General features: G+C 39.0%; 2 protein-coding genes and 1 long non-coding RNA gene across 14 annotated transcripts; 1 reads left to right on the forward strand and 2 right to left on the reverse strand.

Moving 5' to 3' along the window:
• Positions 1 to 25,355: 25,355 nt before the first annotated feature.
• On the reverse strand, positions 25,356 to 37,853 carry LOC113840320 (uncharacterized). The gene is made up of 3 exons (XR_005261947.2): positions 37,701 to 37,853; positions 29,499 to 29,665; positions 25,356 to 28,352 (listed from the first exon to the last, which is right to left on the reverse strand). It is a non-coding gene; the product is annotated as an uncharacterized lncRNA (long non-coding RNA).
• A 4,893-nt stretch (positions 37,854 to 42,746) lies between these two features.
• S1PR3 (sphingosine-1-phosphate receptor 3) lies at positions 42,747 to 52,636 on the forward strand. 8 transcript variants are annotated; one of them, XM_072031168.1, is made up of 4 exons: positions 43,107 to 43,240; positions 46,965 to 47,099; positions 48,758 to 50,073; positions 50,239 to 52,636. In XM_072031168.1, the coding sequence occupies exons 3-4, from the start codon at positions 48,939 to 48,941 to the stop codon at positions 50,307 to 50,309; spliced, it is 1,206 nt and encodes a 401-aa protein (XP_071887269.1). In that variant the 5' UTR covers positions 43,107 to 43,240; positions 46,965 to 47,099; positions 48,758 to 48,938; the 3' UTR covers positions 50,310 to 52,636. The 8 variants fall into 8 exon arrangements, with proteins under 8 accessions (XP_071887273.1, XP_071887268.1, XP_071887269.1 ...); XM_072031170.1 differs by lacking the exon at positions 43,107 to 43,240 and adding an exon at positions 43,504 to 43,522; XM_072031166.1 differs by lacking the exon at positions 43,107 to 43,240 and adding an exon at positions 43,601 to 43,931.
• Positions 52,637 to 54,592: 1,956 nt separating this feature from the next.
• SHC3 (SHC adaptor protein 3) lies at positions 54,593 to 121,204 on the reverse strand. 5 transcript variants are annotated; one of them, XM_038170592.2, is made up of 14 exons: positions 121,010 to 121,204; positions 119,750 to 119,834; positions 118,694 to 118,855; positions 95,291 to 95,361; positions 84,839 to 84,902; positions 82,108 to 82,227; positions 78,834 to 78,887; positions 74,693 to 74,744; positions 70,025 to 70,151; positions 68,759 to 68,912; positions 67,522 to 67,618; positions 66,406 to 66,600; positions 63,896 to 64,191; positions 54,593 to 60,839 (listed from the first exon to the last, which is right to left on the reverse strand). In XM_038170592.2, exons 3-14 carry the CDS (start codon positions 118,841 to 118,843, stop codon positions 60,711 to 60,713), a joined length of 1,509 nt encoding a protein of 502 aa, XP_038026520.1. In that variant the 5' UTR covers positions 118,844 to 118,855; positions 119,750 to 119,834; positions 121,010 to 121,204; the 3' UTR covers positions 54,593 to 60,710. The 5 variants fall into 5 exon arrangements, with proteins under 5 accessions (XP_038026520.1, XP_038026519.1, XP_038026518.1 ...); XM_038170591.2 differs by having other exon boundaries at positions 118,694 to 118,858; XM_038170590.2 differs by having other exon boundaries at positions 120,839 to 121,204.
• Between the last annotated feature and the right edge of the window lie 14,078 nt (positions 121,205 to 135,282).

Consider the following 135,282-nt stretch of genomic DNA (forward strand, 5'->3'; position numbering starts at 1 on the left):
AGACGATGGAGTATTGAGTTCTACAGAAAACACACTAATAGTAAGATCTATTAGACTGGGGAAGAAAATGATCTCAAAGGTAGGAGAGGAACATCAAAAAACTGTTTAAAAGTGGATAGGGAACATGGTGGAATATAGACTGCAACAATTCCAAGAGGACCTTGAGGGCCTGGACTAGAAATAATCTAAGGTCTTTTTGAACATTAATGTCTACAAATTTCAGACTACACTGACACAAGTGATATTTCTCCGTGTTCATAAAAACAATGAAACTCCTTGAAAACAATGGTATTAAGCTAAGTAAAACTCCTGGAAGTAGCCAATGACATCTATCTGCAGGAGGATGTTACAAACTCTTTGGTAATTTTTATGAAAAATTCTCTTTGTTTGACTTGCTGTGATATAGCTACATGTAGAAAACTCTGAAACCGTTGCAAATAAACTCCTCTGATCTACAAGATTTTTGTTTAAAACAACTTCTCTCTACGTATTAAAAGTATTTTTCCAGACTTGTTTTCAAGACACACCTTTATTTTATTCAGTTTTTTAGAACCCCTAATGGAAACTGGATTGTTATTCTTCTTCACTTTTCCAGGATGTGGCCAAGTACTTGAAGACTTGCAGTCTTAATCAGTGCAAGTCAAGGTGGGCTCTGACCTGAGTGCAGGGAACCCAGGTTAAAAAGTTACTTTCTCTCCTTCTCCCTCATTCACTGCTCATTCTCCAGAGACTACACCTTCCATAGATAACAGTAGGTGCAGCTGCTTCCCCCAAGTTTTGAATAATGATCTTTGTTAAGGTAAGTGGTCTAATAGCAAGAGAAAGGTTACAGGGTGACTGAGGATGACAGCTTTTTAATGCTGCTCAGTCAAAGTCATGAAAATAGTTAATTCAGCATAACCAAGTGCACATTTATAGATTGAGCATGGAGGAAATGGGACTGAGCAAAACCATGGAAAGTATGCCAGAGTCCTTCTTACAGCAGTGCACACTCTTCACTTGCATACTGCCAAGAGCTTCCTCCTGATGCCCAGGGAACTGTCTCCAGATGCAGGGAATTTTTGATTGAACAAAGGTGTTCCAGAGATGGCTGTTGTGGCCTTCTCTCAGACACAGTGCCCAACGCAGCTGGCCCAATGAGTGACAGTGTGCTTTTCTGGATATTTTCTGTTTGGATGTAGGTTGTACTTCTGACCACTCACAATCACACCATCTTCCATTCAGTAATGAACATTTAATTCCTCCATACTCCTAACCATTTCAGGTCCTGGGCAGCAATGGACTAGATCCCCAAACTCTTTCCAGCTTCAGGAGATACTGAGATACATTGAGATACATACTCCACAATTAAGAGTAACAAGATGTAGTATTGCTTTTAATTGCTTTTCCAGAAATGCTCCCCTGTTCTCCTCATGAAAGTTTCTGGACTGGTGACTCAAAAGAGCAGTCCTCCCTTGATTCTCAGAGATCTCAGTGGAGAATTCACTTGCCTCAGGATGAGTATAAGCTTAAGTGATTTGGTGGCTTAAAGCCAGTTTGCTCAGCAGCTTCACTGTCAAATATGGAGCCCTCAAAGTAGACTGAAAGGGTAGACGAAAAATCCATCAATCCTACATAGCACATTTCACCTACCCCAGATCCTGCTCAGAAGCATTAAGATATTCTAATTTCTCAGATGCAAAGTCATTCTGCTTTTAGCCACTTCAAAATCACAAAGTACTGTATGCTTTCAGGGAAACTCTTAGGGAGTATAAGATGCTATCGGTGCACGTAAAGGTATACAATCAGGCAGAGTTATGGAAATATTGAACACATTGGGCTTGAGTCAGAATTCACAGAGGGTTTCATAGAGGCAAAAAGCTTCAGTCCTGACTCACACAAATGAATGCCAGATGAGATCTTCGATGTTTGTATTAAGAATACAAACACTTCCCTAAAGTGGCAGCTAATGCAGTCATGACAACAACAAAAAAAAAAAAAAAAAAAAAAAAAGAGAAAACAGTAGCAGCACTTTGTACTAAGATGCACTTCTACTCATAACTAAAGCCCTGTGTTAAACTTTGCATTTGCTTTCCTTTGACTTGACCTTAGATTTTTAACCACTTTCCTGTGGCCCTTCTCAGATGTCTTGTCTAATGTTACATTCACATACACTTTTTCTGCAAAGCAGAACTCATCAGGATTTTCACAGCAATTCTGTAAAACTGGAACAAGCAGATGTCTTTTAAAAATCATTCCATCAGAGTTCTGTTTCCACAGTCTCGCTCTTATTTCTTTTGCCCTAAACAGTCATTTGAGTAACTTATTAAAATGTTAGAATTTCAAAATATAATGCTTTTCCAGCCCTTTTCATCTCATTGGAGATATTTCACAAATGTGCATGAAATAAGATTAATGCAAGTTAAAATTAGATAAATATTACTGCAATGCTTTTGCAACTGGAGAAATGGAAAAAGAAAAGCGTACTGCAACATAGAAACAGAACAATATTTGGAGTAAAGTTAATAATGCACTGATATTGCACAAAGGTGAATTTCTTTCACTACAAGCACAACTAAACTGAAAATATGAGAAATTTCATCCATTTATTTCCACACTAAATAATACTCTCCACTCCATTTTTGATTAAGGTAGTTTTATTTAAGTTAGAGAAGACTTGCACAGGAGGTGAAAGAGAGTCTTCAGAACAAGACTTTAGACAGGGGAGTGTCCTGGTTTCAGTTAGGACAAAGTTAATTTTCCTCCTGGTAGCTGGTAGGGTGCTATGTTTTGGGTTAGGATGAGAAGAGTGCTGATAACATGCTGATGTTTTAATTGTTGCAGAGCAGTGCTTACACCAAGCCAAGTACTTTTTAATTTAATCCCTGAAAATTTGTCAAACTGAAGGCACAGACCTGAAAAGGTATCAGCAGACATTTAAAACCTAGAAAACAACAATTAGCATCGTTGTCCAAATACATCTTGAACGCTGTCAGGGATGGGGCATCAATCACCTCCCTCGGAAGCCTGTTCCAGTGTTTGACCACCCTTATGGTATAGAATTTCTTTCTAATGTCCACTCTGAACCTTCCTTGGTGCAGCTTTGTGTCAATCTGTGTGTCCTGCCACGGGTTCCCAGGGATAGGAGGCCAATACCTCCTTCTACCCTTTCCCTCCTCAAGAAGTTGCAGAGAGCCACAAGGTTACCTCTTGGCCTCCTCTTCTCCAGACTGGACAAACCTAGTGTCCTTAACTTATCCTCACAGGGCATGCCTTCCAGCCCTTTTACCAGCTTTGTTGCCATTCTCTGGATGAATTCAAGTATTTTAATATCCTTTTCATAATGTGGAGTCCAGAACCGCACACAATATTCAAGGTGTAGCCTCACCAATGCTAAATACAACAGGACACTCACTCTTTTGGATGGCTGATTATGCTGTGTTTAATGCACCCCAAAATGTGGTTTACCCACTTGGCTGGCAGGGCAAACTGCTGGCTCATGCTAAGCCTGCAGTTTGCCAGCACCCCCAGATCCCTTCCTGCTGAGCTGCTGCAGCCACTCACATCCCAGTCTGTGCCTGTGTCTGGCATCACTCCATCCCAGGTGCAGCATAGTTCAATGTTTCGATCTATCTAGACCCATTTGCAAAACCTCTCATTCCTCCAGGGAGTCAACAACCCTTCCCAGTTTAGTGTCACTGGCAAACTTGCTGAGGATATATTCCAATCCTACATTCAGATCATTGATAACAATGTTGAATAGAACTGAACCTAATACTGAGTCCTGGTGGACTCATTATTAGACCACTACTAGTAAAAACTGAGGCAAAAAAGACATTAAACACCTCTGTCTTTTCTTCATCCCTACTTGATAGCTGACCAACTTTATCGACTATCAGTCCAATGTTTTCCTTAGACCTTCTCTTGTTGATGACATACTTAAAAAGATTTTTTATTGATCAATAAATGAGATAAAATGGAAGAGAAAATAATCAAGATACACTATTCCCTACAAACATAACAGAGAAACCTGAGAAAAAGGATGAATGGGAGGTAAAGTAACTTCACAAGTTATGTGGATAAGTTTATTGTTAATTTTTCAAGGCTAAAGTTGTGATGTTCCCTGTTCAATACAGATTTTGTTGCTGTTCATTCCTAACCAATAGGTCTAGCAGCATTAATACTCTGATGAAACTTTAAGTGAATAATACACAATGTATTATTCTTCACCCACCTTCCTCGTTCTTACATAACATCTGGAGCTGAAGAAAGTGCCAGTAATAATAAGTGACAGAGAAAGCAAAAAGTATAGAAAGATATAGGCCTGATGGAAGATCTATAATTTGGAGAGATGGAGAGGTAGAAATGTTTAGGCTCTTTACTTCTTTTTCATCATGGAGATATTAAACTTGTAAGCATTTTCTTTTCATTTATAAATGAAGTATTAAAACTTCAATCCATGCAAACTGGGTCTCAGACTTCCCCAGCATCTGTGCAAAACAAGCCAAATCACAAAGAAGAAGCCATAAGATGAGGACTGTATATCTGTAAGAGTTTACATCTGCCTTAGACTCAGTGCTCATTCTGATGTCAGTTATGCACTGGATTTTCTTCATGCTGTCTGAACAGTAACATCTAGATAATTCTACCAGGCATATCAAATTTGAAGGAAAGGATGGGCTTGGGTTAAATGTGTGCATAGAGAGGTTTGCCCTAGCTTTCCAAGGAAAAACTATTAAAACTCATCTTCCTTATTGCTTCTGGAGAAATACAAGTAGTAATGGGGACTGGTATAACTCAAAGATCATCGTTCACTACATGCAAATTTTACAGTCCCCTAAGTAGGGCCTTATTAAGAAATTAATGCATTTATACAACTCTTCTTCCTTTTCTGCCTTCCAGCAACAACATGATGCAAATGGAAAACATAAATTCAGAGAGCCTACAAGCAACAATGTGTCTGCATGCTGAAATGTTAACTTTCATAGGCTGTAAAAACAATCACTGTTCTTTTATGGAATTATAAGATTTGGGACCCTCTCAGTCTGAGAAAGATTAGCCTCATAAAGCTAAATAATCAAAATAGCTCAGAAAAAGAATAAGTCTTCTCATGATGGTCAGAGAAGTTTTATAAGGTATAGAAAGCCAAAAGTCCTGGCAACAGCAGCCACCACCAATCCCAACTAGGTAATCCACTGAGGATGGGATGACATTGGCCAGGTAATGCACACAGTGGGAAGGGGATACCCCTTACCTGTTTCCAGCTGTACCTGCATCTGATGGGCTACAAGCCTCAGCCCCATCATTAGCATTTAGAAAGCAGAGAGCCACAAAGGAGTACTTTAGCAACCACTTATTTTGCATCCCATGAAAGTTTTAAAGTACTTGCAGGTCTAGGATGTAGTATGGGACAGAAAATAGAGATGCTGTTAGTGCTGGGATGCGGACTGAAACATGCCAGGACATTTCAGAAGGTGTTGTGAGAGTCATCATCATTCATTATCCTCAAAGAGAGCTAGAAATACTAAACTGCACATTTTACATATCTCAGAATAATGTTCCCACTCCATGTTTTCCAGCCTGTGGATGTTTGCAGGTCAATTATTTGACAAAATACTGAAGAACACCTTTCCGCTTTTTAATCTTTTTGGGTTTGTCCATGTTTACTACTTGACCAATTCATTTTGCACAGAATTTATTTATGCATTTTATATAAAATTTCCAAGGAGTTGAGGAAAATTAAAATTGAAGTCACATTTTAGATTAAACACTTCTCAATGGTGTTTGATTCTTTAAAGGGGAAATAGAAGATTGATCATAGCAAGCTAATTATAATTTCCTTCTCAAATGTTTGATATTAAAAAAAAAAAAAAAAAAAAAACTTTTTTTTTTTTTTTTATCTAAACCTTTGAGCCTATTGTAAAAATGACTTGTCCATTTTTTTTCATTGTAAGTTCACTTAATATAGCCTTGTCAGTGCTAAAAATGTTGGCTTTTGTCATGCTTAAATTAATAAATATAAGTCAAAGTACAGCATCTCAATTGAACACCTTTTCTGGTTCAGATCCTTGTGTATAAGAAATGACGGAAAAGGATGAAGCTCAGAGAACCTCCTTGAGAAGACAGTTTCTGCCTCTTTTCCTGAAGAAATATGTTTATTTATTCTTCAGGAGATTTCACAATCTGGGGATACTTTTGGATACAAAAATGCTCTTAGATATTCATGTGGCAGCAAAGATCAGGATAAGTGTTTTTTAATCTGTATCAGACTGGGATACTGTGACCATTTCACATGACCCATGTCTCAGTTTGAGACTGGATTGCCCCTCTGCACTCTGGATTAACCTTACTATTAAATCAGCTAGGAAACTGTAGTTTGTATATGATGGAAAGCCTCGATTTTGTCATGTAATGAATGCATTGATCTGTTCTGGGTTGACTCTTTGTGCTCTTTCACCCTGTAAGAGCAACAAAACACTTACAGATTTGGGTTGTTGTTCATCTGAAGAGCAGCTAATCCATTATGGACACTTTGTGTATCCCTGAATGTGTGTCACAGTTTGGATCTGAATTTTGCTGTGCATTCAATGTGGTGGAGGCCTGTTAACTGTGATGTTAAAACACTGATTTACAGACTACAGTTGCTTCAGAAACCGTATTCCCCAGGGCTGCTTAAAGTGGCTGACCAAGCCATTAGCAACAAACAAGATCTGTATTATATGGAACAGTCTCACACAGTTTTCTCATTTTCCTGTACCTCCATCTGCCTTTAAAATGTGGGCTTGTGTTTAGTGCAACTTCTCTCTGTCTTTTCCACCAAGCAACCTGTCTGCAGGATGAAGCTACCTGCAAGGAGCCCATTCTCTCAGCTACTCTCAGTCCTTGGTTCTCAGAAAAATCTTGTTCCAAAGTCCTGGAAAAATTTCTTAGGCCACTGGCAGTTTGTCAGAGATAATGTATAGCTAGCTGTAGTTTTTGCTGAAAATCCCACCTCCTCATTAAAGAGCTGCAAAGAGGCGGAAACACAGAAAGACAAAACTTGCAATGTGTCAGTTACTGCTCCTAGTCCTGGAGTGCATCCAAAGTATTAACCTGAGTAATTCTGGGACAACCACACTGTTCTGTTTTTCACATAAGATTCATTAACAAAGCTTGAAAGAGGGGGAGAGAGAGAAAAAAAAATATTCTGTAATCTAGTGGCTAGTATATTTTCACTGCAAAACATGGTCCTGCCTGTTTTGTGAATGAGGACTATTGAACAAAAAAGAGTTGGATTTTAAATATACACTGCTCTTCTGCCTCTAAGGAACAACAGAAATGTTACATCCTAGGGCCAACAACATTCAGGCATAAGGCATTTCCCAGAAACACAGGCTCCTGGCTTATCCTTTGCTGCATGACAGGGAGGACAACACAGAGAGAAGTGTTAGTGTCAGGGAGAAACACCACCTTCCACCCAGACACACAGCTGTAGGTCACACAGCTGACAGGCTGTGTAACTAAGGTTGCTTTAATCTTGCAACTGCGTGGTATAGTTGGCAGCAACACTATTACAAGTAGATCTGTTAAGGGTATGTAAGGCACCAACAGCAATGCCTGTGGGGGTGTGTAGACATGCACAGACATTTGAAAGCAAACTGAGAAAAAGAAGTTTCATTCTTACATCCTTGCTCTCTCTTTGTGTGAACGGTAGACAACAGAATTTTCCACAGCTGAGTGATGGCATTCCACTCAGCCACACACAGGGCTGCTCTCAGGTAGCAGGGAAGCTGAGGAGCCAGGACTACGGCAGAAGCCAGGACTACAGCCCTAAAATTACATTGCTTCTGACATGCAGCCCATTCTCATCTGGTACAAAGTGGGATGTAACTGGCTGAGACACAGCTAGCATCCACCTTGTGGCACAATGGCACTCCAACTCCAAGACCTATGAAGGCAGGAGCTGAATTTATTTTTGTTATTTATTTATATTTTATTAATATTGACACATCACTTTCATTTGACACTGGCTTCTGAGCAGGAGAATGAGCCCCTCAAAAACAATAAAACAGAATATTAGAGCAGAACAAGCACACAAAACATGGGCATTCAAGGCAAGGCTCTATTTTATGGAGTATCAAAGTTGAAGTAAAACTCTTTGATCCCTCTCTTCTACAGCACGTGAGCTAGCATGGACTCAGCAGACAGCAGATGCACTTACTAATTACTGCTAATTGCTGCTGTCTAGACACCATGTGAAGACGAAACTACCGGCCTTGTTTACAAACCAGCAAATACCTACATACTCTTCTGGTATTATTCTGGATCACTGCTTGCTCAGTCACCGGTTCTGAGTTTGGGTATTGTAATGTTAGAGAGAATAACAATTTGTATAATTTGAGCAGTAATCTAGAAAACTGCATAAGGTAGTGAATTGGAGAGTCAAGCCCTCTTTAACTAACAACATTAAGTATCCTTCATCAAATCCTCACTGTGTACACTGATGTGTACCACTGGAGCAGGTAGTTTTCAGCATTAAACTCCCAGTCAAACGTCTACAAATGAGAAATGCTCATAAAGAAGGCTCCTAGCAAGTGAAAACCCCAGAAAGATTTTCTGGCAACAAATATTCTGTTTAACATTTTTGATGAATAGTTCATTTATTTTTGTTTGGTTTATTTTAAACTGATATCTGCTTTAGCAGAAAATACCACACTCATATAAAAAGTCATACCTTTCAGGAAGAAAAAATTATGAGATGGACTCTCACAAAGTTGAAAGTTTTTCCCATACCTTTCTGGAAATAATTTTGTTTTGAAATCACAAGATTTTAAGACATCCTGACTCTGCCAGTCTTTCCTATAGATTATAAGAATGCAGCAACATCAAACAGTTTGGACATGACGTGCATATACTACCTACTATCTTACCTCCACTGTGAGTTATCTTTTACATTTATCTTTTTTTTTTTTTTTCTTTTTTCTTTTTTCTGCCTCATGTTATTTTCTCCCTTTTCAGCTGTCATAAAAACTAGGTGCAATAATTCAAGTATCAGATGTACCAGGTTTAAAAATGTCACAGAAAAAAACCTACACAGAAATTTCCTACCTGTGTCACACGGTTCTTATACAAGAATAAATTCCAGGATGTATTACAGAGAAAGTTTAAACAGAGTAATGGAAGCAGTAAATTAAAACAGAATAATGTGAAGAAATTAAATAATTAGGAAAGAGATTTTGGAACAGCAAATAGCTTATCAGAAGGGTCCAATTAATGTACTGTTCTTTAGATAGTAGAGATTTTGACATAATTTTTCTTCCCTAAATTTGAGAAAAACTATCTTCAAAAACACTACCAGAAGTCAAGTGAACCTGAAGTTAAATTGCAATTACCAGAACCAAAGTCTTTAGTAAAGTGTTGGAGTTTAAGAAGTGTTTGGACTGTGCACTTAGCCATATGGTCTGAATTTTTGGGTTAGACCTGTGTGGAGCCAGGAGTTGGACTTGATCACAGAATCACAGAATTGTCTAGGTTGGAAGAGACCTCAAGATCATCGAGTCCAACCTCTGACCTAACACTAACAGTCCTCCACTAAACCATATCCCTAAGCTCTACAACTAAACATCTTTTAAAGACCTCCAGGGATGGTGACTCCACCACTTCCCTGGGCAGCCCATTCTAATGCCTTACAACCCTTTCAGTAAAGAAGTTCTTCCTAATATCCAACCTAAAACACCTGTGGTGCAACTTTAGCCCATTCCCTCTCATCCTGTCACCAGGCACATGGGAGAATAGACCAACCCCCACCTCGCTACAGCCTCCTTTAATGTATAGAGAGCAATAAGGTTGCCCCTTAGCCTCCTTTTCTCCAGGCTGAACAAATGCAGTTCCCTCAGTGGATCATCCTTGTGGGTCCCTTCCAACAAGGATTTTCTGTGATACTGTGTCAGACTGTTGATGTTTCTATTTTTGTAGACAGTGCTCCTGTCTGAGATAAGTGCATATAGAAGGAGATACAGTACCTAATTTTATAGTTTGAAGATAGCTGTGAATTGAATTAGCTGATCCAAAGCTGAAACAATTTGAGTCAACGTAGATTAAAGCTAACCTGCAACCAGCCAGGCAAACAATAAACCTTGCTTAGAATACAGTGCAAGCTGAACTGTGAGGCTTCAGGTATCATCTTTTCAAATTGCACAGGAGAATCAGAAGAAGTTGCAAACTGGTACCCTTAGCCAAAATATTCCTGTTGTATGGCATGCCTATATGAGTCAGTCTTGCCTTGCCACAGTTTAGGGATCCCTGGGCTTGAGCTGCGGCTGGCACACTGCACCTGCATGTGTATGTGAACAGGGCAGAGAGAGCAAAAAAAGGTGTACAAGACATCAGATCCCTACATGTGTTCCTTCTCTACCTTCATATACATTTAATGCTCTTTATCCTCCCTACATAGCTGTAGTACAATTACTGTGAAACATTAACATTACTTCTTTTGACTTTCCAGGCTAGCTGAGTGTTTCAGGGTTTGAAACTTATTTGGGTTAGAAAGAAAACCTGGTGAAAGGTCATGGGATTTTTGGACAGACAGACAGACACACACACACACACACACACACACACACACATACACACAAACCCTTCATTTACAAGAAGAAAAAAAAAACAAAAATCATGCTTTGCAAGTCTCACAGTAGACCCAACATCCAGCAACAGCTTTCCGGTTGATGGCTTCCTGCCTCCACAAGAGAAACCTGAGCCAAATGTCCTCCATCAAGTCTTTGTTTAGGGTCAAACTGGTGCTTTTCCAGAAGTCCTGAAAAGTTCTTCTCAGTGGTTGAAACTCTGTGCCTTTCTCAGTTCTATCATTTTAATTTCTTCAAAATGTCTAGTCAAATCTCTTCTTCCCAGACCACCTGAATTTGTAAGCAACCTTCTCGTCACCTTATTTTCATTTGGTATTATGTATTTTTTCTCTCTTATAGCTCCCTGAAATGCAGTATTTAAAATAAAACATAGCACTTCTAAATAAATCCTACCTGTTCTGTCTTTCCTGAGACCCTTTCACTTCAGACCAAAGTGTATTTTCTTTTCTATTTCCAAACTTTCGGACACATTCTCTTAAAAGCAAAAACAACAAAAAAGAGCATGGTTTGACGTTCAAGTTTGCACAGTCCCTCTGTCCACAGCTGGACACTTTCCATCTCTGACAAGTCTCAAGATACATCTTACTTTCTCTTGTTCTTAATATTTCTACTAATGCCAGGTGGCTGTTCTATCCTCCTATGTGCCTCCTTGGGAGAACTGAGCTTTCCAGTACACAGTTATGTCCCTCTGAAGCAAAAGCATTCCTCTGAGGGACTCATAGGGAACAATAAATCAGGAAATGAGCAGATCACAAGTTGTACTCGGAGGGAGGAGAATAACCCTTTATAAAGGACAGAAAAATGGCATTGGACCAACGGTGTTTGGTCATACTCTTATGAATAAAGATTTTCTTGTGTTTCAGTAAAACTCAGCATGTTGTAATGTACTTAAAATTAAAGGCCATGAATTGCTCTATAAATCTTGAGGTATCTCAATAGTCCTGGAAGCTGAAGAACCCATGAGTATTTGGTAACATAAACACAGGGGCAGGTGAGGTTGCGGGGTATGTGAGAGCACAAAATTTTACTTATTGGAAGACGGTGCAGGAACTTCCTAAAGTACACAAGGCTATTGGGCCAAAAGTTACATGGCTTTTCTGCCTCTGTGTCAGTACTAAGGAAAAGCATCCCTTGACTTCAGGTATTGTCCCTTATTTGCTGTATAAGGGAAGGTGTATCAAGCTAGCAGAAAGGCCTTATAAAGGAAAATTAATAACAAAATTAACTTTGCAGAAGACAGCACAAACGAGAAATTTGAAAACAGCTGATAGGAAATCATAAAGACTGGCTACTGAGCACCTTCCCTGAACTCTGAGTCATCCATGAGAAGATTTGCTGAAGCTGCATTTCCAGCCAAGCTTAAAGAGATGCTTTCTTGAGACCTTCTTGGCTGAATCCATTCATGGTCACAACTCTGTGCTGTCGGATCCACAAACCTGAGGTTGCAGTAACCACCATCACCCAAGGCTGCCACCAGCAGAGGTCAGAGGGTGTCTGTGGGACACCCCACTGTGCAAACACCAGTCCAATGCCCAAACCACAGCCATAACTCACAGGGATATTAGTCTGCACTTCAAGCAGCACTGGCAGCAACATTGAAGATAGTCAGCTCAGCTCAGCTCAGATTCTTTCACTGAGAAATTCCCCTACATCATTTCTCAAATCCCACTGAAGTAGATTCATTGCAAGGTTCATTGCACCAGCCCTTTGGTTTCCAGTTTTCTGCAGAAGAGAATGCCAATACTCTTGCAGGAGACAAGTAAAATGTACCTTGTTAGTGGCCATGTTGTACTGACTCAGCTAGTAGCCTGCTCAAAGTAGAAAATACATGTTGCTGAAGAAGTTGGGGCTCTGCCATAGCCAGGGCCTTCTGCAGGGAGATCCAGAGGACACACTTTCTACTTACATAAGTAGGTAGGGGACATCACCTTTTCATATCTCTTGTTGGTATAAACAGGCAGTAGAGGTCTGCAGATGTCTGTGTCTCTCTCCACCACCTGCCTTGTGAAATCGCACGTTTACTTTAGGAATTGTCATCACCCTTCATATTTACAGCATAGAACTGTCTGTTATGGCGTTTGATCCACGTGCATTGGGTCCCTATCACTGAACAGTATTTTTGGTCTAAACAAATAAGGGAGAGCTGAACTGAGTCTTCTGAGAATTATTGACACACCTACATGTATATTATAACTTGGTCCCTATTGGCAAAATACATTTCACAGTCCCGTGCTATTTTCTTCCACAGTCCTGAAAACCAATGGACGTTTTGCCATGCTGCAGCTTCTAAAAACGAATCTGGTATCACCCATAAGGCCAGCCACATGCCATGCTTCTTGAACCAATGTGTAGCCCCAGCACTGACACAGGCCATGCCTGCAGAGCACACTCACAGCCAGGGCAGGCAGCAGCGAAGCTGCATGAAGCACGGGACTCCGTAGCAGCTTTATTTTCAGCTCACTTCATCTTGGGCAGCCAAACCCCAGGCATTTCAGTACAAGGCCCCCCAGGCCCTAGGGCAGTGGACGCAGTGCATCATGCTCCTTGCACCAGGGCACTGTGGGACGCTCGTCCATCTCCTCTGGGGACTGCAGGCAGTGTTTGCTGCAAGGAAGGACCTGGCTCTTGGGACCAGCAGATGTTACTATTTATGGAGGACATTTTTTTTTTTGCAGAAACAGCTTCCAAGGGACAGTAGCTAATGTTTAAGCAGTGACTTTTTACCCAGGGAAAACAGACGTGCTTTACTGCTTAGAGCAGGAAGGGAGCAGGCTAGTGCCACAGGCATGCGTAGGCAGGGCACAATGGGTGCTTGACTTCTGTGCCCAGCCACCCTCCTGGTGCAGATTTCATGAGAGGAAGACCTGTATCCTGACAGAGACAATAGAGACACCCCAGATGTGGGCCAAGCCAAGCTGGGCACAAGAGCCAGTGTGGAGGGAAGGAGGGAGCCACCAAACAGAAGAGCACAGCTCTTGCCCCTTGGAAGCTGCTGACCCAGCTGGCCCTTCCCAGGCAGAAATGCTCTCAGGCAAAGTAAGGAGGCTGCCCCTGATGCCATGGAAGTTTTGAGAAAGTGGCTTCTGAGTTGCACACATACATCCAAGGGTACACTTTATCCAGATGCTCACTCCAAGAGGGTAAGTAAAATTGAAGATTGCCCTCCCTCTTATTTTTAATCCATGCCCCATGAAAAATGCATTTGCAGAGCCTCTCTAGTCCAGGGAGCACAGTGAGGATCACAACACATGCCAGCAGAATGGTACAGTTGTGTGTGCACTACCCCCACCATGATATTGGCCAGCTGGTCTGGATGTAGTCTAGCGCCGATACACGGATTCAGAGAAAGCAGTAAATCAGCTTGTGTTAGAGCCAACCCCTGACACACAGAAATAATGAGGCATGCCCATAATAAACCAGGGATTAGCCTTAAAGTTTTTTGTTGTTGTTGTTGTTTTTAAAGCATAATAAATGTTGTGCTGCTTTTATTTTTCTGCCATTTTTGAATAGTCCATGTACACTTTGCTTAGATACAAAGTAACCTCATGGGTTAAAACTGTGATTGTTCTTAAAATCCAGATCCAAAAAGACCCTGAAATAACCTGACTGATAGCACTGAGACTCTGCAAATGTTCTGAAATGCCCACTGCTAATGATGTTTTGTTTTGATTGTTTTGTTTTGTAAAAGTCTCAGCGCTCTCAGGTTGGTATAGTTAAATTGCCCCCAAGCTTATGCTTAATGGAGGCTATGACAGGAATGGACTGCCCTATGGTGTCAGGGTAAATATAAGTAGAGAAGTCACTGCACTGCAGTTATCTCTGTGCAGCACAGCAACTTCTAATACGTCAACAACTTGAAAAGAACCTCTCTTCTCTAGACAGCCTTTACCCCTTTATCTTAAAATAGGGTTGGGTGTTCCTGTGTTCCTGGCTTTTTAGGAAACTTCAGCCTGGACTTTTTAACCTTCCTGTCCCAAGTCTCCCGATAATTGAACTGACATAAATAAACCACATGCTTTTAACTGATGGCTCCAACTGCTTGTTTTTTGCCAGTGCTATAGCTAAGCCATGGCTGAGAAAGCCAAGACTTAAATAAATATCCATATATTTACTATGCTGCTGCTCCACTGACTACAAGGAAAACTCAGACAACCTTTGAACTATTGTGGCACCACTACAGTGAAGAGAGATACAGCATCTGATGTGCCTGGGGCTGCCATAAAATAACTGGCATCCCAGTCATTTGTGGTTCAGCATAATGGGGCTTTGGGTTTAGCCACTCCAGCCAAACCAGACCCTTTCTAAATTTCCCATGTTTTTATATTTAAACAAAGTCCAACTCTCCCAGGCTCTGTGAGGAGCAGCAAACCTGGTGGTCCCCATTTTCTGTTTTCTTTTAAAAGCTGGAACATACTGCTGAATTTCCCCCAAACACCACCTATGCTTTCCCTATACTTCACAGTCCCGGCAGCCTCTGCTGCTGATCCCACAGAAACTTCCTCTGTTAATACTCCAAGGAATAGAAGCCATTTGTAGCCAAGCTGGTAGTAATATTGTGGTTGCATGCATGTTTGTAAAGTTTGTTTTGTGTAGATTTAATCTGAGGCGAAATGACTGGACGGAATTTTGTGCTACTTCAGGCCATGCACAGATGTTTTGTCTGAGCTCTCCTTATCTCCTCTTGTGAATCTCAGATCACATAACTTTCTGCTCTGAACCACAATAATATTCACAAGCAAATGGGATGCTTTCAGAAGAAATGTTTAATTATTTGTGAGAAAAAAAAAAATAATAACAAATCTCTGCAGACTCTGTAAAGCCTCAGCAAAAAATGTCTGCATGGAGCTCACAGAGAAAAGAGCACCTTCCCTTCCTTCTTCCCTTCCCCACCAGCTTGCCCTGCTGGAAAGAGGACTTCTCCATCAACATCTGGCAGACAGTGAGATGACTGGAAGGAGCCAGTGGCCAGCCCCCAAGCTTGCTTATTTTACCAAAGCTAATGCATGGGGCCGGGAGGCACATCTAGTGAAGAAAAAAACAAGGAAGCACATCTTGGAGTGGAAGGAAAAATAAATGCAGCCGTGGTTGGAAAGGTGGGCCACCAGGTGCACAGGTATGCCTGATGGAAGCTGTTCTCTTTCCTGAGGAAAAGCCCCTTGCTTTGAGCCTTCAGACTAAAATCTGAAAGAAATTAAAAAACAAACAAACAAACAAACAAACAAAAAAAAAAAAACAAAAAAAAACCTCATGACTCAGTACCATGGGGAGTTTTGCTGAAGAGCAGAGGTAGTTAGACAAAGACCCTGCTAAAGGAACTGAGCTTGGCAGCTCAGGTGACTGGAGGAAGAGACTGGTGGCATGTGGGTTAGCTTGTGAGGCAGCTGGATTTGCAGGTCCTTGTGCCCTGGCAAGCAGCACCAAGCAGGGTTGCTTCTGTGTGCACAGAGAGGAGAACAGGACAAGATATGTCTATAGCTGTACCGCAGGAGAGGAATAATTAAGTGTTATTGTATTCACTTCATTTTTCCACTGCCTTGGCCTCATAATTGTTAGTAAAATACTCTTTGGCGGAGCAATTCATTCTTCTTTGTAAATAGGGAAAATTAATTACCTAGGCAGCAAGTAGTTTAGTTCAACTTTCCCAAGCGTCTGGGTGAGAGGTTGAGCTAGTCTTTTAATAGTGATCCCTCAGATTTGATCCTGGCTTTTCACAGAATCACAGAATCATTTAGGTTCGAAAAGACCTCTAAGATCATATAGTCCAACCTTTAACCTAGCATTGCCCAGTCCACCATTAAACCATGCCACTAAGCACTACTTCCAGTTTTTTTGACAACCTCCAGGGATGGTGCCTCAAACACTTCCCTGGGCAGCCTGTTTCAATACTTCACAACCCCTTCAGTGAAGAAACTTTTCCAAATGTCCAATCTCAACCTGTCCTGGTGCAACATAAGACCATTTTCTCTTGTCTTATCACTGGGTACTTTGGAGAAGAAACTGACCAGCTCCTTGCTATAGCCTCCTTTAAGGTAATTATAGAACACAATAAGGTCTCCCCTGAGTCTCCTTTTCTTCAAGCTTAGCAACCTGGCTGTCTAAATGGGATACAGGTTTATGATATCTGTGAAGATACAGCTGGTGTTCCTGAGCTGTGTGTAAACAGTTTCCAGCTGAGCACTGCTTGGTGAGCATGTTATTCTCCATTTCTGTACTTTTTGATACATTCTGATCCAGCACTCCAGTACTTTGTTCCTTTGCTGATTTAAGTAAAGTTTCCGGTTCCGTAAGTCTTCCACTGACAGCCTATAATCACTGTTTAAGGGAATTCAGCTGTTCTCTGATGTCTTCTAAGCAAAAGGAAGCTAGCAACTTCTTGTTTTAGTCAGGGTCTGCACAGAGAGCAATTTCCTCTCATATTTACTTTGATGCATTTCAATGGTGCTCTCCATTGCTGCAGTTGTGAGGACATTTTAATCTTTTACACAGAAGCACCATTTTTGTGCATGGGTCCACCCACATGTTCCCCTGAGAAGTGAGACAATTCAGATGGCACAGCAAGCCACACATTGAAAGACAGGAAGGCCATGATAAATTTCAGATGCACAACCTTTCTAACATTATTCCTCTTTCGTATAGCACCATAGAATCATCTAAGTTGGAACAGACCTTCAGGATCACCAAGTCCAACCATCAACTTGACCTACTGAGTCCCATCACTAAATCTTATTTCTTAGTGCAATGTCAACAGGTCTCCTAAATACCTCCAGGGATGGGGACTCCACCTCTTCCCTGGGCAGCCTGTTCCAGTGCTTGACCACCCTCTCCATGAGTAAATTCTTCCTAATATCCAATCTAAACCTCCCTTGCATAACTTGTATGTAGCACTGATCTATATTTCCAAGAATTTCTCCTCTGGTATAAGAACCACACACTGCACCAGTGTAATTTCTGTGACTTCTGCCTAACTGCAAAATGGAGTCCAATGTAGTGTGGCAGAGTTTCCACTGACCAAGGAAAATAAATAAATTAATAAGTCAGTATCATGCATTTAAATACATCTGTCAGCTTATTTCACCTCCTAGGAAAATGCTCATTTTATAGTCATTATAATATCTGGGCATTTGATTAGCTGCAGGTCTATAGGAAATTATATTTCTCCATGTATTTTTGGTCTTTCTGGACTGCCCTACAGCTGAGGGGCAACGCATAATGGAGGTCATTGTAACTTGCAAGCCTTTGCCTATGAATTCTCCTGACTGTCTGCATTTATCAGTAACACTGAAGCTGAGGTCAAAAAGACCTATTTTACCATAAGATGAAAAAGAGCAAATAAAAACTGGTTCATCAGCCTTTCAGGCCAAGGGCTGCCCCCCCCTTTTTTTTTCCTAGCACAGTAGCATCCTTAGTTTGTTTGGAGTCTTTGGGCATTACTGCAACATAAACATTAAGAAATGATAAGAATACAACAGGAGAATGAAAACCAACCACATATGATGAGTTCTTCCCTCCACAACAAGGGCAGTTAATAGTCTTAAAACACTGTGAGAAAGACATTTTCCCACTGAAAGATTCCACAGGAAATAAGAAAAGTCAGCAACATTTTGACATGACTTTCTAATTGTACTGTTACTCTTTGTATGGGAAATTAATAAGTATTAAAAGCATCTCAGTTTGTTAGCGTGCAATAGAAGAAACCTGACCTTGGTGACCATCCCCCAAAGCAAATATTTGTAAATGTTAAGATAGCAAATGAGGTGTTATTTAAATGAAGGCTCTTTTAAGTTTTCTTAAACCACTCAACTTTCCCAACCCATTGAATGTGGACTTATTTGAATTAATTACAAAATTCTTCATATTGCTTTTCTTTCTTGTGATGGATTTCTGGCTCACAGATTAAGGCGGCTCACATCCATTCCCACAAACTCAGGCACAATAGTGAACATTTACTCTCAGTCCATGAGACCAGATGTAGGGTCTTATTTGAACCTAGGGCGCCATGAGAGCCCTTGGGTTTGGCCACCCTTCCCAGTGTCCTGTTCTGGGAAGCACCCTGTCAGGGTGTTCCTGCCTCACACTAGTCACCCAAAGATATCTGTAGCACACAGGTCTCTGCGTTACCAGTTCCCATGCAGGTCGGTGGAGTAATGCTGCATTTCATTTTATGTTTAAAAATCATAGCACTGGGTAGCATTCAAGTAGTCCAGGGGTCCAGTTTTAAAAAATGAGGATGGTATTTATTAAAATAATATTTTATATTTTTTTATATTTTATATTTAATAGAATAATGTTAAAATAATTGTATTTATCCCTTGGAAAACAGCATTAACATAAACCCAGGATGCAGTGAAAAATAAGTGTACTTTCATAATCCAAATGCAGAAAACATTTACAAGAGCTTTAAATGCCAGTGAAAAGAAACAAAAACTTAGTTATTTCTGTCTACACTTAGATTAGCTCCAAGAGACTTCTTTATGTCATATTTCAGCCCTTTTTCTTTCAAGGCATTTCATGCTCTTATAATGCACACTCTCATTGTCCTTTCCTTTAAAGAGATGAATTAGAGACAAGGAACATTTGACTGTTATACAAATATACCTGACATTGTGTTCCTCATTAAGTCTGTCCTTCCTATCCCTGATCAATCCCTATGACCACAACTCAGTCAAGGTATTAATTTTAACCATTTTATTCTAGATAATATTCTGTGACCTTCCTATTCATGGGGAAACTGATCTAAAATAAAATTCAGTTCTCAGGCCACAGTTCAGGAAACTGATTGCATTCCTTTTTTTTTTTTTTTGCTTTTTTTTTTTATTCAAAAAAATTTTTTTTTTTTTGGCCACATTTTTACCTAAATGATTCCACAATAGGGCTAGCTCCCAAGCCAGTCAAATGTATGCTGCCATGACTGTTAGACTACCTAGGAGGGAGGAAGGGAGCAGTTTAGGACCACCAAGGAGAAGGAAGCAACTGGGATCTGCTCAAGCCAGCCCCACAGCCTGGAGAAAAGTCCATGGACACCTGGCCTTTGGCTGCAAATGCAGGAAATATAGTTATTCCCACTGGCCTCCATATGCCCCCTGAGCAGAGGAAAAGGATTGACATTTACAAAATCTCTGTTAGCTCTTGACTGAGAGCTCAGAGCAATGCTTTGACTGTCAGAGCTGGTTTCTGCAGGGTCCCTTCCCAGGGCTAAGAGGGCACTGGAACTTTGTGTTTTTCCCCGGTGGAGACCCCAGTGCTAAATGGATGCTGTGCACAAAGCTCCATCGTGCAATGCAACATGTGTGTGGCCTCTCCAAGAACATAATATGATATCCTTGCATTGACTCACTAGAAATTAACACTCAAGGCAAGACATTGCTGGAAATAACGTTGGTTAAAGGTAGGGGCTGTCTTTAGTCAAGTAATTTATCAGTTTGCAATCCTAGTTTTTCTGCAAAAGTTTTCATTAACAGAACAAACCTGCAGCCACTACTAAAGATACAAAACAGCTTGAATCTAAACACCAAAGCCAAAAAAATACCAACAGTGACATAGTTATAAGTTCCTTTGTATGTGTGTAACACATACCGATGGCTATCAGCAAAATACAGACGAATATATAGCAGAAAAAATGAAAAGCAAAGCAAAGAGACAGATGGACAGATGGAAAGATGGATGCAAGCCTGGATCTAGAAAAGTTAGGTGGGCTGTACGCTGACACTTCCATGTAGCAGGGTACTCAGAGTTAACACAAAAATGTTGTGGGAATTATTGCTTTGGTTTGGATACACATACATTTTCATGGCTGACTTACTTCACTGTCACCCAGTTACAATTTCAATAAAGCAAAGCAGCCAAGGAGCTGCATTTTGAGAATAAGCATAAGCAGTGTCGCAAACAAAAACCTCAGAAAACATATCCAGAAAGGATGTGGTAAACAACTGTCAGTCTGCATCCTTTTAAAAATACCCAGGGGAAGTACACTTCATTACTGACTATGCATATTTACCACAGACTTAACCTTTTCATTGAATAATTGAGTATCCTTCATATTCTGAACCAGATGAATGGTTTGGGAGAGTTGTTAGGGGGATTAGACTGCTTGTAAATAATCCTGGCATCCATCCATTTTCTTTTCCTCTCTAGAAAAAAAAAAAAAAAAAGTCCATCAATGAAGGCAGATCACTCCAGAGGGACCAGTTTCAGAGCCGTGATTTATACGGCTACAGTTGTTTGGGAGATGTTGAAAAAACTAGTTGCTAGTGACCAAGAGAGATCTTCTATATTTATTTCAGAAGATCTTGGAGCAACCTAGCAGTCTTTTCTGGGTTCCAATGTGACTCACAACACATGTGAAGAAATGGAAAAGCCATTAAAAACAGTAATTAAACATTATTTTTTGCATGAGCACTATAAAACATACCTACCCCAAAGGATTAAGGTTGTTTGGATTTCTATTAAACTTGATATTAGTTAAAACTTCCTGTCTATACAAAGACATTGTTTGACAACTAGAACACTCCTGTAATCCACTTGAGTAGCACACTAAATTATGTGTGTATGTACTCTCTAGATTGACATAATTTAAACATCATTTGTTTTTGAAAACTGAATGAGGACGTATTGCAAGAGAACAGAGATATAGACTGCTGGATATTTGTAAATCCCAGGATAGCAGCTATGTCTCTACCCTATTTGGTCAGCAACCACACTTTTTTTTTTTTTTTTTTTTTTAATTTTCTGCTCTGCTTCCAGGTGAAGTAGTCATTAGTGGGGACTGGAGAGGATGTTATTGTCTAGCACCTAATTTACACTCTGTGTTTTATACTGGTTGAGGTTTTCAATACTTTTGAGGTGGAAAACATTTTGGTTTTAATAGGCCAAGTGAAAAAAAAAAAAAAAAAAAAAAAAGTCACAATAAGACAGTTAATTTTTGGACCACTAACAGAGGTCCTAACACAGATGCATCACCTCCTCAGACTGTCCCACAATGGTCAGCAGAGAAAGAAGCACCTCCTACAGGAAGACTGCCTGAACATCTTTTTAGAGTATTGTATGTGCATGCAGGCATGCGTGTGCATATCTGTGTCCTTCCCTGTCCATTCTAACTGGCTACCTTCTCAAACCAACCACCCCACCAAGTGTCTGCAGTCATGGAAGACAAATTTGGCAGTGAGATATCAGCACCCTTCCTGCCACAAATAGGGCTAAAAAACACAAGTAGAGAAATATTGGCATTATATATTTACATGTATAAACTCTGTAACTGCTAAGAATATGCAGAAGAAGGCAAACATGATTTACAGCTTTATTTTTTTCTGCAAGGCTAAAAAAAAATACGGCTTCTCATAGCAAATGAAGCTTCACAGCACTGATATATCAGTTTGCAAACCACAAAACACTAGTGAGACTTCAGAGGAGAATTTTCCCAGATGAATGCTGGTGTTCTGTAAGTAATCAAAGCCCATACTTTAGTATTGCTTTTAACAGTCTGCAGCATGATGAAAGATGAGTCTTGTTCCTCCAGAGATGTATCCTAGCCCAACTTGTTGGGCATTTCTGTGTAATCATGGCCAAGAATACAGGATTTGATTCTTTCCAATATCAACAATCAAAATCTGATCATTAGGATGTCTGTCTCTCATATCCCCCAGAAGTAAAGAAACTAATATGAACATGCTAAATGAGAACTCGAAGTGGTTGCTTGTTGTGCCCAATCAATTAGACAAAATACTGCCCATGGAAGCATGAGCTAAACTGGATATGGTAGAAAGTTTCTAAAACTTTGCATTTGTGAAACACTCCAAGCATGGAACTGGATAACTATGCTCCGTCAAGGGATGCATTAATTCTGTGTCAAGTGATAATGGAGAGTTACTATGCAAAAATACAACTTTTTATTATCTATCCATTACAGTTTCATAGAATACATCCCTGGTGTACTTTTTATAAAGTGGGAGGATGATAGATATCCCATGCTACTCACTTTTTGTTTTCTGTTTTTCGTTTTCCTAAGAACAATGTCTTAAACCCTTTAAAACCTCAGTAAAAGAATCAGCACGTAGGAACTCATGTTCTATTTATATCGCATGATAGAAACACTGAAGCTTAGAAGGATATGAAACTGGAAGCAATGTAACCACATCAGCGTTGCTCAACAAAAGTGATTAGCTTAGCAAAAGAGAAACAGTATTTTGGAACAAGACAGTATCTATCCAGTATGGATGTTTCAACTTGGAATGGTGTTAGAGCCAGTACTTGCATCTTTCTCTTCTACATAAGTATGCCCAGATTTATCCCACCTAACTTAAGGCACCTAAAAGACACATTTGTTAGGAGCATATTTGCCCTTGTGTCACTGTAAGTTATAAATAAATTATAAATTATAAGTTATGTATACTTAATGAAGAGAAATAGACATTTTACCTCTCGTGTCTTTGGTGTACTTTAACATAAGGCACTGTTTTATTTAATTTCTTTGAAAGTAATATCTGTCTTTTCTTTCCAACTCCACAGTTTTGAACCTAGACTCAAAACTAAAATATGATAAGTTTTATTTTCTTTCTTCTGCCATATTGTTCTCCATTTATTTATGCATGTGAAACATATTCTGTACATACAAAATGGTAGTACAAAAGCTTTGGAGTGTCTGTGTATTCCACATTGTTTCGCAAAGAAATTCAAGAGCAACTCATCAAAAATAGAAAGTGTATTACGTATGTATTTATTTAATAGTGCTGCCCTGAATCCAGCTAACATTCAAGGCAATTTGATTAACCATTTTCACTTCAGGAGCAACAAAATGAGAACTGTGGACAGTTTTGCATTTCTGAATCTCAAAGCCCAGCAGGAAAAAAAAAAAATGCAGAAAAGCTCCCTACGGGTCCTGCTGTGTAGGGCTGGCTGCACAGGCTCAGGACCACACTACCAGATTTGTATGGCCTTTGACTGGTGCAGCAGGAATAAGTGACACAGGCAGCCTGACAGCAGGATCAAGATGAATTAGATGAAATGTGAATGATCTGTGAACCACACAGCCCAGCACAGTTGCAAACATGTCTGAAAGCTAGCAGCACCCAGTCATAAGTGGTGAGGATCCTGCTTCCCCACGGCATTCCCAGGGCAGGAAGGCAGCAGCCATGTGAGTAGCTGCTTTAGATCAAAGTAATTGTAAATTTTCCCACTGGAATTCCCAAATGAAAAGAAAAGAAGCCTCCTGGGGGCTTCGTTGATGTGTGAGCCAGGTCAGCTTACAAAAATATGAAAGGAAATTCTTCTTGCCAAGACCCCATGAAGGAGCTGTTAGGGCTTCCTGTTAAATATTTTCTTGCTAACAGTGGAGCACACTCTAGCCAGTATTTATGCTATGTCAGAAATTTGTACTCTTTTTTTTTTTATTCATTCCACAATCCTCTGATATTTGAAGCCATTTGGAGCTTTATTCCAACCTGCTTCTTTCCAGAGCTGGCCCAAAGGGTAAGTCTGTAACATCTGTGTTCATTCCAGAATCAAATTATTTAAATATTTATTTCAAGCGCATTCCCGGGAAGCATGAGGCTCAGCTGCAATTATGTTCTGCTTGAAATTAATTACCAGTTGGCACCTCATGTAGCCTTTGCAATGACTGAGTCCAGAGCTTATTGAGGAAGAGGCGGCCTTTCACATTGTACCCCAAGCAGTCACTGCAAGAGCAAAATTTATTAATAAAAGCAAAGACATTTCACAGCACCAAGACCTGTGTGTGTGAAAGAAACTGTAGGAAATCTGTTGTACCTGCCCCTGGAAGGCCAGTGGCTGCTGAGAGTTCCTTCTCTCTGCACTTTGAGCTGTACAAAGATGACAGTCACACAATGCCTACTTTTTATTTTATTATTTTTATTTTAGTTTATTATTTTTATTATTTTATTTTATTTTATTTTATTTTATTTTATTTTATTTTATTTTATTTTTAATTTTTTTTGGCCAGATGAGGCTGCTTCCTGTGGCCAGATTGCCACAATGAGCAAAGTGGTGTGGTGGAGTGCCCCTGCAGGCATCAGCTCTGCCTTCACACACTGCCTGTACACAGGATTAGAGAGCCACTAGCACAAAGGAGCGACTTTGAAAGCAAACCATAGCACAGATTTGTTTGGTTGGTCGAGTTTTAGTTATCACACCCTTTACGTATGGTTGTCCTGTCAGATTCGATGCCATTGGAGGCTGTCTGAAGGTGCCACAGGCTCTCAAGAGGGCCAGCCTGGTCATGCTCGGAGCTGCTAGCATAGCTGAGAGCCTGCTCCAGGGTGAACAGGGAGGGTGCCCTGAACTGCGGCTGCTGCCTCACCTAGCCCCATATACCCGGGGGCTTAAAGTTACCTCTGAGCTATCCTTACGGGTCCCCTCTGCAGCCCTGGTGGGATGCAGTGGGTCCAAGGAGTAAAAATCCTCTGGCTCAGTGTGCAGCTCTGCCTGTATGGCACAGTGCGGTGCACAGCCAGCTCAGGTTCTGCACCTCTTGCTGGCTATTTTTGCAGTAGTTCTTGCAATCATGAAAGAGTTTTCAGATGTTTACTTCTGGCTGTACCAGCTTGATATCGTTTGTTCAAATGCTGTGCAACTAAAGCTAAAGTAAAGCAATTTATTTTGTCCTGTTGTAATGATAACTTCTGTCATACAACCACATTGCATACAAATACATTGGTCATTTCTTTTAAATAAAAGTAAAAAGGCTCAGTGGACCTGTCATTGCTTTTATTTTAGATACAATAAAGATCTAGCAGTTGTGTTGGAAACCACAGAAAGAAAATAATATATTCCACAAATAGAAACACCTCAGAACCTTTCAAACAATTCAACACAATTTACAAATTCAACACAATTTACAAAATACTTTTGTAAAAGTGAGTAAAATATCAGTCTGTAAAATATCCTCAGCTAATTTTGCCTTCAGATTAACAAATAAACAGGAAACAGCTCTGACTCATTGTAATCATACAATTATTTAAACAAACTTTAGAGTTAGGGCTTATATACTACTCTTTGTTACCTGGTCAGTCTGAGGTGTTTTGCAGAAAGATGTGCTGATACACAACTTTTTTTTTACTCCAAGCCAGATGGTGTTTTAATGTATGCTCTCCAACCTTTTCAGAATTGGATTTATGCAGATGTATGTGGTAAAACCATGTAGATGTCTGCCACAGTGTTATTGGCTTCATCCTTCTCGGGTCTTGCTGGTTGATCCCACCTGCTTTCCTCCCACCACCCATCTCACCTTCCTCTCCAGTCACCTGCTGGCCAAGACCCTTGCACTCCAAAATGGCGTTGGGTTTGGGTGCACATGCGGTGTTCACTGTGGTCTGCTCACATGGGACTGTGCCATGCAGTGATACCACAGCAGATGCTCCACTTTAGCCACGCTTTGCCTTCCCAAGCTAGGCACGCAGCTCTGGCACAGGCAGGGCACCACCCTGCAAGTCTGTCATGTTGACTCACCTTCTCTTTTTCACGTTACCTCCCTCACCCCTTGAAATGGCAGTGTTGTCAGAAATTGTATGAAGTTGGTCTCTTCATTTCCAGATATACCCAATTGTAAGCAACAGTGAAGGTTGCTACCATGCCCATCTCACCTCTCTGATTAACCTGCCTGTTTTTTTAAAAAACAATAGCAAACAGCACTCATAGAAGGCAATATTTCTCAACAGGACAGAACCCCAGTACCTGTATATAACCATTAAGTATCTGTTCATCTTCTGAAAGCATATTTCCTTCTGCAGTTACTAAGAAGGGCAATACCAGTGTCTTTCTCCCACCCAAGTAACCAGCAAAGAGACTCATAAGCTGCAGAAATAAAATATAAGTCTGCTGGCTGAGAATTAATGGAACAATCTCAATGTCATAGGTGATTCTGAGCCCAAATCTTCCTCTTGTGACCACAAAAAGCAAATCAGATGTTTTAAAGTTCATGGTATCATAGACCTTTTAGGATGCTGTACATAATCATTAAGACATCTTCCACAGTAATCAAACAGAATTTAAAACTGGGAGGGGAAATAAACTTCCCTGTACATAAACAGAGGATTTACAGCAATTAATTCTTTACTCAGTAATTCCCTCAAAAACCTTAAGACTCTCTGGTGAAAGGCTAGACCTGTTATACAGGAAAACAACATTGCATACATCTAGCTCCACAACCCCACTGTATTGACTACTCACACCAAATCAGTTAATGACTAATTAATTATAACAACAGAGACTTAATTTCCAGATAGTGATGACTGCACTTTCATTCACATCAAAAAGGGCTCCTATGAAGCAGAGCAGCTCTGCATGCGACTAATAAAGTGGCCTTTGACATTCAGCAATCAGTCCATTCCTGCTCACTGTGCCAGGTCTATGGCTTCATCCTGCCACAAATGCCATTTATTTTCAGCCATGAACAGATACATTTCTTCAGAAAGTTCAACCACTCCAGGAATGACCTGGGAGAATGACCTGGCTTTTGACACCATTTCCCACAGCATTCTCCTCAAGAAACTGGCTGCTCTTGGCTTGGACTGGCATATACTTCGTTGGGTGAGAAACTGGCTGGGTAGCCAGGCCCAGAGAGTCTTGGTGAATGGAGTCAAATCCAGCTGGAGGCCGGTCACTAGTGGAGTCCCTCAAGTCCCTCAGTACTAGGGCCAGTTCTCTTTAATATCTTTACTGATGATCTGGATGAGGGGATCAAGTGCACCCTCAGTAAGTTTGCAGATGACACCAAGTTAGGCGTGTGTGTCAATCTGCTTGAGGGTAGAAAGGCTCTGCAGGAAGATCTGGATAGGCTGCACCGATGGGCTGAGGTCAACTGTATGAAGTTCAACAAGGCCAAGTGCCGGGTCCTGCACCTGGGGCGCAATAACCCCAAGCAGAGCTACAGGCTGGGAGATGTGTGGTTAGAAAGCTGCCTGGTGGAGAAGGACCTGGGAGTATTGTTTGATAGTCAGCTGCATATGAACCAGCAGTGTGCTCAGGTGGCCAAGAAGGCCAACAGCACAGCCTGGCTTATATCAGAAACAGTGTGGCCAGCAGGGCTAGGGAAGTGATTGTCCCCCTGTACTCGGCTCTGGTGAGGCCGCACCTCAAGTGCTGTGTTCAGTTTTGGGCCCGCACTACAAGAAGGGCATGGAGGTGCTCGAGAGAAGGGCAACGAATCTGGTGAGGATTCTGGAGAACAAGTCTTATGAAGAGCAGCTGAGGGAGCTGGTGTTGTTCATCCTGGAAAAGAGGAGGCTCAGGGGCAACCTTATCACACTATACAGGTATCTTAAAGGAGGCTGTAGTGAGGTGGGGATTGGTCTATTCTCCCACGTGCCTGGTGACAGGACAAGGGGGAATGGGCTAAAGTTGTGCCAGGGGAGGTTTATGTCGGACGTTAGGAAGAACTTCTTTACTGAAAGGGTTGTTAGGCATTGGAACGGGCTGCCCAGGGAAGTGGTTGAGTCACCTTAGTGATATGGTTTAGTGGAAGACTTGTTAGTGTTAGGTAAGAAGTTGGACTCGGTGATCTTGGAGGTCTCTTCTAATCTAGATAATTCTGTGATTCTGTGAAATTTCCCTTTGCTTTCCAGCTCCTCTTCCATGTCACTCATAGCACACTGGTCCTGATGGCTCCTGAAGGCAAAACTTTGTTTTGATTTCTTAAGGATGGATTCATGAATGGCTATTATGAAGATACTCCACAGACAGTGGAAAAGATGAGCAATGCAGTTTTTGTACAACTCAAGGAAGAGCAGAACACAAGAGTGTATCCTATAGAAAAGTGGGGGAAAAAACAAACCGAATCGAACCGAACCGAACCGAACCAAACCAAACCAATCCAAACCAAACCAAACCAAACCAAACCAAACCAAACCAAACCAAACCAAACCAAACCAAACCAAACCAAACCAAACCAAACCAAACCAAACCAAACCAAGCAAAAATAAACACACACAAACAATACAATACAATACAATACAATAAACTTTAAAAGAACTTCCCTTCCAATAAATCCTTCTGCCTTTGTCTTTAAGAGGCAACATGCTCATGGATACTCCTGTTGCTTTGCCATGCATGCACTCACAAATATGACTCCCTCCTGCAATTGTACCACTGTTCATCCATCAAAATGGCCACTTTTAGCAAAGCCATCCACACCCTGTATGTATATAGTACTTCTGTTATTATTTCACTCTTGTGTTAGCTATCTGTCAAGATATGCTTCACCTTGCATCCTGTGATTATTCATGAGAGATCTATAAATACACAGGTGAGTGGGCCAGCACACTTCTCCTTCTCTGAAATAGATCTCATATGCACAGATACTCTGGTCCTCATTTTCTGAATGGGAACCTCTTCAATGCTACAAGAAGATACTTTGGAGATTATATTATCTGATAAAATTAAATTAGTGAGGTGCATTTCTCTAGCTCATGAGAAACAGGGAGAGAAGGAACAGATACTTATATGAGAACTATAGTAAGATGTTTTATCCTTTGCAGCCTCACATGACCAATATCACTGCCTCCATTGGGGAAAGTTTCTTATCTCTGTTTTCTCTAACTAGCAGCCACACGGATATGCCTGGAACCATGCCATATTGAACAACAGCTTTTAAGACGCTGTGTCATTTCTTCTTCTGTGTTGTGGAGTCATAACTGATTTTCCACTGTTGTAACAGGTAGAATTCATATCAAACAAACTATTTTAAGCCACACTATTTTAAGCTGGTCATATATTAGAGAACCTTAACTGATAGAACAAGAACTGAGGTTCAACAGAAAGCTTACAAAACAAGCATGTAAAAAATGTCAACATGACTAAGCGTTTGTACATGACAACAAATGTGGATCACAGAATTCCCCCCAAAACCTGTTCCAGCTGTTCACAGCTGGTGGTGGTAGGTAGCTGGCTCACCTCATACGGGTCTGTTATCTGTTTTTATGGTCCACCTTATTCTCACATGCACACCTCTTGAGGATTACAGGAATTTGCTGAACCTCTTTTGAGAGCAAGAAGTAAAGGTCCAACAGACTGAACTCCAAAACAAGTGGTATACTTTTCCCTTTCTTCTGACTAAATGCCTGGAAAGAATCATGTAAAAAGTTCCAAGTCAGTAAATTTATGCAGATATTCAACTGAAATGTTGAAATCTGTCTAGAACATTAAAATAAAATAAAATAAAATAAAATAAATAAAATAAAATAAAATAAAATAAAATAAAATAAAATAAAATAAAATAAAATAAAATAAAATAATAACAAAATATTCACATGAAAAGCTTCTGCTTATGGAGATCTTAAGAAACTGCTCTTAAGTGACACGCAAACTACATTTTAGTGATAAGAGGCTTGGTGCTCTTGGACTCTTCTGAATGCAACCTGTTGACTAACCACAGGAAATAGAAGCTAAGAGAAGAATGCAGAAAGGATAAGATACAAAGAGAAATTCAACAGTGCAGGTATTTTCACTGAGATTACAAAATCAACACCTGTAAAATATGGCTGCAAAGCACGTTTTGAAATCACCAAACAGTAGTTGAAATTACATAGATTTTATTTCTAAAACTCAACTCGGAAATGTTGCATGCATATGTTACAGTGGAATTTTGGTGTTTTGTTTTGTTGTTGTTTGTTTATTTGTTTGTTTTTGATGAAATACTCTTTTATTTGTATCTATTCTTGCCCAGAGTCCCTGGAAATTTTCTATTATGTTGAAGGAAGATGTCTCAAAGAGCATCAGATCTTTGTTTCAGTCTTTCCTACATCTTTTCCTGCCCTTAAAAATATTGGAGAGTTTCACAGGATATACAGGGTGAGGACTCACTGACAAGACTTCATTTTTATATGCATAAGTAGACTTTAAAAATTAGGTATTGAAGCCAGGGATTGTGGACCCCAGCAGACAGGAAAATGTCTCTCAGTTTGACACACCCTGGGTGAAGTTCTGACCAGTTGTCAATCATTTCACAGAAGGAATGCAAGACCTATCATTTCTGGACTGTAATCAAATTAATGTTAGAGAAGAGCACTTCACTTTCTGTTTCTAGAAAGTGAATGAGGAAATTAAGTGAAAACTTAGATTTAAATGTGTAAAACTGAAAGAACTCATCTCTTAACCAAATTTCCAAAGTCTACAAATAAAAAGAAATATTGTAAAAAGGTTTTCCTACCACAGTCATTGCCATGTGCTATTTCTTTGTCTTCCAGGGCAAGGAAAACTGTGTCTGGAGGCAGAACAAGGCAATAACCTATTAGAAGAGGAATGGCTATAAACCATCATTTACTGAGAAAGAGCTACTGGTATAAACATACCAGTATCTGAAAGCAAGAGATAACCACATAGCCACTGTCCACTGCATCCAGTGTTAGAGCATATATGCACATACACTTTCCATCAGTATTGATAGTGGAGAGGTGCTTTACCAGAGAATGGAATATAGTGTAAAGTACTTTACTGATATTATTGCTTTTTCTCTTTATATCTTATGCAGGTAGTCTGCTCCTTTGCAGCCTAAAAGAGTATGTTGCTGTTGGACAAAATATCATGACTTATACCTTCTGATATGCTATTAACAGTACAACATTTTGGATACTTTGTGCGCTTTGGATACTTTGGATACTTGTACTTGGTGCAGTACAACCTCCATGCCATCTTCATGTAGCATTGTACACACATACGCACACTGATCTTTGACCACTACCTTACCCTGGTCCAGGTCCTACTGCTTTTGCACTCCATATTTTTGATAATGGCATCTTATTCATTAGCCATTAGTCAATGAAAATGACTGCTAAAATATGAAGATACATAGATAATTAATATACTAGTAAAAAAATAATTAGTGATAGAGAAGAGAAGAGAAGAGAAGAGAAAAGAGAAGAGAAGAGAAGAGAAGAGAAGAGAAGAGAAGAGAAGAGAAGAGAAGAGAAGAGAAGAGAAGAGAAGAGAAGAGAAGAGAAGAGAAGAGAAGAGAAGAGAAGAAAAGAAAAGAAAAGAAAAGAAAAGAAAAGAAAAGAAAAGAAAAGAAAAGAAAAGAAAAGAAAAGAAAAGAAAAGAAAAGAAAAGAAAAGAAAAGAAAAGAAAAGAAAAGAAAAGAAAAGAAAAGAAAAGAAAAGAAAAGAAAAGAAAAGAAAAGAAAAGAAAAGAAAAGAAAAGAAAAAAAAAAGAAAAGAAAAGAAAAAAAAAGGGAGTTTTCTCAATGACATAGAACAATGACAGATGTTTGTAGAAATACATCTGGACTTCTCAAAAAGTAAATACTGGAGGCATCAAACAGCACTCAGAATGAGTTGTAAACAGCTTGTTACATCTTTCTCACCTCAAGTAAAATGATCTCCCATATATAACTTAAGACCTTTTCTTTAGAATACTTCAGAGGAAACACCAGCACCAGCAAGGTTCACAAGCCTTTATAAAACTCCAGAGAAAATTGAATCTAATAAAACGTATAGAAATTTGATAGATTTAAAACTGAATTTTATGCTTAGCTATTGATTCTGCTTTATGAGTTTCCCTGACAGAAAACCCAGAATCTTGAGGCTTCCTGCTGTTTGAGCCTCAGTGTGAGAGATTGAACGTCAATGTGAGAGACTCCCACTGAAATGGGTCCTCTGCCTTGGAGTTAATCCTCTTTCCTGTGCCAACAGCTTGGGTGAAGGGAGTATCTAAACTCAGTGGAGATCTGAGCTTGTGTGGAGCAGGTATTTGTGGACTCTGAGACATATACTTGTGTTTTTTACACCAATGTATTATCGCAGCATACACTGTAACAGCAGTGATGTTCCTGATGACAGTGAGCTTATTTACTTTCCTTTTTCACAGCTCTCCGCAGTGCATGCACTGTTACATAGTAAAGACAGGAAGGATGTCACTTGTAAGGATTCTGTGTCCACGTACTCTGCATGGCCATTGGCAAAGATGCAAATGAAGGATTTGCTGTTCCAGAACCACAGAGCTCTGTATTTAAGTTAAATAAGGCCTTGATTATGCCTTTTATTCCCAGGCTCACCAACGGGTGGGGCATAAATAACACTATTCCAAAAGTATCCCAGAAAATAACGTGCTTTGGAGACATACATTCCTACTTTCCTCTGGAGGTGGGGGAAATTATTATGAGTAATAATTCTCCTCAGACAATATGCATACCCTGCTTCACGCATCAGGTGATCCAAGAGCTACACCTAGTTCTGCATTCACTTACTTCAGTGGTGCCAGAGACCCAGGAGATAAGCCATGAGAGTTACTACCAGGCTTAACCAATTTGTTCCCACTTCAGCAGACATCTGGGAACTTGTAAGCTGTGGTAGTAAAACTGACAAGATGTTAACTTGTCAAGATGTTTGGTAACACTAATGCATTAAATATTGCTGAACCGGTGATACTTAAAAGACTTTTAGTATAGAACTGAACAACTAAGAGAAATGAAAGGAGTAGGCAGAAGGTGAATGCATGGAGATTATGAATATCAACAAAGGAATAAGAGAGTGTAAGAGAGTTCACGCATAAAAGAAGAAAGTAGAGTTATAGGAATATATAGGAAAATAGGAATAGTTAATACAAGAAATTTAATAGAAAAATACATAAACTAACTAACTAAAAACACAGTTGCTTGAGAATTTGAGCTTCAGAGAAACATAAAAGAATATAAAGAGTAAGTGAAGAGCAAAGGAAAGCTGTAGAGGAAAAGAAGCCATAGAAAATAGGAGTCAAAAAAGGACCAGTAATATCAATGAGGATCTTTCTGTTGACTTTGAAAAAAGCCCGATATTTCTCCCTGTTTGCATTAAGTGGTGAGTGATATATGGGGGAAAGAAAAAAAAAAAAAAAAAAAGTTCTCTGTTAACAGAGCCTAGCCAACAAATTTCTTGAGGTCATCCTGGCAAAAAAGAAGTGGAAATTTTTATGTCATGTAGTGATTGCTATTGTAGGTTAACTGATGATGCTGGACTCAAATGCATAACAAGTTTGCAAATGATACTAAATTAGAATGAGATAGTGATTCCCTCAAGGATGGAGAAGCCTTGCAGAGAGATTTTGACAAATTAGAGAGCTGGGCAATCACCAGCTGCATAAAGTTTAACAGGGGCACATACTGGATTCTGCACCTGGAATAGGGTATGTAAAAACTGTGGTTCAAGGGGCTGGAAATCAGCCCCATGGAAAGGAATCTGGGAATTTTGATGAACAACAAGTTGAGTATGAGTCAATAGTGTGCTACGGCAGCTAAAATGGCCAACCATACCCTGGGGTGCATCAAGCATGGCATTGCTAGCTGCTCATGTGAAAGGATTGTCCCACTCTGCTCTGCTTTGGTGAGGCCTCACCTCAAGTACCATGTGCAGCTTTGGGTACCACAATATAAAAAGGACATAAAACTATTAGAGAGTGCCTGAAGGAGGGCTATAAAGATGGTGTGGAGTCTAGAGGGCAAGACATAAGAGGAGTGGCTGAGGTCCCTTGGTTTGTTCAGCCCCGAGCAGAGCAGGCTGAGGGGAAGCCTCATGGCGGCCTGCAGCTCCCTCACGAGGGGAGAGGAGAAGCAGGCACTGAGCTCTGCTCTCTGGGGACAGAGACAGGACCCAAAGGAATGGCATGGAGCTGGGAGAGGGGATGGTCAAGCTGGGGGGTAGGGAAAGGTTCTGCACCCTTATGGTCGGGCACTGGGACAGGATCCCCAGGACAGTCGTCATGGCGCTGAGCCTGCTGGAGTTCAAGAAAAATTTGGACAGTGCTCTCAGGCATCAGGTTTGATTTTTGGGTGGTCTTCTGTGGACACATGAGTTGAACTCAGTGATCTTCATGGTTCCCCTCCAACTCAGGATATTCTATGATTTTAAGAATCTATGATATAGAAACCCCAGAAAAAAATGGCTTAATGTAAAAACAAAAAACAAAAGCACATCAGTACATAGAATGCATTAAGGACAAGTTACTATGCCTAGAAATGTGCCAGACAGGACAGAAGAGGTGTCAGGATATCCCTAACAATGTGCATTTTTAGCAGAACTTGTGACCTAGGAGTGCCCCATGCCAGAGCAACAGAGATGGTTCTGGTAACTGTCTGAGCTGTATTGTGGGTGCTACTGCACATCACAGCCTTATGCCGCATATACAGACCCAAGAGGAACACCAATGACCATGTTTGAATTTTTAAAGCAGTTTAACATTACTTTATATACAGACATGGCATCATTTAGATATAGGGAAATATGTTGGACAACCTCAGTCACCTAAAGGTCTTCTTCCACTGGCAGTCCCACTCCATCCTGTGACATCATAGTACCACTAAAAGTGATTGTCAGTTTGGCCTGCAGGCTGTGCTGTAGTGTATGCTGGGCATTATTTACAAGGACCCTTACTGGGACATTTCAACCTTCTTGTTTTGTAAAACATCAGAAAATACACCATTAGAAACTAAGAGGCTCTCAAGTCTGATTCACAGAAATGGCACATATTGCTTCTGGGGAACTTCTTGTTTCAGAGAGTAATAACAGTTCTTAGGAATGCTATGTGGTTGGAATGGGAGGAATTTTTCTCCTGCATAAAGGGAAACAGATGTCAAAGGGAGCAGGACATGAGATCATTAAGGGGTTTCTGTGAGAGGTCAAGAGTTCTTTTCTGAACAGTGCTTGTTTTATACGTTTCTTAATCATAACGTTGAGTCATTACTATAAAGTCAATACAGATGTCTGATTTTTAACATTTCTGAGCACTCTCAACCTCTATTAGCCTTGGTGAGAATCAGAATTTCTCAATGGTTTTGAAAACCAGGTCCATTATCTTTTTAAAAATGTAATTTCTTCTCCTCCCCTCTTCCACTACTCTTTCACTTCATTATACTCATTCATGGCATACAAATCATTCATGAAACAGACAGCTAGTGTTTCAGTGCCTCAACTGACCTCATACGCTGCGTGCTTAGATGCAAGCCTAGGTGCAGATTTTAGCTGAATATTAGCATGGCATACTAGTAACATAAATAATGGCCTCTGTATGAAGTGGTCTCCCACCTATAGCCACCTCCTGTGGCCACTGTGGAACAGCAAGTTTTTTGATGAAGGTTCTTACTCTTCCCAAGCAGATATAAGGGGGTTTACAGGTAGCCTTAATCCAGGATGCCCATTCTTGCAGGTATTCTTCAATACCCTGCAGACACTGCAAAACTTAACTGCTTTTTTATTTCTGACCTATGCTGCCTGGATTGTTTAGGGCTAGCCAGTGTATTTATGTTTTTGCAATGTTAAGAGAAGAGGTGCCAGGTTTTCAGAACTGAGTCCCACATGTCCTGCTACAATTTTTTTTTTAGCTCCCGACATGCCCCATCAGCAGGGACTTTGCCCCAGCTGGTGCAGGCTGGGACATAACCAGTTGTACGGTCCTTGCACACTGAATGAACCAGTGCTTGTGAGCCTCAACATGCAGCTTGAATTGTGCTTTCCAGAAAAAGCTTCGAGAGAATTTGTAGGTGATCTGAGGGAATTGTATTGGCAGGATGGTCATTTGTTAGCCAAATAAACTTGACATAGGACACAACCACACTGTTTTTAAGCATGGAGTATCACAGAACTCCCTTCACGGTCCCTTCACGGCAGGGGCAGACTCAATGTCAAGGCTCTGTGGGGGGCTGGGGATAAGGTTCATCATCCTAATAGCTCAACCAGGCACAGCTGGGAAGCTGTGACCCTTGTCACAACTCCTGCCTGAGCCAGGGGGCCACATTTCAGCTTAAGCTGTGCACCCCATCCTGGATCAGCCAAGCTGTTGGGACCCATCTCCAGCCCCATCTCCTGTTTCCTGTCTGTGCCCAGGGTGGCTGTGGGCCCATGTTGGCTGTGTCCCGGTGACCAGCTCTGTTCAAACCCATGGGTGAGAGCATGACTGCATGTGATAACCCTTGGTGGGGCAGCCCCTTTCCAGGCACCCAGATATTAAAGGTGTGATGGTAACAGCAACCTACTTAAACGGCCCTTGCAACCCGTTACATTGGGGATATATTAGCAGTATAGTTGCAGATTAAGCAATAACTGGCATTACAGAAGAGGTAAGCACTTCTAGGACAATGGTTGAAAGGAAAACTGTGGCCAGGAATACCCTCAGCTTAATTCATCAGGGCTGGAAAGTCTGTGACCCCAGTATCATGACATTTAGATACTGCACAGTAAGCATCACTGTGACACAAAGCCCATTCTTTCAGCATTGCAAGAAAATAAGATTATTCATCCAATTCATTCATACTAACTCAGGGGATAACTTCAGATTCTTGTTTGTGCTTCATTGCTGTCCCAAAAGAGGACCGTTTCCAGCAAGGTGTCCCAAGAACACAGCTGTTGTCATATTCATTATCTTCCATATTTTTTTGCTTGCCCCAGGCCTTCAATACACATCATCTAAACAGCTGCATCCTCAGCATCCCTGATGCAGAGCAGTGATGCTTCAGTGAATGAAGCCCGCCACAATACATGATGGCAAATTGCAACCAGGGAACTAGCTCTGTTTTGCTTCAGTGGAAGGAAACTTTCTTGAACTGTGCTTCAAATGCATCAAATCATGGGGTAATCTGATTTTCTCTGAAATTAAAACTGCCCTATTTACTCTGAAGGTTTTTAACCCCCAGTAGCAGGATCTTAGGAGACACTTTCTTAGCATTACTGGAAGATTTGAATCCAAAATTCAGAGATTCAAGTTTGCTGCTTTGGATCAGTTCTTAAAAGAACTTATTTTCCACTGGCTAATATTCTTACAAAAATAGTAAGCAAAAAACATTTCCTGCCGGTTCAGAATAGCACTTTGCTACTCTAATGTTCTGAGTAGAGGAGTTATTAAAAAAAAAAAAAAAATGTGAAGATGTTAATTCTGTATTCTGTGGATGTACTGTTTCCCTTTACAAATGTGACAGCCACTTATACAAAGACTCTTGCTTGACAAAGAAACTATCTGTCTATGTATTTCCATCCTAATTGGATAACAACTGCTCAGCCTCTGCTTGCTTACATTTCCTCCTAATTAAAATGTTGTTTCTTTACTGTACAATCCATTAAAAGAAATCAAAAGTATTTTAAGTTTTAATCATTTAATTGTCCTTGGCTAGTTTGAAAGGAATTCAATCAGATCACTTACAGTTTTAGTCATTTTCTCTTCAAACAACATAATCTCTACATATTGCTGCTTTTGCTGAGAGCTGAGTTTTTCTGTTCTTCCAGCCACCTATGATTGTTTCCACAGGAGAAAGTATGTCCCTCTGTAACTACACACACATACCAAAAACAACAGCCAAAATGGGGCACTGTGTTCAAAAGGGCATGTTTGCATTCCCAACATGCAACACAGTGTTAGGGAGGCATAGCACTCCTCCAGGGATGACGGTACATGGTGCTACAGCTGTGGATTTGGCAGCGGGCACCATGCCTCAGGCATTTTCTGCCCACCCCTTTGGGGGGTCAGCAGTGTCCATGGGCAGGCAGGGTGGGCCACAGAGGCAGACTGGTGACAAGGAGCTCTGTGGGAGCTGCAGGTGATGCTGCAGCGGTGGCACTCACACAGGCTGCCCAGGTCACCCCGGGGCTCTCTCCATGGTGCCCCAAGGCTGAGTGCATTGGGAGGGGGCTGCAGCTAATGGGAAAAGGTATGCACAACATACAGAATAGCAAGGAGAATTGGCCCTCCAGAAAGAGAAGTATGTGCACTGTCTTCGTGTCTACAGCACTAAGCCACAGGACGCAGATAGGGAACCCCAAGTATCTGTCTGGTGTTTCTCTGAACTCATTTCCTCTTCTCCTTTCTTGGCACTTCACTTTATACATCATGTCTGGCTGGATGTGCTGTGATTACAACTATTTTAACAAGTGCAAACTGTACAGTGCTTTATGCTGAGCTGAGTCTGTCTTAATGTAACATTAACAATAAATATCTGGCCATGCTCTAAGCGTCTGTCCCATTATCTCTACAGAAAGGTGTCATTGCAGAAGCAGCCAGAGTTCAGCTTTGTTATGCACATAACCCCAGCAGTTTACACCATACAGCTAGAATATGCCCTATGTGCATATATTGCATATATACATGATACATGCAAGACTGTACTCCTCAGAAATGACATTACGTTTATACAAAAGAAGGTGAATTAAAAAGGGCTTTTTAAGTTACAACCTTCATATGAATTTGCATTCAGCTTGCAAAAAGTCAATTATTTTTTTTTCCATTTTCATCATCCCAAATGATGCAAGGGAGCAGAAAGCAGATGTAAATGCAAGAAGTGTATGCACTTTGTTACCATGGTTATTGACCATTTCTAAAACAAACTCCAAAATGACATCTTAAAGCAATGCTATTTTTTTCAGGTGTTCTGTCTCAGAATATGATCTTCCAAATATCCCCAATTCAAATATATGAATTTAAAACACATTACAAAATACTGTGATTCAAACAATGCTGATAAAAGTGGGTTAGAAATGTTGAATTAACAGGATTTGCAAGACCTTGGCCTCAGTCATTCCTATGTTGGATTTATAGGGTAGGTATGTTTGCAGCAAAAGAAAGGAGAGAATATATTTTTAAAAGAAACAGAGCAAATCAAAATGATTCAGCAAATACATAGCTATGACATACAAGGACATAAGAATGTGAAGTCATAATTATGGAAGTATCCAGAATCTTCTCTTCCTATACTTAACTGTGATTGGTAGATATTTTCTTTTATGTAATAACCAAATATATATTGGTCACTGCAGATTATGGTTCAACAACAATCCAAATAGATGTTCTCTTTTTCTTTAATATTTATATTAATTTAAAAAATAACTAAACAATTATTTTTTCTCTTTATCACTTCTAGATTAAACAATATTGCATTTAATCTGTCAAATTAGATAAGAAATAAGATAAATATCCTACTATTTTGAATTGTAATTTTAAGATTGCCCTTCTGATGTTTTGTTTACATACCAAACCAGTCAAATAAAAAGCAAATGAAGGAGTTCCAAATGATGGACCATTTCTTCAGGAACACCAGGGAATTAGATCAATGACAGGTGTATAAAGCATTAAACAAACATCGGTATGAGGAAATTATAACTAAGACTTTAACAAGACATTGTATGGATGAGTTTTTAATTTTGATGAACAGAAATTACCCAAATTTTAACAGGCCCTAACTGGTTAACATAAAAAATAAAATAATAATAATAAAAGACTTCGTTCAAGGACTTAATTGTAACTATTACAAGAGAAATATAACATTATTGATGTCACATGGTCTATTTTGTCTGTACAGAAACCACAGTATCTGTCATCTGAGGGTAGCTTAAGCTTCTCTAGCATTTATCACATATTTATATATTTGAAGGTACTTGTAAATAGAAATCATTTAACCACTCCTTTAACTTTAAAGACTGTGCTGAAAACCCATCCTTATTAATAGTACATCCTCTTTTCACTGAATTCACAGAACCAAAAATTACATCTGGAAGACAAAAAACTTTTTAATCTCATATTCTCCATTTAACACACATAACAGAAAAACAAAGTCGTCAGCTGTTGCCATGTGCTGTAAGACTCAAGACTGCTCAAACAACTTGACTAGGTCATTTGCCAAGCCCATTGCTTTGGCTGAGCCACACCAAGGAAACAAACAAAAAATCTCCTTTTTTTCCATACCTGCAGAAGCAGGCAATATTCATGCTGTTACTTGCACCACAGCTTGTCCTCTTAGCCAAGACCATGACTTCTTACAAAAAGGGAGGAAAAACAAACAAACAAACAAACAAAAAACAGACAGGATTTGTCCCATGCCAGCTTCAAGGATGCAGCTCCTACACCTACTGCTCCTGCTTGGGCCTAACAGCCTTTGCACCATACCATACCATACCATACCATACCATACCATACCATACCATACCATACCATACCATACCATACCATACCATACCATACCATACCTATCCATATTTAAGAGTCATTTATTTACTCCATGAACCTTTACTCTTTAAGCTAATTTAAACACTTCTTCCCTTTCTCACATATAGAAATGTGTTCCACAATTCAACATTATATCTTCCAGAAATTTGTTTCCTTTTGTTTTAAACTGTTTTTCTTTTTTTCCTTTTCTCAGACCAGTATGACCCAGTCAACTTGTATTTTCCCTACACAGAAAACTTTTATAATCATTCTGTTGTTTTTGTTATTATTATTATTATTATTATTAGTGATTTATTACACTTATGACAAAATGAAGCAGCCAGTGGTACCTGTGACAGTTCGCAGAGCTCACAGAAGCATATATCCATTTTCTGGTGTCTGATCTTCATTTCTTTCTTAATCTTTCTAACATTTAATCTCCCACTGACAGTTAATGAATGCACGATGTTTTCAAATAACTATCCACAATTCTCTTCTGTGTGATAACACTTCAGGCAAATTTGCGCATGTACAAGTAGTATTGTTTTTTCCTATATTTCACTTAACAGCCTGGAAATGAACACACTATTTTATCAGCAGGTCACTCTGGACCTTCAGGTCCTGGCAACTTCTTGTCAACAGTTTTAGTTTTGCTGTTGAGTGCCCCCAGTAACATCAGCAAATGTTGCTCTCCCATTATTCATCCTGTTTGCCCAGTTACTCATGAATTTCCAGGTCAGAACAGACTCCTCATCATTGGGCAACTCAGCTGCTAACCTCCTGTTGCTATGAAAATTTATCATTGTTCCTTGTCATTGCTTTCTATTCCTTACCTGATTACTAATAATTTTACCCCACAAAAATGCCATTTCTTTTAAGAGTGCTTCAACATGGTTGAGAGCTTCTTGGAAAATTGAGCACAGTATGCATGTCCTTTGGGCTGCCACAGGATGTTCGGAAGTTAACCAGGGGGTTGTGCTGAGCTACCTCAGGGTTCTTGTTGGGCTGCTTTGGCCTGAGGTACCATCCCAGGAAAGTCCCCACCAGCCTCTGCGCAGGGACTTTCTACCAGACATTGTTCCTGGGTGGCTTCTCTATCTTGCTCTGCACTGCCCTGTGCCTGCTTTCCCAGTGGTACCAGCAGCCTCTGCAGCAGCACAGGGGCTGAGAGGCAGCTGCAAGAAACCACTGCTTGCTGGGCACATGAACACTCTTCCAGCACAGGAAGGAGAGGGGAGCTGGGGTGTCAGATCCTCCTGCTCACTGTTGTGACCGCATTGCTCGAGGTGTTTTGTGGCAGAAGAAGGGCCTTGGATGCCAAACATGACCTTAAGAGTTCTCAGAGATAATGTCTGGTCTGCACTATCACTACACCACTTCCCTGCTGCAGCAAAGAGCAATTTCCTTGTACTGTGGTGGGGCCCTGCATCTCACCACTCTTACCAGCTTGTGGCATGCCCGGTGAGGAAGCTAAATGAAAATCCACCGCAGGCAGCAGGGCACAGTTTGGCACCTCCTGACACCACTGCCCACAATATCTTTTTAGTGGCGGATTCTTGAGACCTTACCTACTCAGATCAGCAAGGCTTTTTCCTCTGGCTCCACTCTCAAAGTAGCAAAAAGGCACTGATGGAGAAACAACAAAACAAGGAAAAGGAGGAGGAATAACCGTAGACCACAGAGGCTGCTTACTGAAACGTCTGTGCTGCAAGAAGTGGGTCTTGGGAGCATTGTGGCAAATGGCTGCCATGAGGACTACAGAGCTTCCTAGGGTGGGGTGTGGGGAAACAGTTGGACAATGCTTTTCTGTGGAATCAGGAGAGCCCTGATTCACAGGCCTTGAGCCCCCTTTGCTGTAAAAAATAAGTTTGCACTTTTACACAGTGAAGAAGTTGTCCACTGTTCTACCACAGCACAGAGCTGCCGTCACACAGCACGCATGATGGGGAGACCAGGAGATTAGGGCAGTGCCACCCTGCATTGCCACGTAGCTAAGTGGGGCCATATATACCTGGCCAGCAGCTTCAGAGCAATTTTATCAGTCTTGTGCTCTCTGTAGCCCTTATTTCCTATAAAGGTCCTAAACCAGAAGTGTTTTTTTAGTAATCTTCAGTCGGATAAAAAGAGATGACAGAAAACCACCTTGTGTTCTGTTACCTCAGCTTTGTTTAAACTTCTGGCTTTTAAAATCCTAGTTCTGCTTTTTTTTTTTTTTTTTTCCTAAGTCTTTTCTTCCCTATGGAGTAGCAGCGCAGGAGACCTGACAGCCGAGCCCGTGGCATGAGTCCCAGCATGACGATGCTGAGCTCCAGACAGGAGGCTCCCAAGAAAAACACTGCAGCGAGACAAGGCAACCCTACACGCCTGCCCGCACTTAGCAGCACTGCCGTGGCACTCCTGCTTGCCAGCTCACTCTATCTGCTTCTGACAGAAAGTTTTCACTCTCCGACAGAAGGTTTTGCTGTACCCACGGGCAACTCGCAAGTTTGTCTGAGTTAGAAGGCTCTGGGATCCCGAATTCAACTTCTCTGGAGAAGCGTGGATCCTGCTCCCGAAGCAGTCTGCGTGCCTATCGCTACCCTCGAGAGACTCGGTGACTGTCGAGATGTACCTCGCTGAGGACCTCCTGTAAGTGGCAGATCAGGGCAGACCACCACTATTTTCGCCTGGAATTTCCGAACACTTCACTCACCCGATGTCACCCCTCTCCGGCTGAGGACCGCACAGATTACTAGGCACAATGAGACTCAAGGGCAGAGGCAGGAAAGGTAAACCTCGCGCTCATTAGCACGCTAATAGCTCGAACTGGGTAAGGACTACCCAGAATTTCCTCCTCCTCTCTCCCCACCGGCATTTATACGGTCCTAACAAGCGCTCCCCGCGGGCTCCGCCGCCTCGCCCTTTACCCCGGGCTGCTCGCAGCGCCGGCCGCGTCCCGGCCAGACGTGCCCTCGGCTGGCCCGGCACGGCCCGGCACGGGGTAAGAGGGCCGAAGGAGGCGACGGCGAGCCGGGAGCATCGAGCCGGGGCCCGGGGCCGGCGGCACGGAGGTGAGAGGGGGCGGAGAGAGCTCGGAGGTGAGGAGGGGGCAGGACGGACGGGGGGTGCTTCGGTGGGGCAGGGCCGGCTCCGGGAGCGACTCCGGGACCACCCCGTCCCGTCCCATCGCACCCAGCCCCGCCCGGGCCGGCCCAGCCCCGGCGCCGCGCAGCCGGCGAGGTCGGGGTCCGCGGAGCGCCGGAGGAGGGAGCGGGGCCGGGGCAGGTACCCGGCTGCCCCCCACCCCAGCAGGTCGCCCCTGTCGCCGTGTCGCGATGGCGGCGCCCTCCTGCGCGGCCACCTGGCGTCGCGGCGCTGCCCCGGGCTCGCCGGGGGCCGGGAAAAGTTTGGGAGGCGGCGGCGGAGAGCGTAGGAGGCGGTGCGGGGCCGCGGGGCTGAGCTGCGGCTCGGACGGAGCTGGTGAGTTGCAGGGGGTCCCTCCGACGGGGGTGCGCGGTCGGGGGCGCCGGGTTTGGGGCGGGGGGCGAGGGAAGCCTGCCTTCATCCCACGCGCGGCCGTGCGGGAACGGGACGGGTGGGTGGATGGGTGCACGCGTGCTGCCAGGGAATGCGAGGCGCAAACCGGTGCCTGAAACACGGACGCCAAAAAAAATAACCGCTCATTAAAGGCTTTTCCGAGGCCGAAAGCTGCCAGCACGTTTACTTCAAAAAAAAAAAAAAAAAAAATTTTTTTTTTTTTTGAAAGTTTATTTGAGTTGTCGAGGACATTGTTCTGCAGCAGATGTTTGTTGTCTAAACTCCGTTTACATCCAGCACGGCATAATTCCGTGGTGGAAATGTGTATTGTAATGTGCTGTGGTTCTCAAAAGCCTTTTCTCTTCTAAAATTTAACACTGCCAGGGTGTGCCAGACAAATTGCACGTATTCACTTTTGCACGTATTTTTTGGGGAAAAGCTTTAAAAATAAAATATACAGAAGTTTGGCAGTGGGTAAGCATTCTTGACTTTCCCTTTGCCTTTCTTTAAATTGTCATTTGTGGCCAAAGCATATGGCTGTGTGTGAAAGAGAAGGGAGAACAGGAATGTGTGTGCTGGTGTTGGTAGTGGGGGGTGGTCCAGCCCCTTTGGCCAAGGCTTTTTGTGGATGTCTGGAAGGTAGGAAAATATGGACTCCAGCTGAGCTGCAGTGGGTGTACTGAACATATTGCTTTGTATGTTCTTGCAAAGGCAAATGTAGGAAGCCGTGAGTTAAATCTTGTTCTCTCTTCTGTTGACTTTGGGTTATCGTGAAAATTAAGAGCAGTTTGGCACACTGTTTTGAAGACACAAATTTATTATTTTTCCTGCTCTAAAGTACCCAGTGACTCCTAAGATGGTAACAGCCCTCAGACCCCCATTGGATTCTTGCTGGAGAGCCTGCTGGGAGCTGAGGGCAGAAATGCTGAGGGAATAGCTGCTGACGGGCTTGGCATCCACATTACCACCAGCTCCGCATTGCCTCCTGGCACCTGTGGGGAGCTGGGGAGAGGTATGGCACTGCCTGTGCTGCTGTGTGCTGGGGCTGAGGAGGGTGGTGGAGGTGCTCCTTGCCATAGGGCAGGGTGAGGCATCCACGCAGCACTGCCCTTCCTGTGGCGCATTCGGCACAGGAACTGTAAGTACCATGTCGGACCCCAGGGACGTGATCCATGGTGGTGAGACCCAGCTCCAACCTGGAAGGGTGCTTGACCTTGTTAGGACCCTGTAGCTCTGAAGGAGACCACACAAACAGCTGTGGAAACCACAAAGCATAGCAGTGGGCAGGGAGATTTCCCAGGATGGGCAATGGGCTCACCCGGCTTCTCCCTCCGTCCACAGAGCAAGGAGGACAAAGGTCAGCTAAGCAGCTGAGGAAGGCAACTGAGTTGTCCTCCACAAGACTGTGGCTCTTGGTATCATAACACTTCCTTTATTTGAGCTGTTTGGTGAACATTGATTTGGCCATCACATCTGCACAAAAACATAGCCGGGCTGCCCCTGCCCTGCCAATAGGTTTGCATTTCTAGTGGTACCTGGTGGTGCAGCAATAGGGACCCTCTGTTTGCTTTAGAGTGAATAAAATTAATTTCTGGCAGTATTGAGAGCTCCGGATATCGAGATACGTATTCAGGGGAATGCCCAATATGCACAGACATGTTCTTCAGGTCCTCTTTTTAGTATTTCAAGCTAAGGATCATGCTTTGCAACTAGTAACCAGTCATCTGTATGTATGACTGAGACAATGACTTTTTGAAGAATAATTTGTAGAGCTGTCATGAAGCAGTGGTTCAGATATCCTGGATCTGGCTGCTGCTATCTTGTTACTATAATATACAACCAGCTGTATTCTTGCTAACTGCTAGAAAATGAATGTTCGAGTTACTGGCTACAAAGGAGGAGAAAAAAATGAAAGCATTTTTTTAAAAAGTAGCATGGCTGAAAGATATTACCTTGAAATGATGCTGCCAGAAGGAAATAATTTACTACATTACTATTTATATTAATTTCAAGTGGCTGGTGAATGAGATTATTTCCCCAAGAGTCCTGGCAAATACTGTTACAGCCTCCATTGTCTTGCCGCTGGGCTGTCAGAAGAAGATTTACTTTTGCGATACTAAATTTGCTGTAATAATTTTAAGGGAAGAAGTAATTATGAACAATGGAAGAGACCTAGTGTGATTTCAGCTGGTTGAGTCCATGCCTTCAGCCAGGGGAACTGGTTTAGTGCCATAGCCTTTAGTAGAGTCATGACAGTTTACATCCACGGAGATATGGCTGATATAGTCCCATGTCTTGCATATCATTTTCTTCACAGAAAGAAACATATTTTTGCTTTGGTAGAGAAGTATGATAACCCTACTTGGAAGAGGCTTACAGAAACGTGTATTTTGTTGCGTGTGGTGCTGCAATGATACTGAATACGATGCTCTCAGGCAGTCTGATGAGTATTGCTAGTTAAGCTGTTGTTAACAAATGCTTTTCTAATAAAATATAGTTGTTTATTGTACAGTGGAAAGCACTTGCAATTCATAAGAACACAGTGGCATCTTGTTATAATCCAATACAATGAAAGACTGTGATAATTTCTGTGACAGCAGTGTGTAGATTTTAACTGAATTACAATTAGATTGAACCTTCGCTGAGGTGAAGTTCTTCTGCTGAAGAGCTCCACTGTTACTGTCCTTCAGAAAAAGAGTCAACAACCTGAGGGCCAATTTCTGCTCCTGGGAAGTGAATGAGGGGGTTGCCATCATCTTCAGAGAGTAGAAGACCTATGACACTAAGTGACAACTGTGTTTCTTGGATGATGTGTCTCTGTCTCCCTGTGTGTCTCATCACTAAAGCAGTTTGCACCTAAAAAATAGAATGGGCAAATAATAGCAGTAAATTACTCTCTCAGAAATCATTTTAAAGCATCCTGAATGTATTAAAGAATTCAAGTCATCTCACTATAGGCTTTTTTTTTTTTTTCAGATAAATTCTCTTCTGACTGAGAGAATCCAGGAAAAGGAAGGGTGGGAAAAAATGGTGTGGGTCGTCCTTTAAATTCCTTTACATGCATCTGGGACCTGGTTTGCTCCTCCCCTCTTTCACAAGGCACTTAAAAAGGTATCTCCCATTCTTCAAGTGCCTGGGCCAGAGTGCTGGAATAGCAGCAGCTCACGTGATTTTGTGATCTTCAGAAACCTGCGTGTTTTCCAATAGAAGTCCAAACACTTCTGTGTTAAACCTAAGCCTGCTGAGAGTGTGCTTGCTCTGTTACACAGAATAGTAAATACCTAATTCCTTGGGATGCACAGGCCACAGGTTGAAAACTGTTGTGCTGGTAGAGGCTGAAATCTCACTTTCTCCTCTTGATATCCTTCTTTTGAAAGCTTCTTTCACATGCTTAGGAAGTGCTTGTGACCTTTGTGTAAATAAGGATTCAGGAGCTCTCTTCCTTAAACTACGCTGCTTCATTTGGGGGCAAAAGAAAGTGACCAGCATCCTGTACATCTAGCACAACCTTTTTTTTTTTTTTTTTTTTTTTTTAGATTTTACCAGAAAAAAACAAACAAACGAACAAAAACTTCACAAATTTGGTTCAGTTCTCTTCTCATTCCCATCCTGGCTTGGTTACCAAGCTGAAAAATTGGCTCTCCGTTCAACCTCACTACATATATTTGAGGCAAAAGCACTGATTCTCATTGGAGTATGCAACCCCTAAGCTCTAATGTTTCTGGTAAAGTAGTAAGTGCTTTTGGCATCTCCTGATATTTTTACAAAGCTGTGCAGATTTCTTCCAATATTTATGCATGGCAATGGGGAAAAAAAAAAAAAAAAAAAAAAAAAGCTAGGGGAATCAATCTGCAGTTAAAAAGCAGCATAGCAAAGTCCATGGGAAAACGTTGCAGTTAATCTAAGTCATGATTTAAAGAAAAACAGAAGTAAATTGAAAAGGATGATCACTCACTGTATAATACTTAAAAAAAAAAAAAAAGTTAAATGGATGTCTTTTATACATATTTAAAATAGAAGAAAAGTGAACTAGGATGAAATATGATATTTAGAAAGAAACATGATTTTGTGTGTGTGTGTGTGGTGTTTTGTTTTGTTTTGTTTTGTTTTCAAGTGGTAGTAAAAAGCCAACTAATTTGAATTGGAAATAGGATTGGTTTTGTGATGGCTGGCTTTCAGAGCACCTCCTTAATTGTTAATAGAACAATTTTGTATCATTAAGGGGGGAAAGCTATCTTAGGCATTGGCAGTGTGCACATTTGTGTCAATGATGACTTTCTCAGGCTCTTTAATACTGAAGGTTTGCTTGGGGAACAGGATCAAGCTCAGAAAGCAGTGACTTTGCTGTGCTGCTGCTCAGGCAGTGAAAGTTGGTTGGTGTTTTGGTAGTGCCACGTACACTTAGGTCTTTTTAAGGAGTGAGCCAGTCGCTGTGAATATGTGCTTGCTGGCAGCTTTTGATATTATTATTTTTTTTGACACTACTACATATTTTTCATATGGAAATTTTGTAAGAGGAAATACTTATGAGCAATTCTCCATATTGGAATCATACTTCCACAGCAAGAGCTACAGCTTACCCACCACCACTTTGGTAAATGCACAGCAATGCCAGACCTCGGCATCTCCCTGGTCATCTCCCTGTTGATCTCATGGTCAACATCCCTCTTGGCTCCAGGGTTCATGTTACAGGTTGAGCATCCACACAGGCTGTGAGTGACATACAATGACAGTGAAACTTATGTTGCATTTGTTGTTTTTATTTTCAGGGACTGGTTTCTGAGCCATTCTCACAAATTAACATGCGAGACTTGCTGGAGCTGGGGATATCCACTGCCTGCCCAGAGGAGTACTTGGAGGAACGTGGCTTGATCTCCCTCTTGTGGAAAATTATTGGAACTAAATTCTTGTGATACTGAAGAAGAAACATCCCACATCAGCTCATAAAAGATGTCAGCAGTTACTGTGCCCCCTGCTGATGTTGTTGGCCCTCAGTCAAGTGAAGGGATGGACTCTCTGATCGTACTGCATTATAATTACACAGGAAAGCTCATTCTAAGGGAAAAGGCAACTGATAAAATAGACCTAACCACTATTGCATTTCTGATCCTATGTAGTTTCATAGTCCTGGAAAACTTGATGGTATTGATTGCCATATGGAAAAACAATAAGTTTCACAACCGCATGTACTTTTTCATTGGCAATCTAGCTCTCTGTGATCTTTTAGCTGGGATTGTTTACAAAGTAAACATTCTTATGTCTGGGAAGAAAACTCTGAGCTTGTCCTCAACAATCTGGTTCATTAGGGAAGGCAGTATGTTTGTTGCACTGGGAGCCTCCACCTTCAGCTTACTAGCAATAGCTATTGAACGGCATTTGACTATGATTAAGATGAGGCCTTATGATGCAAATAAGAAATATAGAGTGTTCCTTCTCATTGGAACATGCTGGCTTATTTCAATTTCCTTGGGTGCCTTACCCATCCTCGGCTGGAACTGTAAAAACAACTTGCCAGATTGTTCAACCATTTTGCCTCTTTATTCCAAGAAGTATGTTGTATTCTGCATTAGTATCTTCATAGCCATTCTTGTGGCCATTGTTATCCTTTATGCACGCATCTACATCCTGGTAAAATCCAGCAGCCGAAATGTCACTAACCACAATAACTCGGAGCGGTCCATGGCACTCCTTAGGACTGTTGTGATCGTTGTTAGTGTCTTCATTGCCTGCTGGTCTCCGTTGTTCATTTTGTTCCTCATTGATGTAGCCTGCAGAGTCAAGGAGTGCTCTGTCTTGTACAAAGCCAACTGGTTTATTGCTCTGGCAGTCATCAATTCTGCAATGAACCCCATCATCTATACTTTGGCCAGTAAGGAAATGCGTCGGGCTTTCTTTCGCCTTGTTTGTGGTTGCCTGGTGAAATCCAGGGTAGCCAGATCTTTGCCTATTCAGCCCACGCCAGATCACAGTCGAAGTAAATCCAGCAGCAGCAATACCCAGAAGCCAAAGGAAGATTTCCCTCAGATGAGCATTCCCTCGTGTGTCATCGAGAAGCGTGAATCTTCATTTCACAATGGAAACTTCTGTAAGTAAGGGACTCTTCAAATCAAGGACCTTTCTGTGGCTTAGAATTAAACTACAAGTGTAGTTTAAGTATTCATGCACTTAAATCATAGGGGAAAACACTAACCACTTATTTAACTTTGAGGACTTAATTATCAACAATCATTTGCTTTGTGTGTTCTTTCAGTAACACACCTGATTCAGAGAAGCTTTCCGTGCTACCCAACAGCCAGTACAGAGTCCATGTACATCTATTGACATTGTGCACCATGATGGCATTGCATGATGAGGTTGCATTTGGCACCACCTGATCCTGCAAGACATCAAGAAAACCTGTTAACATTCACTAAATACTCATCTAATAGACATAACTTCAGCACTCACTAAACACTGCTGATAATCAGAAAATGAGCCTGATTATTGCCGACTGGGAGAAAAGCTCATTACATCTATTGGGGATTATAGTTCTGTATATGTATCTTGCTGTTATGTTAATGGCCTTACTTGTATGTGGTATAAATAGCTGTATATTTGTACAATTCCATATTAAAAAGTCAATGTTTGGTTAGAGTTTACAATATTTTAAACATTGTATTGTAGTATAGAGTGTAAGGTGACAAATTATTCAAAAATATAGATGTGTTTTGAAGGGGATTTTTAAAATACATGAAGTAGTAGCTTTAAACTGACAGGAACTTTAACATGCCATATCAATGCAGTACATTTGTTTTTTCCACTGTTAGTCAAACTTTTAATGTTTAGTGAAAGACAAAATGATAGTTGTCACTGTGACATTTCACAACTTTAAAAAAAAACACAATAGTAAATAGCCATTAAATGAGGTTATAGATGTTTTCTATTTAAAGTAGGTAAAATGTGACCCATCAATAAATATATCAAGGGTATGTACTATTTCAATGCATATATTTTTACTTACTGTTTTCAATGTATTTAAAAATGTATGTCAAACCTATGTAAACCTGTGTACATTGTGAATGCACTACCTAAGCTGAGATTCTTCAGTTCTGAAGCAGAGACGTATCATTTCAGAAAGCAATGAACCACAACCTGGTCCTTGTGGAGTTCCTCGTTTTCCCTCCAGGCACTACCACAGCATGGGATTGTGTTATAGCTTCTCCCTGGGAAGAAGCCCAGCCAGTAGGACAAAATCCTTTTTTTCTGGCAATGGGACCTTTTGCTTTTACCGTCTCTGAGCACTTTTGCAGATACAAGAGGAAAGATGCGGTACAGCAGGGTCATGCTGAAGGGTTTATCTCCATTTATACCTGACCCTGCCTTGGATATGGAATGATCTATTCCGTTTGGATGATCTTTCAACTTTTCTGGAGCCCCAGAATCATTCTTTTGAGGGGCTGTTCCACAGAAACCTGTACAAAAAAAGGTTTACCAGTCTCAGTACAGGATGCTGTTCAGCATCAGGGGGGGTCCCTAAGACCTAGAGTAATTAAGACTTCATAAACATCTGAGTGTAAGTCTCCATGGAAGTGGCCCATGGTACTTCCATCAGTACTAGTTCTTTACAGCTGGAGTCTTCAGTGTAGGTTTTCCCTTCACTGGAAGGGAAATTCTCAGATTAGTTCTCGATGTAAACATCTAACTTTCTTGGGCTCCTTTGAAGATTTCTGCTTAATGCCTCAAACCACAGTTTGCCTTAAGCATAATCAGAAGAAGTTGAGCCTTTTTAATTAACAACTTGTAGGAGCTCATCCGTGGCTTTACTCCTGTCTTAATCATTTAAACAGCAGCATTAAGACTCTTTCAAAGTACGTACAGTGTGTAAGTGGTGTAATGTGTGTAGCAAAAGCCTTTAAAATGTAGAGGTTTGAATTGTGATTATCTTCTTACAAGCTAGCAGTCTACTTGTAAGTGTTTTATGCTGTTAGAAAACAGTAAGAACAACGAAGAATATGAAATGAATTTGAATGAAATAACTGTGAAAGAGAGTAGAAAATGAATAACTTCTACCAAAAATGTTGAAAAGAAGTGCATATAGAGAAAGAACAAACTAAACTAAGCTAAGCATGAACAGGAGCATGAACTGCAGATACAGGCTAGGTCAGCAGCTCTGTAGCTTTGTTAGAAATAAAACTGACAACATTGCATTGTTGTGGCTTAGGTTTTTAGATGTTACAGTGCTATTCGTCTGTATTTTCAGTCTTGAAGGTCTGCCTTGAAGTTATGTCTTTGAAAACTGCCTGCTAAAATGTTTGTGTGCTTCTAAACGTTATCTCATGAGGTGATGGCACTTGGCAGCATTCCTTGCTATTTCTAGAGGAGATAGGCCTAGGCAGGACAACTGTTTGAGAAAACATTGTGGCTGAATCCACACCAACTCTCACATTGTGTTGTGATGTTACATGATTCTCCGTATTTAGGTGAAAAGTAAAAAATGAGTATTTGTAGTGGCCAAAGTCTAGGAACATGCCTGTAAAAGTGAATTTTAACATCTGGATGCTAGCCTTAGCTATTTGTTAGAGTTAATGCAAGGTACAAGCAATGCAAACAACTGATTGAGGCCATGTGATTGAGTGTCAATAAAAAAATATATATATATTAAAAAATCACTCTACTTTGTTATGTCTCTTATTTTTTTGATCTGGATGTTGTTTCTGTTGTTTTATTCTTATTTTGTTTTATTTTTGTTTGTTTGTTTGTTTTTGTTTGTTTGTTCTTTGCTAGTTCACTACCCTGCCATACTTTAAGCAGATTCCTAATACACATGGGTTCATGTTAAACACTGATAATATATCTAAAGAGATTTTTTTTCCTGTGGGTACATCCCACTTGGATGTATTAGGTAAAACACAGGTTTGGGAAGGTTTCAGAGAAAAATTTTAGAGTAGATTAAATTGAGGGCATCATAGTTCTGGATCATAACCAACCAGGAAGATTCCTTATCCTTGAAAATGTAAAAAGATAGAGGATAAGCTTCGTTTCCCCTAAAATTTCAGAAAATTCCTTAAAATGCTGCCCAGAATCCAAGCTTTTTATTATCTAGGCTGATTTAAGCATGCTAGAAATCTGAATCAGATCTCCCATTCATAATGGATTCTACATGGAGCAAAAACCATAAAGCAGAGTCACTTTTCATTCATATTATTTCACGAATTAGAATATTTATTTTGGTTCTGTATTACAAAAGAAATGCAAATCCAACCACCTAAGGAGAATAAAATTTTTCATGAGGAGCTTTCACCAGAGTCTTTTATTGCTGACAGTCTTACAGAGCATTTTCAACTCATTAGGTACCCTAAACTTTTAGAAAACATATATTTAAATCTCAGACCTTTGAACTGAAGTTGTCATGTAGCAGTCATCTTTTAAAGGAGCATAAAAAGGGGTTGGCCTTCCATAGAAAGCATAGATTTAAATTCTAGGTGCTGTGCCTGAAAGCACTATCTGTGAGAACAGTGTCGGCTGTGGCTCTGCTGCCCCTGGAGATAGAGGAAGGTTCTGCCTCTTCTTCTGGGAGCAGACTCGGACCCTGGGCTTGCCCACTCAAAGCGCTCACCATGCTGGCCACAGCGGTTCCATAGAAAAGGCACATTTTACAATAAGTGACTGTAAGTAGGGGTTGCCTTAAGCATTTGTTATTTCCAACTGCTTTAGTGAAGAACACCTGGGTGTAATGTGCCAGGTGCCAAAAAGCTAGGAGCCTGAGGGCAGCCGATCTGCCCCTGCCCAGCTCTGCTTTGCTGGCATCAACCTGGCTTAATGCCATTTAACCCAGCATTTCCAACAATATATTTAGATAGATTGGCCCCTTAACCATGCTGGGAGCTGTGGACACAGTGACCACTTTGGGCCTGAAGGCCATCCCTTCTCATAACAAAACTCATGGGACAAGCACAACAGCAGTGATGGGGGGTTCTGCTTGGCCACTACTGATGCATGAGGCTATCTGCAGCCCTGCGTGGGCTGCAGGCACCATGAAGAGGCTTGCTGGCACCCCTGCAGCCTTCAGAGCTACATTTCTTCTCTCCAAGAGTGATGTAACCTCCTGGGGCATCCCCAGGCTCAGCTTTTCTCCAAATGGGTAAGAGGGAAGGACTTTTACATGTATAAAGTGCCACTTTGGCATTGCAGGAAGAGAATTTGAGTACTGTCAACCCAGCTAAGCTTTCTTCAGAGCAAAAGGCTTTCTCTGCTCCACAGCACACTAAATAGCTGCTCTTGCACGGGCCTTGTCCCTGCTGTCACTCTCCATAGAAAGACCATGGAACTGGCTACCATCACCTGCTCAGTGTGCCAAGCAGGAAAGCTACCTTTTCAAGTTAGCACATCATCTGCCCCAAATGTGTGGGCCTGTATGATTAATTATGTGTATCTTGAAAATGTTATTTGGCAAAATGGAAAAATGGAAGTCAAAGGTGCCTCTGTCAAAGTAAATAAAGCTGATCTACTGTACAGTTAGTGTAACCGAGGTCAACCCTCTCACGTGTTACCTCATCCTCTGACATTTTTGGTCTGTTTCTACTGAGGGGAGTAGTTCATTGGCTTAATAATATTTAATATCCAAGTAAATCCTGCAGATTTTATTTTTTTCTGCTACAAAACAGGTGTGTCTTCAGTTAAAAACAGTAAACAAACAAACAAACAAATAGGGAACCTGGGCATAGGAGAACAGACTCAGTCCCACTTTAGATACATTTAGAGTTGATAGCAGTGCTCATTATTTTATTACTTTGGTTAATCACATACAAACTGAATAATCAGAAAACAGCTGCATGACACATATTCCAAATTCTGTTGCTCAAAGACTTTCTCAGAGACAAAATTTGCCTCTATAACCAGAATATCACAATCAGCAGACAAGCAAAAACTTGAGATTCACAAAAGTTTGGGGGAATATAAATGATCACAATATTTCCACATACATTATTTTTCCTGCAATTCTCAATTAAAAATATTTCTAAAAGTAATAAATATTAATAAATATCAAATGTACAGTCAGACTCCCTTTTACAGTAAAATAGCCACTTTTTTGTTGTTGTTGCTGTCCACACATTGCGAAGAAAAACATTTAACTCAAAAGAAGAAACCTGGCTTCCTTTGAGGTTTAACTCTGCAGGACTTTACTTAGAAGCAGTTATCACACCAGTCCAGCCACAAAGGACACAAATATATATCTTCTACCAATTATAATCTTTACATCCTTCACTTACGAAAAATTTCACCTTTTCTGAATGAACATTTGCCTGGGTGGTTTTGGTAGTTTTGCCTCACTGAAGAAAAAGGAGGCCTGCTGGAGAAAGCTGTCTTTATCCTTTATGTTATTTGACCTTCACGATAACTACATGAACTGTAATTGCGCATCTTAATCTCAAAATTTGAGGCTACCTTCATTAGTTGAGTCATCCTTCCTGGCTCCCTCAAAGTGGGGTAGCAGAATGAGTCACCTAGCTTTTATTTCCTTATTCTTTTGGTTGTCACAGCTTGTTCTTGTGTCAAACAAGGTTTAAGCACCCTTTACTTAGCTTTTCCTTTATACAATGCTTTTTCTAAAAATATGTAGCTCGGTAGCTCTATCTCCCTTACTGAGATTAAAATAATAATAATAATAATAAAATAATGCTGCCTGTTCTCAGTGGAAGCCATACATGATGCTCATGTTGGAGGATGCAGATGAACAAGAGACGAATCTTAGGCATTGTACAAGTATTTTGCAATTCTCTTCCTCAAGGTTCTGCTTAACCCTATCAGACAATTAGCATGTTTTTAATTTGGCGGCAGCTTTCTTTTCTCATTAGTGGCTCATATGCCTATTGGCTTACGTTTCCAGACCTCACACTTCTTAACCCTGGGGTTTTCTCTCCCAAGGCAGCTTTTCACCTTTTGGCTTTTCCAAGTCTCTTTAACTGCAGACAAGTTTTTTGTGATACTTCTCCACAGGCCTGCACATGTTCCAGCTGCACCCAATGCTGATGAGATCAAGGTGAGACACTGAGTGAGGGGGTAGAATAAGTGACTGAGCACAGAGCATTGAGTAAGATTTTTTCCATATCTTGACAGCTTTGAGCCAGTATAGGTTTGTGGAGGGTGCAATCATAGTTTTGCTGAAAAAAGGCGGTGCAGATCAACATATTTTTGACAGTAACTACAATGAAACAATTTAGATTTTATACAGACATACTTTGAAAATGTCTGGACGACAAAAAGAGAAGTGTATGTATTACATCAGCTCAGACTTAATGCAAATATGGTTTACAATAAAAATTCTTGGATCTACCATTTCATACAGTTTTCAAATGCAGCATTTACTACTTACAAATTTCTAAATATGCATAAGTTCTATAATGAATACTGTATCTGGGACTTGATATGTCAGCAACAATTGCACTGTGGTATAAATTTTATAAATTCTCCTCCTCTTACTGCACAACGTGGTTCTTGGGAACAAAGATAGTAACAGTTTATTATGTGAAGGAGAAGAGGGATGCCAGGATATCAAAAAGGTGACATTTACCAGGCCATTAACAAACTTTTTCTTTACATGACAGCACACATTTTGCAACCAAATCCCAGTCCTAGGCCTATGTCCTTTGTCATCTGCTTTTTGTTGAACAAATACAGTACAACAGAGAGGTATCTGATATAACTAGCATCAGCTCCCATTGGGAATCCTGTAGGATTTGAAGTGAAGGGAAGCTTCAGTTTAACATTTTACCCTCACCTCATGTGCAAAGCCCTGAGCAGAGAGGCCATGGAGATTGCATCTCCTCCTGCACCTAGGCATAGCCAACTTGAACATCCTTCTCTTTTGTTCAGGAAGGGAGCCTGGAAGTCTTCACAGTGTGCAAATGCCCATTGAAACCAGAAGGTAATTCTGTTTTCAACTCGCAATTTCTACTTTTGGAGTTTCATTGGTTGTGAAGCATCTGAAACAACTAAAACTTTGGGAACATGACTATACCTCAGCTCTCAAATCTATCACTTTCAGCTTCAGCATTATGAAATTGTTATTATCCTAACAATTAATATAGAACTTTAATAAAATCAATCAGAAGCATTTGTTTTACTTCTAACAGTCTTGTTTAAAGGAATCTAATGAATTTTCATTAGCCATAGTTCATATAGTTGCAATACAACTGGAATCAAAACAGATAATCAGATTTACTGATAATAGTTTCAATTCTGACTTCTCAGCTATTCCCTGGGAAAATATAAAAGGATAACTGAATATTGTATAATCTCAGTGATTTCTAGTGAGTGTAGTAAATTTGTTCTTTCAGTTAAATCCCGGCTCTTTGAGTCATCATACTGAATGATCACTAGATTTTTAAAACCAGTAAATGTATAGCCCTTGAGACAGCATAAAAGAGAAGAAAACCAAAAGGCAAGGAGACTCAAAGCCAAAGGCAAATATTAAACAACTCAAATTATTATGCAGTCAACTGTACAGTTTTCAGCCAATCACACAACATTGGTCCCATAGCTTTATGTCTCTTAAATTGCTAGCAGTGTTGGCTCCTCACAGAAATGAGGAGAAATGACTTTCTAACAGGTTCAGTTCTCTCTTGCTGAGCTCAATGTAAAATGTCTCTTTCACTCTAATGACAACAGTAGTGGACCTGCTAATGAAATGGCTATACAGTTTTTATACCATTCTCATAAGGTGGAAAGCCAAATCTATGAGAATGACAATTACAAAAAGTAGGATCTGCCAAAGGAGCATTAATTTGCCCATATGCTTGCTCTTCCTTGTTGGTTGGTTCAAGATCATTTGGTTTCAGTGACTTAGAAAAGGCTCTGGACCTTTGTATGTGGCCAGACAGGATCTCCCAGGCCATTATGGCAGTGGAGTATTGTTGCAGCCCAAATGTTGAAGCCCAAACCACCACCAAAGACCAAAGTACATATTATCTAGCTGCCTGTAACCATTGCGTTATCAGTGGATAAGCTCGGTAGTGGGATGTGCTGGAAGAGAAGCTTAAAACAAACACATTTTCTTGAAGGCAGAGTTTGTGAAATGTAGTTTGGGGAACAGCTACTGATGTTTCTGGCAAGCTTTATCAAGTCTCCTTACCATCAACTTTAATTTCCAAATTATGCAGCTATTTGGCTGCTAAACTATTAAAGCTAGAGCTGGGGTAATGGTTAAAAAAGAAAAAAAAAAAAAAAAAAAAAGAAAAAAAAAAAAAAAAGGAAAAAAAAAGGAAAAAAAAGTATCTGCTTATTTCAGTGGATGTTTTGTGCCTTCATTCATACATCTGTATCTTGCCATATTTTTCCCAGCATGCACTGGCAGGATACTTAAGAATCCAAGACAGAGATAGGCAGCAGGTGGGATTTTTGAAGGCAGGTTAAGAAGTTAGGCACCTGACTATTGCGGAAGTGATACACAATCATATTTGAAGTACAAAAGAGGCCTTTTGTTACAGTTATTGATATCATACTAAAAACATTCCAGGACATGTCTGTAGGAAAGTGGGAGACCGGAATGACAAGTGTTACATACGATGAAAAAGGAGACAACAAAGATACTTCAATGGGCAATATGGTAAGAACAGATACTCTTAAAAAAAATCAGTCTGATTGGTACTACTTTGGCTATAAGATCTTTTCACTTTCCTTGCAAATTCCAACTTGGTAAAAGGAAAAAACATATTTTAAGAATTAAATATTTGAAGACTTTAAGTGTCATGGTAATTTGCAAAGCAGTATTTACTTTCTTTCCTTTCCTTTCAGCTCACATCCAGACCTAGAAACATCAGATAATAACTATCTGCAACAAAATGAATCAGAAGCATTTGGTTCACTAAATGTCTTCATTTGGTTTCAGAATGTTTTGATTACATAATCAAATGTATTTTTATTTCATGGGTCACATGATAGTCTTAGGTACCTTAATAATTTTAGTTCTTGAGAACAACCAAAATAAAAGTCTTTCAAAGTTGCAATTTGACCATATTTCAAAGCATGAGGTACAAGAAATAGGTACAAGATTTTCTTTTTTTCCTTTTTTTTTTTTTTTTTTTTCTCACTTACGTAGTGATTCTATCTGAATGAATTCTAAGTGAATCCTTCAAGCAGTTTGGTCTTAATTAAAAAAATTCTTAAACTTAAAAAAAAAATCTTAAAAACAAATCTAACTGACTACTTGAGGACAGGCAGGTGTTTAACCTAGACTTAGCCTGCCAACTTTTGGCCACTGTAAATCAAGTCTGATGATTTGATTTGAGATGCTTCTGCTAGAGAAGACCTTTGAATGCTGACAGCTAAATCATAGCTCTGTCCCAAACTTAGCCATTACAGGAACAGTGTCTATTGAATTTGTCTTGATAATTTTACATAAATAAGAACTAAGGCTCATAAAACATGAAAAAAAATTAATATAGTACTTTTGTTTGAACAGTACAGACCTTCACTAAAACAATTCCCAATACCAAAAGACAAAGAAACATCTGTCAGAAACGCATCTTTAGTGTATATTTCTAACTTCATATTTAGATAAAAGCTGTATATTTGCAATACCTATCTCTTGCTGAAGGTCAAAATCAAGTTATACTTTGGGAAGAGGCACCTAATAACTAGATAAATGCAAATGACACCATTTGCAAAACTGATCACTGAGTCATAATAGTTTTCACTATCCATAAGACTAAAAGATTTTTCAGATATGTCTTTAACCAGCCACAGAAGTCTTGCATTAAATTTACTAATTACAAGTTATTGAAACTGCCTAATCAGTATATAACATTTCACTGGAAACTGATAGTCAAGGACACCTAGATCTTCACCATAACCAGAGAACTATTTATAAATAATCTTACCATTCAAATTAACAAATTGAAGTTGCAGAATATTGTTGTATTATCATTAGAAAAATCAAATGCATACACCTTTTACACAGCGAGATCACACCAAATCATTGTTAAAGCAAGATACAAATGCTTTGAGTAATATCATATAGGAATTCAGACTTGACATCAGAAAGAAAATGCTTTTGATATCTATGACACTGAATAACACTTTAAAAAAATCCTTTTATGCTAAATTTCTGAGTTGGAATTCATGTTGCTCAATTCAGTCTCTTTCCAAGGTACTTAAGATACATGTTCCAACTGTAATCCCCATTATTGTGCTTCTTACATAAAATCATAAATAAGATGCCCGATATTTGCTCTCTCAAAAATTGAGACTGCTGTATTCTATTTTTATTTGAACAATCACAATTGGCATTTTTCTTCTGTTAAAAACACATGGCACAGAAGATTAGTTCTATACCATCAACAGACTGACTTGAAAAATATAAATATATACTGTATTTATATATTATGTGTGTGTATATATACACTACCAATATTCACAATTGAGGATCAGAACAATTTTATTTAAATTAATTTTTAAGAAAACCTTCTGTTGTGACTTCAAGTCCACATAAAGCATTGAGAATTTTCAAGTAAACTGTGTGAAATAGAACTTCTTAAACCTAAAGAAAATATACTGGTGAAACATATGGGAATATGGTGTGTGTGTGTGTGTGTTTTTGTTGTTGTTGTTTGCTTTGTGTGTTATTTTTTTTCTTTTCTTTCCATTTTTTTTTTTTATACATGTTTTCAGATCTGCAATTTCCACAAGTTATAACTTGCAAGTTACAAAAACTTGCAAGTTACAAAAACTAAGAGTTATCTGGAGTCAGTGTTTCCTCTCAGCAGGCTGCTGCAAGCAGAGTTCACTCCCAGAAGAAACTATTGGCAAATTATTCTCAAGGTGATGATTGATGAGATGACTTATGCTGTCAAAGACGCGGTCTTTTGTACGAACCTTCAAAAAAAGGATGCAAGAAAACAAGTTAAGGAGCAAAATATTTTTTCCCAAAACTTTGCATCAAAATTCTCTAAAAATAAAAATGTACCATTAATTACGTATTTGAGACAGATCACTCTCTCATCAAAAGCAGTGGAAATCTGGCTGTTTAGTCTCTGTGTGTTTGTCTCTGACTCTCCTTAGTCTCTCCAAACAGATACTCAGCAAGATATCTATGAGCTAGTCTGCTTTCCATACATCATTTTGTTTCACTTTAAGTTCAATTTTTAGACTGGCTTTTCTTTTTTTCTTTTTCAAGAAATTACAGGTTCATTTTAACTACTTTCACCTTTTTATTAAAAAGGGATATCCATCCAGGGATGCCAGAACATCTCTGTGCATTTCAGTATCTTTGTGTTTCCCACAGCAAAGCCTTTCTTCTTGAGATGCCAAAAAAAAAAAAAAAAAAAACAAAAAACAAACAAACAAACAAAAAAAAAACCCTCTGGTGTCCACTGGGAAATTCCCTTCCTCTGAAAGTGAACCACCCACCACTTGTGTTTGGCTTGAGTTTGCACAGTGCTGCATGGTACATGTTTGGGCCTTTGAAAGTGAAACACTTTAGGGTAGGGAATGTCATTTTTTTCTAGTCCGTTTACCAGTACTCTGCACTGGAATCCTGCTAAGTGAATTATTACAGCTGCAATAAGAGAAAACTGATATTACAAGGTAAAACAGTCAAAAGTTAGGGCAGGCCAAGACCTAATTAATATTACAAAACATCTTTAATTAACTTAATTTAATCTTTATTATCTTTAATTATATAACCTCATCTTCCCAGAACATTTCCTTCTTATGTTTAAAACAACTTACAGCATACAGCTTCCACATGCAGAGCAAAGTTGTGATAATGTTTTTGTGTTGGGATAGTTCTACAATGTCTCAAGCAAAATGGTATGAACACTGCTCTAAAATGAAGCATGGCATCTATTCTCCTTGAATGTTTCTAAAAAATCATAGAATAGAAAATAGATAATGACATTTGTTAAAACTTTCAAAAAACAGTTTATGCTGCAGTGGGCACCCTGCTTGAAATATTTCAGTCTTCACAATAAAGTTCTGGCAAAATTACGAGAACTTGGGACACAATGTCATAGGAAAAGAAAGTATCAAACAACACCAACAGCACGTTATACTATCTACTGAGTCTGCATTTAGCAGTGTTGCTGAAGAAAACCAGCTGGCTCTCATACTTTCTCAAACATACTACTTTTGAACATTACTTTCTATAATTATTCAAAGCTATATTTTTCAAAACTAAGATATCTTTAAAACATCAAGAACTTTCATTACCTATATTCAAACTAACACATCTTCAGCCCATTCAACTCAGGTGAGAGCTTTCTCACCCTCAGTAGTATGTACCATCATCACCACAGCTCAAGCTTCAATCCTAAACCCAGTAGAAAACCTGCAGTACTAACCTTTACGCATCCCTTATCTAAACTAGAGATCTTTTGTGAGCTGGATTAGAGCAGAAGTGGCAGCACAGTTAACTGCCCTGGAAACACACCTGGAGGAGTTGTAACATGCCACTTGATAATTTGTGTGTGAATTGACTTTCAAGCACTCTTTATGAACCAGTTTTTACAAATAATCACAGAGGCCAGGCAGGAAAAACACATGCCACTGGAGCACTGCTGAGGCTTGCCTCACGCCAGTGTTTTATGAACGACTCTTCTCTCTGACAAGTCACAAACAAGGCTGCTGAGGAGCTGTGGCAGGACCCCACAAATCACACAGACAGCTCAGCTAACCTAAATACAGATATGAAAACACTGTCGTCACTTTTGCCTTCCAAGCCAGCTGAAGCTGCTGCAGAGCAGCAGAAAAACCCAGTGAGCCCTGCTGAGATGGTGAACAGGAACTGTCCCAGGCCTGGGTAAAACCCTGCCAGTGAGAGGAACAGGAGATATCACATCTACTTTTTGGCTTCCAGAGCTCCTGGTGGGACACGTCCACACCTTGTAGCAGCTATTTCTGCATTTATTTTGAAGGGGGAATTATGAGACCTGCAGGGTCACAAGGCAGCTGTCAACATTTTAGAGAAGGAGACTGCTCCCAAAGATGCGTAGGGTCTGGCTTCCTGGCCAAGCCCGGGACCTGGCTGATGGCGCAGAAAAAGTGTTAAAAACATTCTTTGACTGTCCTCGTGTGGTGAAGGTAAGTAAGTAGACCGGCAAGTACTGTGGCCATTGCAGTGTGGTAGTCTGCAGGACCAGCATAATTCTGCTGCTGGTCTTCCTTCTGCAGGCTTCTCAGATAAAATAGATGCTAAACAGCCACCTCCTTCCCAGGAGTTTACTTTCCAGCTTTTAAAGCTGTCCTTTAGAGAGGAAGAGGCGTTACTATCTGTCAGCTACCAGGGGACAAGAATGAAATGTGTGGCAATGCTCTCTCAGGTGAGGCTCAGCTCCCCCAGAAGCACGACAGATGGATGCAAAAACAGGAATTCTTTACATTTGCTGTTCTGTTGCTGGGAGGCTTCATCAGCTAAAGGAGTGCCTGTGCAGCAAACAGATATAGCAATTTTACCCCAATGTGGCACAGTTTTACTCCAGTCGTCTCATGGCCTTAACAGGGGGGAAATATAATGGCTTTGGGGGGCCTGATCTGTGTCCTCACTGACAGAGATCATGTGGAAATTCCCAGCACAAATGCTGGTTGAACTTGCACAGTTGCCAGCAACTTCTCAGCTAGAAGACCGAAAAGGGACTTAGCTACACTTTTGACTAAGTTAATAATGCAGTGGCCAAAGTTTGACATTGATAGGGAACCAGGTCCCTGAGACCTCCTGCAGATGTTATGCGGGAGGTCTTCTGCTATCCCTGAAATGTGCATGTATGCATGCACTATGTCTTCTACTAGGTATCAGGAGAGCATTGGATGTGATGACACCTTACATTAAGCTGTCATTCTGGTCAGTTGTGCCTAAGCTGTAAACAAGTTTAAACATATTCTGAAAAAATACAGAAGTCAGAAAGTGCCTGTATTACTCTGTAATCAGCACTTACGGTTCCTTCTGGATCCACCAAAAGAAGATGCTTGGCTTGTCCATTTTGCATGCCTGTCAGCACATAGGAACCTGGATTTGTGGTACTTTTTCTCACAAGGAAATCTCCACATTTCTTTAACAGCTGTTCTGCGTCTTTCCTGCTCATCTCTCCTTGATACCATGGCTCTGTACTTAGCTCTTCCATTGTAGTCCAGTCAGCAGCTCTGGATAAAAGAGGACTAGTACATTCAACGGAAGTGGATTTATTCAACACAGGCTCAGGCGTCTGGTTCTTAAGGGCATCTTCAAATGGTTCTGGTTATAGAAATAGAAACAAGTGCAAGATAATTAAGAGTTAAATCATGTTGAAAAAAAAAAAAAAAAAACATACTACAAAGCTACAAAGCTTACTGATCTGTCATGTAGTAAAACATGCATTAAGAGTATAATATGTTAAAAACGTGTGTTATGCACACAAAGACAGTGATAAAAATTAAGAGCGAATATTGGCAGAAACATTTGAAAGGTACTGATTTTATTTCATTAATGGCCATTGTCAACATCTGTATTTGTGTGCTCTGGTACAGTGCAAAGCTTTCTTTTTGCCTTACAGGTTACGTCAGACAGTTTCATTTAAAATAAATTGCATAATATGGGTACCCAAAATCATTATAGTCATATCTGGTCTCTCTTCAAGGAACATATTCATTTATCCATTATCCATTATTATATATTATCCATTATTATATATTCATTATCCATTACTGAGTCTCCAGCCCATGGAAAGGATCTGGAAAGGATCAGTCGCTGTTATTACTCAGCTTACTCCTAACCTCAGCCTAGGAAGAGGACTTTGGGACACAGAGACAGGTTAACACCTTTATTGTGATTTACCTAATTGAAATTAGCCCTTGGGAAGTAATCTTTTAAACTTCAGCTGAATCCTGAACTCAGTGTTACTTTCCCTAGAGTGGAATGGAAAGAGGTGTCATTGCATATCTCAACAGTCTTGCAGAAATAGTAAATAGGTCAGTGTATGTTTCATTATAGGCTCTACTGACCTACCACATGCTATTTGCACTTTTAGATTTTCAACTGCCCATCTAGCACATATTAAAAAGACACATTTTCCTGAGTCCACTAAACTTACTAAAGAACATCTGGAGAGCAGTACTGTGAAGCAACACACATGCTATAAGTAGACTGCTCAGAGGCTAGGGGTACATAGCCATGCTTTTGTGGGGACACTGAGAAGTTAATTTAGTTCAGAGAGATAGGATAAATAGTATGCTGTCACAGATTTAAGCATTATCTAAACTAAGTTGTATGTTTCTTAAATCTGACTTGTATTTATGTCTTCACTACATTACAGCCTGCACTACTCCACATGTTTAGCTTGACAAACCACTGACTTTGGACTAGTTGACATACTTTCTGATAATGCTTTTCCCTTTGATCCAATGGTCAATAAAGCCTAATGCAGGCTGCAAGATGAGAAATCAGTTTGTCTTATTTTTAGGCAAAGAATGTGTATAATATAGAGGTAAGCTTGTCCATGTTATAAGGGCATGGTTATTAGAAATTAAGGTTAACATCCATCATTTCAGTCAGCAGACTTTTCTCATTGTAGAACTATATTGATAGATAGGTGCACTCTTTAACTTTTCACCTCCCCCTTTCTTTCAGTTCAAAATCTTTGCTGTAGAAACAGAGACACATTTCAGCAAAAACATGCCAGGAAGACAGTTTCATGTAGACTGAAGTTACAGAAATGTAGATATGTTATTTTACAGATAACATGTAGGCATCAACTGCTTTGTCTCACTGCCTTTTAATAATATGAACTAAATTGAATAAATCGTGTCAGCAACTGAATGGAAGTAAGATGAACAGAACAAGGAAGGTTTTCTATACATCAAATTGCTTTCCCCATACTTTTTGTTAAGTATCTGCTCATGGCTGGAAACCTTGTATATGGGTATCATCAGCATCAAAATTATGACTGATGCTTAAAACTTTATTTGAAGACTATAGCTGTGACACTGAGTCCGGGAAAGTTGACTTCAAAAGTAAAATAAACGGCTAGGTAGGGCTGTAGACGTACCTGGAAGAAGAGAGAACTTACTTTTATCTCTCAATTTTCTTGTTGCACAAAGTCAAATGCAGTATGCATTGACTTCCTAGAAACAAGTTCACAGGACAGGCAAGGAGCTAGTTCTCCAGTCAATCACTCCTTCATTTTCATGCATGACAGGGCTCCCGATTTATTTTCCTTCTGGCACAGTTACCCATGATGCTATGGATAACATAGACTGCAGCTTAACACAGATCTAATACAAATTAGCTTCAGATCTTTGGCTACCGTTATTTTTATCTCAGTCAGATATGAAACCACCATGAATTCTAAGGCTCACTGTGACTTCACTAGGGATACTAAAATTTAATCTGGAGAATTTTAGGATTATTTTTATACAGAATTAATACATAAAGTCTCTTGCTAGAAAGGGAGTGAAAAGGAAGGGAACTCACTCATGTCAAATAGATCCTTTTCTGGGCTACTCTCTTTGGTATTATTTGCGTTTCCACTGAAGGTACTTTCAGCATCTGCCTGAAGTGCCAATAGAGCTTCCATATTTATATGCTGGGTGTTCACATAAGTTGGCATCTCTGCTGTTGAAGTTACTTGTGATCTCCCTTCCGGCACACTATAAATATCCAGAGATCCTGGAAAATTCAAGAGATGGTGGTTTATTTTATTTATTTATTTATTTATTATTTTTTATCTTTTACATAATTATGTTGTTAGAATGAACAGATGATAATATCAAAACCCATCACAACAGGTTTAAAATTCCCTGGAATGGAAGATAGAAAGACAGTAACTGCTGAAGCTAATAGAAACAATATGCCATTGAAAACAGTTGTAACAGTGTTTCAGTGAATTTTATTTTTAATTATTCTGGAGAAAAGGTATTTTTTGTAAATCAAGACTGTGAGTTTCAAATTAGCTGGGGACTCATTGGGGATGAAATGAAACAAAGTTCCCAAATCAGTGTACATTAACAACAGACAACGTATTCTGGCATTTGAAAAGAAATGGTCCACCCAAGACACCTCAAAGCTGTCACGTAAAGGTGGAAGGGGTCAAATTTGACACAGATGTTTTGAAGTGGTTTGCTTATAACTCATAAACTGCAATATTAAAATCATGCAGTGTTTGTTATGTGTAGAGCCCAAATTATATACAGACGTGCATTGTTCTACATTCCTAAGAAGATTCTGACTTTGTACCCTACCTTTGGAAAATCCACTGTGCATATCCTAGTGGGTCAGATTTTATGAAAAGACCAAAAGTTTGTCTTTAAATACCATGAACTTTTCAGACAAGCTAGATAGCTGAATGTTTGGGGCAAATCTGTACAGGAAGTGTTCTGCAAAATATAAGTTTTTGTGAAGGTGTGCATTTAATAATTCATCCAGGAATACTTACCAAACACTTTTCACTGATGTCAACACCAAAATTCATGACAAAGGGGACCAACAAAGTGCAGTTCATTGACTTAAGTCTTCAAGGCATCAGACATTTCTGTGCTTTGCCCACCCAAGACATCCTGATACATTACAACCCAAACTGGTAAGACTCACCTTGCTTAACAGGTTCATGATGCCAGTCTTCATTGAATTTGTCTCCTAAGTGACGACTCTGGTAATAGATCCGCTCTCTTCCCACTCCTGCTGCAGACTAGAATGGACACATGTACAAAGAAAATTGCAATTACCATTAAAACACTGATATATTATGAGTGGCTTGGACAATTTCCTTGGCTGTATTCTGTGTACTCCCACTCTTTATTTCCGATTCATTATTGTGTCAGAATATAGATCTCAGGAAAACATTTGTGTAGGAGTAGGACATTACTGGTGACCTTCATGAAAACTTCCCTCCTTCCTGCTTTATCAACCCCTGCAATCCCAAATAATACATCATTGCCTTCAATATGTTTGTCTCCACACAGGCAGCCCTGACAAACTGTGGCTGGGAAAACCATTTCTTAGAAACCACACAAGGGATCAGTAGACACCCCAAACACCCTCAAAAACATGAGCTGAAAGACTCACATTGGTACCAGGGAACTCACTTAGATATTGACAGGAATATGTTTTCTTCAGTCAAGGCCCCTCTAGATTTAAACAGAATTGGACTGGATCTCAAAACTCCTCTTAAGTGGTTATATGGATAAGAGTCAAACCTCTGACAGCAACGCTGGTAGAAATATCCAAGCTGGCTTCGGTTCAGTGTGAGATGAAAGACCTACCTAGGAACCTGGCTAGATATCAGTTGCTGCTGAGTTATTAGCATAATGAAATGTTAGCAATGACTGTATTAGATTGTATAGAAGCTTCTGTATCAAATAGTTTCTAGTTTGTTTGCACTCTTAATTCATACTCTCTGAGACAGATATGTTGCTTAAAACTGTAGTAACCTCCAGCTTCTTCTCTGAACTTTTTTTTTTTTTTAACACCATGAAGAATTCAACTCCCTTTGCTCAAATGCTTAAATTGTTGTCTCCTAGATCAATGCCCATTAAATATGAAACTAACCATACATTTATGTTCCAAATAAATCCATCTTAAATATATATATATTTAAATTATATATATGTGTATGTAATATAATATATAACATATATATTACATATAGCACATATCTTATATATAACATATATATGATATATACATATATCATATGCATATAATATATATTATATATTTTATATTATATATATGCATATATATATATATAGTATACTTTACATATATATATATATATGTATGCATGTAAATTTTGGATCCATCAGCAAGAGGGCAGAGAGGCACCGACCTGAGCTGTGTCTGCAGCAGTGGGAATCCTTGCTTTGAGTCTGGCATCAATGAAGCCACCAGGAGGGGGCATTTTATTTGGGATGTTGTTGTAATAGGGATGTTCTGCTGCCTCACTCTCTTCCTCCATCCATGACTCATCAAAACTCTGCACCCTGTAAGAAAGTGAGTGCTTGAGTTTGTGTGTCACTTGCAGAGCACTTACAAATACTTTCAGCATGTTAAGACAGGCTGTGAGAGGATCACTATTGCATATTATTTTGAAAATTCAGCTACCATCATTGGCCAGGATGATGCAGCAGATACCCTGATTAGATACATTTTATCTACATCTCCCTTTGCAATGGATGAAATTCTTTAGCCTGAAAAATGATTTATTTTTTTTTAAACTTAGCTTTAAAGATCATTAAATAATCCACAAACAAACTCACAGTAGCATTCGTAATATTATTACTTGATTGACTGACTAAGCCCTAAAACATTGTCTTTAATTATGTCTGTACTATCACCACTGTAAATCTTGAAGAACTTCATGAAGTCATGAGATAGGATCTGTGCTTTCAGTCTACATTTAACAGTCATTTATTCCATTCCAAAGTGAGTACAGAATGCTTCCAGATAGAAATAATAGCATTTAATATTCACATTCATAAATGTGCTCATTTTACCCTTATGTAAGAAATAAGATTTATTCTAATGTTACTGAGCATATACTGATCCATGATAAAAATAGAGATCACTAAAGGAAACAGAAGGCTATACCACAGCATTTTAAACGTGTGAAAGCCAACAAATCTGACATTATTACTCTAGAGAACAATGCAGTCAAAGCCTGTCTATGAGACATTACATTCCTAAAACCTTTACTCCAGCTAATACCAGAAATAGTGAAACATCACTGATCATTTGGGAAGCCCAGCAACTCTAGCTCACTTTATCCAAATTGACGGAGCTGCTATCACAGTAACAAGAATGATAAAATGTGACAAATAATATTCATTCTTGGCCATCCAACACTGCATATTAACCACGATGGAAAACACATGATACTTTGAGTAATTTCACTGTGAAATCCATATTTAGTCCATTCTTTTAAAATGACTCTGCTCCTCTCAGATTCATTAAGCAAGCCCTCCTTTGCTAATTCAGCAGAAATCTCTTTTTGAAGCATTTAAATCCTGTTCATCTCCAGCAAATTTGTCCATAGCATATTTTATAAAGTAAAAATAAAGAATGTTCTTTATCAGTCTTCTGTAACCGTACTCACCTATCGTGGAAAGTAGGTATCTTAGAGGGGCACCTTAAGTATTGCTTAAATCGAAGCTCAAATGCCTGCCCTATGGTGCTGATGACATCCTGGGCAAGGCCATCACAGCATTCCAGTATATGACAAGCTACATGAAAAAGATTGACACATTCAAATCAATCTTTATATTAGAGCGGGATGCACTGACCTATGACAAAACACCTACATGTCAGGCATAATTGGCCTATTTGTGGTATGTGCATTTCAGTAAAACCTGAAGCAGGCATGATGAATTTCAGACAATGGACTGTAAAGATTAAATAAAATAGATATAGTGTGTAACTGCAACAGGCAAGAGCTCAAATCAGTTCCACAACTTTAATAAGTCCAGAAAGATAGGAAACTCCATAAAATTCACACTTGTTATTAATTGAATGCAATAGGCTATATGAAAACTTTGAGCTCTAAATTGAGCTTACAAATAAAAGATTACAAATATAAGTAGACAGCAAAAGCAACAGCAACCTTAACTACTCCATGCTTTCTTTGCTTTCATTAATTTTATACCCACTTTAATTTTATTTTAGCTGTGGTGGGATGGCTCCCATGACTGGAGTGTTGGAATGGAAGGATACGGGCTCTTTAGGAAGGACAGGGAGGGAAGATGAGGAAGGGGCGTTACTCTCTATGTCAATAAGCAGCTGGAACACGTGGTGCTCTACCTGGGGATAGGTGAGGAGCTTATGGGTCAGGATTAAAAAGAAGACAGGGCTAGGTGACATTCTACTGAGAGTCCATTACAGGCCACTTGCCAAGGAAGATTGATTAGATAAGGCTTTATACAAACAAATAGAAACAGTCTCACTTTCACAAGCTGTGGACCTCATGGGGGACTTCAACCACCCTGATATGTGTTGGAGGGACAGAACAGTGGGGCATAGCAATCCAGGAGGTTCCTGGGTTGTGTTGATAACAACTTCCTTCTTCAAATGATAGAGGTGCCGACAAGGAGAGGTGTTATGCTGGACCTAATTCTCACCAACAAGGAGGGGCTGGTAGACAATGTGAAGCTCAAATGAAGCCTTAGCTGCAGTAACCATGAAATAGTGCAATTCAGGATTCTTAGAGGAGTGAGGAAGGCACAATTCAAGCTCACAACTCTGGACTTTGGGAGAGCAGACTTTGACCTCTTCAGGGATGTTGGTAGGGATCTGATGAATCTCTTCTTGGTAGAGTTCTCTGTGATAAAGCCCTGGAGAGAAAGGGCCCAGTGGAGCCAGGAGCTGGACTCGATGATCCTTGTGGGTCCCTTCCAATCAAGGATATTCTGTGACTCTATGATTCTGTGAATCTCATAAAGTCCAACAAGAAGTACAGAGTCCTGCTCCTGGGGAGGAACAAGCCCAGGCACCAGAACATGGTGGGGGTCACCCAGCTGGAAAGCTGCTCTGCAGGAAATGGTCTGAGGTTGCTGGTGGACACTGACTTGAACATAAGTCAGTTTTGTGCCCTTGCTGGTAAGGCTGATGGTATTTTTGGCTGCATTAGGCAAAGTATGGCCATCAGGTCAAGAGAGTTGATCCTTTCCCTCTACTCAGCTGCACCTGGAGTGAGGCTGTACCTGAGTGCTGACCAGTTCTAGGCTCCTCAATACAAAGGATATCTAGATGTACTGGAAAGAGTCCAATGCTGGGCTTCCAAGATGATGACAGGACTAGGATACCTTTCCTATCAGGAGAGGCAGAGAAAGCTGGGACTGTTCTGCCTAGAGAAGGGGAGGCATAGGGGAGATTGTATCAATGCCTATAAACATCTGAGTGGCAAGTGCAAAGAGGATGGAGCCAGGCTCTTTTCTGTGGCACCCGGTGCCAGAACAAGAGGCAATGGAAACAAACTAGCACACAAGAGTTTCTGTCTGAATTTCAGACAGTTCAAACACTTGTCAAACACTTCTTTACTGTGTGGGTGGTGGAGCACTGACACAGGTTGCTCAGAGAGGTTCTGGAGCCTCCGTCATTAGAGGTCTTCAAAAACCCCCTGGACATGTTCCTGGACAACTTGCTCTAGGTGTCCCTACTTGTCCTTGCTTGGACCAAATGACCTCCAGAGGTCCCTTCTAACCTTAACCATTCTGTCATGTTCTGATTATCACTCCAAGTTTCCAAGTTGTTCTCTTCAAGTTCCTAATTTTTTTCAAATTTCAAGCTGAAGGAAGAGCAATAATAACAATACTTCCTACATTGCGGACCCTGTTACGGTTGCAGTAATAAAAAGGATGCATGTTGAAAGTAGACTTGACAGACAAAACCAGGACCCTCCACATATTCAGAGGCAGAGGCTGACATCCCTGGCTAGCAGCAGAATATTTGCTGTTTACACTCGCTGCACCAATGTTGTTGGTGGTGAACAACCAGTCCCAGATAAGGTACAGGAAATATCTCCGGGAAAGTGGACCCACAGTAGTTAGATTAAAGAAAGCTATAATTTTTTCACTCTGTAACTAGAGAGGGCATTTAAAGAGGCGACATTGCTTACTGCTATACCTGTCTGGAGCTGAAATGAAGCATGAGTCATTAAGTAGTTTCAGTAGGTGACATAATGAATAACCTGTTTCCTTGGATACGTGAATGGACTTTCAGCAGGTAGGAGATGTGCTTCTTGTAAAAGGTTGAGAAGGTTTGGCTTACACAGAGATGATTTCTTGTGTAGGTTACAGTGGAAGACAGACAGTCTACAGCTATATAGATCCAGAATATAAAGCATGAAGACAGCTTTTCCAACCTTGGGAGTAAATGAGTCTAATATGAATGTGCAAACTGTAGTACAGCATTGGTCCTAGTGTCAATAAGAGCAGCAGTAACACTTTCTGTGAGATACAGAAGTAAAATCAAACTCACTTCTGAAGTGATTTATAGATAACATAAAGGTTGATGGAATGGCCAGAGAGGGTAAAACACAGCAATTTACCCTTGGTAAATTAGACCTTTTGAAAAATGAGTTTTAATACTAGGCACATGCAAAGTCACTGATCTGCCACCTCTGAGGTATACATGCAATTGGGAAAACTTCTTATGGAAAGCTCTGGCTAAGGAGGATGAAAGATTACAGCATTAAAGAATTTCACCTGAGATAACATCGCTACACAGCAGCAAAAATGGCTAATGAGAAAACCAGCTAATGATTAAGCCAGAAGCAAATAAGAATAGGAAAGTGCAACCTCTATTATAGATTGTTGAGATAAATATTAGATTACTTCAAAAAATAACAGTCATTACCTAGACTATGTAGAAAAGTTAAAGGAGAAACAAATGATATGAAGGATGGAGGACGTGAACTGCAGCTGGAGACCTACAGACTTCAATCTGTCAAATCTTTCTTAAAAAATGAGAAATAGCTTGATATAAATGCTTCACAAAAAAAAAACAATATCAGGCACTTAGATGACTCCTTATTCCAGGATAGACAAGCATAACAAGAAACTGTCAGGCTACAATGCCAGTCCACTACACTGCCACCAAGATCTCTTTCTTTCCAACTCAGAAGAGCAGTGCTGTAAAACAAGAGCAGCTGGAGTGCTGCTCCACACTGTATTGCCTCCAGCTTCGTGCATGAGCCTATCAAGAGGAAGGCACATGATGTTGAAACATAATAAGCACCATGAAGAGCTGAACTGTCTCCCTTCCTCCCACTCCACATACATTTTCTAGATGTTTCACTAATATTCAAGTACTACTTCTGAGTTAACATTGCCAAGTCTGGACATTACTGCACATGATCACAACAGATCATTGAGGTACTTAAGATAACTAAAGGACACAAACTACCAAAACTGTTGAACTAGTCATGCTCATGGCTCAGTGGCAGCTTGGAGTTTGCAGGTTTGAAGTTAAAGTGTCTAAATTCTGCAAAAATCCTGTTGGAAGTGCTTCAGTGTTTTGTTTTGTTTTTGTGTTTGTTTTTTTTTTTTTTTTTTGGAGTAGTCTTTTCTTCTCTATGAATCTATGAATAATAAATAGATTCTCAGGTACATTATACAATATTCTGTGTCTAGTATTAAGACCCAGTAATGCTTTCGGCATTACAAACAGAAATGAGTTCTTTATCTATTATTCCACACTGTAATTTACACTCTTATAACATACTATTATTTCTGAAACTCTGCACTGGATCTCAGTCTTTGAAGACAATCAACAAGAGGTTTCCAATACCTGACTGATTGCTGAGAAAGCAATAGAACCAGGCATCTCCATGAATAAAACTTCAGCAAACAATATTTTATGAGGAAGAATTTGGCATGTACTTAGACCTAACAGATTCAGACTCTTAATCAGAGGAGTTAATCAGAGGGCTGCTTAGTTCTTTCATCTTGATTGAGTGTAGGTATGAGTTAGCTGTTGCCTAGAAGCTTGCAGCCAAGACAGGCAAGCTTTTGATTTAAGAGATGAAGAGAATCCAAGTGATATTTGGAGATGAGTTACAGAAAAGACCTGTTCCAAATTTCAGAACTAAGTTGCGTATGGCAGCTTCTTAGTGCTACACAGTCATTCCATGACTCTGTCAAAGACAACTTTTTATTGGGCTGCATTTATGTTTTATTGGGGGAAAAAAAAAAAAAAAGACTAAATTATGCCATGAATAATTCATGTTTCTCAAAGGAAAGTAAATGCCAGATAGATATTTCTAACTTACCTCTCCGATTAACAGGATCCTTAGCTACATATGCAACATAGTCAGTTGTATCCTATTAAAAATTAAAAAAAAAAAAAAAAGACATTTTAAATGTAAAAAATTCTTGCACAGATCATACTGAATTATCACAGTTGCGAGTGTATCTACTCCTGGGGGCATGGTCCCAATGTGACGTGTTTTACTTTACAGATGTACACTACTTAAAACCTATAAAAACATTTATGGGTTTTAATACTGATTGGGAAGCCATTTAAATACAAAGCCATTTAAAATCAGTTAAACAAATCTAGTAGGACATGGGTCAGGATTAATTTAGAAGGGATTAAAAATTTCAAGTCCTCATCTTTCAAGTACTCAAAGATTTGGGTTCAGAATACAAATTATCAGCAGGTTCTGCAGCAGAAAGAGTAGCACTGACATCCCTGTTCCTCAGAAATATTGAGCAATGAGGTTTATTCATGGGTGACAAGCAGGTGTGTTTACATTACTGACTACAATGACGTATGGAACAGAGGTGCTCAAGTACTGCTTGGCTGTTGCAAGCAGTCTCCCAAGATGATCTCCCTCAGCCCATGGGCATCACTCATCCATCCCTTCTCCCACATACCGGGTAGATTTTCTGACAAGAGCAGGCTCAAATCTTTGGGGATATTTTTTTGCTTACTCTCCTACAACACTCACATGATGCACAAGTGGTGCAAACTTTTATCACCATGGAGATGAAACAGAAAGGCCAGTTCACCCAGATACCATGAGGCCTACTAGCATATCTGGAAAATGTCAGTGTTCTTTGATGCAGTCAGGAAGCTCTGGTTAGATCCAGTATATCTTGACATGCCTGGATATTCATGTATATCTAAAGTTAATTGAGGTAGAGATCGGATACTAATTGAAGACCATTGACTGTTATGTCAAGATCTAATGTCATAGCAAACACCAGTCTTCAATGAAATGATAGACTTTTTTTTTAACTTAGCTCTCTGTAGCACAAGCATGCACACACCCCTACCAAAACAAATCACCGTGCTGCATGTATACGTAATTTCCTTCTTAAGTGGATGATAAGGGAAATGATAAAGCACACTCATGGTTCTGGTGACAGGTGGATAGCCATGTCACATAATGCACTATTGGAAGGCACTCAGACACAGCTGTAACGAGGTTGGTCTGGACGAAAAAAAAAAAAAAACAGCAGAGAGGACTACCCTTAGCACTTTGCCTGTTAATTTCTTAAGAACCCAGTGACATAGTGTCTGGGCTATGACTTGAGTGGAAGTAATGACGCAAATCAACAGCTAATGTGAAAAGAAAACTAGCTATGTCTATAATGGTAAATAAAACAGGGCCAAAATAGAAGCCTGAAAGCTGTCCCACAGTTGTTCATGATGCTTAAATGTTGCTACTCTCCCTTGCTTGCCTGTGCTGTTTTCCTATGCAATGCCCTGAAACTGTCCAAGGGAACAACACATGCTGGGCACTGATCCCACGAGACCACTGGGAGGAAAGAGAGTGGATGCACAGAAGCAAATTTCTGATTGGATTTATGTCCTTAAAGCAAGCCATGGGTTATTTTATTCACTAGTACAGACGTAACTAATGGATATATTTATGCCTAAGTAAATAATAGATTTATCTCATAGCTCTTCTAGATGTGGGTGCAAGAGACTGAAACCACATATATTTCATTTCATTTACAGTTTTTTTTCAGATTTGAGCTATGATGAACCACTAAGCACAAGAAGTAAGTGCATTTCACAGTGGATAAATTAAAAGACTCCCATCAAAAGTGTATGCTTTTGGAGGCATCATCTGGACAGAAACTGAAAAGCTACTTTCTAAGGGACCTTTCAGAGATCTGTCTCATGAAAACGTAAGAGATCTCCCTCTATCTTAACAGGCATCTCCAAAACCAGATGTCTTGTCTAGCAGCCTGGAAACAGACACCTGAAATGACTATGGATTAAAAATGAGGGTGGATCATAAGGAGGGGCTAAAGATTGCTAAAGCAGAACCAGAACACAGTCTTAGAAATAAACTAAAAATGATCCTGAAATGGTGTGTAAAAGGATTTGGTAGAAAGATTTTAAGCTCCCATGCACAAATAAAGCCAGAAACTGACTCATTGAAAAGGGGAATATTACATATATATATATATGGTACTCAAGCTGTTCTCCAAGACTGTGGAACGCTTTTCCAGTGGATATATTTTGAGTGATAAAGGCAATTAACGCTTAGGGAGTGGGAGGAAAGTTGCAAAGCTAATTGCTGGCACAAATGTGTGGCAGAAATCCAGAGCAGAAAACTGGGTGGGTTGAGAAGTGGGGGCAGTCTTGCTTCTAAATAAACCAAACTTCAAAATTCAGTATAAGGAAGGCATTCCCTTAAGTAGTCTGGGCACAGATCTGGGCTCCTCATGTTTAGCACAGTATGGCCTTTCTCCCTAGAAGGAGATGAGCTTATGGGCTGTGACCCAACTGTGTTTACAGGAGAAGGTGTGGTGATGACAGTCCTCCACTAAATGGAAATCATTGAGGCCCGATTAAAGTTATGTTCTGATAATCTACAGATGGGTTAATAAAGCAGTGGCTTAAGTCACATCCCTAGCATTTGTCCTCTTTCCTGTGCTCTCTCAGAACAAAGGAACCACCTGCTTCATGAACAAGTTTACCAGATACTAGCCTGCTGAGATGAGCCTGCACAGTGTCATTAGAACCTTACACCTGCCCTCTCCACCCTCAGAATGAAGTCACCATGCTGTGGTCTTACTGGGAATGCAACTTTACAATTTCACTGTCTCTTACAGGCTCCCTTATACGATGCAATTTGATATCTCTGGTAGCTTGCTGACTCAGTAACGTGATTTTCTCTAAAACACTTGGAAGAGCTTGTTTACTCCAAATCCAATCTCTACTGCTGCTCCTCTCTTCTTCTCTGGTAAATCACTCGATCAGTGGGCAGTGTGCAATGGTGTTTCCAGGACTTAGCATTTGGGATGGCAGATGGGGAGCGAAGAATCTTCTTACGGAGGCAGGGAACTGTGCTAATCACTCCTCTGCCCACTTCAGGAATTGTTCATTTACAGCATCCATTGCAATCTGTTGTATTTCAAAGCTGCTGTTGATCCATTTTTATTTTTCCCCCCCCAGATTGTTGTGATATGGCCTCCTTTTCCCTTCTGGAACTTAATGGAGTTCAGCAGAGCTATTCTAAGACTGAAGTTTGCCCTTATGTTTACCAAGGATAGTGAAATGAACAGAGGAAGTTCTGCCTGTTTTCAACTTAATGGAGTTGAACTGAGAGAAATAACTCACAAAGCAGGCTATAAATCACCTTGTCTTACTATATGACTGATAAATGACATATAATCACATGAAGGAAAAGGCATACATACAATTAATCTAGGTTTAAAAGCTTTCAAACCTCTAAGGTTATGAGGTAAGCTTTGTCCGTGTTTTATAATTCTCCCACTTCTTCTAGGTGAGAAATACTTTTTGAGCACATTTAATATGCCTTCAGATGGACTACTCATAAAAACAGGGAAATGCATAACAAGCCAGAGTCTGCCCTTTGATCTAAATGAATCAAATGCGTAGGTGTCTCTGAAAGCTTTGCAAAATTGCAAAGAAAGATCCAGACTCTTCTTGAAAGCCTGTCTTCAAACTGCACGTGTGTAATTAATGTACCTGAAGGCAGTATTTAGCACACTCCTTTCAATGTACACTTCAAAACAAGTAGAAAAAATAAAAAGTACATACATTTCTATAAATATAAACGCAACATAGTTGTCTATTACTGCAAAGAAGACAAAATAAAAAACAGTCGGGATGAAAATTCACACAATACCCATAAGACTATGCTACATTACTTTGAAAAGCAGAGCTCTACTTATCAATTATTATATGAATGCTCACAGCCCTTTGATACTTTTCATTTCAGTCATTCAAAAAGCAGGATTCATGACTGCTTGTCAGTAGTTTCCCTCAAAAAGAGTTTGATGGCAACAATCAAGAATTTATGAAACAAGAAACAGGAGCTATAGTAGTTATATTTTTCTTTCAGTAGGCTATGCAATAAATTTTGTCACACAGTCCTCAAAGCAATATCTATGCGAGAGAAAGCTTTAGTTTAGATAAATACTTACAGGATCACCTCCGGATGCGAAGGAGATAGATTGCATATGGTGATTTGCTATGATCTGTATGGATCAGAAGAAATAAGTGCAAGTCAGTAGGTTTTTCTTACACAGTTTAACCTTTGATTTCTTTTTTTGGTTCATGCAGGGGTGAAAATCCAAAAAACAATATCAAAATATACTGTTTCACTCACAAGGAATCCAAAGAGTAACATGAGAATATATTAAAAGAAACAAAACAAAACAAAACAAAAATAGCATATCCATTCCAACGTTCTTTGAAACCTAGCAGGACACAGCAAAATTTTTAAGTGTGCTTAGAACGTCATTAAATCATATAGATTTGTTATACAGTATAAGAAATTTTAATCTGCTAAAGTTCACTTGCTTTATCACAGTTAGTGATGAATGGAGCAAAGTATGCTATTAATCAAAATACTTTTCTGCCTATTCCACTCTGGTGAAATCAATGAAATCATGCCTAACTGCACAGGAGCTGAGGTTCCTAACATTGCTTCCAGTAGCAACCATGTCATTTTTAATGGTTGGACTAGATGATCTTAGAGATCTTCTCCAACCTAAATGATTTTAGGATTCTATTTTATGTTTCGAACATAAACATAATTGCAATATGCAAACAGAATTTTCAATCTAGCTGCAATCTAGCATTATGGCCAAAATCTCAGCCATATTCCAGGGCTTTGGAATGACTAAATTCAATTTGCTTATGTACAATTTGAACTAATAAGATGTTTCTCTGGGAACAGATGAATTGTCATGAACCTCTAATACAGGGATAACTGCTCTGCTGCATTGCTATTCTGATATTTAACTTATGAAATCTTTTAATAATGAAATCATGTAACAACCAGGAAAGAAAAGGTCATTTGAAAGAAAATTTCACTTGTTCTTTTGACTCGTAAAAACGATACCAAATAATTCATCTGGTTTAGGACAGACCCCTAATTCAGTATCTCAGAGCATATGACGGTAGTCATTTGGATCTTAGTTGTTCACTTTAGAGAGGGAGTCATACACTTAAGAAAACTGTTCCAGAAAACAAAACAAAAACAAATTAAAAAAAAAAAAAAAGAAGTTATAAAAATATTCTATGAGTTCTTCTCTTATCCTGAATCCTAAAGACCTAAACCATCCTTCCTGAAAAAGAAAGCTACCTGACACGTTTCTCTGAATCACACTGCTTCACCAAGTCAGACAGAACTGACAGAGTGAGCAACTTGAAGTGCTTGTTTCATGTAAAGAGTGCTTCCATTTTAATACTCCTGCTTGTCCACAGAGGTCTCAGAAGATATGGTTAATTTTAAAGTGTTCCCTGGAGAACCATCATTCCCTACTCATCAGTGAGGATTTCCTTCTCTTTTTTCCCATATAGAGGAGGTGAACTTAACAACAAAAATAAACTACTGAAGATTTTCTGCACAGTTAATATTGTAAAAATAACATGTTCATCATCATAATAAATAAAAGAGCAGATTTCTCAAAGGGTTTTTTTTTTTTTTTTCAAATTTTAAGGAAATATAAAAGTTTCAAAACTATTAGTTCAAGTCAGAATTTTCTTCCTATTCCACAGGTAAATATTTTAGGTTCTTTGGTATTTTTCCCCAATACTGAAATCCTGAAACAAAACATATCAAAGTATCAATGTCTTGCACTACTTTATGTGAAACAATTCACTAATGTTGGCATATAGTTTTGAAATATCTCACTCTACCGAAGTACTTTATCCAAACAAACAAAACCAAAATAAAATGTCAGCTTCCACTCAGCATGCTCACAAAGTTTTTGTACAGGACACAATGCATTGCTTGCCTGCTAGCCACGGGCAAAAAACAGTCTTTTTTTTCCCTCCAGCTCCTCTGGGAAAAGAAGGCTGTTACAGACATCCAAAACTGCCTTCCTGGGTGAGGCTTCAAAGAGCACAGCTTCTGGGCTGCGCTTATTTTCAAATCAAATGCTTGGCACAAACAAGAAACTAGAGAGGCCACAGCCAGACTGGGGATCTCTGAGAAACCAGATGTTTCACAGGCCTGCAGCATCCAGAGCAAGTCCATCTCAAAAAGAATGATGTGTGAGAAAGATAAACAGTTTTGTCAACCCTTTTTTAGTTTTGCTTTTGTTTGTTTTTTTTAGCTCACTGAAAATTATTTCATCACTCACAGGAGAAAAAAAAAAAAAAGGCAACAAAGCATCTTTCCTGGGATCCTTCCCTGGGATAATTCAGTTTAACTTAATTTCTACCCTGATGTCAGCTGAAAACAAGGCCACTTCCAGGCTTGCTACTCTTTTGATAGATCTAATAAACATCAAGTTCATATGCTTCTGACTGGGGGCAGCCATCCTTATGAAAAACACTGCTGTGTCTATTCCATAATAAGGCTCCAAAATACTGCAAGCAGCCATAATGTTGCTCTCACAGTCTCAGTGCTCACTGTAGATGATTGAGATGCTTTCTAAATGAGGATAAGAATGAAGACAAATCAATGAAAACATAATAATAAACAGCAAGCCTTTTAACACACAGTGTTTTTTCTTCTTTAATGTTGAGGCTCCTAACAACAGCAATTTTTTTTTTATTTTATTTTTTTCTCTCTCTAGCTGTATCTGGGCAGAAAGTTGCACGCAGTATGTGGCTCACAGCAAATAGCACAGCAGTGACTACGCAAGTCCGTCTGCTTTCTCTTTATATATACCCTGAGCAAGGATTTTTCTCATCTCATACATCATTTACAATCCACTGCAGTGATTCCCCAAAGCCTGTATGTACCTTCAGCACAAAGAAGAAACAAGCTGCCTGAAAAAGACTGCTTTGTCTTTCAAGAAGACTGGCATTTCACTGCACTGCAAAATCCTTGTGGCTGTATTTTTAGCAGTGTCTTAGGAACAGATTGTCCTTTAGGGCTCTAAATGAGAAGGATGAAAATAAAATTGGAGATGTGCATTCAGTCCTTTGGTCACCTACTCCAAACGCATCCCTCTGAACTCTCTGAAAGTTTGTAACTGTATGAAAAAAGAACTCCCAGGACTAGAAAATGCTTTTTCATGTTATAGGTCTCCTAAGAACAAAACCTAAACATGGCAAGAAGAAAATAATTCATCAAAACTTCTGAATACTAGAGCAAACTACGACTCCTAATATGATTTATATTTTTTCACTCATTTTATAAACATTATTGTGGAACAGTACCTTTTGGCAGACAGCAAATACCTGTGCAGTAGGCTGTTCTTCCAAAGTCTCACAAATTAACATGGCACTTGCACTCACCTGCTTTGTATCAGGAGTCATTAGGTTTAAGCTGGTGGTGGAGATATTCAGCATTATGCTCATTCCTGCAAACTGAAGATTGCTTTTTCCCAAGATGCTAGAAAGAACTTTGCTTGGTGGCTGTGAGGGAGAAAAAAAAAAAAAAAGCAGGTTTGTGTTTTGTTTACTTGGGACAACCTACCTTGCAGGTAGGATTAGCTCAAATCTTAAAGATTCCTAAAAAGCTGCTGACTTTTCAAAGATCACTTCATTGGAATAGCTGTTTTCCTCTGGAAAAACTACTAATATTGCTAATGATATCTGGGCAGGTATACACAATACTTGACCTAACAAATTAAGACCTACTAAGACCTATCTTTTTTTGTGAGATATCAATCCTATCTTCATCAAGGGACTATGCGAGCAGACTAAGATGAACACCATAAGTCATTATCTTAAAATGACATGTTCTTATTCTGCAAAAACAACTCAAAATCCTTTCAGGATCTGTTGCTTGCTCTGCATTGATTGCCTGCTCTTCTCCCTTTCTGAATGGGAAGTGGGATTCCTGTGACAGTGGTGGGATACTCACAAAAAATAGAGTGATGTTATACTCATAGACTTCTCAACAGTAGGTAAAAGCCCAGCAGGATCTAAAACCTCTGTATGTGGGGATACAATGTACAGCTGAAGATTATTCCTAACTCATAAAATCAGTACAAATGGTGTGAAAACAGAGGAGATGTAATAATACTAATTTCTGTAGGTAAGTATCCCATATGATCCTAAGATGTTGTGTAGCAACGTGAGTTTCGCTGCATATCTTCTATGCTGCAAGCTGGATGAGAACAAAAGTAAGGGGTTACCTAGGAGGGACCACAGAGCTTACAAACTTCACACCTCTGGCAGCCAGGAGAAATCTCTCAACCACAAGAGAACAGATAAACACAGCCCTAACAATAGATTGCCAGAAATAACAGACCAAGTCCAGTCACCTGCTGTAGATGTACAGGTGAATACTGACGTTGGTTGTTAGGGTATAAAAGCAGAGTTGTGAGTAGAGGCAGCATCCTTCTGCCACTGTATTTATGTTATGGTCTGCAAGTCTGGTAAGTTTCTAGCAGACTGGCCACTTTTCTGATCCTCATTAAAGCTTAATTCAGTTTCGTTGTGTTTGTGTTTGTTTTTTACCTCTTTCATTGATTAAAAACATATTTTTTATATATTATTTGTATGCAACGGTTGTGCTGCACTCTTTTTACTTCACCATGCTACAGAGCTAGTATTTTCCCTAGCACCTCTTTACAACAAGCTCATTAAATATTCTTGTTTCTCTTCTTTCCTTAAACCCTTGTGTTTCCAAGATGATACCTGAGGATCCCCTCTCCAAGAGGGTAAGTGTGAAAAATTGACCTCAAGAACCAAACTTGTAAGCCAGCAGTGACAAAACCATGAAAGTACACAGTTAAAAAAAGATAATTGCCTTCAACATTTAGCTGAAGTTCTGTTGCTGGGCAAACTTTCTTCTCAGACAGCAGGCTTACTTTATAAATAGTATATCTTTTCAATAACTGTTAAGCACTACTGTTTCTTAAAAGAGTAATACGATAAGGTGTTTTACTAGGCACTTAGGGCTCTATTTAAACTACTTTTTGAATTACATTTTGCATCACTGAGCATTTCCAATAAAGGTATTTTCCTCTTTCAGGTTTAAAAAACAAAGGTCAGAGCATCTAAAAATGACAGCGAGATAAATTTGTTGAGAAAGAAGAAAACCACAACTTAATCTCTGAAACAGTTTCCAATTAGGCTGTCATATATGTGGTTGCCTTCTTTCACCAGGGGAAGATTTCCCACTGCATAAGTGGTGTATCAGACTCCCCCTTCTGCATGGACTCTGCCCAGATGGCCAGGTGGGGGATAAGCAGGTAGACCTTGTCCTTCTCCTTCTGCTCCCAACAACATGCACAAGGGCTAGAATTAATTGCATTCTGTGCTCTTTCCAGTAGACTTTGTATTAAATTCCAGTTTTGCTCATGGGCATGTGGAAAAGCAGGAGGTACAGGGGCTAAGCTGAGGTTTCCTCCACTTCCTGCTTCAGACCCTAATTCCTACTACGCAAGTAAGAATGAATGCCTGAAAAGAATTGTGTCAAGCCAATAACACTTGGACCTGCCTTCAGGCCACAGAGCATTTGGCTATAAGTGTTTATGGAAAGAGTATGTGAAATGGGGAATCATCAAGTACATTCTTTCTCTTTCCAGAAATCAGCAATTTCCAAACTCTTAATTGTCACCAGTAAAGCTATGCTCCATCAAAAGATCTAATCAGTTTCAAAACAATGTATATTTTTGGCCTCCAAAATAAATGATTTTTCACAACTTACTCATACATTTTATGAAAAGGCATTCCCTTTTGTTTGCTTTTTAGCCTTTCACCTGCAAATTTACCAAAAACAATCAAACTAAACAACCACACAAACACACATGCAAAAACAGAGTTTCTACAGTATGAACATAAAGGCAAGCCACAATGTATTTCCTAGTTGTCCTCATACTTCAAGATGTCTATAAAAGATGATTCTAACCAAAAGGGAGAGAGGCAAATTAATAGGTGAAAAGAGCCAATACTTTAAATGATTAATGATTTGCAATTCTCAAAGCTGCTTTAAACCACCTGCTTGCTGTGCCTGGTCTCCTTGGTGTTGAACTAAGAAAATAAAGTCAACTTCACTACAAGAAAAGAAAAATACCTTTCGTTTCTTGAAGGCTCCTTTGGCACCAGGCACAGCTTCACAAACACGACTGATTGCTTCCCTGAAGAGACAGAAAAAAAGGTTTATGGCAAGTGAAATCATGAGTTTCTTCATCATACTTCTGAGATGCACTGGAAGAGAACAGCTCCAGATGGTATTTCTGCTCACAGGTGAAGATACTTAGTAGGTCAGTTAGCTCTCTTCTCACCACTAGAAGAGGTGCCATTCAGATTTAGGCTACCTTAGCATAAAGCAGAAGGCAGCGAACAGTCAACATTAGTGAAAGGAAGAGTATCTTGAGAGCTACAAATGATAAAAACGATTTTTCTCACTATTTAAAAGAACTTTCCTCATTGTAAATTAGAAAACTTACTTTGACACCTTCTTCCAGTTCTCTTTTTTGTACCTTATTAAGCCATGAGGAATCTGATCATAAGAAATGTCTTTAACTAACATTTCTTTACAGCTTTTTTTTTTTTAAAAAAAAAAAAACTTTCCTATAAAGTAAGGGTTACTTATTACCATTTTTCTCATTCATGTATTATGCACATTTTCAGTCCCACCTTTTTGGCTTTAGAAAATATATTCTAAGAAGTGCAAAATATTCATGATAATATACACATTGTATAGAAGACATGAGAAGTTTGTTTTGATACAAAATTTTAATTGATAAATTGTTCAGTGTGACCTGAATAATTTACTTGTGCCCCTATTTTTACACTGTAAACAAAATGAATGCCTTGAGCATTTTTTTTCAGTTTTCTAATATTGCTTTATTTTTCCCACTGTATCCACATTGAGTGAAAGAAAATGAATATGAATTAGGACAGTAATTATATGTTAGATTATTTTTTTTTTTCAAATCATACAGCTACAACAAATATTTTAGATTCTTTCAGTATTGAAAAACTAATTATCAGAACAATCAAGCTGGTCAGTGTTTAAATTGTGCTACTGTGCACACCCAGATATTCCTGTGGCAATTAACTATTATGCTGTAATAGTTAACCTGTCAAATTGACACTGCACAAAACAGTTGCCCAGAGACCTATAGAGTTGGCTGTAAACCTCATTTGTTTTAAATATCAATCGGGAGTAACAGCACACTATTCTTAGACCTAGAACCACATGAATAAATATAGAATGGAAAACAATAAACTATGAGCTAAAGAACAGCCAAAATACTCAACACCTCAATACAACCTTGATAAAAATACCTATTATTTTAATTGTGTGTCATATGCAGGATGGTATTTCAACTATTCATTAGGTCAATGCACAGGATCAACAAGTGAGCCAGGAAAGAAATGTCATATATGTTTCAACATTCAATATATAATGGCTCTGCAAATGTCACAGATTTATCCAGGCGCAATCAGTAATTACTATATATTTATTCCTGGGGTACTGTTACCTAGGGTAGATACAAAGTTCAAATCACCTGTTCGCATGTTTTTTTTTGGGCAGAGAGAGGGGGAGGAACAGGCTTTGCAGCAGGTTTAAAATCCTGTCATTCTGAAGAAGAGCAAGATTTATAGAAACAGATAATCAAAAAGCTTTCAGGCACACAATCCTTTCTTCAGGTCTGGAAGAGAGCTTGTTTGTTCCAAAGCTTGTCTTTTCTTTTTTATCTCTCAGCTACATCTGCTCCCCTAATAAGATTGTCTCTCACTACAAACCCTTCCTTGCATATATCCTCAGACCATCATTGATATAACAGCAATCCATTTCACAGTTCAGTGCTTGTATTTAGTTCCCACATTTACCACTATGCTTCTTTGATCCAAACAAGTCTTTTAGTAAAAGTAGTTACTAACTTTTCTTACATACCAGGTAAAAACTGTTTTCTTTCAAGAGCAGTTCTCATATGTATTAGAAATACAACACAGCAATATTCAGACATAGGTTACTTGTGAAAACATTAATTATGAAAAATAAATATCCTTCTTCTTCACCAGTTAAAATCTTTTCTTAGAATTAGGCAGGAGCGACAGCCATTATTTTTACAGACATATCCTGTCTACCTTCTTACCAAACTAAAACTTGAGGTTTCCCATCTCTCTCCTGCAACCGAACTGAATCCTTCAAAGGCAATGAGGTGAGAAGTCCATGCCTCTCAGCTCACTGATGTCCCTCGGACCCATGCCTCGTGCTTCCCCAGGTGAGTCTGAGCTTCACTGACTCAAAATCACTGATATGGAGGCACCACCTTCATCTTCTTCGTCTCTCCCTCCCACGAGCTCTGTTGTCACCAGTGGTCTGCCTAGTGTATTAAGATCCCTCATAGGTTTTGCCTCTCACAAAAAGGATTTACATTTCAGAGACAAAAGCTGTGCTTGATGAACACATTTGCCCATAATTTCCTTTCTCTTCCTATTTGCCTATACCATATTCTATCTCTTGCAGCAACATGGAGTGTGCAGGAGAAAAAGGGAATTTTCTGGTCGGCACACTTGACAGCAACTGTTCAAAAGCATGTTATTTTTCTAGTGCAGGACTGGGGTTTAAAAGCATGTAACTGAATAGACCTACCTGACTCAAGGACCCTGTTAATCAAAACCATCTCTTGAGTACAGGAAAGTAAATGAACCAGCTCAAGAGGCTGAAGCCCCAGGCTGGGGGCTGGCAAAGCAGTCTCAATTTCTGTGGTATAAGTAGGAAAGCACAGAGCAGCTGAAAGATGGGGTACACATCCTCCCACTCAATAACAAAGCACTATAGGTTTTCTAGTTACAGGCCTTCCTTTCAGTAAAATACTTTAGTTTTACTGAACTCAGTGTTCCCAAAGTCTGCATGAACACCGGTAGTGGAGGGAAGACCTGGGAAAAGTGAGAGCTCATTGAGATAGATGTCAGGCATGTCATCTGAACTTAAATTTGACAATTTGTTTTAAAATTCATTTTTTTAAAAACTCTGAATATTAAATACATTCAAACAATGGCAGGTTTTGTGTTAACAATGTTTTTAATGAAAATTCCAGGAACTTCAGAAAAAGATATTAAAGCAATTCTGTCTAAGCAAGATCAGAGCAGTTTGACAGGACTCCTTTATGGACCTGCAACAAAAGCTGCAGTACTTTTCTGCCTGTGATTTAAGGAGTCTCAAAGAAGTATATGATGAAAACAGAAAGAAAAAGGGCAGGTGAGTATCTGCCACTACACAGACATACACTCTTCCTGGGGAAGGTTCCTGGACCTCTCTGTTTATAATCTCAATTATCTTTTGGGGATCTTAACACAGGCAGAATGGAGATGTGGAAGATGTCCTAAAGACTTCACTCTACCTTGCATTGCCAGGCAGTACAGAGGAGACATCTTTTTTCAGCTGATCAGATTTGCAAATGCCTATGCAGCATAAGTACCTGAGCCACAAACCTTACCATAAATAGAAACAGCTGCTAGGTTAAGAGTGCAATTATCTGACTTGTGCATACAAATGTTTGCCTAAAGAATGTAAAAACAAAAGTTCTGGATATATTTGCACAATTGAATAGTTGCATGGACTTCGGAAAAGTAGGGTATGACTAGACTAACTTTGTGGTAAGAGAATTATTTTACACAGGCAGACATTATACCTTTCTATGCCACATGCCGTTTCATTAGCTGGGCAGAGATTGATACCAGTGTAAAGTTATCCTGATCTCTTGTAAAATTAGCTACTGTGCTGTCTTCATGAGGGACCACATACTGAGTTCCAAATCTGTCCAAGAGTATTTTCTGCTTTGCAGATGGTCATACTGTGGAGTCATTTTCTTGGCACAAAATATGTTGTGTGTTTTGAAATATAAATTCAGCATGCAAATATATTGAGAGAAAAATTACCAGTATGCATTTTCTCAGCCTGACCTATTCTACCTGAAATTGACTTGACATCTCTCTGAGAAAGAAAAAAAGACATTTTGCATTTATATTTTTTTCCATTAAAAGGCTAATGCCCTGATATTTCTCATACTTTTAGTCATGTTTTACTCTGGCAGTTATGTAAAGTAGCCCACTCAGGAAGCTCAAATCTGTTCTTCTATGAAACACTGTCACATGAAAATACCCTCCCTTCCTGTGGTTTCAATGATTTATTTTATTTTATTTTATGACTGGGATGCTGGGCTTTATTGTTGCTGGTTTTAATTAATATGATTTAATTGGTTAAAAAATACAGAACTCTAAAAGTCATATTTCAGGGAAATGACAGCACATGAAAATTGTGTGGATTTTTTTCAACATATTTGGAAAAAGAATAGCAATCTCAAGTATTTAGACTAGGTACTCTGACTAATTTTATTAGTCTGAAATATTTTGTATGGCTAGATTAAAAAACTACTAATATTCTTTCATTAATATCCATTAGCATCTGATAGTTCCCAAGTTTTTCTTTGCCACCTCCAAAGGTTAGGACTTCAGAAATTTAAAAATAGACATCAAAAGATGGACTTTTTTAATGTAAGCATGACACATCTTGGAGAGATATAAATGAAGCTCCTAGTTATTTCTTAACAGTTTTATATTCCTGCCTTTTTTTTTTTTTTTTAATAATTTATAAATCATTATCAACTGATGTACCAGAATCTGATGAGGAAAAACAATGTCCATGCTAATATAATAATAAGTTGCTGCTGGAAAACAAAACAAAACCAAACCAAAACCAACACCACACAAAAACAGACAAAAAAAATAATTATTTTAAAATCTGTTTAATGATTGAAATATTACTTGTTTGTATGTGAAACAGGCAAAACAAGTGAATGCTACCTGAACTAGCACAGGGGACATGCACAGGCTCTGGAGACTAGACCAATACATTGCTGCTTACAGAACCTCAAATGCCAACAGGCAAAGAGACAATTGGTGTAAGGCTGAAAGAGCATCTAAGGAGGCAGAGCAGAGAGTGCCAGCAGGAAGGGCAGGGTAAGAACAAAGGGCAGATACACCTCCCCTCCAGGGACCCCCAGATTGTGGGGCCAGGCCTGGTGCCACCGCCCTGACACGTTGCCTGTCCTGAGTGTGCCGGTGATGGGAAGCCTGGCTGATGAGGAAGGCTGCGCTGCCAAGCAGGTTGTGGTTAACTGGTGAAGCAAAGAAGTTATGGTTCCACTTTATCTTCCTCTCATATCCTTGGTTTGTTTCTTGAAATGGAGTCTTCTGACATGGAGAAAATCTACAAGCAGAAAATGAAAGGAAGCTGGCCAAATTCGGTTTTGGTGTATTGAATAAACTTTGCAATGTAGCAAGGCTGTCTTTGGCAACTGTTTTGGCAAAGGATTAAGGACACCGCTAGGTACATAGTATGCAATGTGTCCATTGGTAATTCAGGCAAGGCAAAGTAGTTGTTATTTTTATTCTCCTACATCTTCAGTGTGAGACTAACATTAATTTTCTAATAGAGGTGGCTTTGTTTTTTACCTGCCAAAATATATTTTTTTATCCATTTGTATGCTGTATAACAACATAGGTAACCTAACTTGAAGGGATATTTGAGGCAATTTCAATGCAATCTGTACCTTCTTTTGTAACGTGCAAGTTTCAGAAACTCACTCTGTTTCGTTTAGCACTAACAGAGAAGTCCATCTGTTTTGGTGGCTTCTCCTAATACAGTAGTTCTGAACAGTGGTTTGGTTTTAGGAATTTACAGTGAAACTGTTTATCCAATAGCACACGTTATCTCTTCACTCCGCATGCACAAACAGTGAGTTTGACACTTAGTAAAACTGGAACAAACAGCATTTTTTTCCTTATAGTTAAGCCAAACGTATGCTACACACAGGTGACAGCAAAGAGGCTGCTGGGAACACAGTCATATATATGCAACTAACCGTTATGTAGATTCTGATAATCTTCTAAAAATCAAAATTTGGGGAAAATGTAAGAAAAAGTCTTGAAATAATTTACAGCTTTTGTGAACATCATGTAAATATATACAAAGCCTTGATGCATGCTTACAAAAACCTTCCTTCTGCACAACCTTACATACATCAAGAGTAAAGTCAATGATGACCAAAAAAAAAAAAAAAAAGTAACAGTAATAAATAAAAATGTACTTGGAGTTCTAGATTGTTAGGTAGCTCTAATTCTTTAGCTTCTTTTGTGATGTTCAGGCTTTATTCCATTCATCCTGGTCTCTGGTTGTTTATTCTGGTAGTTGTCAGGGAGATGGACAGGATCTGAACCAGGATCACAGTAACCTCCAAACTGTGTCCTACTTCAGATCATTTAGTACAGTATCCTCTCTCAAAGAGTCACCAATAGCAAGCATTTCAAAGAAAGGCATAGGAAACCTTACAAAAGTAAGATGGAAAAAAAAAAAGTCTAAAAAAAACTGCCTTTGCCCTTGCACTTTCCCCTAACCATGGCCCCATGCACACAGCAGAAAACAGGAATGGACTACATGCACCTTCTAGGCTGAAGGGTATGATACAGAGAAGGCTGAGCACAAAATTCAACATGGTACCTATTTGTTCTCAGAAATGACAGCAGAAGCATTCTTGCTTTTCAGTGTCGTCTTCTGTCCTTTTCACTGTGAATTTCTGCAAAGAATACAGGTATGTTTGAGGCACGCACTGTATTATCTAAATGTCATTTACATGATTTAGTACTGGACTTGAACCCCGATCTAAAATCTGGATTTGCATTATCTCCCCTCCTGAGGGTTGGGATATTGGCATCAGTGGGTTTGATTTCCGCTCTTAGAAAACATAGGCTCAGGTCCCAGATTTGGAGAGAAATCTCTTTCAAATAGTTCAGCCCAGCAGTGACTGAGGAGAGGAGTAGGACCAGAGTTTGGATTTGAGTTCAGTGCTCCTAAGAAGTATCTCACTCCTGACTTACTTGTCATTATCACAGCATGCAATATAACCTTTTTATTCAAGCAAAGGGAGGTGTGATTTTCTGAAGCTGCATGCAGTAAACTGATTGCTTTTAATTAGATGCCAGTGAACATGCAGCCCTGTAGTCCAGATAATACTGTACAACAAACAGTGCATGCAACATTATTCTAATTCAATCCAGTGCATAACTAGACACATGCATTCAAGTAGTGAAGACTCATTACACTATAACAGATTAAACAATAAGCATAAAAACATATTAGAGGAATTGCAAATATTACATGTGTTGCAAAAGTATTTTACCTTTTTCTCTTTAGTATATAAAAAGATTGTGAGCAATAAAGGCATGGCCACAAAAGTTCAGGGGCCAAACAGCACCTTTCCATGATGATGAGAGTAGATTTCAGATGAACTTAGGACCACTTGCCACCTGCAGTTAGCTGAGCAGTCTTGCTTGCTAGTCCTTCTTTTCCTCCTCTGTTTTGAAAATTAAATGCTTCTGTTCATCTTGCTGTTCAAGAATGTCATCTTGACCTTACATGTGTTACAAGAATTGTCACCACATAATTAATGATGCACCATGTGGATTTGGCTGGCTTTTATTTATCTTTATGCATAGCTGCTGACCCTTGGCTTGGACCCCATCCATTTATTTGCTCAAAAATTCACATGATGTTATATTCATTATACAAAAGAAAAAATGCAATAAACTGGTTAATACTACTCTAGTTGTCCTGTAGTGAAATAATCTTGAAACTTCAAATGTGAAATAATAAAAGGAAAATTCTCTTATAAATTGTACATAGCTGTTCATTTTTCCCCAGATCATAACCAAAATTAGGATAACAATACCTTTTGTCAGGCACCACCAAAGTTGTTAAATCTTATGAAGAGTATGACAAGTGAAAGTATTTGTTCTCTGCTTTCACACAAAGATAAATGTATTGCTACAAGTTTAACATTTCAATTTACAAAAAAATGTAAAAGAGAAACAAAGCCAAATCATAGGTCAAGTGCAACGGTCTTAGATGGCACAGGTTGGTAATTGCTGTGATTATCCTCATGACAAGAAAGGAAAGACCCCTGGCCTGATTGTTGACACATCAGCTTTGATCCAGTTCCTGGAGTTGAAATCTGATTTTTATTTGTCAGAATGGTCCATGCATGCACGCTGACATATATGCATATGTGTTAGTCATAAGGGTTGGAATTTTCAAAGCAATACAAAATATCTGGACCACCTGTTCCTATTAGCTTCCTATGTAATATGGGTATCTAATTGACTAGATAACTGGAAATAGTAAACCAAATTTATAAGTAATTTCATGTTCATCAATGACACATGTGCTCTTTACAAAGCACTAATTCACTTAATTGCACAGTTGTTTGGGACTGGGATGAGGATTTACAAAATAATGGCTAAAGTTTGCAGCAGTGTCTGAGACTACAAAACTTATCCACCCCATGACTGAGCCAAAGATTTTTTTCTTCTATGAGATGGTGATGCTCCTCTTCCCTTGGGGATTTGGTCCTGCTCAGGGCCAGCAGAAAGATAAACTGACCATAACCAGAAGGCACGAGAAAAAAAAGAAAATAAAAACAACAACAACAACAAAAAGACAAGAAAACAAACAAATAAACAACAACAACAAAAAAAAAGTAGGAGCTTTGCAATGTGGAAGAAAAGCAAAGGCAAGAAAGCAAGTAGGTGCGGGGATGTGATGCTCTGCTAGAAACAGAGTGACTATTTTTTATGTGTCAAGCGCAACACATGTCTATTAGGAAAGTATATATCCAGACCTTCACACTGATCAGATACCTTGGTTCATTTTTTCTAAATGGCTTTTATGCTATTTAGTAAATACTGCATGATAACAGAAGTAATACTGGCCCAACATAGATCAGTTTCTTCTATGACTGGTTTTACAAAGTCTTGGAAAAAGATTGTATTATAATAAACAGTTGTGATACAGGCTTGTATCCACATGGGAACTTGTGCCTGTAATATCAGAACATCAGTACTAATTCAGTAGATACCTTAAGGCCTATATTATGCTTCTTATTGCACATGAGCAAGTTCACATCAGCAAATGTGAGTTTTAATCATTCCTTAATAAAAAATAGGCTTGCATGTGAAATGTTAATTGATGAAGTATAGCACAGACTGCTTTCCGTGTGTACTTAAGACATGGAATGAAGATTTTTGGATGAATTTATGAAATGCAGATTAAGTTGCTAGATCCTGATTCCAATTCCAACTCCTACTTTAAAATAAGTTTTAGATCAGGAACTACATGATCAGAATAATGAGTTAATAAGCCCTCATTATTTTATGATAAATGGAAAGCCGAAAATGCAAAATAACGAACAAAACAGGAAAATATATCTTCCTGCTTGAAAAAAATATCCTGTGTTCTAGATGTCATCAGGGAAGATGAGCCAAGAAAATGTCCAGCATGTAGACAAATATGCTGTAACATAACAGAAAAAATGTGATTCCAAGTCTGTTTCACAGTAAAAGCCAAAAAACATTTTGTATTGAAAGAACTGTAAGACAAAGATACTTTGTTTGTGCAGATCATACTGCTTTAGATCACCAAATATGTTCACATATTAAAGGTAGATTTGTGCTTCTAAGTTAGATAATAAGAAAGACACATTGCTATTCCAATGAAAACATGAAGTATGAGAGATTGTGCAGGAAAAAAAAAAAAAAATCCTGAATTCAGTCCACCTTGAGATAAATACTACAAAACCAAAAGGTATAACAATTGTTTCATAAGCCGGTATCATTCAGCTTCCAGTTGGTAATAACAGATCTGCCATCTGCATTGGAACTGCAAGACTGCCTGGACATGAAAGCATTTTTAAAAGTTACTGTTGCGAATACTATAGAAATGTATGCTAGGGGTTTAAAACAACAGACTAGGAAAATGCTCAGATACCTCCACAGACTTGGTTGTCTGAAATACAGAATTCTATCATTTACCAGTCCATGTACTTTTATGTCCCTCATCAAAACTACATCTTGACAAATAAATGATTAACATTTTCAGAGGACACACAGGGGCCCCTTCAAAGCAAGTGTAACTCAAAGACAAAGCATGTAGTTCATGCGAATTGCATCCAAGCCTAAAAATAAGGTGTTTTTTTCACATTTAATAAAGGAAAATATTTTTTTCACATTTAATAAAGGAAATATTTAGCTGTCTACAGTACAAAAATAATTTATGATTAGTGACAGTAAGACATCTTAAAGAGCTGAAATTCAACTCTTGTTTCAATTCATATCATTTTATGTGCATTTCTTTGAAAGGGACTGCTTCATTACTTTGATGCCAGAATGTGTCTATGGCCATTTGAAACTGTGGTCTCCATTCACTAGAAGAAATCAACACCATATGGTGTTGATGGGGGGGACGGGGAGAGGAGGATTTTGTGGGGGAAGGAGGATCCTTAAACTTCACGGGAGCTGTATTGGTATTGGGTGAGATATTTCCTGTAAAAGCAAAATAAAAAGCAGACTTGAGGTGTCCAAATATATTTAGTATGTGTTTTGCTATTTTTCTGACCTTTCCTCTTTGGGGACACAATTCAGAAGTGACTAAAAATACGCTTGTACAAAGTCTTACCTTGTAATCTGTGTTCTTGTATTGAAGTCAAGAGATCTCATTGAGCGTAAGACTTCTATGCACCCCAAGTACTGTAAGGAAAAAAAAACAAAAACAAAAACAAAAACTGTTGAAAAACATATTATAATTATTGAGTTTTCGGAGAAAATGCTCATTGAAAGACATTGTACATTTTTTATTTTTACATTTGTTTTATCCTAACTGCCAGGTAGGTTTTTATCATTATGTACTTCTACATCACAGTTTTCTTCCATAAACATTTTATTTCATTTAAATATGAAGTTTGGTTCAACTTTTCTTTTTATGTTTAATCTAATATCTGTAACACCTTGATCATGATGTGTTGATGGGATTTTTAGTTTTCCCCTATCTTAACTGTTCAATTTTATATATAAAGTTAGTCAAACTAAAAATAATATTAATGAAAAAGGAAGTGTGTTGAAGCAAATCCATCTAGCATTGATTAGTAGAAAAATCCAGGGACAGGCAGGATTTAAGATTTTCATTAATGACACTGATAGGAAAATCCTAAGAAAATATATTAATAACAAATGCTGGAAAATGTCTTCAACAGAAGCCTCTCTTCAAGAGAGGATAGACATGAGGGTTGGCTAATGTTTAGGAAAAGGCCAGACAGATTGTCCCAGATATCTGCCCTGCATCTCTATGAAAAAGAGGAAGTAGGGTTAGAAACTATGTTAAAATGTAATGTGAATCTTCTGGACATGCTTCCAAAAGCAGGCATAATTTGCGTCTGCTAAAACTTACTTGCAGCTGCAGCTCTCGTCAGGTATCTGTACGGTGGCTTAGCACAAACTAGCTCATGATGGGCATATCCGACAGCAGTATCTTAGTATGCATGTTAAGCACTCAGCCACTCACCTGACTTTTGAAAATTAGGGGAAACTAGGATGACTCTTCAGATAATGAGCCTGATAATGTTATTTTAGCACTGTGTTTTTATCAGTAAAATATTTATTTGCAGTGTAATGACATCTAAATCTAGCGCAAAAAATCAAGAAGACCAGCACTCTATTTCTGTTTTTTTCACTGAAAAAAATGATCTGATGATTATCAGGATCTTTAACAGTGCTTTTTCTGTAGAAAAATACATATCACAAAGTGTTTACAAATGAAGTAAATTGCTTGGTTTCAGATGTACATTATTATTTAACTAATTGCTATCAAATGTTATTGTCTTTACAACAGTGAATAATATAAACTAAAATATAAAGTTAGTCTTATTCATTAAAATGCTCAAATTTGGATTATAGTAGCCCATGGTTCTTGGGAAGGTGTTTTTCAAGATCAATTAGATCAATTTCCTGGAGGGTTGTTTTTTGTTTTGTTTTGTTTTGTTTTGCTTTGTTTTAGAATTTTTAGAATTTAGATTTTTGAATAGTTTGTAAAATCATCAGAGATAATATGTTATTGATAGAGGTCCTGGCACACTGAGCTTTCAAAATAAAGGTCATACTCTTAAAAATTTTAGATTATCAACACTCCTTTATCATTGCAAGATTAGGTAACCCTGTGTATCTTACTACAAGTAGATTCCTTTTTAATTACACTTCTACCTGAGTACTAAAAGCATCCAGAACAACATTTTCATTCTCTGATGCAAGAATTTAACCCATTAACTCATTTTTTAAGTATCTCAGAAGGTGATTAGATTTTCCTGGAGATGAATTAAGCATCAATTGAGATTATCAGATGAACTCAGTTAATTTATGCCAATGTACAGCAATGGAGGATGTTTTCCTATACTCTGCATCATTTTGTTTTAGCGTTACGATGCTTTTACAGATAAATTTTCCCAAATATTTATGTCATATGATATATTTTTACTATGAAATATACAGTAAAGTGGTATAACTATTCAAAGGTATCCCAATGATGTTTCAGTTTGTTACTGAAATACTTGGTTTCCATTATCCCTTCAACACATTCATTTAGACTGCTCAGTACTAAAAGACTTTTGGATTGCACTTGTTCGTTCACTGGTCTATATTTAACATAGGTTTCTTCAAGGTAAAAAAATGTGCAATTTTGAGATCCAGGCTAACATTTTAAAAGCAAACTCTGAAAGGTAGTTTGACAAGTACATGCAGGCGTGCAAATAAATACACAAACACATGTGCATACACATATTGAAGTAAACACACAAGTAATTAGACAAATACCCATAAACATACTTAGAAGGCGTGCATTTAGACTTCTTTGAGTCATACTACCTGATCTGCATTAACAAAAGTAGAGACAAAACCAGACTGAAGGAAAGTCAGATGGAAAAATTATCCTCTATTTATTTTATGTGTAGCATGAAGACAGCTGAACACAACATAGTAAGGCTTGCAATATTCCTGACTGATAAGGCAAAGATGGCAATTGATTTTCTGGGATAAAAGATGTGAACACTTAATCACCACGGCATGTTTTCAAGTAATGAAATTACTATAAATACTGACATTCAAAAGGTCCAAAGGCCAACTACAGGGACATATAACTCACCTACTGCTATGCTTCAATTATTCCCCAAGACCAACATTGCTCTCTAAAAATATCCATTTGAAGTACATCCTGACAAGGATCCACAGAAAGAAGACATACAACCAAGATAGCAAGTAAATAAATTATTCATTTATTTCAACAAATATATATCCTGATTAAAAAGAAATGCTATCTTTTGCTTTAGGCATTCCATGAAACATTTAAAATATCATTATAAAACAGTCTACTTCTAAAAAAGCTCCTCTTCACCCAATAATTAATATATATTCTAATCAGTCAGCTACTGTGCACCATGATATTTGTGAACTCCCATTAGCATCCTCCCTCTCATTGCTCAGGAAACAAGCACACCAAGATGCAGCCCACCTTGAAGTAGGAAAATTTGGGACTACCAGTTCCAAGCTCTCTCAAATAATGTTCTGCCTTCTGTCTACTTTTTCATATTTGAATGAAGTTCAAGGTTGTCTACCTTCACTGGATGGTACTGTGCCCTGTGGATACATCTTTCAGATGAATGAATGCCTTCCCACTCAGAGGTTTTAGACTCATAGCCAACACCTTGTGTTCTAACTGGCACCTTGCAGACTGATGTGAATCTGAAAGAACAGTGTCACATACTCTTGGGATTATGTGTCTTATGCATGAGGTTCCGAAATCTTGAATAGTCATCTTTTTTTTCCTTTTTTTCCAGATAAGTATCATACTTCCCAGGTTTCTAGTTCATCACATAGATGAAGATTTCTTCCATATTCCCTAAAGTATCTCTGTCTTCTTTATGACTCAGTCAGAAAATTCTTGTTTAACAACCAAAAATTTTTATGGTATCCAGTGTTAGATAGGATATCAAGTTCTCTCACCATGTGTCAGAAACAGACAGTTCAACAAATTAGGGTTGAATGCATTCATGTGTGTGAAGCAAAGAGGAAAGGTAAGTGTGGGTAGTCACCATCACAATTGCCTTTTTCTCCTCAAACACAAAAACCTTGCTCAGTGTTCTGTAACACCATTCAAAACACCAAGTTACTGGAAGAAATCTTCCACTCTGAGTCAGAAGCTAGTAGCAGCAACAGCAGCAAACATTTTTATAAAAATGTGACAAGATGTAGCCACCTACAGCACTGCAGTAGTCCAGCCTGGGAGGAATGAATGCTCGAATGTCAGGTGCGCAGGCAGTACCTACTAGCAAAGAAATTTCTGCCCAAAACATGGGTAGCAGGAAGATACACCCATCAACCACTCTCAGACAAAGGAAGGACATCTAATCCCTGAGTCTAAACTAATGTTTAAACTAATGTTTAGTGTAAACTAATTGTTTGGTGAGCTAAAGTACCATTAGCTCACCAAAACAGCATGGTTATTCACAATAAATTAAGACAGACAGGTTTTAATCTGTGTAGCCAGCTGCCTGTCATAAATCTGAGTGGCTCACAGCACTGCAGATTGCACCTGCAATACAGAGAGCATCATGCAAGTTATATAAGAGATAACATGGTTACATCAGCAAACAGACGTGCAGTTGGTGTAGTTTGCCAGAAATTAGCCAGTGCTTTCAAATACTGATGTATCCAAAATCTTCTCTAGCATTGTGTAAGTGTTGATAATAGCCTGGGTGCTCAAAGAAAAATGAAAGTAGCATCCTGTGATTCTGAGTGGTGTATATGGATCTAATTTTTGAAAACAGAAAGCCCTGAACCATATTGTAAGGTACACCGTAATAAGTCAGACAGTTCAGTTCAAGTTTTTCACCCTCAGGCTTAGCCTTTGCTTTTACTTATGAAGTATGCAAAAGTGAGCATCTTTTTACTTGCCACGTCTGTTCCTCATGTGTATTTAGAGTCATACCCCTACACTTTCATTGTTCTTCCTTCCTTCCTTCCTTCCTTCCTTCCTTCCTTCCTTCCTTGCTTCCTTCCTTTCCTTCCTTCCTTCTTTCCTTCTTTCCTTCTTTCCTTCTTTCCTTCTTCCTTTTCATTCTTGTTAGGCAAAGAGCTAGCCCAGAATTATAAGATGCCAAAAAAATAAATTGGCAGTTAATATGAATTGACTATTGTTAGTTAAGTCCACTCAAGGACTCCCTTATTTCAAAACAAGAGCCTTTATTTCAAGTTCAAATTATTTTTTCTATCACAACAAGCATATATTTCTGCATTGAAATGGCAGTTCATCCTAATTTCAGGTGTTGTCATTAACAGCCCAAGGGGTTGTGTAACTTGCTGTCTACCCTAAACACCAAATTCTTCATGTCTAGATACACCCTGACAAGCAGGGTATCATATAAAAATTGTAACGGGCCAACACTTGTTTTCAATATAATAAACTTGTCTACATGTAACTTAGAACCCAACCAGATATCCATACAGTTAATATCTATATTGATGAATGAAAAAGAGAAAACCAAACCAAACAAAAAGCAGCCCAAATCCAAGCTATAGAGTGCAGGTTTAACTACAAGTATCTTACAATGAGTTTTTCTCTCTGGCTAATGAACAAGGAAGAATTAACCAGAACCCTTGTAATATCACATTATACCACTTTCCAAACTTAACTGAATTTGCAGTGCCCACTTACTAAACCAATTAAGTGAAGAAAAAAAAAGAGAGAAAGAGAAAGAGAAAGAGAAAGAGAAAGAGAAAGAGAAAGAGAAAGAGAAAGAGAAAGAGAAAGAGAAAGAGAAAGAGAAAGAGAAAGAGAAAGAGAAAGAGAAAGAGAAAGAGAAAGAGAAAGAGAGAAAGAAAGAGAGAAAGAAAGAGAAAAAGAATTCCAATCAGGTGTTCCCATTAATAAACTAAGTAAAAAAAAATAATAATAAAAAGCGCCAAAATACTTTATAATCTTTTAAAAGTTAGCTTTAACTTAACATTTATTGTCTTGAATATCTTAATGGTTTGAGTGAGACATCCACCACAAATTACTTACTCAGTTAATCAACACAAAAAGAAAAGATAGCTTATCATAAAAAATATTTGTTCTTCCATTTCATAAGGAGATTGTACCTTAGTTTTATGTACATTGAGAAGCTACATAATGCATATGTACAAAATACTGCTACAAATAAAACTGTACAAAAAATACTGTACAAAATACTGCTACATAATAGCAGTAAATCTATTAATTTTGTGAAGACAGCGGAATCTTAGAAGCATAGAAGCATTGTAACTTCATTAAAACACTGAACTTTTATTTAAAAAAAAAAGTGAGAAAACAATAGTTTTCTGAAATACTTCAGGGACATCTGGCAATAAAATCCTTGGTAAAATCTCTGAAATAGCCCCCTGATTGTCCTGTCTTCTGAGTACTACATATTACCCTTCCACTACCAAAGGCAGTAAGAAGTCATTGTCTGAATTCACCTGGGTCTACTAATATTGTAGCAATAGAGTCCTTGCTATTTTTTAATGCAAATTGGATACAGAGTTCTACCTGGAATTTGAAATATCTAATTACCCGTTCAGTTACCCATAGCAAAATGGCACGCAGCAGGAGGACATTTCCTTCCACATCCGCAGGAGGAAAGTTAACAAACTGCTTAACATTCTTGCAGACAAATCTAATCTCAGGTTGTCTGTATAAGGAGGACATAAAGCATTCGATGCCAATAGTTGAGCACATTTTGTGTATGTGACGTGGTGTTCACACCCCTGCATGAGGCTAGTGCATTGGATTTCTGTGGGAGGCACTGCTCTGCATCCAAATAGCTGTGGGTGTCCTCTTTTTAATATGAAACACTGGTTCTTCATCCTGATCATAAAAAATGGCTCATGCATAGAAAACTGGTCTCCCTCCCTTCTTCACTTACCATATTTGTGAACTCAAACCACCTGGTCTCTTATTAGGAACACAAAATTTGAAGAAGGAATGACGGAGAGTGTGCTATTAACAGTGAAGATGCATTGCAAGTCCACAAAACCAACAAAGTTCTTCAGGAGCTTCCTCATGAGAACAGTTAGTTTTAACTGCAGTTTTTCTATATGCTTAGTCTGTAACCATAGCTAATGCTGACAGGTATTTGCAGTTCTTATGTATGTTTGGATAAAATATTTTTTTTCTCTTATATAATGATATAAAATACGATGTGCTTACACAGCAGCTTAAAAAGACTAAGTCCTCTTGCCAGTTAGCAGCAAGACTTTCAGTGGTTCATTTAGTGAGGTTAAGTAGGTCTTGAATTCACATCAAATAAAAGGACCACTTTAGAAGTATGGGTATTGGGAAGGTATCTCTACACAGCACAGGCTGAAGCTGTGCCATACGTGCTCCATCAGTACAGCAGACAAGAGTTAGTATATGAGCTGATATCATGATCAGTTATGAGTACTGAACACTGTGGGAAGCTCCCAAGGCTGAATTTACACTTGAAAATTTAAAATATAAAGTTAGTGCATTTATGCTGAAAAGGAGTATATATAAAGGCACTTCATACACACAACGCTAGAGGCTCAGATACTGATCTGGAACCTAGATCACTGTGGGAGCTCATTAAATCTTGCTGGATTCAAGGGTCAGCTATTGCACTGGAGCTTTGGACGTGCCCTGAAACCAAACCAGAGCAAAACACACACAGAAGTTTAGGGAAGATTTTCCTCATATCACCAAAAAAAGTTAGCATTTTCTAAAGACCTGCACTCTAAATGTGCAAATTTTTGCAATTTTTTTATTTTTTTCTTTTATTCATTTGTTTATTTATTTTTAACATTTGGACATTTTAAGATAGTGTTTGCCGAACCACAGGTAAACCTTCTCCTTGTAAGCAAAGAATGAGTGTTTGCTGTCCTGCCACCACTGTACCCCAGTTCTGGCACCATGGACATCTGCAGGACACCCCTTTTTTGCAGGTCCTGCTGATTAGGTAAAGTGCTAACTGTGGAAAAGGAACTGCCTTTGGCAAACATGGGCTACCATCTCCTGAGCAGATTATCAGCACAGTGAGAATAAGGGCTCAGCATACACACAGCCATTCAGAGTTATGTCAGAGTACCTAGATATTTTAAGCAGAAGGATGGAATAGAAGATTAGCTCTGTGACATTTCTAATGTAGGGTGAGTTACAATATTAGAAAAAGCTGTGGGCAGAAGGAAGACTGGATATTCAGAGAGAAATACATTTATATGAGCAGCAGTCAGAGAGCTTCAAGTCAGCTGTTAGAGATTTCAGTTTCTCTGGTAGTTTAGGATAAAAATATTTGCCTTTAAATGTTCTACTTAGCTATCAAGTAAAATGATATCAAAATCTTACCTAACATGAGTGTTATCCTGCACATGCATGTTATAAAGTAACATAAAATATTTTTACAGTCCATTCTTTGAAATTTCATCAATCTTCTGTGTAAAAAAATGTACTCTTGGCTATATAAAGAAGTATGCGCATTTTTCAGAGATTTCTCCCACACACGCACTTTCTGAATACCCAAACTAATCCTCTCCAGCAATTATCTCCTGCAGTGCAAGGACTGCACCACACCAGAGGAACCCCACAGTGTTGTATTGAGACACATCTGGAGCTAGAGAGGGCTGAGAGTGTCCCTGTCCACATGTCCCTTACGAGAGAGCAGTATATCCTTCCAGCCCCAACAGAGCCTCGTGTCCTTCCCTTCACCCAGAACAAGGCACATCTTCAAGACTGCTTCTGAGGGTGCCTGGTGCCTCTGCTCCATCAGCATATGCCAAAGGGAAATGCTTTGCTTCACTGCCCTGTGCTTCCCCAGTATCTGCATAATGGTGCACCTGCTCCAGGGCTCAGCAATGCTGTAGGAAAGAAACATTGGCAGCCTTATTCTGAATGAGGAAAAGGCCCTATATTTAGACATTGTCAGAATCTAACACTAAAAATGTGTCATAAACATATGCTACTCTGAGAAACAGAGAAGCACTCTTCTGTGCTTTCATACTTTTGCAGTTGGTAATTTTTATACCAGTAAGTAATCATATATAGAGCTTTACAGTGAACCAATATGTCTCCCAAAGAGTTTTTTCTCATTAAAGAATGTGTGTTCTAATCCAGACAGAAAACTCTAAGTAAGAATTGATTGGATGGAAATGGAACGGAAAATCTAAAAACACATCTTCTTCAGGGTTCAACTACAAATAAGCCTTGACTCTTCAGCTGTAAATTTATCATCACGAATTGTTCCATGAGACAAGTAAACCAACTGGGCTTCTGAACTGGTACAAACAATGATGGATATGGCTGTCAATAGGTTTGCATTTCTCCCCAAAATGGGTAGTTCCCTGCTTCAACAAAGAGCAAGAGGAAAACAAAGCATTCCCACTAATATCTCTAATTTTGACCAACACCTACTTCTTTCCTATTTTGTCTTGTAAAATAACTGGCTTCAGTAGTGTTAAAATACTAAAAATATCCCTTTATATGCAGACTTTTTAACAGTTCTTGACTGGTGAAGGTTAGCCTATTCTTTCAACAAACCATCTTATCCTATCAAGGCTCTGAGCTCCAGTGCAGGCATGTTCTGCAATGGAGCAGGGTATTGTAGTGCACAGGGTTGTTTCCTGCACTGGCAAAACACCAGAGGAGTGCAGAGACCTGCCAGGAACCAACATCTCCCATGAGAGTAGCTGATGAGGCTTGGGTCAGGCCAGGAGTAGCCCCCAGATGTACAAAAGGCAGCCTTAGGAGCATGTCAACCGGGTTCTGAGTGGCAGATTGTGTGGGAAGGAACAAGGGCAGGTCCCCTATTCTTGAAGGCCAAGTGGGAGACTCCATGTACCCAGCAACTGGGCACCATTCTGTGATCATATCTATCTGTCAAGGGCACTCATTCTACCTGACCATCAAGGCAGAATGGTGGGCACTTGTCTGAGAGGAAAGGCTGCAGCTTCTTCTGGGGGCCTTGCACCATCTACACCAACAGTGGCCAATGCCTCCACGCAATTGGAGGTGCTGAATGGAGGGGCTGCAGTGCAGAATTGTGACTGATGGAAGTGCCTAGACCTTTCTCCTGTGGCAGGGACTGGTGGCAGACCTTCCTGCAAAAGGTGTGCCCAGGTGGAGGACTTCCTGCACCTGAGGCTGAGCTACAGAAAGCAGTGAGAAGGCTGTGTGGTATCAGGGAGGCTGAGGAGGAGTTAGATAACTGGTTACAGATTCAGTCTTCAGTGGGCCCACAACCCACAGCCAAAAACTCCACCAACACACACAGAAGGGAGAGATGCCAGTATTGCTAAAGAATGGAAGCTTGCAATGGCAAAAAGTACCAAGAGGAACAGTCTTTCCCCAAAGTCTGAGGTACCATTGCAGAACCACTTCAACCCTCTGCAGGCTGAAGAGGAGATACCCATAACATCAGGAGAGATGCTGGATCTGACTAAGCCAGCACAATATGCACAACCAAGAAAAGGCAATGGGTAGTAGTAGTAGGCAACTGTTTTCTGAGGGGTACAGAGGCACCCATCTGCTGACCTGACATATGATCCAGAAAGGCGTGTTGCTTACCAATGGCTTGTATAAGGAATACCACCAAGAGACTACCAAGCCCCTCACATAGACTATTAACTCTTATCCACTGCAGTTGTTGCACATGGGCACCAGTGATGCAGCCAGGAGCAGTACCAAGAAGGACTGCAGCACTCTGGGAATGGTGGCTAAGAGTCTCTGGAGTGCAGTTAGTATTTTCATCAGTCCTCCCAGTCAAAGGGAATGAATTTGAAAGGGCCAGTTGAATCTGGAAAATCATCAGATTGTTACAGGAGTCGTGCCACAGCCAGGTTCCTGGAATGCATTGATAACTTCCTTCTCCAAGTGGTAGAGGAGCCAATAAAGAGAGGTACTATTCTGGACCTCATTCTTACCAACAAGAAGGGGCTAGTGGGGAATGTGAAGCTCAAGGGAAGCCTTGGCTGCCGTGACCATGGAATGGTGCAGTTTAGGATCCTGAGGGCAGTAAACCCTCTCCCTTGCACTTTGGGAGAGCAGAATTTGGCTACTTCAGGGATCTGCTTGGTAGAGTACCATGGGACAAAGCTCTGGAGGGAAGAGGGGCCAAACAAAGCTTGTTAATATTCAAAGCTTATATTCCCAAGCTCAAAAACAGTGCATCCCAACAAAGAAGAAGTTGAGCATAATGCCAGGAGGCTTGCATTGGCAAACAAGGAGCTCCTGGACAAAGCCAAACACAAAAAGGAATATCATAGATGGTGGAAGCAAGGACAGGTAACCTGGAAGAAATACAGAAACATTGTCCAAGCAGACAGGGATCAGTCACGAAAGCTAAAGCCCTATTAGAATTAATTTTGTCCAGGTACATCAAGAGCTAAAAGAAATATTTCTACAAGTACATCACTGATAAAAGGAAGCCTAGGGAAACTGTGGGACATGGGAGACCGTTTTACCTGGGATACGGAGAATGTTGAAGTACTCAGTGACTTTTTGCCTCAGTCTTCACTGGCAAGTAGTCAAGACATTTAGACAAAGTCACAGAAGACAAAAGCAGGGAGTGGCAGAATGAATAACTACCCACTATAAGAGAAGAGCTGGTGCACAAGTCCTTGGGACCTGATGAAATGCATATATGGGTCCAGAATCAACTGGCAGATATAATCATCTTTCCATCATATGTGAGTTGTTGGAATCCTGTAAAGTTACCAGAGACTGAAAGGAGGGAAACATAACCCCCTTTCCCAAAAAGGCAAAAAAGGGAGACACAGGGAACTACAGGCCAGTCAGTCTTGCCTCTGTGCCCAGCAACATCATGGAGCAGATCCTCCTGGAAATTACATTAATGCACATGGAAAATTAGTAGGTGACTGGGGGTGGCCAACATGGCTTCACTAAAGGCATATCATGCCTGACAAATCTGGTGGCCTTGTACAACAGGGTTACAGCATTGTTGGATGAGGGAAGGGAAACTGATGTCATCTACCTGAACTTGTGCAAACCATTTGACGCTGTCCTATGTGACATCCCTGTCTCTAAATTGAAAAGACTTGGTTTTGATGGATGGACCACACAGTGAGTAAGAAATTGGCTGGGTGGTCATACTTGAAAAGTTGCAGTCCATGCCTTGATGACCAAGTGGAGACCAGTGACTAGTGGTGTTCCACAGGGGCCGGTACTGGGATGAGAACAGTTTAACAACTCTGTCAGTGACATGGACAGTGGGATCAAGTGCACCCTCAGCAAGTTTTCAGATGACACCAAGCTGAGTGGTGCAGTTGACACACTGGAGAGAAGGGGCACATTCAGAGGGACCTTGACAGGATCAAGAGGTAGTCCCATGAGAATACCATGTAGTTCAACAAGGACAAGTGCAAGGTGCTGAACCTGTATTGAGGCAATCTCAAACACAAACATAGGTTGGGTAGAGAATGGATTGAGAGCTGAGGAGATTGGACTGGTGCTGAGAAGAAGGACCTGGGAGTGTTGGTGGATGAGAAGCTAGACATGAACCAGCAATGTGCACTGGCAGCCTGGAAAGCCAACCATATCCTGGGCTGCATCAAAAGCTGCATGGCCAGAAGGGCAAGGAATGTGGTTCCCCCCCTGCTCTGCTTTTGTGAGACCCCATCTGGAGTGCTGTGTTCAGCTCTGGAGCCCCCCTAGTGCTTTAAACTAAAAGATGTTAGGTTTAGATTAGACATTAGGAAGAAATTCTTCACTCAGAGAGTGGTGAGGCACTGGAGCAGGTTGCCTGGAGAAACTGTGGATGTGGATACCTGGAGGTGTTGAAAGCTTGAGCAACCTGGTTTAGCGGAAATGTCCCCCATATCAGGGGGGTTGGAACTAGATGGTTCCTTAAGGTCCCTTCCAACCCCTACCATTCTATGATTCTATGACTTGAACATAAGATTTTTTTGCACAACTGCAATAAAAGGATGTAGGAGACAAACACATGTATTTTGTGTGAGATCTATGCCTCCTAGAAATTATTTGTATGACTTAGGTATTTTATTTTTTTAATTAAAATATTATTTTTAGTATAAATCAATGATATTTTTGATATTTTGGCAATTTGTGAGATTTACAATGCATTGTAAATATAGTGTAAATGCAGAAAAGTCTCTGTTTTGTTCTTTGAACTGAAAGCTTGGATTTTCAATATCAGTAATGCTGCTAAAATTATACTATTAAACTCTTTTGAAAAAAAAAAAAAAAAAGGTAATCTTCATAAGCTCTTGATTTAATTATCATAGTAGAGTTATAAAGCACTTTCCTAAGAGACTGCAGGGAAATTAGGCTTTCTTTGTATATCTGTGTCTTGATATATTTTGATTCACTGCACCAAACAGTAACAGTGTTTGTTTATCATGCAAAGTGCAAAATAATAAAAAGAAAGGTCACGTTTTAAAATTTTCACTGCATGACTGTGAGTCACTGCATATTTGCTAGATGCCTAGCTTTAATCATATAAATCCTCTTACAGAGAATTTCCTGAAGATTTTCATGAAGGCTTTCAATCACATAAGTAAAGGGACACTGACTTCCAGAGGGATCCTAAGATCAATGATAGAACAAAGTGTCTTACATTGACTAATTAATAGAGAAAGACTGTGAAACTTTTTCATCTAGATTCTTCTTAAGTCTGACACCCTGCTAGTAGAAATATCAGCTTCTAAACAAAGGAAGGCAACTATTTTTATCTATGTTTCATGTGATTTTGCTCAACTGTTTAAAGAATGTTTATATAAAGAATTTTTATAAATGTTTCATGTGATTTTGTTCAAATTATAAAGAATCAATCCACCGTAACAAGTCAAACAATCATTTTTATTTTATATCGTATATATACAAAATAAACACATGGATGTTTTTAATTATATTTATACAGACACCATTATATTGACTACAAGTATGCCAAAATATGCGGTGCCAAAAAAAAAAAAAAAGGAGCACACAAATAAATGTAAGTATAATAATATTTTGTGGACAGTTGTAAATTAAAAATATGAGCTCTATATATCTAGTAACGAAAGGACTTATATATTTTTATATAAGAAGATACCCGGATTTGCCAACACTGAAAAAGATGGAAATATGTTCTCCTTTCTTTTCCCCACAGAGATCAGAAAATCTTTAAAGTCCTTCTTTAGTAGCTAGGGATTCTTATAAACAGAGTCCTTAAAGACAATATGAACGTGTTTTCAATGCCTCCAAATATTTTTGAGAATGATGCCCAGAAAGAGAGTGCAGCATTTGCCAAAGAAAATGTGCCACCAATATGAGGACAGAAGGATAGAAGGTAGAACAATATCAAGCAATAGTTTCTACATCTGTTAATGTAATTCTGAAGTATTATTAAAATTTTACATAACTAAATATTAACAGTTGCTAGGAAAAGGGGAAATCTGAAGAAAAGCTGTGCAACATTGTACAGTATTTTCTCCAGACTTCTAAGTATAGTTTCATTCTGTTGCTAAAATGTATTTTCACTTGGTTTTACCAGAATAAACAGGAATTTTTCTACTTTTTTGTATCAGAGTTGTAGACTCAAGTAGTTGTAGAGAGCTTCACAAAACATGAGAATGCAGGGCATTTTACCATGAAGGAAAAACAAAACAAAACCAACAAAGAAACAAAAATGTATCAAAAGAAATATCCATTCCAATTGGGATACTATAATTTTCACAATACATTAATATTGGTTTTACATTTTTCCCCCATGAAAGCTTTCTGGCAGCATCTCAAAATCAAATCATAGGATAATGATTCAGAACTTCTTTAAAAAAAGGGGGGGGGGGGGGGGGGGGGGAGACCAAGTATTCAGCTAGGGGAAGAAGAATATATTTTATCTTATCTTGAAAAGCAATTTCTTAAGTCAACTCTAAGGTCTCATTTCTTGCTAGTAAGGGGAAAGATACTGCTGGGAAGCAAATTTTGCTTCTGACAATTTTCTAATCTCCATCTCAAATGGGGTTGAAAACAACACATCTTCAAATAAAAGACCTTTTTCTTACTTCTTATTGGTGTGAGGATGAAAGAAGATTGCCAACACCTAGTTGAAAAATATTCATACACTGCAGATGCCAAATGGATTGGGCTTTCACAAGATTACACACACAAACACACACACAAAAAAAAAAAAAAAAAAAAAAAAAAAGTAAGTATCAGTAGTTTTGCATGTGCAATATTTCTTTTGTTATTATCTTATAGATGCATATTTTTGCATAAAAAATAAATCAGAAATGCTAGAATCAGCAGTGCACATATTGGACAACCACTTATACTATCATATTTCATATACAAGCATGTTCTGCATTACGCCTCTACTTTTTGGATGTGCCAAAAGTTTTAGTGAAAAGCAGGCTGCATATGGAAAAACTTTAATTCTATACTTTCAGGTTACATTTTTAAGGAATATTAAGCAAGGTGAATGCAATTACTGCAATGTGATACTAATCAATGTGAACACTTACAATATGCAGTACAATATCACAAATTAAATGTCTCATTTGCACAGATGCATACTTTAATTGAGTGAACATTTTCCAGACTGTTTTGCTTGCTACCTTGAATAACCACTAAGATATACTTCCTTTTAAAGAACCATGAAAATTAGCTGTAGCAGCTTATGTTCTGCATCAGATTTCCTCTAACACAAACATGCAAAAGCTTCTGCAGCCAAAACATTATGCTTCAATAGCTGAACATCTTAATTAGATATTCAAAACCATAAATATAGAGACTGTAGATATATCCCTTTAATAAAGAACTTACATTACCTTAGAAATTAAGTAGAACTGCTTGATGAGGAGTGTTATTAAAGCACAGAGACAGAATGTGGAAGATGTAACAGGTGCTTTTCCACTAAGCTGAGTCTAAACCTGAGCTAAGTTTTTGAAAAGCTATACTGATGGTTTCAAAACTGTACATTTGAAGGTGTGGTTTTGGAAGGACAGGGTCAGTGTTAAAACAGACAATCCAAAATACACAGGGAGGGAGAGAGAGTGCTTTCATATATCAATGGTACAGGTACCCCTGTTTTTTGCCACAGGAGTCTATTAAAATACATTTTTATACCTGAACCTTTACCAATCTTCAACTTTCTTGAATTTAACAAAATGTACTCGACAGTTGTGTTTGCAATAAGAGCACCCCATGTATAACTTCCAATATGCAGAACAGAAGAGGTAAGGTGAGAGGCATCATGGGCCAGCACAACAAATCTCTACAGCCTGTTCATGCAGCTGAGAAGCCCTGAAGAGCCCTGGAAGGCTAGGGGTCCACAAGGACTCCCATAAGGGACCACCAGCCTTGCCAGGATCCCTCCCCACAACCCTTGTCAGGGGCCCTGAGGACGAAGCCAGCTCAGACAGGACACCCCAGCACCCAGCTCTTTCCCCACAGACCAGCTCCATTTCCAGTTCTTTGGCAGAACTGCACATCCTTCAAGGGAGGTAATGGTTCTATTTACTCAGTGGTCTCTGCTTATTTTTTGACTATAAAATTTGTTTACAGAAGGTCCAAAATGACAGAAAGATAAATCTTCAACAAGGGTTGTGCAGACTTCTATCACATAGCAAACTCTGCCTACCACTGAACAACCTGCATTGGATTTAAGAACTCTGAACCAAAAAATAAAAAATAAAAATAATTTTAAAAAATCATAAATATTGCTAATATCAAGCCAACAAAATATACCAGACAAAGTCTCTAACATGAGCAAAACTTACTGTTGTGTTGCCAGCAGAGCAGCAAGGTTTCATACATAGCCTTTGTCAAGCTCATTAATCCTGAGGGGTTTTGTCCTGCCCCAACACAGTTAGGGTAAGAGAAGCAGGAGTAGGAGCAGGCTGGGCTTCTGTTGCTTCCTAGCTGCTGCCTCTAGCCCACTTTGGGGTAGGTTCACCACACCTGGACAGTACTTTTTTCACCATGTTTGTAGGGCAGCCTCACACTGGGACTCCCCACAGCTTGCCCAGCTGGCCTCCTCTCCTTTCCTGCTCACACTTCAGCAGGAAAGCAGGCCAAAATGAGTGAAATTGCGGCACCAGTGCTCAACACCTGGAAATAAAGTCTGGCCCGTGCATTGGGTGGAGACAGTGCCATTTCGGAAATACTTAATTTCTAGGGGAGTTAAGGGTACTTTTAAAACACCCTGTGGCTAACTGAGGAAGCTTGTCTATAAGCAAAGAGACAGCTCTGTTTTCGACAATTGCTTCATCAGAGTCATACAGTGTCAAATGCCACTCAGGATGCCGGTTTCCGGTGAGACATGCTCTCCTTTGTATCATTTCTGTGCTAAGAAGAGCAAAACATAGGAATAAAGATTTATTAGTACAACAGCAAATCCAGGGAACAAATGGTGCCAAGAAGTCCCCAAGATACCGTATCACCATTTCAGTCTTTTCCTTGTTATTTCTGGTATTTGGTCAACTATCATATCAGATTTCAGGATTTGGTCTGAGATTAAAAAAAAAAAAAAAAGAGAGAGAGAGAGAGAAAGAGACAAAAAAAAAAAAAAAAAAAAAAAACACTAACAGTAAATATCATGTGGTGGTGCCTTGGGGGGGGAAGAAAAGAAAAAAAAAAAAAAAAAAAAAGAAAGCCTAAGCAGATTTTTCTGTTTACCTCACACTATTTTCTTTGCGTCTCTCTGCACCTTGTTTATTTTCACTTGTTTTGTATTCTTGCTTGACACTTTTGTCTACTTTGAAAGAGTTTTTTCAACCTGTTTTTCATAACTTTTAGCCCTGACTTGGCTTGTCAGAGTCAACTTTTTGAGATGGAAATCTCTTCTGGCCCTATGAAAAACTTGTTTGAAAAAAAAATCTATGGGAATAACTATGACTTATTATACAAACATGATAGATTACCCTAATGAAATTGCCCCCATCCCTCTCTAAAATGTACGGTGACTGGCACTTGGATGCACTGGGCCCCATCCTAGTCCCCACTGCAACCCAGAAGGAAGGGGCTCTGCCCCAGGCCGGCCTGGCTCAGCCAGAAGTGAAGCTGTGTTGAAGGCTGTTGCCAGCGTGCAGAATTGCATAAGATATGAATACTGCAAGACTGTCCAGAAATGCATGGAAGCAGTATTGAACCACTTGTTTCACTTTAACTATGGAATTTGTTTCATTGCTCTTCCACAGCATTCTTCACCCTGACCAAGAGTCAGCAGCCAGGAAGGACTGCTGTCTCTGGCACTGTCCCAGGCCCGATCTGCATTTTTCCCATAGCAAACACCCAGAAAATTTAATACTGATGCTTTGTGCATGCACTCCAACTTCCTACAACAAAACAAAGCCAGTCTAGAGCAAAAGAACAGCTAGTGTGCTAATGGAAACATTTCTCAATTGGTTGTGTGGCTGGGTTAAGTGCCCTGTAGCCAAGACAAAAGCCTGTCTTGCCACTAGCAGCAAAGGCATTAGCAGCAAAGAAAGTCATGGGTTTTGTCTGAAGGTTTTGTTTTATTCCCATGTTTTCTTTGTATTTGTGGATGATATTTACTGTGGACACATGATATTCTTACTATAACCATTATTTGAGAACAAGTAAAGAACACAGCAGTGCAATTTCTAAGAAAAAAACAGAGAAAGAATTCTGGCTGAATGCAGTTTTGCCTCCTAAACCAATTTGCAAAATTTATCTGTGGATTTTAAAACTGTATCATTTTTGCTTTAAAAAAAAAATGTAGTTCTGAATTCAACTATTCAAATCAACATTAACAGTGCCCCAATTGTGTCACTTACAAAATAACCCTAGGTGCAGAAATTATGTCAAAGCTTCCATGGCATTTTGGAAACACCCTAGCTGTACTGCCAACCAGACATTGATATTGAGCATTGGATCCTTCAGCACTGAAATCATTAGGTGCTGTTCTTTCACTGAAAGGTGTGCAAATGTACAGTAATAATACTTGATTCCTGTAATTAGAATAATATTATAATTAAAGACTCTACTGTATGATTTTTGCTCATAGGATCTGATTTAATTTCTGCAAGAAACTCTCTTTTCATATCAGTGCACTGTACAACAGACCTACAGTATCTCAGATGCAGGAAGCTCAAAAAAGTCATTTTGGACAGAGTAACAAGCATCAATATTACTATTTTACAGCCCAAAAAACAGCAAAGCAAATGTGAAGGAATATTACTGTGAAGTAATATAGTATACTGTCAGGAATTAAGTGCAAAAAACAATGCTGCCTTTATCACCTATTTCTTTTCTGTCCCCTAACGAAATGCATGCATGCGTCTTTAAAATCCAAAATGATGACCCAGCCTCATTAGTCTTTGAACTATGGCTAAAATTCTTTGGGTACCTGGGATAGCACAATCTGAATTAAAGGCTCAGTGTTCAGTGCTTCTACCACCATTTGGCTGAAACACAGAACCCACTTCTTTAATACATAAACTCATTACAAAGAGGATGTTTGGGGAACGTTTTCCTTATTCACAGAACCACATATACAAAATCCTACTTACTAGGTTTTTGCTCAGGTCATATCAAACTATCATTGATAAACCATTAACATCACTGTGACTTGAGCGATAGAAGCAGAATTCAAAAATTAAAAAATGAAACAAAACAAATGCTAATTTTTCTACAAAGAAAGATGATAAATATAGCATCAATCAAAAAGGAAACTAATGTCCTGCTGTAATGTTATTGTTTTTGAAAAATGAATAAAAAGACAAAAAGTAGGTTCTAAGTTTGACTTTATGTCTATTTAAAGGAGTATGAAGGAAGCAAAGAACCCTCTTCTCTTTTTCTTACAGGTACACTGGGTAATTTTCAAACAGCTAGACAAAGAGTACCACCACAAAGACATAAAGCATTTGTATTTTGCTCCTACTTTAAATGAGCAGCAAACCAATTCTTGTTCAAACAGATGAAAAAATAAATATATAAATAAATAAAAGAAAGAATAAATTTAAAAAAAAAAAAGTGAAATGTTCTTCCACAGAGCCCTGAGGTCTTCTGCAGGAAGGCCACATATTTTGCAGTTTCCACCATGTTAGCTCCATTTAAGGTTGTGCTTTGCAGTCTGCATTAGCCACTAAAAAGGAAAGTGATTTTGTTAACTCGGTGTCTACTTGCAGAGATCTGCTAAAATCATAGCTGCCGTGCACGTATGGTGAAAGCAACACTATAGTGCAACATAAAGGGATGCAATAAGAGCAAGTAACTCAATAATACAGTTCATACTTGAGCAAATACTTAACTTTCCACACATACTAGTATTCTCAATTATTTCAATCAGAATATTCCTGTAAGTTCATGCAGAAATGTTTACGGAACGGAAGCCTTCACTTGGTGATGTGTTTGAATGGCTTCACGAAAGATATCTGTTTTTCTCAGTAGATACAAGTCAGTGTTATCTCCTCCCAAGAAATGAATGCATTAAAGTGTTACACTCTCTATATACTTTGCTATAATCTTAATAACCTAATTCGCTTTTCACTTTGATATTTGCAAGGATTGCCGTGTTTCTTAAGTCCTGTTTCCTTCTTCTCCCATATATTATCTTCGTATCTGTACATAATATGAGATTTACCCGAGTCTTTTCTACACCGTCTTCTTTTTAAGGCTCTTTTGGGTATACTGCATACATGACTTTAAAATTATATTATACATTACTTATACTATGTACAGTATACATATATATGTATAGAGTGCTCTGGCTTTCTTTAGTTTTGAACTGCTGAAAAATAGTGTTTTAAACTCATAAGCACTTACTGCAAAACCCAAATGTCAGTTACCTAAAGGCAGATGTACGTTTGTCTCTTACCATGATTGTCAATTGTGCTCTTAATTAAATGCACCAAAACTCAAAACATCTATGCCATTACCCAATTGAACTCATCAGTAGGCATTTATCATTGGAAACAAATAGATTCCACTGAAACATTCAACTGCTGTTACGTTACTGAAGTCTGAACTTTTTTATTATATGTATTTGATTTTTGACAACATGAACATTTAAAATCACTCTATAGTAATCAGTCCCTTTGTGGAGAAACATTAAGCTATTCAATGGCTTCCATCACTGTAAATCATTTCATTTTTTTCATTATTCTGTAATTTGTTAAACTGTTCAACAGTACTGTTAAGTAAAATACCTGTACCTCATCACTTTAAGTCCCAGGTAACGGCTACAGCCAAAGTCTAATTTGCTACACAACTTATTTATTTATTTGTGAAGAAATTTTCCCATTAAAATAATGTATAAAAATTGAACATGAAATCCACAGGGAGAAAAAAAAAATACAGAAAGTGCCCATACTTTTATTGCTGAAAAGAATTCCACCTCAGGAGACCACAGAGATCAGAACACAGCTCCTATTTATTATAACCCTACGCTCACTTTTAAGAGTTACAGTTACACTGCCCATTTAAAAAATGGCCAGACAAACAAACAAACAAACCCTGATTAGCATTGCCAAAAAAACAGTTAGCAAAATTGCACTTTTGCAGGCTTAATTCTGCTGACCACTGTAGGCTTAGAAAATAGAAATTAATGGAAAGAGTGTCATAAAAAATGTCATAGATTTGTCATACACTGCATGTAGGAACTTTGTTTCTCTTACTTCAAGAGATTCCAATAGGAGTTATCAATCTGCCCAGTAGTGACAATTTACCCTGTCCCGTAGATAATGTTCAAGGTTTGAATGTGGTTTAATGAGAAAATATAATCCAGTGCACATTTGCACACAAAATGATAAAAGTTTTGCTGGTTAACAACAAGTCCAATTTTTGTCTCATTTAACTAATGGCATATGGAATGTTCTGCAAGGCATATGGCACTAATTAAACATGGTACGAGTCCCCCAGATAGTCAATATAGCCATGAGGTATCCAAAGAATGTTTCCCTTCAGTGTATGTTATCTATGTATTGATTTGATGGTCTGAATGCATAAAAGCCCTGGGAACTAACAGTGTTTAATGATGTGGGAACTTCACTTCCATTCTTATCTATATGAATGCTGCAGTTGCAGAGGAAAATTCTGAGATACTTTAATGAACAGGCAAACTATGGCCTAACCAGGGCTGGTTTATTTTCATTCATTCATTAACCAGTGATTTTGATATTTCTTTTTAACCTTTAGTAAAATCTTTGTGACATCATATGCCAGAGAACACAAAGTTAAAAATATCACCTGTTTCAATAGAAACAATATTCCATTAATAAAAAAAAAATCAAATCAATAAATTCTAACAATAGGAAAAGCACCAAGTACAGGAGTCAGGTAGTGTTAATGATTTGTTTTGAAAATTCTAATACATGTGATATGTATAAATACACTTTCATATATTTGAAACCAGCTAATTAAAATACCTATTCTAGTATCAGTATCTAGGATGAGTATTAGATATGGGTTCATGTATAATTTTAAATGTAAGTCAACTTGTACATAATTTTAGTTTTCTTTTCAAGTCAAGGATTTTAGTTTCCTCTGGCATACATAAAGTCAACCACTGAAAAATTTAGAAAATGAATACTATATTTGTTTTCAGGTAAAACAAACAGCAGCAGTGAATTCTCACAGTGAATGTCTGTCTACTTAGCAAAATAACAAATAAAACAGCCGAATTTCCTGAGATAATGGGAGAATATGTAATGATCTTTAGTCAACTAAAATATTTCAGTGCAAAAGAAGGACAGGGTCTCCACACGACTACATCTAGCATCAGTGGGACATTTTTATCTAGACACTTCTCGAACAGTAACAGCAGCAGTTAGTATTCGGAAAGGTAGCACTGACATCCCTTTTCTTTACTAGTCCCAGTAAAATTCAAAACAGTCACAAAGTGCTATTTCAGAGTACTGGTGCTCTGAATTGGCCAGCTGACTCAGTCTACCATCACTAACAAAATGTACTACTAACAGAAAGAAATGAAAACTGCTTCCTAGAGTTTAACTGTTAAATAGGCACTCTACTATGGATAATGAGACCTGAGAAAAACTGTTAAGAGTTAAGCAACAAGGTTGTCATTCAGTTTTAAAGCATCCTGATACAAAGTCATGCTGTGACTTTTACACCCAAAACAAGATTAAAATAGACTTGTAATCTTATTAATAGCCTGCTACTAAATAGTTTAACACTTAATATGCAAAAGCCACTTAGCAAATAGAGCATGGTGACTGAAGAATGAATTCTGGACAATAACATTATTTTTACACTTAGTTCACAATGTGCTGGCAGGTGTAACTAGTATCTTACCTGACTACAAAAAACACTGCATATACCTTATTCTTAAAGGCTCTAATGTAATAGGTCCTTTCAAAATGCTTTCAACACTTACAAAAACATTACCTTAGGAACTTATGATTTGCTGCACTTGACATCAATGAACTGAAAAGAGCAATAACATTTAAGGTGGCTGAATTCTCATTATGTAAAAAAAAAAGCTGCATTTTCCTGCTCTACCCACAACAGTATTTCTATTTGTGGAACATGATAAGAATTACACTGTATGCCTTAGTGTTCCAAGATTTCAAATATAATTTTAGTTTAAAAACATATCCTATGCCCCTAAAGGTATTTTGAAACTGAAATATCATGCAAGATAAACAGTTCTTCATACATCAAGGTGTCTTTCTTTCCTACTGTAGATTGCACCAGACATATTGGAAGCCTATGTATCCAAGATATATACAGTATGCTAGATAACACTGAAAAACTAAATTTGGAATGGGGAGGAGAGGAGGAGAACAACCAGAAAAGTAAGAAAAACAGCTTTTAGCTTAAAAACAGTATTTTTACACAGCTGTAGAATATTATCTGACAAAAAGCCTATTTCCAGGTTTGCTCTAATATAAGAAATTAGCACTGCTTTCCAACCCTGCCTTCCTGCATTTACATACCATGCATTATGCACAGAAAAAAAAAAAAACGGAGCATACAAATAGAGATCCTTTCAGCCTGTCTAGCCTGTCATCAAAACCAGCAGAGAATTTTTCATTGATAAAAACAGAGAATGGAAGAAATCCGACCAACCTTCACAATGTACGTCACACCAGGTCCCAGGATCTTCTCACTCGAGTGCAGCCATCCTCGAGAGGGTTTATTGACAAAGCTGCTACTTTGATTCCAGTCTTCACCTGCCGGGTGCATTTCCTCTGACGGTGTTTTTTTCCCCATACTCATCTTGCTCACGTCCTGCTGAGAACACGAAGTAGCAGAGACAAGGTTACATGTGTTGTCTGAAGCTCCTGCTGCTGAGCTAGAAGCACTCGAGTTTCCCTGCAACTTGGAGACAGCAAGCTCCCTTACTGCAGAGGACAGGTTTTTGATACCCAAAAGGCTGCCTGTATGAGAGAGTTTCAAGTGGGACACTTTATGGATGAGGGTACACAGGGTGGTGGGTCCATCTTCTTGGTCCTTGCGAAGAACCTCTGGCGAGACCAGGTAGGAAGGTGCTGTTGAAGTCGTAGCAACTGCTGAGACCTTGCTGTTCATGGACAAATTGTGAATAAGATCATCAACTGATGTCACCGAATCATTCCTGAAGCGGTTGTACTTGGTACGTTGAAGCATGCCCTTCTATCTAGTTTCCTGCATATGTTCTGGCAAATCTGATGCCAACGCAGGAGATGCCTGTGCTAACATAGCAGGCGATTCATAGCAACACGGACAGATAACAAGATTTGGGGGTAAAAAAGCACGGAGTATAAGGAAGAACAAAAAAAAAAAAAAAAAAGATATATTTAAGAAATTTCTTATGGTTCCACGTTAAGGTTGGGTGAAGTAACAGTTTTCTATGACAGAGATCCCAGTCCTGCTTAGAGCTGCCAACTCGCTCACAGCAAAAGCATGACTCACACAAATGAGAAGGACCCTTTTCAACAAAAGGCTCAGTGAACACTGCAAATCACTTCCTGTAGCAAAAAAAAAAAAAAAAAAAAAAAAAAAAAAAAAAGCCATCCACCCACTTACAGCACACCAGCACCAATCAATTCTCAAATTTCCTTTTCCTATCTCCTCAAACAGATATTTCCTTCCAACATTTAATTCCTCCCCCCCACCATCCCTCTTGATACCAAAGGCAATTACCTTTAAAAAGGAATTAACAGCCTTTGTAAAACACCACACTTTATTCTTCTGCTTAAATATTCTTCCACCTCACATACTTGTGAATCTAAAAGAAGACACAATTAGATAACAAATATCTGGTTAATATACACACATACACATTCCCCTTCCTCCCCCCAGCAAAACACAGATACCCTGGTTTTCAGAATACCTTTAAGAACACAAGTGTTTTAAAAGCAGATGATAGAACTAAAGAAAATACACATTTTCTTTCACGAAAGCAGCATAACAGATTTTACAAATGCATTTGTGTCAATGCTGTTTCTCATGGAAATTGTCACATCCAGTTTTTTATAGAGAAAGCAATCCTTCTCCTCTGTTACTCCACAGCCACCTTCTATTTTAATGCAGGATTACATAAAGTACTTATGTGTGAAGAAAAGTATTTTTCTGATGTCCGACAACAAGCGTCAGAGATGTTTTGCTTTCACCACTGATATTCACTCTGAAGAAAAATATGTAAGAGATCTTCAATTCACTGGAATATTTCTTATAATTCTGAAAAACTGGAAAGTACTAAGAGAATATTCAAAAGTCCATTTACCAGCAAGCAGATGTCCTGCAGTAAAGCATAAAAAAACACACCAGCTCTTATTAAACATCAGGTCAGTCACAAACAGTTAATATAAGGAGTAGAAAAAAAAAAAAAAAGAAGAATATTCATTTCATATGATATTTCATTTCTCTCTTTTTGTTTTCTCTCTCTTTTTTTTTTTTCTTTTTAATGCAAAATTTATACAGCATTGTGAAACAGTGCCCATCACAAACCATAGGCTCTTTTCTATAAATTGATCTTCTTTGCAAAATATCTTCTAGATGTAGGACAATACACACTGCATTAAAATCAAATTCAGACCAGAGAAGTTTCACTGTGCAAAGTTGTTTTTTAAACAAATGACTAACTGCAGCACATTTTAAACGAAAAATCCTCTGGTATTCTTTCCTTCTTCCATAACTAAAGGCTGCAGTATACAAAGTGCAAATATGCCAAAACAGCTTAAATACAGGTATTTAATTAGTATATTTTATGACAGTAAATTAAGTCAGCACCTCTTGTCCCCGCAGTGATGAATAATGGCAATGTCCTAGTCAGTGTAAGAGCAGGTTTCTAGTGATCTGCGGAATAGCCTCTCATCACCACACTGCAAACCTGCCACAGCATCCACACAGCATTCATTCCTCTCTTCATCCTCCTAGCATAGCAACAGCAAATGTACACACCATGGCTTATTTCTACTTGTCTCTACTGCCCAGAAAACCCTATCGCTCCCGAATGGCTCTCTTCGTTAGAAGCGGCTAGCAAAACTGCAAAATGTGAATGAGACGCTGTGTGTGTGAATGGAAGGGCTGGCTAGCATCCCCACATTTCTGTGAATGAAGCGAGGCCTCGCAGCCTCTGCCAGGCAATCCCTTGGGTGCTCACCAGCCCAGCCAATACCAGCCGGCTCTGATGACTCATTCAGCAAAGGCTTGCTGAATAGTGGAAGATCCCATTCCCAGCACAGGCGGTATCTCTTTTTTTGCAGCAACACCAGAAAGTGAAGCCGGAATCAGAGCAGGGGAAAGAGGATTGCAAAGCCCCTGAGGGAGAAAGGGTGTCGCCAGAGAAAGGCATGGGCTGTCTAAAAGGGTGGCAGGTGAGGAAAATGGCAGAGTCGGACCTGGGTTTCTCCCCGACATATCCATTCAGCTGGTTCATTTACATCCAGGGTGGGAACATGAATGTGCACATTTTGTTTGATATTCGGTTGCTGTCTGTGCACCCGCAGATTCACAGATTTCACAGGTCTGCATTCAGAAATCTCTGATGAAGGAAAAAAAATAATAAAATAAAAAAAAAGCAAATTCTTATTTACCCTATTAGCACAGTGGATATCTGGATATTTAAAATATTTAAAAGAAGTTTGATCATCAGGCTGGTGAAAGAGAGGTGAAGAGAAATCTAGAGGATAAATATTTCCCAGACCATCAGCAGCAAGACTAGTTTCTGTCACTGCCTCAGTGGACACAGAAAAGCTACCAAGACATCTGATGAATGTTGAGCTCTCCTGGAAATCTGACATTTAATGCTATAGAAGAACAGAGGAACAGTAGACATCAAATTCCTAATGGCGTGAAATCTGGTCCTCATTTCAGTGTCTGATTGGGAACTGGTCTCCTTTGAAAATCTGTCCCTGAAGTGGGAGAAGTGAACATTTGGAAATTTGGCCTATTGTAATTCTAGGGACCAGAAAAGGTAGAAAATTTTGCCTTGCAGGCAGCAGGTTCAAATCCAAATCCAGGAAATAATGAAATTAGGAAAACTTGTTAACTCTTTTAAGTTGAAATTAAAATTGTCTTTTGTCTGCAATTTTAATTGTACTTTGTACAAATTGTACAAATAAAATTGTACTTTGTCTGTACTGCCAGAACATCATAAGGCATCTTTGGACATTTCTGTCAACATTTCTGTAGTTTGCACGCATACAGTAGCACGCTAGCCTGAACCCACTGAGCTTGTTACTACTGTTATCAGTGCACCACTGACAGTAAGACATTCAATGCACCCTTTCCCTCTAATCTCTCTGCAACCATGCTAGGCCAGCTAGTAAAGTGAATCCAAGTTAAAAATGAGCCTTTTTGTTCTTTTTTTTTTTTTTTTTTCAGGGATGTGAGCCAGACACTACCGCCATAAGTAATAAATGGCCATAGAAAAATGAATCCATTGTTGACTCAGTAATAAAATGGCAGGTGGACACTCAGTGTTGATAAAAGCAAAATAATACATAAAGCTAGCAGTACATACATAGCGAGGGAGTGTTCGCTGTCTCTGATGAAGTACACCGTTTCTTAGGAACTATTGATAATTTTGGCATCTCTGGCTATTTCTTGTTTTGAACTTTTTGAACAATGCTGCTCCATGTCAACATTCCTCCTTTTTCCCGTTCAAGTGGCTCTTGAGGACTTTTTTCATTCTGTATCTTAACTAAAGAAAGGAAGTTTTATTACCCAGAAAGGGGAGATTAAAAAAAAAAAAAATACCAGAGGGTAAGATCAGAGAAAGGAAAGAGGAGAAACTTAATTTTGGTTTCCTTTGTTAGGATGAGGTTTAAACGGATTAAACTGCTACAAATGCAAAGGTAGGAGGCACCGATGATACAGATTTTTTTATCACCGTAAAGAGGGAACTCGCTGGCAACACAACCAGAGTGTTACACCATCTTTGGTAAGATGCTCTCCTGAATGCAAAACAGGTGACTTTCAGTGGCACATATATAAAGAAATATTAATTGTATCATCCGAAGCAGCAAACAGACCTTGTTCCAGTACAACATTAGGGTAAATATATACTGTAGGCAGTATATATTTATACTACACAATGTTAAAACTGTGCTAGAAGTCCATTTCCATTCCTGCCCAGTGCTGGAAAAATTGCTTTTGGATTCAAATGGATTTTCAAAAGATAAGCATTAGAAATAAAATGATTTTGCAAGGAAAGTATTCCAAACTGATTTAGGATTAGCTAAATTATAAGAAACAGTGAAAATGTCAGATAACCTTAAATATAGATGTTGCCATGAATTTTGACTGCAACTCACACAAAGTAATAATGGGACTACTTATGATGCTCTCTTTACAAAAAGTTCTAAACAATTAATACAACAGCATTAAATCATTGGTATATGAGATGCTATTCCTCTCATTTTAATCTGACAGACATAAGAGTTAATGTTCTGTTTTAGTAAATCATCTTGCAGAATATTTAATGTCACAACTGGTCGATTGCTCACATAAAAGATAGCATTTCAATAATACAAAGGTTTCTAATATCCTGTGGGAATATTTATTCTCTATATTTGTTAATTGAGAAGGGAAAATACCTGCTTTCCTTGAATAAGAAAGAAAAATCTCTTACTGAGGAAATCTCTTACTGATGTATTCCTCAGGCCTAATGAGGCTTTCTATATGTAAGACAACTTCAGATAACAGAGTTACAGACAAACAAAATAATGTTATGACAAGCTAAAAACCATTATGATTTAAACTTCTTAACAAGGTGCACAACTATTTTAAATAAGGAAAAAAAAATCTACACGATTTTTGATATGTCTATTCTGTTTGTACATACTTAATACATCAAGGTCTGTCTCCCTCCCTCTCTCTCTCTCTCTCTGATATACCCGCACACAGAGCTCAGTTATGTGCTTCTGTGATTTTAAGGGAGACTTGTCACACTGCTGACAGAAAAATCCAAAGGAACTGAAGTTTCCATCAATGTCATTAAAAAGATCCATGACTGTGTACCTCTATTTCAGAACATTCTGTGTGTGGGGAAAAAAAAAAAAAAAAAAAAAAAACCGCAACAAAAAAAAAACAGACTGAACTCACATCACTTTGATTTTTTACTTACTGGGTATTTGAGTGAGATCTCATCTTCTGTAAGACTAATGTGGCATTAGTGTTCTATCAATGAATAAATAAATGAAAATAAAAACAAAAGATAAACAAACTAAAACACAACAAAAAGGCACAAGGTCTGTAGGCAAAGTCTGCAGTTCTGCCCTAGAGGAAAAAAAAAAAAAAAAGATATATATTTTTTACCCAATACTATTTGATTTATTTCAACAAAAACCTGCTGTAAATTGCCCCCATCTCCCTTTCATTCTCTCCTTTTCCCTCGCACGCGATCAGTTTTGCTGTTTCCGTGGCAACCTTATTGCTAAGGGTGGGCTGTGTGAGTAAATGGGAGCATTATCTGCAGCTTTGCAAGTTATTTCTCCAGAAAACCATGTTGTTGGAAATATCACTGTTTAAAAACAGTGATTATTAAGTGTTAATGATCAAATTTTGACTTAATTTGCAGCAGTGTAATGTAATTTAAGTTCTGAAGTATGCCAGCAAATGTGTAGGTTTTATGCCAGGAGCTGACCCTAAACAAGGACATTTTTCTGCTGAAAATACTGAAACAATTTTGCCTTAAGACACTTTCATTCTGTGAAATATGACATGAAATATATGGAAGAAAATGAAACTTGTAACTCCTCATGCTCCATCAGTGGTTCCTATGGGCCTATTGCTAAAAGTCAACATACTATAAAAGTTTGGAGCAAAGATGGATCTGAGATAATACCTGAATCCAAATATGACACCAAGATTTTGCAAGGCAGGAGCAGACAGGGAAGTCCATTAAAATCTCCAAACCAGCACTAAATCAACCTTGTAACATGGGACTTGCTCTTGTGAAAACCCCACATTTTTATAGTAATTTCTTCTTTTCTCTATGCTAACCCCTGAGGTGAGACAGAAGATCAGCAGTGGTAAAATAGGGCTGTAATTTCTAAATGTAACCTCAACGACAGCCATGTCTGCATGGGTTGCAGGCACCTGCCACAGTCCATTGCAGGCTTTTCCTCTGCCTCCCCATACATGCTCAGGGACATTCCCCCTGTCCTCAGCAACATCCTTAGGTCCCGCATTGCTTCTATTACTGGCTGAAAAAATACTGCTTTTCTTACTGCCACTTCCATTTTCTTTCCTTCCCTCCTTCCTTCCCTCCTTTCTTCCTTCCTCCCTCCCTCCCTCCCTCCCTCCCTCCCACCCTTCCTTCCTTCCTTCCTTCCTTCCTTCCTTCCTTCCTTCCTTCCTTCCTTCCTTCCTTCCTTCCTTCCTTCCTTCCTTCCTTCCTTTCTTCCTTCCTTCCTTCATTTCTTTCTTTCTTTCTCTCTCTCTCTCTCTCTCGCCCCACTCAAATTGCTATACAGGCAATTTTTAGGGAAGCCAACACAAGTGTTTTACATGAAGTGACACACTTTAATCTGAGTAACTCTCCTAACTTAACCTTGCTCAAGACATGAGGAACTTAGCAGAACTGCTTCAGGCCAATATTCTTCTTGAGTGACTGTAGGAAAATAATTCACGTAGGCACAGGCTTGTGGGGTCATGAGCCACTGCCATCCTGCTGCACCAAGTGCCACTCTGCAGCTGAAGCATCACACTAGGCAGGGATCCTGCTTCCCAGAGAAATACTTCCTAGTCGCATTTTCTTCAGTGTCCGTGAACTGTTATCACATGGTCAACAAACTGTAATGCATTGTGAAAGATAGTAAGAGACCCATAACCTTCCCTTTGGTCTTGTGGTGCACTTGTACTGATGGAAATGCTAGTTCTTCTGGGCATGTATGCATTATCATCCAAGCTTCTCTCCTGCTGTAACAAGGGACACGTGAATGAATGCTGAGAATGAGGATGTGTCTCGTGTATGAGGATATGAAAGCTGTCATTCATCTAAATGAAACTTGGAAGCCAGAAAGCAAGAAGGCAATTAAAACACAACACTGTAAAATTTGCTGCTGCTAATAATACAATCCATTTATGAAAGAGAGACAAATCTGAAATTCAGAAAAATGTTTAATCTATCCAAGCCTGAATGTTTTATTTTAAACAATTAGAAAAATTGAATATTTGTAGGAGAAAGCAAATAGCAACCTACTTTACTGACAAATGATGAAAAAACTCTTATTGCTGTCTTGCTTTAAAGGGATGCCAGTCAATCATTTGTTCATCAACCCTACATATTTTTGGCTCTAATTCATGAGATGTAGTTAATAATTCAGTTGCTCTCTTTTCTGCTTTGTAATAAGGTATTTATTTCTGCTCTAATTTCTGTATGCTTTTTTTTTTTTTTTCCCTTCTGTTTGCACTTTATTTTCCTAGGAACAGTTTGCAAAGTTGCTTTAAAAAATAAAGTATATTCTAACTTCATGGGTTTCCATTGATTTCAATGGGAGTGGAATTTTATCATAGGTTTCCTGATCTAAATGCAAGCCTGGGAATTTTAATTGTTTCTGAATTTTTGTACCTCCTCTTAGCAGGTAGCTGTCCAATAAAATGCTAAACTTCCCTAAATCTGTGTGTTCTCCTCCTATTATTAAAAGGGTAAAATCAAAATGATAAGATCAGTAAAACAGTAGATAGTATAAATGGGCACCTTTGCCTTGAGCAGTACATTCAGAGTCCTTTCATTGACTTGGCATCACCTTTGCTGTGTTGGTGTAAAATGCATGCTGTGGTACCTGGCTGAAGAATAACACAGAAAAATAAAATAAAATTAATATACATATATATATAATTTTTTTTCCAGCCAGATGAGTTATAGAACCTGATTCACTGAACAAAAAATTGAATGGAAGGCAGAGCACGTGTAGGAATAGGTAACCATGGACTGTGGAGAGAGGAAATATACTAATTGCACAGGTCAGGACAAATGCCTAATTGCCTAAATTCACCCTGAAATACAGCCCACCAGTTCATGCCATCAAATAATACAGACTTTCTTGGCAAAGAAATAGTTACACACTGTGCTGTGTTTATAGTGAGGCCATTACTGATCGCTGCTTTTACTGAAAGAATTCCAACCATTCTGCAGCAGAGGATAACATCAGCAGTGGAGGGTTATTGGCAGCAGCACTCATCCCAGTTAATCGAGAATGTGGGTTACTTCTGCATTATTTGTACAAATTGCTGGTGTGAGTCACCGTATCTATTTACGATAATGCTACTTGTTATCTGGCCTGAAGAGATGGTTAAGTTCTTTCTGGGTAAAGTCATGTTGAAGAGGCAACCATAGGCATGTGCATATGCACACCTGTGTGCACATGGGCATGTATGTCTTTTCTTGGCTAGTTTGTTTGCCTTCCTTACGTTTGAGGTGACCCACCTCTGTATGACAATGCGTAAGACAAATAGAGTGGGCAACCTGCAAAAGGCCTGGTAAGGAGACAGGTGTGAGTAGTGGGGTTTAAACAGCTGAAAGTCATTCAAAGATTACTTACGGGGACAGAAGTTTATAAAATCCACTGCTAGTGATGTGACCAAAAAAAAAAAAAAAAAAAAAAAAAGTAAGGCAGCTGCAAATGGGAAGGCTGAGAAACCCTATCTTAAACCCCATGCTTTAAAGCAGACCAGAAGCGGGCAAGCATCCTCTACTCTTTAAAGTACTCCAAGATTAAAAACATTTACAGTGTTAGAGGTATGAGGATGGAAACATGCCCTACTATCATTCATATTATTTTATATATTGTTTTTCAATAGCAAAACTACACAGTGAATCTCTCTAGGTACCCTTGGAAAACCATTTTGTGTGCTCAAACAGGATATGCCCCTGAGGAGCTTCAGTGCACTTAAATCTGTGAGAAAGGGTGGATGCTACTAGTATTCTGAGGTCAGCAGTTCTCCAAGGGCCCTTGGCTACTGGAATCACAGAATGGTTTGGGTTGGAAGGTACTATAAAGACCAGCTTTTTCTAACCCCCATGGCATGGGCAGGGACACCTCCCAGCAGACGAGGTCGTGTAAAGCCCCATCCAGCCTGGCCTTCAACACCTCCAGGGTTGGGGCATCCACAGCTTCTCTGGGCAGCCTGTGCCAGTGCCTCACCACCCCCTTAGTAAAGAATGTATTCTTAATGTATAATCTAAATGTGTTCTCTTCTAGTTTAAAGCCATTGTCCTAGCTTTATACTCCCTTGTAAAAAGGCCCTCTCCAGATTTCTTGCAGGCCCCCACTGGGTCTCTGCAGAGCCTTCTCTTCTCCAGGCTGAACAACCCCAGCTCCCTCAGCCTCTCTTCATAATAGAGGTGCTCCATACCTCTGATCAGCTTTGTGGCCCTTCTCTGGTCTCACTCCAACAGCTCTGTGTCCTCCTTGTGCTGGTGGCCCCAGCTGAACACAGCACTCCAGGCGGGGTGAGCTGGGGGGAGGGCAGGGGGTAAGAAAGGGGAAGAATAAACTTCCTTGCCCTGCTGGACACAGTGCTTTCAATGCAGCCCAGGGTACGGTTGGCTTTCTGGGTTACCAGCACACACATTTAGATCACGTTCTCATCAACCAGTACTCCACAGGGCTGTTCTCTATCTATTCTTCACCCAGTCTGTATTTTGCTGGGATTGTCCCAGCCCAAGTGCAGCACTTTGCACTTGGACTGACAGAACTTCATTAAGTTTTTCTGGGCCCACCTCTCAATCATGCCAAGGTCTCTCTGGATGGCATTCCTCAGGCTAGGGGCTAGGACAACTTTCATTATCAACAAAAATATGTAGCAAGGTTGTATTCTGGAGAGGTTGAAGCCAAAAACTTTGCTAGAGCTTGAGTAGTCTAGCAGAAGTTGAAGCCCGCTGGCCAAACACAGGTCTTTGGTGGATATCGAGGTCAGAGGAGCTATTCCAGGCACATGTGAAAGGGAGAAAATGATTGAACATGAAAGCACATTCAGAAATTCAAAATAAGTAGCCTGAGTCTCAAGTTACCATGTGGAAGTGAGATCTGGGCTTAAGGAAAGCACTGGTGCCACGATGAACATGGAGGAGGAGTGCCACCAGCAGAGACACAGACCACAGCTTTCAGATCCAGGACAAATGGACGCTGAAGCCATCACATAGCCTGAGAAGTCTTGTTAGGGCAGTAAGTATAGCAGAAGGAAAAATCCTAGTAAGAGGCATGGAAAACAACCAGACTCACTGCCTCCCAGCAGCAGTAGGGCTGTTATCCCCAAGTAGTTAAGTGTTTCAGCAGCAGCACATCTGAGACTACCTGGACACTACTATTATAGTCAATGTTAGCATTGCATAAAGGTTGATTGTCTGCTGGTATTATTCAATTTGACAGAAATAGGAAGGAATAAGGCTGTGTACTGCTATGAAATTACTACATGCCACTGAAGCAACCCGTTAAGCCTCTTCTCTCCAACAGCTATTACTGGCCACAATGAATGGTGATTAGCCTTAAACTAGTATTTTATTGTAATCTTACAAGCAGCACCTTGTCTCTCTAGCATTACTAAAACAATTTTATAGCTGTGCTTTGTCCTAATAATGCTGGTAGTCTAAGTACAAGAAATTATACTGATAAAAACATAATTTTGTACATAACATCATGTAAATACTAGAAGCCTGCTTTTGCACAGCACCTGACCAACATATGCCTGACCAGCATATCTAAAGTGGCAGAAATCTGTTGTTTAGATATAAGCATTAGGATTGCCATGTGGCTACAAAATCCTGAAGTACAATTTTACTAAAAACTCAACTGCTAATGCCAAAATAAGACTACTGCACAAAATTATGCATTAGAATAAATACATACGTCTGCTTCCAGTGCAGTGACTCAAATATCAATGATCGAACCACCACAATGACAGCCAAATGAAATGTGTTAGGAGGTTTTAGTACAGTGATGCATGGATAGATGGTAATGTTTGTGGCCTGATGCTCTCTTTTATCTTTCCAGTAGCGTGTTAATTTTATTTTTAAAATTTTGGCTAAAATGAAAACTTCTAAAAATAAATAAATAAATAAATAAATAAATATATATATATATATATATATGTTAGAGAAAAACTTTATATACACCGAAAGAAATAAAAGTTTTTTGACTGCTTTGTACTCTTTGTAACTCTTTCATGCACACAGTCACTTTCATCATGTATACTCACACAGCCATATCACAGAATCACAGAATCATCTAGGTTGGAGGAGACCTCCAAGATCACCTAGTCCAACCTCTGATCTAACACTAACCAGTCCTCCACTAAACCATATCACCAAGCTCTACATCTAAACGTCTTTTAAAGACCTCCAGGGATGGTGACTCCACCACTTCCCTGGGCAGCCCGTTCCAATGTCTAACAACCCTTTCAGTAAAGAAGTTATTCTTAATATCCAACCTAAACCTCCCCTGGTGCAACTTTAACCCATTCCCCCTCGTCCTGTCACCAGGCACACGGGAGAACAGACCAACCCTCACATGGCTATTTCACCATTCCACCGGATAAACTTTAAGTCACATGAAACTAACACCCGCCCTCTGCTGTCCAAGATGCAAAAGAAACTGGAAGAAGCCTTTCCTTTCTAGAGTGCCTTAACTCTCTTTAGAGCATTAGCATGTAAGGGCAGCTAACTCATCAGCCTGAAAAGCACAGCTAAAAGAGCGAATAAGGAGAATGAAAACCTTGCATTTAAGACACGGCAAGGTCACATTATGGCAGAAAGAAGTGAGTGTGGGCCATCAGAAAGTAATCTTCTTTGAGAGGGCAGCAATGTCCTGCCTTTCGCATCTGTTCAGTGGCATATTGCACTGACCAGCAAACATATTTCTGTAACAAATACACAAAGCAGAATCAGTCGTTGATTCTGTTTTTCATGCCTTTTATAAAAGACAGTCTATAAAATATCACCAGCAGATAAAACACCTTCCTCAGCTTTGACAGGGTCCTTTGCAGAAGAAATAGTGTTTCCATCATTCAAGGAAAAGTATGGATATGTAGTGCCAGGAGAGGTGATACACAGTAAACAGAAGCATGAAGCATGAGCAGTGTAGAGAGGACAATATGGCTCACCTTTCTACAACTTTTAATTAAGTCCCCCAAAGTATCTTGTAGTTATCAATCAGTATAAAGAACAAAAGAAAATGAAGAGTAAAAAAGAGGTACATTCTGCATAACATAGGTAGTAAATGTCAAAATATGGAGGCAAGAGAGGTAGCTGTTTATTACCAACTAATTTTCCCTTTTTTCAATCAAATATTTTTTACTGCAAAATAATAAAAAAAAATTAAACTTCTCAGCATAGCAGGTGTCCAGAATCTGATTCATAAACAAACAATACATTGAACCAGCAGGACATTATTTTGGCAGCATCAGAGATTTTGCTGAACTTCAATAATACGAAATTATTATTTAAGGACTGTTAAGTGTCTTCCTGAGAAAGATATTCATTTTCTAAATCATCATTAGTTTGTTTGTTTTGAATAGAGCTTTGGCCAAGGTAAATTAAAATTAGTTGCTAGGAAACTAGCATTAAAGTGTTACTTATGAACAATGACTATCAAATTAAACACCAGCACCCTTCAGCATGCTTTTCCCTCCCTGGTTTCCCCTGTAGCAGTTCAGTAACTCCATAACTCACCCTGTGAATTATTGGTCAATCAACAGGTACTGAAACAAACCACTGGCCAGCTTCAGTGAAATATTACAGAGAAGTGGATATTTCAAAGATGTCAAGTAATGACACATTCATGGAATGGGCAAGCAGGAAAAACAGCGAAATTCTGCCCATGTCTACAGAGAGGACGATACTGTGCTGCTAGCCCATCCTTCTTAGAATCTAAATAAAAAGTAAATTTGATATAAAATATAAATAAACAATCAACTGAATAAATTTAGATTACATATATGTAATCATAGTTTTATCCTAAATCACAGATTTTATCCTAAAAACAGATACTTATCCAAAGTAGAATATTTTTCCAAGACCTGTTCTTCCACTAGTATTTTGAATAATATCCTCTAATAAGTAAAATATATTTCTTTTGCAGTTAATGCTTTTCATGAATAAATTTCATGTATTGCTATGGGAAATATTATCATTATTGTGAGACCTCACAGACTGCGTCCAAAGCATCTGCAACATAATCAACATGGTTAACAAGAGTTGTTTTGTTGTCATTGTATTGGAGTGAAAATATGTTGTATTATGCCATAAGGTCACATTTACATTTAGGAGTAAAAATGCTTTTATAATGTACATTTGGAGCTTCAGACAACATTCTCCTTTCTCTGCAATCCTGAAATTGTTCATATGCCCTAAATCTGTCTCATGAAATACACTAACCTACTTTTTAACCTTCTTTTTGTGGAGATTGGAATAAATGTCATAAATGTTTACAAGAATCACTTGACAGTACTTTGACGTATCATTGTACTTCTGTACACTTGTTTTTATTATGGGTATTTCAGTTAATATCTCTCATGCTAACACTCAAATATTTAAAATCTCTTTGCCAAATTCCATATACTAAAGCAATTAGAACCAGCTCAGTTCATCTGTCAAATATCCATCCCACCATGATTATGATTACTATCACTAATTAGAATACAAAACTCACGATTCCTCAGTATTTTGGCAAGTCCTAACCACTAATCCAGCTGTTCATATGCACATTAATTTCAATAGCACTAAATATGACAGTATATAATTAGCAGTTTACCAACAGCCTTGAATAAGCTTAACCCTAATATTTACAGTCACTAATTCCTAGAGCAAAAGGCAAAAAGGAGTTGCTGTTAATATTTACTCTGATCTTTTGCATAATACATCTTCCGTGAATTAATTCTTCACTGGGCCACCTTGCACTTTCAAAGAAAATACCTATTTTTTATTAGAGATTCAGAGGAGCTGTCACAACTCTGGCTAAATTGCTATCATAATCAGTTACCCAATTGTTTACTGTTTGTAAGCAGAAGCACAAAATAAAAACGTGTCATATTTATACTTAGGAGTCTGTTCTTAACACAAGGAGCTAAATGAGGTCTGTACCAAGTGTAGATTGTCTGGGTAACTCTTGAGGCTTAAATCAACCCGTTAGTAGCTACCAGTGCTGGGCACACTCCTACATTATGCAAACTAATGACAGACGTAGATTTGCCCCTGCCTGCAGTGATCCATGCAGTCCAGTCAGATAATACAGTAATATTATTCAACAGAACAAGTCTACAGTTAAACACAAATTTCTCTGTGCTATTCTGGATCTTGATTATGGACCCCAGGGATTACAATATTCCATTGTTTCTACTGATTTTGATATACGGCCATGGAAGCACTCCCTAAAGGAAGAATGAAAGGAATTCTGAATCTGTGCAGAGTATTTTTACCTGGGAGAGCACAGGGCAGAGAATACAACATACTTAGCAAAGAATGAACTGCAGTGATGTATCCTAATACTGGCCTTCCTAGCACTGGTTTCTAAAATGCAGCAATGTAACACACAAATGTTCATATGAAAAACATTTTTTACTCTTGCTTTGTTGATCTTCTCACACCGAGATCAAGTAAACAAACATACATATGTATATATAAACACGCACACATATTGTTTCTCTCATGCTCTATGTATAAACGACATAGAGAACCAATTTATCTCTCAAGATCTTTTTTTTTTTTTTTTTTAATTCATATATATATATTTTAATTTGATAATCTTCACCCTATTACTTGCACAGCTTTGGTATAACTTGAAAATATTTTCTAAAGGCCAAGTAGCGGAACTAGCAGCCACCTTTAATTCTGTAATTCAATTATATTCTCATCAGTATGCAATACTGTACCATGGGCTACCATACACATATTTTGGCTTGTAACTCAAGTTGCTTTCTTTATTTCTTGAACATTATTACCTAAAATGTATTTCAATCTCAGAATGAAATTCTCATTATTTAGAGTATATGACAATCTTCAGTCTTCAATGAATACCAGCTAAAACTAGTCAGCATGTTGGATCAATTTTCATTTCACCAAAGACTGTTAGATTTAAAAATATGTAGTATTTAGTCATGCTTTTATAACTATATATAAACATATGTATATATGTATATATATATGTTTTTCTGCTAATTGGGAGTAATATCACTTCAAAATTAAGGTTGGATTCCATGGACATTTGAGAATACTTGATATAGAAATGGGTTCTGGTACTTGTAGGGTTAATCTCCTGAGTCGTGACTACTTGTAACTGTCAAATTCTCTCCAAGGATAAATAATTAAAGCTTCAGGAAGAATAAGCACACAGGAAGTGGTGGAGATTGGATGTACGTAGGTGTTGAGGGCATTCATTTTTATCCAATCACTGAATAAAAAGCACATTATTCATGCAATCTTGTTCATTCACTGCTACGTGACCTGCACCACAATAGAAGACTGCAGCATCCAGTGCTGAATTGAACTGCATTAGAGGCAAAGATGAGAGAGCTCCAACTGTATCAGCACACAGGAACAAAATGCCATGGTGTAGGTGTATACATAGCCTTCGGTTAATGTTATAATGAGCTGAGTTACAGCTCTTATGACTAACACTGAAACAACACAAAAAATATTGTTTCTTGTATAGTTTTTTTCTTTGGGGACAATAAAAATAGCTAATATTAACCTTAAAGTAAAATGGTTCTTTCACTTTCTCTTCAGCTTAGATCTCCCAAATGCGCTGCTAATGATCACTTAAAAAAAAAAAAAAAAAAAAAGTGTCCTTTAATTAGCAAAGAAAAACAAATGTAATGCATTGCACCATTTGTGGTACAGAAGTTTAAAAAAATAATAATCAATAAAGTGAACACTTTAAGGTGTACAATCTACAGCAAAGCAATCTTAGCAGTGAAGCAAAATATAAAATAACAATAAAAAAAAAACAAACTGCTGTGTGTTCCTGAAGGGTTTTTTTAAAGCACAAGAACAACACCCTGCACCAAAATAGATTCCTTCGCCTTCACATTCCTATTTATGTCCCGTGTTTACTCACTGTGAATTCTATTTTTGGCTTGATTTATCATATGACTATTAACTACTCCTTTAAATGTAGTTGTTTACTTGCTTGAATATTTGTACCTTCTATATATAAAGTGAAACCCAAATAATACTCTAGTGGAAAAAAAAAAAAAAAAAAAAAAACTACCAATAAACATTAAAAAATCAT

Source organism: Anas platyrhynchos, chromosome Z (assembly GCF_047663525.1).
Source record: "Anas platyrhynchos isolate ZD024472 breed Pekin duck chromosome Z, IASCAAS_PekinDuck_T2T, whole genome shotgun sequence".
Lineage (NCBI taxonomy): Eukaryota > Metazoa > Chordata > Aves > Anseriformes > Anatidae > Anas > Anas platyrhynchos.

Excerpts from the sequence above, each read along its gene's own strand:
- S1PR3 (XM_072031172.1), top strand. The coding sequence starts at position 48,939 with ATGTCAGCAGTTACTGTGCCCCCTGCTGATGTTGTTGGCCCTCAGTCA. Across the intron at positions 50,074-50,238 it reads ATTTCACAATGGAAACTTCT|TAACACACCTGATTCAGAGA; the intron begins GTAAGTAAGGGA and ends GTGTTCTTTCAG.
- SHC3 (XM_038170588.2), bottom strand. The coding sequence starts at position 119,233 with ATGCTTCAACGTACCAAGTACAACCGCTTCAGGAATGATTCGGTGACA. Across the intron at positions 67,619-68,758 it reads CTGCTGCAGACACAGCTCAG|TCTGCAGCAGGAGTGGGAAG; the intron begins GTCGGTGCCTCT and ends TGTCCATTCTAG. Across the intron at positions 64,192-66,405 it reads AAAGGATCTATTTGACATGA|AACCATTTGAAGATGCCCTT; the intron begins GTGAGTTCCCTT and ends TTCTATAACCAG.